Source organism: Symsagittifera roscoffensis, chromosome 9 (assembly GCF_963678635.1).
Source record: "Symsagittifera roscoffensis chromosome 9, txSymRosc1.1, whole genome shotgun sequence".
Taxonomy (NCBI): domain Eukaryota; kingdom Metazoa; phylum Xenacoelomorpha; order Acoela; family Convolutidae; genus Symsagittifera; species Symsagittifera roscoffensis.
In genome coordinates, this window is record NC_087070.1 from 45,764,529 (window position 1) to 45,908,707 (window position 144,179).

Below are 144,179 nucleotides of genomic sequence, written 5' to 3' on the forward strand. Positions count from 1 at the left end.
GTTTTTATTTCTTTGTTGAAACGCAGCATTATGTGTGTCTTGATGTTTAGAGAATGTTTTCACATATATCTTTTTAAAACTAGAAAAACTAAAATAACCCTACAAAAATCACATAAAAAGCATTTTAACACTTTGTACAAAAAAGGTAGCATAAAACTTCTGAGAAAAACAGAGCAAAAGAAATACTCTGTTTTCATTTCATTAACAACTCTTTTAATTCACTGCAAATTTCCGCACAGAAGAGGTGGATCTTCGTACCACTTGCGAAACTACGCACACATGTCATTGCAAGATGACAGAAAAAATATAGCCAACAGAAAGTTGGAAAAGTGCCAATAAACGCAACCCTGCATGTTCGAAAATTGACATTTCTTTGAGCTCATTGACAATTTTCCAACTTGCGAATATCAGAGATGAGCAAAGATGGCCTTAAATCTCGTGAATTTTAATAACAACTTCTAATAGACAATTTTTTGATAAAATTATTCCAATTTGAGAAAACTGAATAAAAAAGTAATGCTGAATAATCTGAAAAACAAATCAAAATTTGCAGCCGATCACGTTTTTCAGGACTTTAACTTTTCATAATAGCCTAACTTTTAGCAAATGAATGTGGAAAAATTCAAAAGTGCAGATTTATCTAAAAGCATTCATAAATGCATTAATATGTATTTCTTTGGTTATTGGAGCTTCTTTAGTTATTGGAGCATTGTAAGCCTTTTTCTGGATCAAAAACAAAGAAATCACCAAAACCTATACGATAGTCTTCACTATGTTCATTGATTCTTCAAAAAAACGGTCGTCGAAATTTTTTTTTTAAATGTCGAGAAAAAAGAAAAAAAAACTTAACTTTATAATTCTTCTTCGTAATTAGTATTCAGAAAAAATTTGCAGGCGGCAATCAAAGCAAAAAAACTTGGGTAAACTCTCGCTGAACCGAAAACAAAATTGTTGTCATGAAAAACTTAGAGCTTTCAAGTTCTAAAATTGTAAGATTCTTAATTTTTTGCGTGTTTCCGGAGGGGGGTGTAAACATAAGATTTTCCTTAGAACGGACAGCAAGCTGATAAAACATAAGCCGAAACCATTTAGGATATACAGAGTTAGCAATTTTACAAATCAAAAACACTTGCAACAACAATGAATATTGCTTACAGCCCAAGAATATTCCATGATGCGTCAACTAAGTCGATGAACAATAGACTGACAAGTTTATTGAATGGGAAAATTTTCAGTTTAAAAAAATACCAGACCATGGACGGATTTGAAGCTAGAACCTTTGCCGTCCCAGGCGTAGCCATTAGTTATAGGCCAAGTGTGCTGGATGGAGCCAAAGAGTACTAATATAACCTCTTAAGTATACCATATAAGCGGTATCTCCAAGAGTTTAATTTGAACTTTCAAGAATCTGAGCCTGTCAGCTGTTAAAGCAGTTGTTACCCCCGAAAAAAAGTCAAAACTACGATTTGACAAGGCTCGCCAATCGCAAGTGTAAAACTGAGCTTCAATTTTTTTGTTGTTACCATTCTGGCTTTAGCCAAACCACCAAAGCCGCAACCATAAAGATTACAAATGAAACCAGGACCCCACCCTCCCAATGCTACCGTTTCTAATTTCATTCGTACCAGTTTGTTTTATTTTTGTTGGATTTCTAATCAGAAGAAAACAATAACCAATTTGAGTTTCAATTTAACCAGCTTTCTAATCAAATTTACCATCATCGTCAGTTTTCCAATTATAATCGTCATTACTCGAATCGGCAAAACTGAAACTATCGTTATTATCTTCCTTCAACCTATATCGCTTGTGTGGCTTCAAGGTTTCCTTATCATGACCGGTAAGTGCAAATTTCCCTGTAAACCCACTTTGAGCCCCGTCCGCTCTTCGATATTTCAACTTGTAGCCTTCATTATATGGTTCTACATTGACGTTCGCATACGGATTATTCTCGTATCTATTTTTTCTCGGTGGTTGAAAGTAATTCGTCCTTGGGTGGCTTACATTTGAAAAACTTTGATTTGGATATTTCTTCGAGTTCTGATATCTGCTATTAGTGGTGTACCCATCGAAGTTAGAAGGTTCCCTGTCATAACTATTGAGTGTCCCATTTTCTCGATCAGTAGTGTAAATGGATTCAGAATCAGAATGAGTCTCACCTTTTCGCCATTTTCCTCGATTTTTACTGGGGTTGTAGTTAAAATTGCGATATCCAATATTAGATCTTGAATTGTTTTCATCATGACCGCCAAATTGGGTTCGTTTTTGTTTCCGGTAATCATCGTTATTTGGCCGATAATCGTTTCCCCATTGGTACCTACTTGCACTCGAACCGCTATATTTTTGATTATGTTCGTTTCGATTAATTAACTGGTTATTATAACCGATAGACAAACCTTTCGCCGAATCTTCAGTTCTCGGTACTAAAGACTTGCCTATCATTGAAATCACCGAGGCTATCATTGAATACCCAAACTCAGTAAATTTGAAGTCATTACCACGTTCGAAAAATAAGGATTGACAAATTGTACCTTTTACACTAAAAGCCGAATTCAAAGAGTAGTGCACTATTTTTGACTTGGACACAACGGGATTTTCAGCACAGAATTCTGAAATTATATCGATGACTTTCTGGCTGTCCTCTAAAACTTGCTCTGGGTCTTGGCCAATAAAGTTCTCGAAGCATTTTGGCACAATCGGACTCAAAATTACCACATACTTTGGTTCAAACTTCTCAACGATATTTTCAATCAAGGCTTGTAAATGCTTTCTTTGAGTTTCCTCGTTGACTCTTAAAATACCTCCTGGAAAAATCTGCAGCGCCAGGTAAACAGTTTCAAGAGTCAAATAGAGGTCACATTTATCAACAGCAGTTGCTAATGTGGCGTAATCTCGAGCGTATAAGTTCTGCTCGTTACATTGGTACACCCACCCTTTCAAGAAGAAGTTTGACTTCGGCGCCGCAAAGTTGGAAATGAGCAGACTCCTGGTTCTTTGAGTGTTGATACCCGTAATCTCTGGAACTTCTCCATCGCAGACAAGCCAGGATTGGTCATCATTAAACCCTATCCTTTTCGGTGCATGAATTTCTCTATCGTTTTCGATGTTTTCAAATGGCTCATTTATACTATCTCTTTGATCACGTTGCTCCGAAAACTTACCCGATTCCGAGTCTCCGCTAACTTCTGTGTCTCGATGATGCTTCAGATTAGATTCATTCGTCTCTCTGTCCATTTGGAAGATGCGATCAAACATAGACTCGTCGTTTATTGGCCGCTGCCATGAGCTCTCATTGGAGACGTTTCTCCGCGACATTTCAGAATTTGGATCTAAATAAATAATTTTCCAAATCAACGAAGAAGCCAACTCAATGACCCTTTTTGCAATTTTGTTTTCATATTAATCACGCGGTGGTTATGCGTAATCGAAAGGCCACATACTCGGATAGATAGCCTAATTCTTCCAACGGGACACAAAATAGCCTCAAAACTGGGATGGCTTTTTCGCATCAAAAACTGAAATTTTTTAAGTTCTCTTGTCACGCAATTTTGTGACTAATTAGGGAAACGGGAGAGGTCAGTTGGTTACCTTAGAAAAAAAAACTTGGTTTCAAACAAAAATTAACATGACTGATAAGGTTTTGATATCCTAACAGCTTTTTTTAGTTACATTCCTTTTTGAATTACGGTTACCTCCCACTTCGTACTGAAAATTCTTAAACCCAGCCATCAGACGGTTGAAAAAGAACGCAAAACATAATAATAATAATAATATTTAATTCAGTTGATGATTATTACAATACAATATGTATATTTACAATCATCAACAAGGATTGTCTAAAAAGCCTACGGCTTATCTAGTAGACAACCTTAAGCTCAAACATCAATGACAATACAGCTGTTTATGAACTTCCTTATTATCAAGCAGATAATTATCAAAAACATCGTGTATAAAAATCTTGAGTTGATGTCTCTGCAAACTTGTCACATCTTCATTCAATAAACCAGATGCAGTTATATAATTATGAATAATGGTTCTTCTAACATTTATGGAATTTTGAAAACATTTCGTTCTTTGTATTTTACTATTAACTTTTCCAGAAGCAACTCTCCTAGTGAAGTACGCCACGTTATTAGTCGTGGTACTATCACAAACATTATTGTAGCAAATATCTTTAAACAGTTCGTAAACGTGAAGATCAAACACCGTTTCAATTTTATGCAGTCTGTACTTTTCAACTGTGCTCTCTCTATAATCAATTCTAAAAATAGCACGTATTATTCTCTTCTGTATTACTAAAATTTTATTTAGATCTGTTAAGTTTGCACAGCCATAAACCAATACGCCATATTGAAGAACAGGTTTGATGTAGGATCTGTATATCAGTAGAAGCATTGGAATATTAAATAATTTTCTGGAACGATATATTACTCCACACAGTTTAGACAATTTCTTAATAACATGTTCAATATGCATCTTGAAGTCTAACTTTGAATCAATGTAGATACCCAAATACTTCGTGCAATCAACCATTTTTATGCATTCACCTTTTATATCAAGACCAATTTCTCCATTTTTCTTGCTGAAATTGAGCAGAACAGTTTTATCAGTATTCAGTGAAAGTTTATTGCAACATAAGTAATTGTAAACTTTGTCAAATTCGGTTCTTAATTTCTTTCCAGAATTCTTACCAGAAGTCATGATGGATGTATCATCTGCAAAAAGTGTAGTATCTAAACTAGTGCTATCAGGTAAATCATTTATGTAAATCAAAAACAGAAGCGGACCTAGAACAGATCCTTGTGGAACTCCCGTTGAAACATTTTCAAGCGTCGATCTATTATTTCCAATTTCAACATACTGCTTTCTATTAGTCAAGTAGGCTCTAATCAAATTGTTACTTTTACCCCTGATCCCATAATGATCCAATTTTTGCATCAAAATTTTGTGATCAATCGTGTCAAAAGCTTTCTTGAGATCCAAAAACAAAGCAATTGCATCCGCTCTTTTATTAGTAGCATCTCTTACAAATTCGGTCAGCCTCGCAACAGCCTGAATCGTAGATCGCTTAGATCGAAAACCATATTGGTTCATGTTTAAAATAGAAAATTTCTCAAAAAAATTTATGAACCTCGAATGTATAAGTTTCTCAACGACTTTGCTCAGGCAAGACAACAGCGAAATTGGTCTGTAATTACTAGGATCTGTTTTATCTCCATCTTTGAACATAGGGACCACTTTGGCAATTTTCAGTAAGTCTGGGAAAACATCAAGGTGAATGCATTCGTTAAAAATATCGGATATTAATGGTGCAATTACCACTCCTAACTGCCTGATGATTTCATTGCAAATATCATCAGGTCCACATGAGAACTTACTTTTAAGGCTATTGATAACATCTAGAACTTCTCTGTGGTTAGTTTCAAACATTACCATTGATTTCACTTGTTTTGGCGATCTACATATCGGTACTGATGAGTAAGGTATTTGCGATGCAATTTTCGACCCAATGTTACAGAAAAAAGTATTCAATTTCTTCGCATCAATATGTGTCGTTGTGTTATTCCCGGTCTTTCCTATTCCTACATTTTTAAAAATCTTAAATAAATCTTTACTGTTAGTCACCTTTTCCACTTTTTTAGTATAAAAGTTCCGTTTCTCTAATCGCAGCAAGGCGTTTACTTTATTGCGAATGATTTTATAATTGACATGCGTTTCAGTCGACCAGCAGGCCTGTAGTTGGCGAAGAAGTCTATCTCGTTTAAAAATTAGTTTTCTAATTTCTGGAGTTATCCATTGTGATTTCACTTTTCGTTTTTTACCATATACTTTTAATGGAGCGAATACATCTAGGCAATCGATAATTGTTTTAATCAGAAACTCAACTTTTTCATCACATGTTCCTTCCGGTACATTTTTTAACAGGTAGTTCACATCTGCTAAAAACAATATTTTTTCGGTTGATTTTTTTAGAAAAGACAGATTACGAAAAGTCAAGTTATCATCTATGTTTGACACCACGTTAATATCGGCGAAGATAATATTGTGATCACTAATACCAGAAATTACATTATGTGTTGCAACAGGAAAATTTGAAATTATATGATCAATGCAAGTACTACTACGGTTAGTAACGCGCGTTGCTTCGTTGGCGTTATTTATAACAAAATTGTAACTTTTACTTAAATTTTTCAACCCTTTTGAGCAACTATTTTCAACCAGTGTATCAATATTAGAATCCCCAACGAACATTGTTTTTGAATTTACCATCGTTTCAAAGTTGCGTTCCAGAAAACTATAAAAATGATCGATATTTATATTGGGCGGACGATAAAATACGCAAATGTTTGTTGAAGATAGAGATCCTTTTTTAAGTCTAATACACAATGCCTCAATCCCATTTTCGCAAACAATATTTTCATTTATAATAAAGTCAATGCCAGTCTTAACATAAAAAGCAACACCCCCTCCCCTTTTATTGGTTCTACATCTAGAAACTATCGGTTGAAATCCCGGAATATTGTACATTGCCAATGGGTCTGTTTCAGTTAGCCAAGTTTCCGAAAGGCAGATAATCGATAGGTTTTCGTTATAAGTTTCAATAAATCCCACTAAATTGTCAAAATTGCATCGCAAGGATCTTATATTTAGAAAAAGAAGTGTTTTATCAGCTGGCAAAGTCATCGATTAGATTTTTTTAAAATGCTAAGTATCAGTAGGTTCGATCTCACCCGCGTCCTCCTGCTCTATCACATTGACCGGCGCTTTTGCCATTTTTCCAGGTGGTGAGCTTACCACTGCGATTACATTTTCAATTAGACCACACAATTTGTCAGTTTATCTTCCATATCAACGTTCTCTCGTTGCCTCTTCTCCCCTCTAGGTTTTCCATACAATGCATATTTGTTTTTCGCAGTACCATGTTTCATTTGGAATAACTCATTTCTGGAATAAGAAGACTCGTCGATTATCTGTGTATTTCCCTGAATTCCTGTATCCATTTTGTTACCATCTAATTCTTCCGAAAATCCGCTGGCAACTTTGTCAATCTCACCGCGACTGTTAACTGGAACCCATTTATTATTTATTCTGAGAAGTGGTTGACAATTGTTTGTTTTAAATTTCAAACCTTTCTCTTTTGCATAATTCACTGTATCTCGGTCAATTTCGGATCCACGCCGGATTTCACGCCAAGAAATGTCAAACATGATCGTGATAAATATCGTTCAGAGCAAAGTACACGGTTTTGAATAATTACATTGTCTTTGCGCAGTTGAGAATTTTCATACTTGAGATGCCCGATAGTATTGTCCAATGTCTCCATTCGGTGAATAAAGCTTTCGAATAATCCTTTCACTTCTTCTGGGTTTGATAAATTGGCATTCTCTAGGTGTGCACGCAATAATGCCATTTCTGCCATGTGAATACAGCGATGTGATGTCGTAAGAGAACGCGAAGCAAATCGTACTAATCTTAGTTCATTTCGTCTGAAACTATTTAATAAGTTTATCACAACAATTAGGCTAACAACAAAACAACACTGACTAGTTTTTTGAAAAACTTCAACTTCCGAAGAAAAAATAGATGGCCTTGAAGCTCTTTGAATTTCTAGAACACATTATGATTATCACTGTTTTGATAAAATCACCCAATATGACAAAACTGGATCAATATGTTGATTTTTTATTTGGCGGGGAAATCTGATTAAAAAAAATCATGTTCAAAATAATAAGTCGATCACGTTTTTCGTGATCTTTACATTTCCTTTTAACAATAGAAATAAACTACACTTGAAATGAAAAGAATTCAACAGTCAAATCGCGAAAAAAAAATCATCATGACCTATATAAAAGCCAAAAAATCTCTAATATTCTTTAAAAAACCTCTAAAAACTCTATATCTAGAAAAGATCTCGACTCTAAAAAATCTATACGGAAGAAAACCATTCAAGTTTGAGTTTTTGATTAGAAGATCAGCGACCATTATAATTTTTGGACTCAAATAAAAAATGACAAACATTTCAGAGAACGCAAAAATCATATTATTTTGTCTGCTTATGAAACTTGACTCAATAATTTAGCTTGAATAAGCTGACCCCACTTAACCTTTTAAAACTAAAAATTATTTTGGACTAAATGACTGCTTACCGACTCCTCATAATTTTAGATGTTAAATTAACCCACGCCCTCCTCGCCATTAAATGAACTCAGGGGTATTCGGACATTTAGATCGACCAGCTTTAGAGACCAGCTTTGCATGACAAAAAAATAAACGCCGACAATTTAGCCAGTTGGTTCAGTTCGCAATAAGTTATTCCATGTTATCCTATGCAAGCTATTCAAGCATTGATACCTAGAGTTATGTCAACTCATTTCACAAAGCGTATCGGTAAGTTTTCCTTAAGCAAGCTAGATAAGCTAAAAACAAATTTCCATTCTCTTATCAATTAAAGGATTAAAGGTAGTCGGCGCCAATTCAAAACACTGCAATTCTTGTTATCATTGGTTGCATAATAAATTGTCTCAGGAAAACACCTAATCATTATTTAAAATGAGAGGTCTTATTGATCTGTACAAGCTAAGAGCAGTCACGGCTACAATAGTTTGGCCATGTTCAACGAAGAGAAAATGACCATGCGCTAAAATTAAAAGACCATGATTCAGTCCTAGGAAAGAGACCAACAGATCGACTGTAACAACCTCACTTTGCCTCGTTCCTTTTATAGATGATTCATAAGTCTAACTGCACTTTGATCTAGCAGTATCTTCATGTATGGATGCAATGGCTTGACAGTGTCTTCAACCTTTCCTCAGCTTGACTCAGAGAATAAATTTAGGTCAGTATAGAGCTTTTTTATTTTCACTCCCGACTGTTTTGTATCTCTCTAAAAATCTCTCTCCGTCTCATTTGTTCAAATTATTTACATTAAATAAACAATAATTCCTTCGGTCTCATAACTTTAATAACTTAAATTAAGCAACTAAATATAGCATGAAATGATCATTGCAAATATCATGACTATTAATGACACCCCTTAAGGGGTGTCACATTACCGCTCTTTATATAAATTTTCCGGGTTGATTGAAATTAGCACTGAGATAAGAATTTTAATTTTATAAACTAGGTTTAATGCAAATTTAGGTGAAACTTTAGTCTACTTCGTATAGCTGCAATTTTTTACAGTCGAGTAAGCTATAAAATAATTCTATAAAGTTCACTTCTATAAAATAATAAATCTCATTCACCAGATAGGTTTTTCAAACTGAAAATACCACAAGGTTTATCAAATTGTTATGCACCAAATATACACTAATTTAGAGTTAAACTTTGAGGCAAATGCATTGATTCCGTTATTGAATAATGGTATCAAAATTATATACACAAAATGTGTATTGGATTAATGTTAACATCACAGAGATTAAATGATAACTTCAGGAATGTCGAGCAGTCTTCTGAAGAGTCATCGATTCATTAGATTAACTTAATTAGACCTCGATTTCTGCAAAGGGGGATAGCGCTGCTAGCACTTACTGATTTTGGGTAAAGATAAGCCACCATGATAGTCATTAAAGTCAATGTTAAATGGTTTGATCAATTAAATGATTTAATCAGGTTTCATTAAATGGGGATGAAATGGCGACATGTTCGCATCTCAGTCTTTCCCTTTACGGTTAGACCGTCTGCACGTAGTACTGGCACCAATTTGAATAGAGGGTGGCTGTATACCAAAAATTCCTGATTTCGGAGTCAGTTTGATTCCTTCGTTAATGTTTCTGGAAGTTGTCCTTTTCTCTCCTGTTGCTGATATTTCGCCAAATGATCTCGATCTTAACATTCCCATTCTACTGCTTTCCATTGATTTCGTCTCATCGTTCAATGTCCCGTCTTCCATTTCTCTGCGTTGCTGCCGCACCGAAATAGTTTCGTCAATCACGTCTAGGGCCGCGTACTTGTTTTGCCATTCTTCTCTCGATTCCCTAAGTCTGGCTGTCTTCTCGTCTCTCTCGCGTTCGTCAATAACCATTGCAACTACTGGCTTTATTCGAATATCTCCACGTGTTGTCTTTAAGAATCGTGGAGTGATGTACCTGACTGCTTTGAATCGGTGGAAGAGGTAAGTGCACAAGCATTGAAGCAGTGTACTTCCAATAAAAACAATTACAGTTAGAGTCATTGAAAGTTTTGTCGGTATATAGCTTTCAAGTTTGTCCGTGAATAAAGGTTTTAAGAGTTTCCTTCCGTGAGCAATAGGTTTTGAAATTTCATCCAGCTGTTCCATATTTGTAACAATTGGGCTATCGATAAGCTTCGCCTTTACTTCTTCCAAAAGTTTGATCCCCGCATCTGTCCTTAATTCAAAATATGGTAGTTCGTTTATTTCCAGATATTCCGACATGAGATGCCACAATGGGTCTGACAGTTTGACGTTGATTTGTCTTGCCGGAATTTTATCGCAAACCCCAAGGTCGTGTCTAATCTTGATATTCCGGGAAGCTAATTGCGTCCTGCAATCTAGTGTGATGATGCATATGTTGCATCCTGAGTGTTCTTTGCGAGACCGAGTGTGAACCTCATTCAGGTTGTACTCCCACAAAGAAAAAGATGAAGAAGCTGATGTAATAAGCCAAATGCCATATCCCAAATTCGTGGCCTTTTCTGGCCTAGGGAGTATGACCTTTTCCGTTTCACAGACGGCCCATGGTGTATACCCGGGCTGCTTAGCTCTCGTTATCGCTTTCAAAAATGGCGTTTTGTTTCACTTTTTGGTCATAACCTGGCCTTCAGATTTCGACCTGGAGTCTGAAATTTTTGGTGCCCAAACTTGGTCTAACCAGGTGCAATTGATAGGTGAGGTTCGATAACCTACCTCTGTGGACGCTTTTTCCGAGATATCGTTAATTTTTCAAGAGCTATCGTTTTTCAAAGTCCGCGATTTTTGCGATTTTTCCCAATACTTTGGGCAGTAGAGTTTTTTCCGAGTGCTCTTCTGGTCCTTATATTGGCTCCATTGGCTGTTTTACATTTTTGCACGAGATCAGGGCTCCATTGGAGTGTCATTATACAATAATTTCGAAATTACCGACCATTTTTGCGTTGATTTATTTTGTGAACATTTTCGTCGCCTTTTATTTCATCAACATTCTCCCTCGTTCTTCCTCGATGGTTGATTTGACTACCCGAGGTATCGTCTACGGGGTTCATAGAAACGGTTTCGTACACTCGTATGCACTTGAATACATGTTGTTTGTACTTATTAAAAGAAATTTAAAAAAAATTCAAATTTTTCTGCCGGGGATGACTTGTTACAGGCAAAGGCTTAAATTACCGTGTTTAAGAAAGTTTTATTTTCCCGTTTTTACTCTCATGGGTCGCAGATACTTGGACAGGTTTCGCAGATCCATGGGTTTTTTATATTTTTTCCCCTTTAGGTCGAGAAGGGGGCGACTGATCATCATCATCATTATCATTATCATCATGATGACTGCGTCGTCTTCTTCCGCGGCTGTTCTCACTTCCATCATGGTGGAACGTATCAGGTGGGTTAAGCTAACTGTTATACGTATAGGTACACAGTAATGTCTGTTTTTCGAAATATGTCCGCAATCATTCGATAAACTGTATCGAAGTTAAGTTTGTCGAGTCCACAGCCGAGTTTCGGTAACGCGATCTGTTTAATTCCGTGGTTCTTAACTTGTGTTCTTTGTTGGCATAAGCTGACTGATAGATGATTTAACGTTGGGTACTCAAAAAACTGATTTTTCGGTTTTAAGTTTGTGTAACTATTTGAAATCTGGCATGCTAATCCATTTCTAATTTTGAAATCCCTTGATACACAGTGTGTGATAGCGCCAGGGAACGTGAGTATGTTTCCGTTTACGGTAATAATGTTTTTTGGCGTTTCGATCGAATTTAATGTCGATGGTCCTGGTACATTATCGGGATCTTCGCCGTTCGTTCTGTTGCGTCGGTTTCCTAGTAACGTCTGTTTCGTTCGTTTTACGCTCGCTTTAATCGTATTCCGTCGCGTGGTATACCTGCAGTTTCATTTGCGACATCAATTCTATCTTGACATGTTTTTTTCCTGGCTGCAACATTTTCTCGTGATGTAAACGTAGTTCGCGCTATTTCGTGTCCGTCGAGCGTGCGCATGATGTATCTGCGAACTACCAATGGTGGTGGTGTAATCTTTCTTCGTTGCACTCGTCTACTAAATTGTACTTTATTTGCATGAATTCTATCACGTGCCTCCAAGGCTGCTCGTCTTGGTTGTCTTTCATTTACGGTTGGCACTTGCTCAGGTTCTAGAAAAAAGATCGAGATTAGGCGAATCGGGCTCATTTGTCATATGGTGGGACTGGATCGTGAAAGCGATTATCAAACTGCTCTTCCGTGTTTTCGTTTGCGACGGCCTCTGCTGCCTGTCCTTCAGGTAGCTCTGCTGGTTGTGGGGCCACGATGGGTATCGCTGGCGCTGCAATTGGCAATGGTGCTGGTAGTACCGGTGGTGGAGGTATTGCTGGAGCTGCTAGCACTGGTGGTGGTCCTGGTGATATAGTTAATCGGACTCTAGCTGGCTGCTGAAATGACAATTGAGCTTCCGTTGAAGATGGCTGCACATCTTTCAATGGACTAGGTAAGTATTCATCAAAGAGCTCTGGCTAACTACGGAATTTTCCCAATGAAGGATCTGTTATAAATTCTGCTGGGTTGATGCTCTCCAAATCTGCTGGTGTCTGTTGTGGAACAATTGGATTTAGTCGAAATCAATGAACACATTGAGTGTATGTTGTTCCAGTTTTCCTGATCAAATACTTTGAATTTGCGAGAACTTTTTCTACTCTATAAAGTGGCATCCATACTTGCGCGGCTTTACTTCCAAATTCCGATTGCGTTGTTAATTTTGAATTTAGTAGAAGACAATACGAATGGAGTTTTAGAGATTGTGCTTCTGCTTTGTGGTCATAATATCCTCAGTAGCGTTGGTATGCATCAATGATATTCTGTTTCGTTTCTTTGAATTTCTCAACATTGCATCTTGTACTGAAGTTAAAAAGTCCGATTCTGCTGTAACTGCTTCCAGTGCCTTCGTTGAAAAACGAAGATCCAATTTTTTGATTGGCTCTCTCCCGTGGAAGATTGCGCTAGGGCTACATCCGATTGATGAGTAGTAGGATGTATTATGGATAAATGTTGCCAATATGACATATCTATGCCAATCGGACCATTGTTCGTGTGTTTAGTTTCGAATTTCGTTTAAGTGCTCCATGAGATCGTTCAATAAGTCCAATAGTCTGTGGATGTTTTAATGTTGCATGATTGATCTGGATTTCTAGTAGTGATGTGAATTCGTGCATTAATTTGGATGTATACGTCGTTCCTAAATCCGATAGAATTCGTATAGCTATGCATGAAGAAAATTTTCGTTAACTCCCGTGCGACTGTATCGCCACTCACATTTGTAAGTGGTACTGCGAAAAGATATTTGGAGAAAACATCTATTCCTGTTAGCGCATATTTGTACACTGGCGATCGGAATGGTCCAACTATATCTATTTGCATCATATCGCCTGGGAATGATTGAAATGATGACAGTGGTTGCAAAGGAGAAAATTAGTAGCAGCTTGAAGATTTCCTCAGCTGCAGGCACATAAGACAATTTCTGATGATATGAAGGAAAAATTCTGTGAAACCTGGTAAGGAAAATCGTTTCCGAAACTCTTCTAAAGTTCTTCCCATGCCAATATGTCCTCCGCTTGGCGAAATATGCAAACGGTAAACAACTTCCTGCCACAAGTGCTTTGGTACACAGTACTGGTTGTATTTGACTTCGCCGGTGTTATCAAAAAACTTTCCATAAAGAATGTCGTTGCTTAAAATTAATCGTTGGAGCTGCTTGGCGTGTTTTTACTGTTTGTTATTGGAGTATTTCAGATCGGGTATCGCTTTGTTCAATATCCATTGCTTTACTAATTTAAAGGCTGGATCTTTGTTCTGTTCTTCTCTTAAGTCCAGTGGTTCGCTTCTGTCCGCTATGTCTGAAAGGAAATCTGCAGGGTTTGGGTAATCAATTGAGGATATTATTGGTCGTGTTAACCTCACGAAAGTTCGTGCTTCCAGATCATCTGTATGTTGAGTCGTGGCTTCTTTTGTTAATTTGTTTCAAGAAGGCCTGGAGATTAGAGTTGTTTGCGCAGCTCGTCCGTCATTATAATTGGTTCAGGGAATACTTCTTGAACCTTTTCAATCGAATTGGAAGCGCATATTTGTACACTGGCGATCGGAATGGTCCAACTATATCTATTTGCATCATATCGCCTGGGAATGATTGAAATGATGACAGTGGTTGCAAAGGAGGAGTTTAGTATCAGCTTGAAGAGTTCCTCAGCTGCAGGCACATAAGACAATTTCTGATGACATGAAGGAAAAATTCTGTGAAACCTGGTAAGGAAAATCGTTTCCAAAACTCTTCTAAAGTTCTTCCCATGCCAATATGTCATCCGCTTGGCGAAATATGCAAACGGTAAACAACTTCCTGCCACAAGTGCTTTGGTAGGCAGTACTGGTTGTATTTGACTTCGCCGGGGTTATCAAAAAACTTTCCATAAAGAATGTCGTTGCTTAAAATTAATCGTTGGAGCTGCTTGGCGTATTTTACTGTTTGTTATTGGAGTATTTCAGATCGGGTATCGCGTTGTTCAATATCCATTGCTTTACTAATTTAAAGGCTGGATCTTTGTTCTGTTCTTCTCTTAAGTCCAGTGGTTCGCTTCTGTCCGCTATGTCTGAAAGGAAATCAGCAGGATTTGGGTAATCAATTGAGGATATTTTTGGTCGTGTTAACCTCACAAAAGTTCCTGCTTCCGGATCATCTGTATGTTGAGTCGTGGCTTCTTTTGTTAATTTGTTTCAAGAAGGCCTGGAAACTCGAGTTGTTTGCGCAGCTCGTCCGTCATTATAATTGGTTCAGGGAATACTTCTTGAATATTTTCAATCGAATTTAGCGATGCGTCAGGTACTTTCGCCGTTGAGTCGATATAAATTTCTCGAACTGATATCTTATCTGTCAATCTTAGCGATAGAGAAGCATTCGGGTCTGTCTGCATACGTGATAGAAAATCTGCTGCGTGGTTTACTTTTCCAGGTATATGTGCTATTACAATATTAAATGCTAAGACTCTGTGTAGAAAGTTCCAAACTGACGGTGGTATCGACTTTGATTGAAAAAATTGTGTGAGGCTCCTATTGTCTGTCAGAACAATGACAGGTTTTGATGCTCCCCAGATGAAATGAGCGAAGTGATCTGATGCAAAATACAAGGCTAGGAATTCCTTGTAATATACTGAAAACTTGAGTTGCGGTTCGGTGAAAAGTCGTGATCCGAAAAAAACTGGTGCATACGTTTTTGTTCTGCCTTTGTTCTCAGTTTTAACATAATCCTCAACCATGAGAACAAATCCTGTACCATGGTAACTTGCGTCTGGTTTTGGCAGTCTGAGTGTTACTGTTGTTGCTTGTAAGGATTATGTTTCAGAACATCATGGGCCTTGTGATGTTCATCGGTGATTCTGAATTCTATATATTTTTTCAACATTGTAAAATGGCAGGAGTTTTTCTCCAAGACTCGGCATATAAATCCTATAGAACTGTACGAATCCTATTAGTCTCTTGACCTGTTTAATAGTCTATGGCATTCGAAAGTTACGCAGAAATATTTCAATTTTCGCTTTCTCTGGCGAAACTCCTGCTGTTGTTACTATATTTCCTAAGAATTTCATTTTGTCCGTGCCTATTTCACATTTTCCTGGTGATAGTTTTAATCCTGATTTTTTGACACATTCAAAATTTTTTTGACAAGGTCGGTATTAGTTCATCAAATGAGTACACTGCACTTCCTATATCATCCATGAATTGTGTACACATATCCGCTGCCAAGCATGGATCTAAGTAATGACGGATGAAAGAACTAAAACCTGTTATCGATTTGTTTAGACCTTGAGCTAGACATTTTTATGCATAAGTTCGAGATGAAAAGTTAAATGCCAAAAGTTAACTGATACGTCATCCGCCATTTGCACACAATGGTACGCCTGTGAGCAATCAAGTTTTGTAATCAGTTTCTTTTCGGCGAAGTGATTTGAGGCTTCTGTCATTGATTTGATATTGGAAAATTCGTAATTAAATAGTCATTTTTGAGCGAATGGTTGATTCTTCTTAAATCAATGAGCTTACGAAATTAGCCTGATGGTTTTCGGTGAGCAAATAGCGGGCTACTATTCTTTGACTGTGATAACGTTGTTATTAGACCAAAGTAATGCATTGGAGCCAATTCGATTGTTAATTCTTTCCTCAGATGAATTGGTGTTGGTGGACCTTCGGTATACAGAGGTCGTTGATGCTCCGGTGTAAAATTGATTTGTAACTCGAGTTATATCCGACATCGAATCGGTGTTTAGCAAATATATCGGAGTATTCGACGAGTAAACATTCCACTTTTAACCTTTGATCATTTGTCAATATGGAATTTTACCAGTTGAATTGGTGTTAAAATGTCAATCTATCATGGTCATTCGATTTTGGTTCACAGAGTTCAAGACTTCTAAGATGGGTAATTTGATCATAAATTTCCCTTTGAATTGGTGTAAAAAAGCTTGGATTTTCACATGTTTCCGGTGTTGAAAACCAGAATTTTTCATATTCGGGAGCAGATTTGATTGATTTCATGTTACCCAGTTGATTCACTTGAATAAGCTGATTGATTTCATGTTTTAGATTGTCTGGGTTGCTCGCTCATTTTTATTAATGCTAATGTCTATGAGTCAATCGGGACAATTTGTTGCATGTCGGTCAATTTAAGGACTGTGAATGTAGCGATTTTGCTCTTATGCAACAATGTGATCGGGTGATCTGTAATATCAACTGCGGGAATGTACAGTTTACTATCTGATGTTGTCTCATTGATTGAGGACATCAGCGCTACATTTAAATCATCTTCAAACTCGGAGTTGGGGATGACTGTTCTGATAGTACTTTTGATATCTGATTCGGTAAAACATTCCAGAAGTATTGTTTTATTTGGGGGGATAACGTATTTTTTTTGAAAGAATAACGGGTATACGGAGCGTCGGTTTTTTGTGTCGCTTGGAAGTCGCTGTTTTGATTTCGTTGATTTGAACTGTTAAATTCGGAAACTTCAGAAGATTGTATTTCGGACAAATTTGAACGTCGTGTTTTTTGTAGAAACAATTTCAGAGTATCATCGAGTTTGCTGTAGGTAAAACAAGGAAGTTTTCTCTAAAGCTAATTGCTGCAATCCGGAAGGTTATTGTAGCTTCAATTTCTATCGGTACGAATTGTCCTCCTGCCATGCGTACTCGTTTCAGTTTTGATTTTTGGGTTTGGATCCGTTCAAATAAGGCTTTATTGGTGGTAAGATCGTTTAAAGTTTCCTGGGATATTACATTTGCACAGGCTCCAGTATCAATTAGAGCACGTTTAAATGTTTCATGTGCAAATTGCGATTTGACATATGAAAGGGTTCTGTCGGATTCCAGGATAACTGCATATAAATCAAGGATTTCTTGAGGTAACACTTTTTCGTTGGGTTTTCTTTTTTTTTGTTGATTGGGATGAAATTTTTCCTGTTTTGGGTTTGGTTTTTCTATTCTTCTGTTTCTTCTGCGTGTTTTGGCTGCATTTATGTTATGTTCAATTTTGTTTTTATCGTTTATTTCGGTTTCAATTCTTCACTCTTGACTCGGTGGGATTAGACGTTTTTTGGTTGGTGCTGGAATGGGAAAGATTGTCACTTTCCTTGGGGTTTTTGACGCATATGGCATTGACTGGCCATATGATTGGGGTAACCGTATATTTCGCAGAAAACACCCGTCGCTTGGATTACTGGCATATAAGGGGTATTTGGGTTTTGGACTTCAACACTCGGTGATTGTTGGAATTCAGCTTGCTGTGACTGATAGGTATTTGTTTGAGGAAATTGGTAGTTTCGATTAGGGAATGGTTGTTGGTTCCACTGTTGTTGGTTCTGGTTAGCGAGTAGTGGTTGGTTCCAATACTGTTGGTTCGCCTGGTATGCTGGATAAGGGTTTCGGAAGCGTCCTTCTCGTCCTCCAACCGGATCTAAAATTATTTGGTTGAGAATATTATCCTCTGAAAGGTTGCTTTCCTCGGTATGAATGGTTCGGATTTGGCTATCGCTGTTGCGGGAAACCTCTGTTTCCTCGATATCCTTGTTGATAACCACGATTTGTTGATTATTTCCGAACTGATTTTGTTGTTGCTGGCTTGTTGATGGTTGGGCCGATGTTGAAGCTTCCTGGCGATTTCGATCATTCATTTGTGTCTTCATTTCATTTATCTGTTTCCCCGTTGCTTCTTGTGTTGCAGTGAGTTCAGATAGTGCATTGATGAGGTTATCAAACTGCTTCGCTGACTCCATTAAATCCACCTTCCGGATAATCTTCATTTCGACACATATCACGAATTGTCTTTTGCTGTCTGACATATGTACAAAGATCTTGAACTGGTTCGATTGCAGGTCGTTTCATGAGCTTTCCGCGGAGCCATCCTGACATTGACTTGCTGAAAAGTCGAACTTGTTCGTTTCGGTTATCTCTAACTGAATGCAGTCGTTGTTGTCGCAGCGCTGTTTCTCTGGCATGCCTTGCTGCTTCTATTGCGGCATCAGCTGCTGCTGGATCAATTGGGTCGGAAACCGCTATTTCAGGTGTCGGGTAAGCTCTGAGTGCTTTTTTTTCTGTAAACATACGAGAAAATTTTCGGGTGTATCTTTCTTCGCATCGAAATTTAGTCGTTCGAGCTTCAAGACATGGACTTCCTGAAGTTGTGGGTTACTGAAATGGTCGCGTATCGCTGCGAGGCTGTTCGCTGCATTCGCTCGTGTTGAGGCGTCTAGGTTTGATAAAATCGTAGTGCGTCGCCTCGCAAGTGGAGTTGTAAGAAATTCACATGTTGGCCTGCTGGTATCGCTGCAACTCCAATGAATCCATTAACGAGTTGTTCGAACTGCGCGAAATCTTCTGATCCGTTCCGCCGTAAGGTTCAACCGAGACTTGAGCGTGTGCCATTTACAGTTTGATGAATTTCAGTCTGATTTCATGATTTTTAACTGCAAAGAGTAATTAAGGCTATTAAAATGCTCAGATTTATGTTCTGCGAGTGTTATATTGTTTCTGTCTAGGTTAGGGTTTCGCAACGCTGTTTGGTTGTAAATAAGCTTTAGTTTACCGCATTAATGTTCTTCCAATCATAAAAGATATCAAATGAATGATTTCAGACTAAAATTCACTTTAAGTTGAGCGCACACCAATCTAAAGCACAATAGTCAAAATTTATAGCACAGTTGTCTTGATGGTTCGACCTAGAGTTAGAGGAGACGAAAGTTCTCGAGTTTTTCAAAGGTACTAAATGAATGCAGCTTCTTGAATTGCCCAAGACTGTTAGGTTGTAGGATGTAGGATAAGTAGAAACTCTGACTAGACACAGTTGCTGCGCTTGATCTATGTTTCAGCTCGTCTTCAGAAAAACGTCGTTTTGCTGGAGTGACTGAGAAAAGTCACCGTCGAACGCGAACTGTCACCATGTAACAACCTCATTTTGCCTCTTTCCTTTTACAGATGATTCATATGTTTAAATGCACTTTGATCTAGCAGTATCTTCATAAATGGATGCGTGGGCCTGACAGTGTCTTCAACCTTTCCTCAGCTTGACTCAGAGAATGAATTTAGGTCAGTATAGAGCTTTTTTATTTTCACTCCCGACTGTTTTGTATCTCTCTAATAATCTCTCTTCGTCTCATTTGTTCATATTATTTACATTAAGTAAACAATAATTCCTTCGGTCTCATAACTTTAATAACTTAAATTAAGCAACTAAATATAGCATGAAATGATCATTGGAAATATCATGACTATTCATGACACCACCTTATGGGTGACACAAAGACCTAAAAAAAACGTTATCGATTGTCTTAAATGTGACCTGAATTCTTTCATCCTTAATCCCAGTGACTGCCTTGATCGAATGGCATGGAAAAACGTATTATCTTCCATTAAAAAGCTTGAATGCTATTCAAAATGGCCTCATCTGAATGCTGGAATTGGTCAAACTATAGAGATATACTATTGATTACGCACTTTCTGAAAGTTCAACCACGCTACGGACAAAAAACGCATTATTATTAGTAGTAATTGAGCAGTAGGCTAGTTTACATTTGGACAGAAAGGGTAAATGGGCATTTAACAAAATATGTGTTTTAGATTCTGAGGACTACGATATTTGGCACCTTAGAGTTTGCTGAAGGTTTATGAAACTAAGATCATGATGAAAACTCATTGATTTTAAAGCAGTTGTTATCAACGAATCACACTTTGCAGCTTCTTTTTGCTTCCTCGGCGTGAAGAAGAGTAGAAATCTCATATATAGTCTGGATAGTGGTCTTTGTCAACAGTGATGTGTTTCTGAGTTCGATAGCAGTAGAGTGGTGTCATCGTTCACAAAAAAATTTTATTATAAAACGGGGCATAGATAGCCCACTCCAGTTACACAAACGTGTTTAAAAAATTTAGGGTTTGCTTAATTACTATTTGTTCTCTTCAACATGAGTTGATTTCAATCAATGACTGAGGAATACTTTTAGGAGGTCTATGGTGACCAATTGATGGTACATCAAGGTTTGCTACATCTAATCTTATTTAATAAAGAGCGTCAAAAAACAAAAAATAATAGGAAAAAATCAGAAGAGTGGTTGTGTGCCATACTGAATTTTGACATTCAATAAACCAATGTGAAAACAATGATGAACAAATTCAGTGAAAACTATGATCTTCAATAAATTGGTTATTGATCAGTGGGGTGACTTAAGCAAGGTTCATTGTATGTTGATTTTACTTTCGCAAGAAATACTCACTTAGCATAATTCTACCATCAACACCAGGTGGATAAATTTTTGAGTAAAACACTTTGGAATCCCGTTTCCAATAACACCATGGGACGTCGGACAAACTAACAACACGCATTCGAAAGTTATACAAAAATAGGCTCGAAATATGTGTAATATCTATGATATGCGAGAATAGGTTAAGTTTTTACGGAGAGGCGAAGTTGCACTTCGCATACACAATCAAAATTATGGACGATAAAGCTACTGGGAAAACTGAATGAAAAAAACTTTGAGCCTACAAGCCATTTACGACGCATTAGCAGTACCAGTCAATTTGAAAAGAAAGAAATTAATCAATTGCACATGCCTCAATTTATACAGCGGACGCTCTTTAGCAAGTATACCAAAAAGTTGACTAAAAACATCCGACCCTGCCCAATTTCGAACCTTCATACTTTGTTGCTGGTCTCCAACCCTAACTTTACGCTACAGATCCATGATACCTTGAAGCTAAAGTGCCATTTATAATATAATAGTCTGTGTTAATATCCTTAGCATTGGCTATACTTAATTACTGGTTATTGATCAAAATGAACACTTTCAAAATGAACACATTTTGTCGCAACAATATTTGCATCGCAACAATATTTGCGACTAAGGTTGGAAACAAGAGAGTTCATAATATAAAACAAGCTTTGCTTGCGTAAAAACTAGAAGTCATTCACATTCTTCTTGACCTTTGCATTTTTGCTTTTCGATAGTGGAGTTTGACTTCCTTTTAACAACAGAAAAGAACTGAACTTGAAAAGAAATTGAAAAAAAAAATAATTACGACCTATATAGGAGTCTTCACTGCGCTCATTGATTTGTTAAAAAAAATTTCGAACCAAGACTCACCGTGTTGAAAACCCTAGAATCATCATCAACTATTCAAAACGATTTTGCGAATAATCGAAGACACGACAGACGAAAGTACCTGGGCTCGGGGCTGCACTGTACTACATACCATTAAACTTTGTCTCATTTGTGCTTGAGCTTTCGACGGCTGATCTGCTGTCGGCTGAGACTTCATCACCTCCACGTTTCTCACTACCTAATGACGTCATTTGCTTTCTCAGCTCTTTTGCTCTCGACTGCGACAGAAAAGTTGGCGGATAGGACGAATCTAAATTTTTTACAGTCACTAAACATTTGTTTAACAAAGCGATTTACCACTAAACACCGCTTTTCATTATGTTATCTCAAAATACAGAATGAGCAGTTAGTTTGCAAAAATTGCCACCCTTTTGAAGTCAATAGTTAAAGCTTTGAGACATTTCAAAAATTGCCACCCTTTTGAAGTCAATAGTTAAAGCTTTGAGTCAATAGTTAAAGACATTGGTTAATATTTAAAGCTTTGATACATTTCTCTAAATACTGAATTTTCAATATTTTTGGGAAAACTACTTATAACTTGAATATATATAATTAAAATATAACTAAGAAAATCAAAATATAACTTACAAGAGGAGCACTTCTTGCACGATTTTGAACTGAATTGATTCGGAAACCCTTCAACCGGTAGGAAGTTGATTGCGTCTAACTGCCTTAATAAGCTGCGTAGTCCAGTTCGTTTCAGATGCATACCCATATCTGCAAAACGTCCAAATTACATCGTATCGTAATATACAGTTAAAAAACTTTCTTAAGCTTTAACGTAGTCTGCTTTTTATGCTACAATGAACAAAAAATCAATATACATCTAATTCTGTTACCATTATTTTTTATTTAAGTAATTCAGATTAATTACAATATTTATAAATTCATCAGATACTATCTAGCAACTTTAAAGCATCAACACAATTTTGGCATATTGCAAACAGGGAATGGTTTTGAGGCAGAAACCTCATAATTAAATTTGCCAAACTACAAGTAGCAGTGACTGCTTTAGTTCCAGATATGAATTTCGCCCTTTCTAAGATCCAGGGAGCTGCTTTGTTAGTTTGCAGCCACATTGACAAATTTGCTGGAACCCTTGATTGTACAGAAACTATACCATGAAGCTCTGCTTTGTCTGATATAAGAGTCTGAACTCTAAACGCCAGAACTTCGATTAAGCGAAGTGCAAAGCTCTGTTGATCGGCGAGTTTTGGAATTAAAGTTGAAACTGATTGGTCCATTGAGAGCCAATAAAGAGACACCAAGTGAGTTTGAAGAAGCCAATCAGATGAGAGATCAAGAGCTCCGCCACATTCGTAAAGAATTTGAAAGACGTCGGAAACATTTGATGGGTCTGATTCGCTTGATGATTCGGAAAACGCCAGCTCGATGAAGCACCTCGCGATGAAGTCTTGTCTTGCAGCGATTAGAGTCTGAAATATGAAATAAAAACATGAAACACAATTTTTTTCGGTAGCTTAAAGGATATGCATTGCATCCATTATGCATTAGATCTATACCATCCATCATACATGCTGTATTATGATTGAAGTTTGTATTTCAATTTAGAAAATTTTATGATTTCAAGAATTATCCCGTTTTTTCAGACTATTCGCACTTACGACTGAGGCCAGTTCTTACCTAATACTACAATGATTTAGTTTCTTGTTATTTTAACTGTAATCGCTTCAATTTTTATAGATTCTCAGCTAATTGAAACCCCTGTAACCGCTTTCAAAAATACGCAAACTGGGTTGAAACACTCCATGCTTCTTGCAAAGCAACCTAGTAAGGTCAGTGAGGAAAAATTATGGATAAAATTTTCCTTAAGCAGAACCGGGTAGATCATTGAAGTATCCCCACGGCGTCTATTTTATTGTACTTAAAGTCATTTTAACTATAATTAAGAATGTTCGCAAAAAATTGATTGGCTTTCGAGACTATGAGAACGAGATCAGAACATTTTGTGATTTTTGTGCAGCTACCGAGTACTTTTTGGTGGATTGTCTGACAGAAAACTTGTTCCTGCTTTGTAAGCAACTCAAGACCGTAATCATGGCAATACCGTAATCATGGAAAGACTGCGTGTTTTTGTATTAAAGCTCATGGATCTCTTCAACTATCCCCCCTACGCCAATGGTGTCTAGCAACTAACCTCCCCCTATAAAGAATAAATTGAACGGTCAAGCATATCTGAATGTGGGATATTTAAAGAGATCCGAGCTCAATCCACTGACTGTGCAATCAGCTATACAACTTACCGCATCCGCATCCCGACTGCTAGTGAGAGGGAACGAGTGGAGGAGCTGTGAGAATGCATGCACTTGCACCTGGTCGAACAGAGAGAGGGGTCTAAACTGTCCACATGTCAGTCTGAACAGATTGCACTTGGCCGAGAGTCCCAACACAGACAGAAGCAGACGCATGTGGAGAAGAAGCGCGTAGTTACACCTGTATCAACATAAGTGTACAATTTTAAACCAGCGGCGTGCGCAGAAGTTTTTCTATCAGGGAGCGCAAGGGGGAAGGCTGTTTTTGCGCGCGCTTGACACGCCTTTCTTTCACACGGAGGCGATGCTGAGCTTCGCATCACTGGCGATACAAAAATGTATGACTTTGATTACCAGGAAATGAAAAGATGGCCAAAAATGACTTTGAGCATTTTTTTAAGGTCTTAAACAAAAAACGTTCTTTTGGCGCGCCCTTGACAGAACACACTGACGGCAATAATCTCTCGCTGATCCAATTGATTTCCATACTAGTAGAACGCAGTTATGCATGCTTTAAACATTTCGTCTGAATCATAAAACGCAAATATTATTTTCCAAAAAATTATCAAAAACTTTCCCCAAACCTCGGCTGTTTCTGGCTCAGCTCAGGAACACATTCCTGGTTGCCTCTGGTTGCTTCCACCCAATGATCCTCACAGTCATAGTTTCTCCTCATTAAATCTCCCGCACTCAAATCCCACTCTGACAATTCGGATCCGGCACTTGGTTCCAGCAATACTTCATCGAACAATTGCAAAGCGAAATCCAAAATGGCTTCTAAAGCTTCCGGACGTCTGATATTCAGATCTCTGTTCATAGATTTCGGAAACAAAGGATCGAGCGCTTTGTTCATATGGTCCCAAATTGCCAGAACTAACCGGTGAAACATTTTACTCCACAGCAAATGGGCAGTTCCGCATTTTATCGTCTGGTCTGTTATTTTACTCAAATAATCCAGAGATAGGATTTTCAAATGAAGATTTTCGTCCGGATTAGAAGACCACTTAACGGCTGCGAGCCACGCAGTCTGACAAAAAACGTAGTCATCTTTAAGCGAAATTGGTAACTTTTTGTGCAAACTCTGCAGCATAGTCGCAGTTATAGAAGACTTGTTAGAACTCATCAATTTGTACTCGGCGCATGAAATGTTCTGTTCAATTAACCATCTCGCCAGAAATTCCGACAAAGCTCCTTTTCCTTGAGCCAAAATTGAGTCCACCGAAAGAAGGTTAGGTCTCGCACTGGAAGCATTGAGTGCAGCAAACAGAACACAGTCTTCTAGTCTGTATATTAAAAGGTTGAAAAGCTCGATGTCATACGACAACTTAAACCATCTTTCTTGTGTTATTTCTGGCCACATTTGTGAGTTAGTTTGTCGCCTACTGGAACATTCAACATCAGATGGCGTAGCATCATTACGTAATTTACTCTCACTTGCGTCCTGATTGGCTAAGAAAGATATGCAAATTCCTCTAATCATAATAGCAGCAGTGAGCGCTGATGTTACATTGCGGCTGCACTGAAGTGTTTTCCGAGCGAATTCCCATTTTGATTTGACCTCATCTTCGTCACCTTTTTGGTCAGCTTCAACTTCATGACTTTTGCGAGGAGTCTCTAGCATCCAGGATACCAGAGAATGAAGATGCAGCATTTCCACTGAGTCCTGAAATGGGATGTCAAGCATCTACTGACAAATCAGTAACTGCCTTGTTCAAAAACTGATCGTTTAAACATAACCAACATACAGTGGCAAAAGAGTCATGGAGCTCAAGGAAACAGACAACAAATACTCTTTGGATAAGAAATACAAAAAACAAAAAAAATATATGAAAGCTCTTCGAATTTCAAGAACAATTTAGAATTGACACTTTATTGATAAAATTAACACAATTTGAGAAAACTGAATCAATAGGTAAAATTTTCATTCCACTGTTAGATCTGAAACTAAAATCATTTTTCGAAATTAGAAGTCGATCACGTTTTTCAAGACCTTTACATTTTTTTGTGCGATAATGGAGTTTGCCTTCCTTTCAACTAAGGAAAAAATGAGCTAGAAAATCAAGGAACAAATGAACCATAACAAAAACCATCACGACCTATATGATAGTCTCCACTACGTGCATCGCTCTTTAAAACCTTCTATAGCTATAGCAGTACAACATTTTCAAGAGTTTCAGCCAACTTTGGTGATTAAAGATTTCATTAACAAAGGAGCATGTTTAAAAATTTTGGTTGAATTACCTGGTAGTTGTCTAAGAGCTTCTCTTCACTCAGCCAATGGGCGAGCAGGAGATCAAGAAGTGCAGTTCTATCTCGGTCGACACAGTGAGGCTCTGCAGATAGAAGAGAGAGCAGACAGTCTACTTTGGTCTCCCCCTTCAACACTGAATTAAGTATACTATTACTGACCTTATTACATGAAGCTTTTTCGGTTAAAACATGAAGCTTTTTCGGTTCACCCCCTGCGGTTTACAAAGAAGTTGCTATAATAAAAAAATAATAATAATACTTCGGCACATGTTCAGATAATTTCTTCCAGTAGACTTCAAAGCTAGCAATTGCTTATAGAATGTTTCTGAATTTTCATGTTTCTTAATTTTCTGATAAAATTAACACAATTTGAGAAAACTGGATCAATAGGTTAAGTTCTTATTCCGCTGGCACATGTAAAATTTTAAATCCATGTTCTGAACTTAAGCTACGCATATTTTTTGCGCCACTAGCACTTCGTTTGTTATACCCTCAGCCGTTAGGTGAGGTATATACGGTGTAATCTCGATAGTCAAAGTCTATGCTTAATCGCTAACTAAGAATTGGAATACGAATAGATTGAGAGCAACTTAAATTCAGTTTAGAAAGTTAAGTCTGATTCGAATCTGACCTCGAAATCATGAGAGAGACAGAGACTCATAAATAACTATTGAATATGGTGTTAGGTTTAATAGGTACTTAATTTAGATCAGACTTCTATATAGTTCAGTTTACATAGTGTTACATAAGTATATATGGTTAGCACTTGGGATGGATGTAATGTTTTAGATAAACATAGTTCTAGTATATCCGAATGGATAACAGTTCATATTGGTATGTACTGTATCCGTATGGATAACATTCCCCTTGTTTCTTATATGATGAATACATCATATATCTTTTGAATTATCCGTAGCGTCCTTGTGTGAAGTTTTGGGGTCGTTTCCATCCAATGATAATTTCGATATCTGTTGAGTATATGCTTCCGATGATGTCTGTGGGGTTTGTGTAGTGCTCGGCTTGTTGTTATTCTCCTCGTTTGCGTATTTGCTTGTACGTTTAGTAGGTCGCTCTTGTTTTTCGTATTCCCTCTGGAAAGTCATTGAGTTTTTGGGTGGAGAGATGGATTGGAGTATTTTCATGGCATCGTTAAAGTTGTCAATGAAGGATTTGTCCGGAGAGCATGACGTTTCATTCGATCTACCTATGACGTAACGTGAACTAATCGCTCGTTGTTGGGGGTTATTTGGGCTAAGAGACGTAGTTGACGTATCTAATCCTGATGCGAAATTAGTTCGTGGGCTACTTTGTGGTGACGCCGTGTGTGTGTGTGATTTCGTTGGTGTTCTTACGGTATGTATGGGTTCATATACCGCTTCCGTTGGTCCGCCTGTACCTTCACAAGATTCTGTAACCCTCATCTGTTCTGGTGTTTTCTCCGATGATTGGCACGGTGTTTTGTCACCTGATTCGATTTCTATACACTCTATGTCTGTTGAGGATTCCTGGACAGTGATTGTCTGGCCAGTTGGTTCTGTTTTATCTTTTTGCACCGTTATGAGGCATACTTCATTAACTGGAGTGCTCTTTGTGATTGTATTGATCGGGATTGCATTACCGAATTTTAGTGCCAGGGCGCTTGTTTTGGTTCGTGTTGATCTACGGTTTGGAACTGATGATTGTGATTTTTTGCTGGCATTCGTATCTTGTGGCGGCGTGGTTTTCCGATCTACTTTTTTGGCTGGCGGCATTTGCGGTGATTGTCTCAATTCCTGGATTATTGAGTCGTCTGATGAGATGGAAATTGATGTGTCACATTCGAATTCTATGTTTTTGTTTGCCTCCTTGCGTATCTTATTCGGGCTGCCTTGATCTTTTCGGCTTGGTGACTTTAGATTTTTGGTTGACGTTTGGGTCTTTGTCGTCGGGGCTTTAGCTGTTGTTGGGATTATCCTGTGAATCCTATCATGTCCTAGTTTCCGTCTGATGGTTGTTTGTCGAATAAGTTCCTCGACATTCTTGGGTGGTTTCCGTTTTGGGCTTGTTGTTGCTGTTGAGTTTTTCCCCCCCGGTTTCCATGGTCTACTGTTTTCTTCGTTGGGAATTTTGAGCCAGTTGGTTCATTCTGATTGATGTCTTTGTCTAAAATACGGGATTTTGCTCTTGGTAAGTGTTTGTATGCTACGAAATCTTTTAGTTGTGCCGGTCTACATTTACCGTACACCCTTGGGTCAGGTACAAATGCTAGTCCGTCGTGCCTTATGACACTTGGTTGTTTTCCGTCCTCTCGAACCCATGCCGTGTGCGGGGAGTAGTTAATTATTGACCCGTTTTCAATAACTTTGAATTGTGGCCCAAATACCCCTGGATTTTTTGTTTTGCGTGCAATGGTGCCCGATTTTCGAGCTACTTGTTCAATGCGTTTTCCTAACGCCGGGTCTATAGTTTTTTGGGGTCCTTTAAATCGATCTTTTAGGAACACCAAGGGAGCTCTTTCTATTCTATGTTTTTCCTGTTGTGTAAGCCACCGAATTGGTTTTCGTGTTCTAATATTTGCTATGTCATGTTTTGGGTTTTCTGCGAGAAAGGACCGTTTTACTTTTTGTAAATCATACGGTATATTATTAAGCGGAAGGTGCGCACCTATTGGAAACTTTCGTAGCAAGGCCTGGTCGAACAGTTCATCTTCGTCTGTGTCCGCCAGTGAGATTTGCTTCTTTGTCTCGGAGGGAGTCTGTCTATGTGGTGTTTGTCCTAGGGTTTTGCTTCTAACCGCCTGTGAGGATGGTCCCGCTGGTTCACACGATGGTTCGGGAAGGTACGTTTGCTTGTACACCACACTGAGTTCATCCTCGCTATTGGTTTCCCTATTCCAGATGGCCTCCGGCGTGAGGGCAGGTTTTGTGAGCATTTTCTCATCTAGGCACCAAAGTTTTGTATTTTCCCATGAGAGACTAGAAATTTTAGGTGTAGTGCAAATATTAGTTAGTGGTGTGTTTGGTTTACGCCCGTAGTGCGCTTCAAACGGCGTAATTTTTGTTGTTGCGTGTGGGGTAATACGTAGTGTTTTGATTAATTCCGCTACATCTGACGCTAGTTTGTACGGTACGTTGTTTTTATCGATCTTCATTATAGAGAGACGAGTTTTCAAAGTTCGAATTAGTCTTTCTACCATGCCCATTGAGCGATGGTCATCCACTGGGGCGAATATTAACTTAATATTATTGCTCTTACAGTAGATTCTAAATTTTTTAGCCCGAAACCCTTGAGCTTGGTCGCACCTGATATTCCTTGGTACCCCTTGGTTAACCAAATGTGTTGGCATAAATCTTATGATTGTGTCTGCTTTGTTATTCGTTACCACTTTTGCGTAAGGGAATCGCGAGAATCTGTCTACCCCAACTAGAATGTACACGTCTTTATTGTTTTCGTCCGGTAGAGGTCCAGCGAAATCCAATTGGATTTCCTCGTTTGGTTCTACTACGGCGTCAAGGTTAGTATAGTGTTTTTTTCCAGATATCACCCGAAGATTCTTACCTTTGGTGCGGCACTCCTTGCAATTCTGTGCTGCCGTTACTATGTCACGATGTAGGAATGGGTACCAAATATGTTTGGCAGCTTCCAGCATACTGCCTTGTCCTGGGTGGGTCAAATGAATTGAGTCAAGAATAATCTGTCTAAGCTGCTTCGGAATTACTACTCTATCGTCATATAGCAGCACATTGTCTCGAACCGACAGACGGTTTCGCACGTTATAGAAATAAGGACCGTAACAGGCTTTTATTTGCTCCCATTTTTGGTTCCGGATCATGTTGATCAGGGGCTGGAGGTTTCTATCTCGTTTTGTTGCGGCCGCAATAAATTCTACATCTAGTGCCTTTCTTAGGTTCTTTCGGAACAGTGGTACATCTTCATCCTCCATAGAGATGGCTTGGCACTCCGTTTGCTCCTCAGGTGGGTCTGTCTGACATATTTGGTCCGATTTTCTTGTGAATGTGAAGCTATCTTTTGAAGGAATTATCTGGTATCGCACATCGCTAAATGACAGTGTTGATCGGCCTGGTTCATCTGATAATTCGTTCAATGATGTGATCTTAGTGGGTGGAATCGATAAATTGGTTTGTTGGCCGCTGTGGCATTTCCGCATAATTCTTTTGAAAGGGGGTAGTGACATTCCTGTCTGAAGTTGGCGACTCATTTTGTCTGTTACTGGATCGGGGGGTGTTAACTTAGGGTACACTTGTTGATTAATAAATGATGTTTCTTCTTTCCGTGCTTTTTCTATTGAGGGTTGATTGCAACTGTATGAATTTATCGAGTAAAACTTTGAAAGAATTGGATGTGACTGAGAGAGATTTGAGTAATTTGAAATTTTTGAGTGTGAAAGAGAGTGACTGTTTGTTAGAGAATGATCGTTAACAGTGCACTGTGTTTCTTTTGTATGCGAATTTGAACGATTAGAGTTTTCGTTCCGGTCGAGCTGTGCTGTGTGTTTAAATCCGTTTGGATTTTCGTTCATTTCGATATTAGCTATAGTGCTGTCTTGAAATTCCAGGCAAGAAATGAAATCATCAATAAGCGCGACCACGAAATGTTCATCCCAATATGCGGGCGGTTGTGGTTTTCCCACCGGATGGCGCGAAATATAATCTATTAATCCCATTTTACCGCCGGAAAGGTGTTTGATGTCAAAATCAAATGGAATAAGACGGTCAATCCATCTAGTTAGGCGACTTTGATATGTTTTATTACTTTTATTACTATTTAGGGCACTGACCAGAGCTTGATGGTCCGTAATTAGTGTGAATCGGCGGCCATACAGATAGTATTTAAAATGATCAATAGCCCATACTGCCGCTAGGAGTTCCAATTCATTTACCGAATATTTGTTTTCACATGCGTTTAGAAATCTGGACGCGTACGCTACCGTAGCCCATCTGTCGGGCGTTTCTTGTTCGAGAGCAGCTCCAATACCCTCGCAGCTGGCGTCACAGACTACTCGTGTTTCTCGGTTACTCACGAAATGACGATTTTCTGTGATGTTTCGCACCGCTGTCAGAATTGTTTGAAATGCCTCTTCATGTTTTTGATTCCACATAAAATGGAATTTAGAAGAAGAAGATAAGAGTGGCCTCAATGGTGTGCACAGTTGTGCTAGGTTTGGTATAAATTTATTTAGATGATGAATTGAACCCATAAAACTTTTGAGTTGTTTGAAAGTTTTAGGGTGTTGTAGATTTGTGATCGCCTCAGTTTTCTTGTGTAATGGTATTGTCCCGTATTCATTTATGATGAATCCCAGCCATTCGACCTCTTTACATCCGAATTTGCATTTGTTTAAGGAAATCGCCATATTTTCTTGATCCAGTTTATCTAATACCTTTTTTAGTTTGTTAGTGTGTTGTTCTTTCGTTCCGTGCGATATAATTAATATATCATCTAGAAACGCGAAAGTATCTTTTTCGTTGTTTAACGTCAGATCAATGGCTTTTTGGAATTCTGCGGGCATGTCCGTGAGCCCGTAAAATTCTGTTTGGAACTGATATGTTCCCGTCGCTTGTCCACCAATTATACTAAAGTTACACTGCGTTTTAGTTTTTTCATCTAATTTTAATTGGCTATAAGCATATCGGAGGTCAATGGTAGAAAAATATTTTGTACCTGGTTTTCCAGTACCCTCTTGAGCTGATTGTGCCACATTATCGAGCAGGACGTCGATGTTAGGCATCTGGTACTTGTTTTTATGTATCGCTTTGTTGATTTGTTTTGAGTCCATTGCTAATTTTATTGAATAATCTTTCTTGACCGTTATTACGATTGGACTAATAAATTGTTTGTCGCTACAGCTGTCGAGTTTCACGATATGGCCTTGGTCTATCAAGGATTTTAGTTCTTGTTCAACCTTTTCTTGAATATGAATCGGGATCCGGCGTCCTTTTTGTTGCAGTGCTTTGAAGTCATGTAGGAATTTGGTATGAACTACGTGGTTTTTTGACCGACCAATGCGTGTGCACAACCCCGGGTATGTTGATTTAACCCAATTTGTGATGGCCGTGTCCGATTGATCTGGTTCTGTAATGTAATTGATTGACTTACCAGTTGGTTTTTCTTGTTGAAGATGAATGCCTAGTTGTGGTAGCAAATTTCGACCCAAGATGTTTGCCCGTTTATCATCCACCAACACAAATGGCGCCGTGTTGATTGTCCACCCTCCTGATTCTATAGGGGCAATCAGCCTGCCGAACGCGGGAATTTTGTAACCATTGTAGCATACCATTCTATTAGCCTCGTCATTTTGATTGAGTTGAATACGACGAGCTCGTGGCACCGTATTTTCCAAAATGGCCGCTGTTTTGTTATTTACAAACGATGTTGGAGATCCTGTGTCTGCAATGAAGGTAATATTGTGTTTCCCAATTCTGACTCGGATGAGATGTCCTATTAAGTCGTTTGTTGATAAATTTCCTGTCGTTTCCTCTTCGAAATGTACAGCATTTACGCTATTGTCCTCTGGATGTATGAGTTCCCACCCCGGAGCGACGTCCCCTGCTTGGAGGTAGTCAACATACGCCGCTATGTCGGTGTCCTGGATGTTTACTTCGGGATTTGTTTCTTCACTGATAGCATTAACGTTTGGGGAATTACAGAGTCTTGCGTAGTGTCCTCGTTTTGTGCATTTATTGCAAATCTTGTCCTTTGCTGGACATTGTTGAAGGTGACCGGGTCCGAACGGATTACCACACTTAAAACAAGATTGTTTCCTGTCTCTATCTGGTCGTTGCGAGCTTCCCGGCTGTGATTGTCCTCGAACTCTGTTGTTACCTCTTCTGTTGTTACGGTAAGGGTCCCCACCTCGTCTTTGGATGAACCCAACTGGTTCGGTTTTTATGCCCGTCTGTTGAGAAGGAAATGACGAAGAACCCTGCTTGCGGATTTGGATTTGGTTTTCCAGTCCCTTTTCCCTGCGTATTGCATATTCGAACGCTTGCTCCGGGGTTTTGGTCTCAGCTAGTAAATCTTTTTGTACTTCATCATTTGTCATATTTGCTGTGAATAAGTCTCGGATAATTTCTGTTTCTAACGTGTTATTGTTGCAATTAGGACATTTGAAATTTCCTTTGATGACTAATTCCGTGAGACGGCAGTGGATCTGTTCCAGTGTTTCTGTTTTATTCTGCTTTCGTGTAAATGCCTCGTATCTGTCAAATGTAACATTACGGTCTTTAATGAAAAGATGTTCCAAACGATCCCAGAATGCTCTTGTTGATATTTCTTGTATCTTTAGGTCTGGGTAGTGTTGGTTCAAGCGTCTCTGACCTTCGTTACCTAGGCTTAGGTATATGTAGCTTCTGACTTTTATGTCGGCTTCCTCCCATGGTATTCCATCCACGGTGGGTCCCAAATTGTCCAATTGGGCACATTGGTTATCCCATTGTATCTTTTTTTTCTTGATTACGTATGTTCCTGTCCCTGGTTTGTGCTTGAGTTTCCCCTTCTATAGGAAGTTCATAACCAGGTTCGTGCGGTTTTCTTATTGCAGGTGGATCTCGTAACAGCTTTTGTAGGTTTATGCCATCTTTTCCGACAATTCCTAAGTAGAGTTGCTGGTTCCACTTCTCCCACTCTGTTGGCGGTTCCGCCGAGGCTTTTTGCCAGAATGGGGCGATACCTAGTAGGTTTTTTGTTGTGAGTGCTGGCTGCGCCATGTTATACCCTCAGCCGTTAGGTGAGGTATATACGGTGTAATCTCGATAGCCAAAGTCTATGCTTAATCGCTAACTAAGAATTGGAATACGAATAGATTGAGAGCAACTTAAATTCAGTTTAGAAAGTTAAGTCTGATTCGAATCTGACCTCGAAATCATGAGAGAGACAGAGACTCATAAATAACTATTGAATATGGTGTTAGGTTTAATAGGTACTTAATTTAGATCAGACTTCTATATAGTTCAGTTTACATAGTGTTACATAAGTATATATGGTTAGCACTTGGGATGGATGTAATGTTTTAGATAAACATAGTTCTAGTATATCCGAATGGATAACAGTTCATATTGGTATGTACTGTATCCGTATGGATAACATCGTTATTGGAGAGCGTAATTTGCCTCCCATTAGCAAATGAGAAAAGAATCGACCATTAAACTGTAGAAAAAATCAAACTTGAGCGTGAAGAGCGTTTAAGATTTTCGACCTTGCGACCTAAATAAGACTTCACTTTGTTCACTGATGAATGCTGTTAATGAGATCTTAAGAAAAAGTGCTTTATCGGCACTAATATTTCAAAATTAAAGAATATATGAACCTAAATTATATCCAGAATCGCAACCTAAAACATCAGCAACTTTTTATGTTGGGCCATTAACCTTGCACAAGCCAGCCATGACAGTGTGTTTGATAGCAACGTACAAAATGTACGACCACATTAAAAAAAACCGACCCCGTAGAAGTTAGCACGAGTAAAATTACAACACATGCGAAACGGATCTTGGCAAAAATTGCGGTAGAAGGCAAGTGCAGCAATGCAAGCAAAAGGAAATCTCAAGTCGAACAAAATAGATATTCGAAAAAATGAAAAATTCAATTTCAAAAAATCAGTCAAAAAACCCTATGATTAGCATAAATAAAACTTTAAGTAACATTTACCCACCGGCCACTAAGTCGACAATACAAGGGTAGACGCCTAGCAAGCCAAAAACAAAAAAAAGACAAAATTAAATTGCCACAAACCGAAAGCATAATAATCGAGTGGAAAATGAAAAACGACTTCAGCAAAACTCTAATTGGCAATTGACAATATAACAGTCCGACTGTTAGCTATAAAAAAAATGGTTCCAATAAAAAAACCTTTTGAAATTAACATGCTTTTAACATGCGTTCGACATATTCACTTTTTCCCGGAAAACAAATTTCATATACACTGAAAACAACTAAGGTCCGAACGGTATTCTAACCACAGACATAAGCGTGCAATGGCAAGCGCGTTCCTTCTAGTGAGAAGGAGCCCGAAAGTTGTTAAGGTCCTATTAAGCAAGTTCAATTTCGTGTAGATTTGTGAGAAAAGTTGTTTACGGGAAAAAGACTAGTTCACGAGTACATGACTTGCTCTCACAATAAAAAAATATTCGAAAACTGCGTTTCAAACTAACCGCAAAACACAAATCCAGTAACAAACAAAATGATTTAAGTAAACCATTGAAGATCAACGAGTCTAACTGGAACAAACTCCGTCAAAATTTTTCACGCCGCAATTTGTAGACGAAAAAACAATTTGACCTCCCACTAAACACGAAATGACAAACATAGCCAATAGACAGTTAAAAAAGAGTCAATAAACGCAAAAAAAAACAAAAAAAAGACCAAGAAACGAAGAAAAATTTTGTCGAATTTCAAACAAAAAAAAAATAACCTTAAAGCTCTTTGAATTTTATGGCCTAAAATCTTTTCCAAGAGTAATATATAACTGGCACTTTTTTGCTAAAATTACTCCGATTTGAGAAAAATATATTATAAGGAAAAGTTTTTATTCCACTGGCAAATCTAAAAATTAAGTTCAACTAGAAATCGATAACTTCTTTTTTCGCGCCTTTTAAGCTTTCATAATGAACTTGGATTGAACTCAAAAACTGCACATATACCTAAAGACATTCAAAAGTGCATTTATAAGTACGAATGCACTTCTTTTGTTACTAGAGCACGCATTTTAAGACTTTTCCTGAAAAAAAAACATCACGACCTATACTTCGTTCATCGACTCTTAGGAAAATAATCATAATAAAAATAAACCATCTACTAACCCGGAAAGAACAAGAATGCTCCCAAAACAGCCTTCTGATTAGATGTCAGTGACTTTCTGATAATCAATTTCATCTGTTCGTCTAGTTCAAAAAATTGGAAGAAATTCGACAACTGAATGAAGGAGTCGAAATCCTGGATGGGCGACTGAGCCGTAATCGTACTCATTCCTGTAGACTCAGTCAGTTCAGTAGTGTCAACCTACAAGTATGTACAACATTATTAAATGTTAACTTTGATGTTATCCATTTCACCCAAGATCACTGTTTACTTCAGTTATTAAGAGGCAGGGTAAAAAAAATCGTGGGTTACGCCATGCACGGTACAAACAATGGAACATTTTTTGATGTTTACTAAAATAGGGAAACAAAACGAAAGGTTCCGAAGTACAGCTTCCATCAATCTATTCAAATTACAATTTATGACTTTATATTTGAAACTTAACCTATCAAATAAAAAAACAGTATCAATCAAACTTAATGACTTCTTTTTAATTTATGATATTGCTGAAGAACATTTTATACAAATTTATATTACCTCAAAAGCCGTTTCTTGTGCGATATGAAATAAATTGAACTTGAAGTCCTTGTTTGATGAGTGAGAAAGAAACTCCAGCTGCTCAAGCAGATCCGAGGCATCCATCGGTTCTTGGAACAACTCTTCACGTTGATACTTCGGCTCATAGAGCTCCCATATATTCTGGTACAACTCGTTGCATTTCCTAAGACGCTCGTACTGGTGTTTTAGAACACTAAGCTGTGCTCTGTTCGGGTTATTCGACGTGAGATGTAGTTCATCGTCCAGTTCCATGGGATCTTCGTTTGGTTCCTGAGATCTTTTCAGAAATGCATTTACAGTATCTAGAACTTGGAAGCAAGTGAAGATGTCAAGATGCTCATATGTCGATACTAGGTTCAGGTTTTCAAGAACGAAAGTCGCGCTGCTCAGTTGTGAGAAAGATTGTGCCAGAAAGTCTCCGAGGCTTTCATTGAGAAGATCTGGTTTCGCAAGCGTGTCGACTATTCGCGTGGACACCAGAATGTCCTTTTGCCGAGCACCCGAGAGATCCGAGAAGGCAAAGTGGTAAGGTACAGAGAGACGAGAGATGTCGCCGGATAGAACGTCGAGGAGCAGCACCTGGTCCGGATTGTGGAAGGGATCTTGATTGGGATTGTAGAGCAATACCGAGTTTCTAAAAAAACACATCATCAATAGATAATAACTAAAAATGCTTCCAAAAATCATCCAATAAAACTGATTCACGGCAAATGGAAATCATGATAATTTAGATTCTTTGCGCGACAAGCGGCTATTGATCATCATTTTCGTCGTCGATGAAAAATTCGGCATCATTATATTCATCTTTATCAATTTTATATTCATCTAACTTTGACACGTTGAAAGCAGCTGCTCTATGTCCCATTTTCATCGGCCATACTTCCACTATGGCTCTCTTAGTTGCATGAATGACAAGAAACAGAGCATGACTTTTATTCTTCCGACTCGTTCTCTTCTTGTGCATGTGAGGGGCTGAGTTAGATGCGACATACCAAGCCAGTCTTGCATTTCGATATCCTTTGAATACTCGAATCACCAGGCCTCTCATGACATCTACTAGCATCACGCGGCTAAGGTTATCCGCAATTGCAACTAGAACAACAAGAGAGAATTTCAATTGCTGGGTAATTTTAACAGAGGGCGAAGCTGCACTTCACTGACAAGCAACAAAACATAGCCAACAGACAGTTGGAAAGAGTCAATGAACGCAATATAAAAAAAGGTACTGAATTGATTTTAGAAAAAAAATCTCAACTTTCGATTTTGCGAGAAAAAAATAGATGGCCTTAAAGCTCTTTGAATATCTAGAACGATTGATGATTCACCCTTTTTCGATAAAGGTAACCCTATTTTAGAAAACTGGATCAAATGGTAAATTTTTTGGGACATCTGATAATTAAATACCATTTTCGAAATAAAAGTCAATCAGGTTTTTCGCAACCTTTACACTTTTGCAGTTCGATAATAAATTTTGTCTTCTATTCAACAAAGGAAATGAACTTAACTTGAAAACAAATCAAAAGTCAAGCAGCGAAGAGCAAATTTGAGCCTAAACAAGTTTTGAGTTTTTTCCTGAAAAAAAAATGAAAAAAAAAATCATCGCGACCTATATAAGAGTCTGAACTACGTTCATCGACTCTCAAAAACGGCAAAGTGAGCGCTCAAAAAATCAACGAAAATACAAAAATAAGTCTTCAGAAATTTTGCGACACCTGGGATCGAACAGGAGTCATATTCTCTCAGTCGCAGATTTTACCACTTGAACACTTGCAGTGATGATCATTTAAAAACGATAACTTAGGGTGATTTAAATTGTCATTCACATTCAGTTTTTTACTTTGCTGACTGACCAATAACAAATTGCCACTAATTAGGCGGATACCGAACACATGCTATTGAACGGGTGCCTGCCATCAGTCCGATAAACCTAGCTGATGCCAATCCTAAATGATGACTTGTTATCATTAACGCTTATTATAGATTAACTTGCATATATTCACAAAAATATATAAAAATTTAGCGTTTTGAGGAGCTGATAATTACAAATTACAGGAATAAATTTAAAAACGCATTTGAGTACAGCAAAAACTGTTTCAAAAACCGCCATTTCAATATAGTGAAAATCAAAAAAGCAGTTCGGGTTGTGGTGACAAAGCCGACAAAAAATAATCAATGGAAAAAAGGCACACATTTTTTGAAAAGGAAATTTTTTAGTTCGCTTAAGCAAGCTGATCCTGGCCGTATTTGAAAAAAAATTAAACGTAATAATGTTTCTATACACGCTATTGTATAAGAACAAGCACATGTATAAATCAAACTAGTGTCTAACGCACCCTCCGATGCTTCGAATTTTAACAACTCAAAAAAACCGAATTTATCGGAAATAACATCTGCATCCTTTGAATGTACTCTGACAGCACCAACTTACAGGGTTGGTAATTTAAGAAGTTTTTTTACATTCGTTTTTTAAATTCAAATTTCGAAAAACCATAAAATCTTAATTTTTTTTTATTATATCTAAGTTTATATACAATAAATAAAGAAATATCACATCTCGAAAGCTAAAAGCAATCGAGCAGTAGCACTTGGACGCAAGATTTGCAACTCCTGAGAGTTCTCTGACAGCCCCTCAACTACAGGGTTCGGAATTTCAAATTTAGGAAAAAATCAAATTTTCTGAAACTTTTTTTCAAAAAATCACAGAAAATGTCACATCTGGAAAACTACAAATATTTGAGCAGTCATTTTTGGAGGCAAGATTGGCAATTCCTGAGGTACTCTAACAGCCCCATACTAAAGGGTTGGAATTAAGTTTTATGAAAATGTTTTGAAAAAATCAGAAAAAATGTCATATCTCGAAAACTTCAAGGATTTGAGCAGTCATATTTGAAGGCTAAAATCACAATTCTTGGCAGTAGCCTAACAGAGCCTCACTTTAGATATGGAAAATTAAAGCTTTAAATTTTTTATACCTAAGTTTTCTGAAAAATTTTGAAAAAATCCTAAAAAAACGTCATATCTCGAAAACAACAAGGATTTGAGAAGTGAGTATTGGAGGCAAGATTCGCAACCTTGGAGAGTACCCTGACAGCAGCCAACTACAGGGTGAAGATTTCAAGAATTGACAAACTTTTTTAAAATCAAATTTTCCAGAAATTTTTAACAAATCTCGAAAATAGCCTATCTCGTAAACTACAAGGATTTGATTTTTCATATATGGAGGCCAGAATCGCAAAACCAGGGAAAACTCTTACAATTTCCTAGTATTGGGTTGCTAATTTCAAACTTGATGAAATAAACACTGAATTTAAAATGGAAAACCGAAAAAAAATCTTAAGCATTGCTATATACGACATAGCTTAAACGTGAAAAAAATCTTTTGTTAAACATGCTTAAATAATACGTTGAAAAAGCTTAAACATGGCGAGATAAGGAAGTCCGCATTTAAATATATAAAAGAAGAGATGAAAGTTTCAAAATTAGGCGACGGGTAGACAGACAATCAAATTAATTAAAAAAGCAGGTATGGACTTAATTTGGCCTCGAAAAAAAAATACTGAAAAATTAATGACCTTGCGAAAACTGATGGAAAAATTTTCTCAAGCATTGCAATATATGATATAGCTTAAACATGAAAAAATTCTTTCGTTAAACATGCAAAATTATTATGCTTAAACATGGGAGATAGCTGTCACTCGCATTTAAATATAGTATAGATTAACAACTCGGAAACTAAGCCGACAGTTCTTAAGTCGACAATCATGGTGCCGAAAAACCATCATAACAAAAAGTACACAGAAGTGTAGATGCGCTTCGCAAACACTAGCGAAAGCAATTCTTTTAAGGTAAAAAAAGTAGTAATAAGCCTTAAATTAGGAAAACTTTAGTAATGTTACGGATTCTATCCTTCGATTCGCTATTGGGAGTCTCACAACAATCCCTATCAGCTGCGCACGCTTAACGAGCGCCAAACACTAGCCACAAATAGCGCAGAGAACAGATGTTATGAAAATTCCAATATAACAGATTGTGATGATGGCAAAAAAGCCTACAAATGAGCACTTATACTTGCGAGTTAGGTTGGAAAAAAAGTATCATGCTAATACACTACGCTCAATGGCGTAAATATTGAATTCCTAGATATAACAATTAGCAGTAAATACTGAGTAGCAGTAGGTAACACAGCAGTAGGTATTAACAGCCAGTAGTCAAATTTCAATTTAAAAAAATAACGGCACAAACTTCAGCAGTCAGTTAGCTGAAATGCTTAAATCTGATTAGCTGAAAAAGAAACCGGATCTCTTCAATTAATTCCCCCTTTGGAAACTAATAACGCATTGCCACTCTTATAAAGAACTAACTTAACGGTCAAGCATATGAGAATTTTGTACCTAGTAACGATCTTCACCCCCTTCCCTTGCAAAAGGGGAGAATAGTTAAAAAGATCCAAGAAACTTTTACGCCAAGTGCACTATCTCCGCCCTTAAATAATTTAGTTAGGGAGAGATTGTTCACTAGGTCCCAAATACTGACCTCACTGGCTAGACATTAAAAAAAACGTACGCAGGTTTCCGATGGGCGAGTAGATTGCGTGTTCTGCAGCTCTAGATGAGTCACTGAAAGATATGCGGAGATTTAGACTCTCCTCTTTCATTTTCACCGCCTCTGTTTCTTCTATAACGGAAAAAAAACAGATAAGACTTGTCTCCCACTATTGAAATTTGATTCAGATTGAGTTCACGTTCAGATGTCTTAAATGATCGTATCTGACTCGATATTGGGGTTATGCGAGATATTACAAATATTAAAGCTACGGGAAAAAGTTACGTAACTTAAAAATTAGGACAGAGAACTAATAGCCAGGGTTGTCATATTTGATAACAAAAATAACTCATTGATTTAGAACTGGAAAACAAAACACAAGTTTTCTGCCTTTTTCGACTTCAAGAGGGTTTCTCAGGTTTGGCTGCAGAACACCAAAGTTGCTGATGAATTTTTTCAATACAGCTAGTGTCGAAATTCTGAGAAGAACAGTTTGAACAGATGCTCAATTGATTTTTTTGTTTATATTTATTGAGTTCAATCCGATTTAAATCAACCTGGTTTATATCAGGCAAGCCTTCTAACAGCAAACATTCACTTTTTAAACTCACTTGCTAAAGATTTAAACGTACTTGCTTGACCATAGAGAAACGAACTTGACGCAGACCAGAAAGAAGACTTCAATCTACTGGCATAGTTGTGTGCCATCTTAGTCAGGTTTAGTCCCCCTGCATAAGGATCACCGCCCAATACATGGTCGTACACTGCCGAGTAGGGTCCAGAGCCAGCTGATATGAATCGGATATAACGAGGAGCCATAGGCTATAAACGCACAGGTTACGTAGCAAACAGTAGACAGGTCATGCACTAGAGACGTCGTGAGCGAATCAGAACCGAGAAAAGAAATATTTGAAACGTTTGTTTTCTTCTCTCGATCCTCGTTGGCTTACGGCGTGTCTACTTTTTTAGCACACTCCTAACACAAACCACATAACTGATGGTGGGAAAACAAGACCAAAACAGGTAACCATTCTAGCCAACTGAAAAAAATATTGTTAAGCAACATAACAGATTCGCCGGCACGGTTGTTATGCAATTTAAACGTTATTTCTGATGCAATTTGGGCTTCCGGACTGTTTAGTTCACGTGGCTTTTTGTTTTGCGCTGGCAACACCACCAGAACCTGCTTAGTGAAATTCCAAGCTATCTTGTAAGATTTTGCTAGAATCGTACAAGAACTTACAAGATAGTTCGGTCGGAAAACTGATGGTGTATCTTGTAAGAATCTTGCAAAATCCTGCAAGATAACCCGTCACATACAAGCTCTTACGAGATAGGTCATTTCTGCGAGAATCTTACAAGATTGCTCATCATCTTCAACCAGGGAAGCGGTCGAGAAACGCTCGTAATATAAAAAGTTGGTTATTTGAACTAAGACAACTTGATTTTACCAGAGGGAAACTATTTTTGGGAGCTTCATTTTGCGGTTCTTGTCCGTTTTCGAACTTCTTTGAGCAGAAAAATAAAATTGTTTTCTCAATTTCCTATCTATTAGGGCTATGTTTAATGTTGTAAATGCGGTTTTAAAACAGTCATTACTGGTATACTAGCCTGAAAACAATTTTTCATTATTCATTTTAACCCACAATAGAGCTCGCTCTTTTCAAATATTAGAATCAAAAATTTTACTTTTGGCCTGGCGTTGGGTCCTCCTAGAATAGATGCAGTTTTCAGGTGTTCGAAAGCAGTAGGCTCGATAAGTTTCGGCGCCGTGAACACAGACTGAGTTTCTTCTTGGTCCAACAGAGTCCATTTTGTGACGTCATCAAGAGGAATATTCTTTGGAGGATCCCAATTGGCTGAATTGCCACTTGAAGCAACCTGTCCAAATGATTGCATTAACAGGCAGTTCTACATTAATTATAATTTTAATCAAAAGGAAAAGATTCGAACTTTCAAAGCTTGATTTTGTAAAATGTCAAGTTGAGCTCGTTCAAAATAGCTTCAAGTTAGCTTTTGACTAGAAACAATCTTGTAATTAATTGAACAATTTAAATCAATGTTCTAATGAGAGAAACTGTATGCTCACCTTTGCCTTATATAACTTCCATTCGATCAGAAACTCGGACAACACTGTCTTAGAGACCGAATAGAAAATCTTATCAGCTGTGACCACAGTAAATTGTTCTTGAGACAATGCCGTTTTATTCACTTTTTTGTTCAGGAAAACTTCAGGAAAATTTTCCACTTTCAATTCTTTCACGTCACTTTCAGACCAGGAAATTTCACTGATAGGTTGTAGAAACTCGGTCAAAAATTTCACCAACCCCGATTTAAACCCAACAGCTATACAATTCCACGATGAAAATGCCGGAATTTGTTGTGAAGAAACATTTTCGCCAGTTTTCGCTGATGCATTGTCGTTTTTCTTCACATTCAGAACCAAAACCGAACGAATCGAGTCAAATTGAGTTATTTGAGATGCACATATTAGGTCGTAAGAGGCCTGCGTATTCGCATCTGATAAATCTGAGAACGATTGCTTCAGATTTTCATTCATAGACGGCGAAGCTAAATCGTTGGTTTTTCCATCTTGTCGCGTGAGTTTGAAAACCCACACGAAACTATCAGTATGAGCAATGAATAATTCAGCTTCATTGCAACCTCCTATAACGTATGATATTGCGCAGGAGTTCACGATTGGGTCGTGAATGTTGACCTCAAAAAACTTAGAAGTAGAGGCTACCTTTTGTAAGGTACTAGTTGCGTTGGTCTGCATTATTCGACCAGGACCCAAAGCTGCTCTCTATTCATTTGTTCTAAAAAACTCAATTTTATCAAAAAGTACTTCCACTTAAACTCAAGTCTATGAAACTAAAGCATGCATTCAAAAACAATAGCATTTAAAACAGGTTTGAATATCGGCAGAATACTAACTTAAGTTTCCGAATTAGGACACGGTTTTTAAACACCTTTAAAGCTCAAAGAAAAACCTATTGATAGGTTAGCTATGACCAACATGAATCAAAAATATTTAACTTTTCCATCAAAAGTAAATTTTAATCTTTTCTAGCTTATCTAGCTACACCAAAAATTGGAAAGCATAACTAACTCTTGAGGTGTGCAAAGGATCTCTGGCGTAGATCGTGTTGTTTACAGAATTTTTGAAAACAATATTTAGCCGAGAGTCAAATGAGAGCTACGCACCTTTTGTGATGCAACAAAAGCTTAGCATGACAAATGAGCCGACAAAAACGAGACGAAAGCCGCAGGTCAAGAAAAATTTTTAAAACTTAGATATACCAATATGTTCATTTTATTGTATCTTCTTAATTTAGCCAAGGGAAAAACTTTACGAAGCGTAACAAAGCCGAGAATAATTGAGCAGACAACCATTTAGCCGTTTTCATTGTAAAAAAAAACTCCAGAAACATTAAAAAGTCCCCTCACAACACACGAATAATTGATGAACCAAGGAAATTATCTCCGTGTGCACGCGAAATTTACTATGTTGGATCCCATCTATTGCGGTAAACTTATGGGTCTAACAAATTTTTTGCAGAGCTCTGAACATCTGGAAAAATGACTTGATCTAAACTTCCGTTAAAAAGTTTTCCTCATGCCATAAATGACTAAAAACCCTTTCTTGCATGTTAAAAAAATCTTCAACTTTTTCAAATCAAGAAAAAAAGGCAGGTGAATACTTCAAAGCAACCGTGTAATCATAAGCTAAACAATCTGCCAAAATCAAGTTGAGCCGCCGAAATAAAAAGTATCTATTCAAGAATCATACATGAAGAATTCAATTTCACTTTGTTCATTAAAAGATTACACAGAAGTGAAGCAGAGGTTCGCGTCATAAGCGATACAATACAAACAACCTTGCAAACAGAAAATGGGAGGTCAATCGTGGCAAGGCAAGCGTCTCAAAACGAAGGTCATGCGTTCGAGCACAATTCGGTCATGGTTGGAGGAGTCCCAGTGTCATCCGCCTCCTCAAGGTGGGACCGTCCGCGGCGAAATGGATGACATCCCCCTCCCCCGCGGTTGAGAACCGGGTCAAACAAATCAATCATAAAAAAGAAAATGAGAAGAAAGTCGCTAAGTCGAATTTTTTTTTGGAAACTTAGCGAAAAGTTAGTTCTACCAAAATTTTGATATCGTCGTCTCAAATTATCATATTCTCGAATTCAGAGACAATTATCGAGCGGTAAAAAGCTAACAAAACTTCCCGTTGAGTCGAAAACAAAATTTTTTTCATGAGAAATTTTTAGCTATGAAGTTATTCTCCTTTTATGTTTCCGGAAAAAGGTTTGAGAGTCTTTGGGGTTTAAGTTTTGCTTTTTCCAAAGAACACAATTAGGAAGCTAAGCCGATAAAACATGAACCGAAACCGTTTAAGCAGAATGAAGCTTTCCAGCAGAAAAAAAAATAGGGAAAAATACAGTGGAAGAAAACTCACAAAGTGCAGGAGTAAATCACAACACAAGCAATCAAAATGAAAAAAGCTCACAGCATAAGAAAATTTCGACGAGGCTACTAAATCGACAAAGAGATAGGCCACCAAAAATCAGACAAACGATAGGCCGACAAAATTTTTGAAAGTAATTTTTCCATTTTGAAAAAAAACGGACACTAGCCGGTTTTGAACCTAGGAACTTTGCAGTCTCAGGCCAGGTCGTTTCATCTAAATCAAAAAGTAGATACATGTCAAGAAACTTGAAATTATTATAAGCCAAGGTATGAAAAACTTTCGTTAAACACAGAATAGCAGCGGAACTTTGCATCACTTGCGATATAACGCAGCGTTTCAAAACAAGCTGGCAAATTGAAAATGAGAGGGAAACTACGGAAATGAAAAATTTATTTATAAAAAAGAAGTTTTTTGAAAAAATATGACAAACTGAATAACAGAAAAACAGTTAAAAAAATACAAACACCAGCATTGCAAAAAGCGTTTAGTATTAATCGAACCACCACTAAGTCATCAATATTCAAATATGAAAAACATAGCTAACTGAGACTTGCAAAAGAGTCAATGAACGTAACAAAAAACAGAACAAAAATTTGACTGTTTTTTTAAACCTTGAACTTTCGAATTTCATAAAAATGGCCTTAAAAGCTTTTTGAATTTCAAACGCTATTCATAATTGGCATTATTATGATAAAATCAACCCAAATTGAGAAAACTGTATTATTAAGGAAGAGTTTTTTACTGGAAAAACTAAAAACTAAATTCGACCTTCAAAACTAGAAACTGATGACGATTTGACTTTCATTAAAATAATGATAATCAATTTTTTTTTATCTTCAAACGACACGCAATAAAACGATTAAGCCAATGAAACATAAGCCGGAACCATTTTAATTCACAGAATAAATGTAGAAAAAAACTTCTTTGAAATCTGAGTAGGTGAACTGACGCAGGAAGCGGCTCTTCGTTCCTTTTGCGATGCATCACCTACATAAAAAACATAAGTCGAACAGATGAAAAACGTTGTAAAACGTTTATTAAAATTAATAAACATTTTCAAGTCCCCCCAGAGACTACGATGAACAACACCTGCAACTGCACAGAAAGTTGCTTCGAGTGCAAGAAAAATCAGTGATGCGGCAACTAAGCGAGAAAACTTGAACAGACAAACAAAAATCTGATATTTCATTTTTACTGGAAAATTTTTTACATTGCAAATATACTAAAAAAACAAGGTCCTGCCGGGAATCGAACCGTAGAGTAAATCACAACACAAGCAATCAAGATGAAAAAAGCTCACAGCATAAGAAAATTTCGACGAGGCTACTAAATCGACAAAGAGATAGGCCACCAAAAATCAGACAAACGATAGGCCGACAAAATTTTTGAAAGTAACTTTTCCATTTTGAAAAAAAACGGGCACTAGCCGGTTTTGAACCTAGGAACTTTGCAGTCTCAGGCCAGGTCGTTTCATCTAAATCAAAAAGAAGATACATGTCAAGAAACTTGAAATTATTATAAGCCAAGGTATGAAAAACTTTCGTTAAACACAGAATAGCCGCGGAACTTCGCATCACTTGCGATATAACGCAGCGTTTCAAAACAAGCTGGCAAATTGAAAATGAGAAGGAAACTACGGAAATGAAAAATTTATTTATAAAAAAGAAGTTTTTTGAAAAAATATGACAAACTGAATAACAGAAAAACAGTTAAAAAAAATACAAACACCAGCATTGCAAAAAGCGTTTAGTATTAATCGAACCACCACTAAGTCATCAATATTTAAATATGAAAAACATAGCTAACTGAGACTTGCAAAAGAGTCAATGAACGTAACAAAAAACAGAACAAAAATTTGACTGTTTTTTTTAAACCTTGAACTTTCGAATTTCATAAAAATGGCCTTAAAAGCTTTTTGAATTTCAAACGCTATTCATAATTGGCATTATTATGATAAAATCAACCCAAATTGAGAAAACTGTATTATTAAGGAAGAGTTTTTTACTGGAAAAACTAAAAACTAAATTCGACCTTCAAAACTAGAAATTGATGACGATTTGACTTTCATTAAAATAATGATAATCAATTTTTTTGATCTTCAAACGACACGCAATAAAACGATTGAGCCAATGAAACATAAGCCGCAACCATTTAAATTCACAAAATAAATGTAGAAAAAAACTTCTTTGAAATCTGAGTAGGTGAACTGACGCAGGAAGCGGCTCTTCGTTCCTTTTGCGATGCATCACCTACATAAAAAACATAAGTCGAACAGATTAATTAATAAACAGTTTCAAGTCCCCCCAGAGACTACGATGAACAACACCTGCAACTGCACAGAAAGTTGCTTCGAGCGCAAGAAAAATCAGTGATGCGGCAACTAAGCGAGAAAACTTGAACAGACAAACAAAAATCTGATATTTCATTTTTACTGGAAAATTTTTTACATTGCAAATATACTAATAAAAACAAGGTCCTGCCGGGAATCGAACCGTAGACATTAGGGTGCGAAGGCTACGGTGTTATCTCTCGGCCATTGGTGAAGGAACCTGGAAGTTGTTCAGGTTAAATAATAAAGCAAGTTCAAGATTTAATTTAAAAAAAGTTGTTTACGGGAAACATCTGGCTCCCGATTAAAAAACACTTGGTCTCACAAGTGTAATAAAATAACAGGAGAAAAACCAAATAAACCATGCTTTACAACTTTAATCCGGCAAAAATAAGCAGACAAACAAAAGTCAGACATTTCAATTGATTCCGGGAAGTTTTTTTTTCAATTTTATGCATACTGGACAAAAAACAAGATCTGACCGGAACTCAAACCCCCGACCTTAACTACAAAGAGAACCGCATTACCTTAAAACCAAACGGAAACAAGGCTGAAAGTTATTGAAGTTCAAAAAAACTAAGACACAGTCGAAGTTGCACTTCGCATGCACAAGCAGAAATATGTCCGATAACGCTACTGTGACGCACGACACACCAATTATGAGTCTACATCATTGCTAAGGAACGCAAGCCAATTATGACGCATCAGAAGCACCAGTCAATTTGAAAAAAATTACTAACTAACATGCTTCAATTTATAGAGCGGACGCATTTTAACTAATATACGAAAAAGTTCAGTAGAAACATCCGACCCTGCCCAAATTCAAACCCTCTTCTTTTGTTGCGGGTCTCCTTTCCCGCCTCTACACTATAAATCCATGATACCTTGAAGCTAAAGTGCTATTTGTAATATAATAGTCTGTGTTAATAGCCTTAGCATTGGCTGTACTTAATAGCTGGTTATTGATCAAAATGAACACATTTTGTCGCATTAATATTTGCGTCGCTACAAGGTTTGTGACTAGGGCTGGAAAAAAAAAGAGAGTTCATACTATCACATTAGCCTTGCTTGTGTGAAAATTGTATACGGGTAACAAGTATAGTTGCCGATTAAAAGACACTTAATATCAGAAGCGTAAAAAAACTGTTAGCACAAAAATTCGATACTCCAATTTGATAACAATTGTTCATTGCCAGCGAAGATAGAACGGGTACTTAGAACGCAAATAATCTCATAACGTTTCTGTTGGTTGACGAAAATGCTTCGAGGATTCTTTTGTTGAGTTATATACACGAAAAAATCTATGTTCCGAATCGATAACTCTTGATTAATGAAGCATAATGATCGCATGCGTAATAATTACGTTTAAATTTATCGATATGGCAAAACTTCGGAAAACAAAAACTGAACATTCAAAAAGTGTCTGTGCTAGTGAAACAAAGCCAAAAAACAGACGATAGTCCGAAATAGCAGAAACTTTCCAGTTTTCAAAAAAAGGTTCCCACCGCATTTGAACTGCAAGTTTTTGTCATCTCAATTTTGAGTATTAATTCAAAGTCAGATGCGCTGAATCGTTGATTGAATTTGAATTATTACACAAGCGAAGCTTCACTTCGCTAACACAAGCGAAGAAAACGACAAAAAGCAGCTCTAAAAGATGATTTAAACAAATAAAAAAAACCATTGAAAACCAAAATTTTGTGATGAGTCGGTTTCGAACCTCTGTACTCAACATTTGTAGTCTCACGCTTTCGCATCTGCGTCACGGGCTTTTGAAAACTTACGAACACTACCCACCAATAAGGCAGCTACATATGCTAGTAAATTGACAATTCTATGCAAAAATGCCACCAAATATAAACGAACGTCAACCACACTACCTTTGCATGTAATAATTTGGAAAGTATTGAATATAATCAATTGGAAATTATAGAGCCAAATTGTGTAAAAATACGCATTTCAAAGACTTCGCAAAACATATTGAGTTGGAAACTTTCCGAAACGGAGTTTGTATTATTGTACTGTTGAATGAAATAAATAGCTTTTTTCGGCTCCATTGATGAAGTAAAAACGCATCAACTGTGTTAAACTAATACTCATCGCATTTCGAAGCACAGGCAAAAAAAAACTGCCAATGCTACCTACTGCAGAAGTGTTACCACACTTAACTAGCACTAATATTTGCGAATTAGGTTGGAAAAGCAAATAGTAGCCTTTTAGAATCCCACTACGCTCTGCTTCTGTAAACACAGAGGCGAAGCTTCGCTTCGTAAACACTTGCAAAAAACACGATAAAAAGCGCAGTATAAATTGCAATAACAGCAATTAGAATTAAGCCTCAAATTAGCAAAAATTCAGCTACTGAGATTCGAACCTGCTACCTAGAGATTAAGAGTCACACACTAACCACTAAGCCACTGACGTTTAATAAGACCAAAACACTAGCCGCACTTAAAGCAGAGAACAGATGCTATGCAATTTCTAAAGCTACAGTCACATCTTCTAAATAAGTGAACACTTTTAACACAGAGGCGAAGTTGCACTTGGCATACACAACCAAAATATGAACGATAACGCTACTGAGTCTAACTAATTGCTAAGTGACAGAACCCAATTATGACACATTAGTACCATTCAATTTGGGACAAAAAGAAATTTACCAAATAACAAGTATCACTTTATAGAGCGGGCTCATTTTAACTGGTATACGAAAAAGTTCATTAAAAACATCCGACCCTGCCCAGGCTCGAAACCTCTTATTTTGTTGCGTGTCTCCTTCCCTACCTCTACGCTACAGATCCATGATACCTTAAAATTTAAGTGCTATTTGTAATATATAGTCTGTGTTAATATCTTTAGCACTGGCTGTACTTAATAGCTGGTTACTGATCAAAATGAACAGTTTCAAAAAGAACGCATTTTGTCGCAACAATATTTGCGTCGCAACAATATTTGCGACTTAGGTTGGAACAAAACAGAGTTCATACTATAACACAAGCTTTGCTTGTGTAACGAACACTTTTATTTGTGAGTTAGTTTAGAAAAAAAATTCCTAATAATACACTACACTGATCGCAAGTGTAATAACCAAGTTGTAAAAAAGGTTACATTTTTAAGTGCGAATTCTAATCAGCAAAGTTCGTAAGGACAAAAGTCTAGTAACCGTTTGCAACACCATTGCCTGTCGGAAGGTTAATCAAAAAAGAATAACATGTTGCTGCCTAAGTACTATGGAAGGCTCTGCCGACAGCAAGTTTAATTTTTTAGATTAGAAAAGAAGAAAAACTGTTTCAAAAAACTTCGACTTTCTTTAGTTTATTTTTTATGCGCGCAAGAAAGACAATAAAAAATAGCCTGATGACTCCATCGGAATTGAATGAATAAAAACATTGTACGTAAGTGAGCAACTATCGTTGGAAAAACAGCTTAGTAAGAATGGAAAAGTGTCAATGAGCCAAAAAAATTGACTGAATTTTTCAATGGAATAAAAAATAATTGCGAGTTATCATGACTTCAAGCTTCTTTTTTTTATTCACACTTTTTTTGAATTAACTGATCCTATTCCGCGATCCTATAACTTACTTTTGAAAATAGTCAAATTAACCAAATTAAGAAACTTTTAATATAGTCAAATTAACCAAGAACAAAATTAACGTTACATCAAACAGAGCCAAAACAATTGATACTAAGCTAACCTAGTTTTTTACTGACTATCAATTTACAACTGAGTCTGCACGCTGTGATTTACTGCCGATAGCATCCGCTAGCTTTTCTACCAAAACTGAAGAAATCAATTCTTCTTGATTGAACAACTTTGCGTTCACACTTCGCTGACTCAATCTTCGATTCTGCAAGGACATCATTCTGTCAAGCAATTCATTGGCAGATAGATTTTTTAGCAGCGATTCCTCTTTCGGAACCTCTTTGGATTCCGATTCCGGTGTTTCCAGAAAACTGACATCTATTCCCAGTTTCGAGAGATCTTTCAACTTTTCCAGCTCTTCTTGACCAGGTGGTTCGTAGTTGGATTCAGAGAGGTTCGAGGGAATTTCAAGGTCGTCTGGAATTGAGGGGTCGTTGATAACCGATTGGAAGTACTCTTCGGCAAAGTACGTTGTGATGAAATTATTTTTTTTGGCGAAGTGCAGGATTTCACGCGCAAACTGCTTCTGAGGTTTTCCAAAGTATTCCTTTAAAAAAAAACTTTTTTTTTCAGCTAAAACATAAGAAGCTCATAGCAGTTTTTTGAAGATCTTGATTATACAAACAATGTTTTCGAAGATTAGACATGATTATAAATAACAAAAATGAAAATCGATTTGCCAATTTCAAAAGAATTTCAATTTCTCAATATATTTTTATATTTATATTTCAGTAGGCATTACAAAATTCAATCACTTTGTACAAATTCATAGAACTAAATCAATGAAGTTACTTACTGGGGAAAAAAACCTGTAGTCCAGGATGCGTAAATAATCTTGTTTATTCATGTTATGAATTATCTCAAATTAATTTTCAAAAGAGTAAAATCGTTTAATAATCACATAATTTGACTTCTTCAAAACAGAAAACAATTTAAGACTTCGAACCAGCATTTTAAAGAGACTTAAATATTGTTTATCGGAAGAAGATACCTCGTAAAGCAGATCCGAGTCCTCCTTGCTAAACGAACTGAGGGATGAGTCATAAGCAGGTGCGTGAGAGGAAAAAGGCGCAACTGTGTGGTATCTGTAAGGCTTCACCTGTAAAGCATAAATTGCTGTAAGAAAACCCATTTTTTTATTAGCCCCCGGCCTGCTCAGTGCAGGACCATCCATGTGGGAGGGAGATGTCATCCATTTCGCCGAAGCCGGTCCCACCTTGAGGAGGCGGATGACACTGGGACCCCTGCAACCGTGACCGAAAAAACCGTAAGAAAACCCAGCCAGTACCTCGTAAAATTTCATCAAAATTTCACGCGGAACTTTAACAGACCAATAGATGCGAAAAAGAAACTTCATATTACGTAATGCGTCCATCTCTAAAAATTTCCACAGCTGCCTGACAACCGACAGTAAAAATTACAGAAAAATCGATGAAAATTGATTGTTTATACAATTTTTTGATAGTCGCCCAGAGGATTGTCAGAGGCAACATTAGAATTTTCATATACGAAACAAAAAACAATCATACAAAATTCATTAACCGATAGTTAATGTACTTCAATGACTAAAACAAAAAAATAATTGACAAATGCGTGAATAATTAACAAAGGTATCAAATAAATTTAGTTTAACCGAAACACGTCAATGCTTTTTTATGTTTTAACTCCCGCGCCAAGCGGCAATGATCTGCGTTATTTTATCGTAAAAAAAAGAAAGCGATTTCGTAAAAATGTTTCATGAGCCAAAATTGTACAAATAAGTAGAAATAGCGTCACCAACCTGTACTTTAGCTTTGTCGAATTTGGGCTGAGTGTTTACATAGGAGTGAGAGGTGATGGTCTCCTGGCTCTCTTCAGGAGTGACAAACTTCAACACTCTCTCGCCTGCCGCATTTTTACTCACAAAAGCGTCCATCACAGTTCTCAATTCCTGTAAAAAATATTCAATCACTAGTGTGCTGTTTCTCCTTTGTGATTGAATCTACTGGCGGTTTTAACTTGACTTAAGTCACAAGTGTACACCGCGAGTCATTTCATAAACAGAGGCGAAGCATAGCGTCGTCACCTTCGCATCATTTGCGACATTCGATTGACAAAATATTCACTTTTCCAAAAACACCCGTAAAAAGAGAATGTTGCATATTCTGAGAGTTGAATGTAGTTGCAAGATCATTTTTTATAAAATCGCATTTTTTCATGTACAATTGAGTGACTCGCGTCGAATTAAGAGTTCATTGTTTCTGATCGAAACTTGAATTTGTTTGATGTACCAACAGGGGCGGATCTAGGATTTTCTCGAGGGGGGGGGGCGGATTTTCAAAAAATTTTCCAAAATTTTGACGACCTTTTTTTTTTAGCTCGACCAAATTGATTTTTGGAGCTCTCCCAAAGCACTGTTTTGCCCCTACTTTGGCTAAATTTTCTGCGCCACAGGCAAATTTTTGAAAAAACAGTCAAAAAAGCCGTTTTTGGGCAATTTTTGAAAAATTTTGACAAAAAAATAGCATTTTTTGTGGCGCGCGCTCCCCCTCAAAGTTAGTATATATTGGCGCCAAAGGCGCCCTTATAAAAATTTTAGGGTCGGTCGGCCAACAATGGATTTCTGAAAAAGTATCAAAGGGGGGACCCTTTGGGTCGGCAGGGGGTCGAATCCCTGAGTGGGGGGGGGGGGGCGTCCACGTCCCCCCCCCCCTAAATCCGCCCCTGTGTACCAATTTGATGTACCAAATTGAAACTTCAATTTGAATGATAACTGTTTACCTCGTTGTCATCTTTGCCTCTATCCAACAAGTCCACGACCGTTTCTTCCAACTTCGACAACTTAGCCGGCGATCTATCGCCACTACCTTCTTCAAACGATGCTTTTCTCTTCCTCTCTGAATATTTATCCACTCCATTCAAAATCACCTCCCCGTCGGGCACAGAGAAACCTGGAAACTGCTTTTGACATTCTTTCAGCAAAAACTCTTGCATCTTTTTCCCGTACTTATACAGGAAAGACTCATTATCAGTGCCATATTTTGCAGCATTTTCAAACATGACATAACATATTGAATACAAGCTGAGTGCAGATAAGATTTTATGCTGTGAAACATCGCTCATAGCCTGTCTCAATGTCGTCTGCTCAGGGAACAACTTTTTAAACCCTGGTGCAAATACATCAGTCCACGGCCAAGAAAATAAATTTCGATAGTCCTTTTTCTGTAAATGTTTAACTATTAGAGCCAATTTAGAGGCAATTTCTTCGGGCGCTAATTCTGAAACCACGTCGCTAGTTAAATTGCCAGTAATATTTTTTTCTGATTCACTGATTTTACCAGATATGGCAATTGATTCTTTGCCAGTTGTTGATTTTTCTGAAGAGACATCTTTTGATGATGTCTTGGCAATTTGAATAGACTCTGCGCATGCTTTATTCCAAGAGTCAATAGTTACCATTTCCAACTGAAATTAAACATTTCTTCTTTGATGCCTTCAAAAAAAGAAAAATTATAATTAATGATATACAAAAATGATACTTTCTAATCTATCATTATATTTTAATCTAAGAAAACTTTAAATACTCTCCAATAAAACTTCTGGATCACCTTCAGTCGCGTTTTGCCTTTGCTTTCTGAGCTTTCAAGGCAAACAGAGGCAGACAAGATAGAATCATTAACACTCCCAGAGCAAAGTGGGTATTTTCCCAGCCGATTCCTGAAAACAAAGACAAAAATTCAAACCACCATGTATTATCATTAATAACAAATACGCAATCTTCACTTCAAAACTTTTATTCTTCAAAAAAAAACATTTCAAATTGCAGCAGAATTGTATTTCCATATTCTACTCTATTGAGTTTCTTCGCAAGTTTGAATACGAAAACATACAGCAGAACCATATTTCCATATTCTATTATTGAGTTTCTGCGCAAGTTTGACAAAGAGGCGAAGCAAAGCTTCGCAACATTTGCGATGAAAAAAAATTCTGAAGTTAATAAAACTACTTTAAAAAATTCCGAACAATTAAGTTGAAAAAATAACTTGAAAAAATAACTTGAAAATTTTTTAAAAAATACAGCTACAAAAACTTCATGGTTGTACAGAAAAAAGTTCATAAACAGTCTTAAAAATAAAAGAAAATCAATGACCGAGCGGCGAAAAATTTTTTTGATTGAAACCTGGTTTTGCCGTAAACAAAACTGTTGTCATAAAAATTTTCACAAAGTTGAAAGCTTATACGACCCATCCAATCTGAAATATATAACAGCATGAGAATAAATTCGCCCTCGAAATTATGCAATCAAAAATTACTGGGCTATATCGAATATAATATGAACTGCAATAGAGCAGTACAACGGTGCCGAAGTACAACAGTGCCGGGAAAAAAATTAGTTCAACAGTGCCGAAAATGATAACTTAGTTCAACAGCACCAAAAATATGAACAAATTTCAACATATCAAGTGCGGCAATCGAAAATTAAACGGTGAACGTTTACAATCTTAAGTGACACTTAAAGAAATTTGAGCAAGAAAATTTGCAATTTAGACGTTTTGGCTCCAAAATTATTGTTAAATTTGCAGTTGCAGACATTTTGGCGCCGAAATTGGAGTGATTTTCTTTGATAATTAGCGTCAGTAATTTACCGCTCTTTAGAAATTGCGTTTTAATTATTTTGAAATTTTCCCGCATTTTTCGGCATTGTTGTACTTCGGCACTGTTGAACGCCCCACTGAAACCTTTTAAATATTTGAAAAAAAACTTGAAAAAAACCCAAAATCAGGCTTTGTAAATTTACAAATTACCTGACCTTTCAGTTCTAGTAAAAAATTGTTTAAATTGCGAAAATTCACATGCTCTACAAAGTAAGCCAATAAAAAACCTATCAGTTAAAAAATGTCGTTTAAAAAAACGGAAAATAAACTAGGACAAACAACGAACCCAAAAAATAGAGAAATTGTATAAAAATAATTAAAACCGGAAACGGTCTTTACCTAATTACTACTTAAATGATAGTCATTTAAAAAAACTTTCAAGAAATTAAGCATCGCAGAAAATAAAGGAGCCCAGATGAAATGACTCCTGTGAGCAAAGAAATTTACGGAAAAAAATCTAGTGCCCGATTGCACTACCCTTGCCTATCGCAAAGGTAAATAACCAAAAGCAGAATCGCAATTCCATTTTCAGCTATTGAGTTTTTTTCGCAAATTCAACTAACAAAACACGGCAGAATCGTATTTCCGTATTCTACTTTTGAGTTTCTTCGCAAGTTTGAGTAACAAAACATACGGCAGAATCGTATTTCCACAAGGCAAAAGTTTACTAGGAAAGTAATATTGAGATGTGTAGAACAGGGTGATTACTTCGGCCAAGAAAAAGTAAATCATAGATTTTTTGTACCCAGAGGTGAAGCGGTGCTCCGCACCTTTTGCGATAGAACACAAGCATTAAATAGAACATGAAAAGTGGGGAAAAAATGAAACATAATGAAAAAAACTAGGCGAACCAAAATGTTCTTATGTCTCGATAAAAGATAACTAGAGGCCCAGCTAGAGCTAGCTGTTTGATTCTTTTCGAATTTGTTATACTGATGCGGGATGAAATGGGAAATTTCAAAAGTTGGACTAAAAATCTTAGATTCTCAACTAAAGTAAGTGAGAAGAGTGGAGAAAAAATTGGACAAAAAACCTTATTTGTTTATCTTTTGAAAATAAATAAGAGTGAAAATTTTTGAGAATATGCAATCATTCCAAATACATCAAACTTTTCCTACAAAAATAAAGAGTCGCCGCTTCTTAAGCGAAAATTCTCGCAACCGGTTAATTCGCTTGAAGCCTTCATCTTAGATTTGACAGGTATAATATTCCGTATCTGGCGGGTGGACAATACGGATATATTGTCGTTTAGTGTAATGCGAGCTGTTCAATTGGTAATTTTTTTTAGCGCTACTGGCTATCAATTGTATTTAGATTGGATTCATTATTTTCGATATGTCTCGAGCGGTTAAGACCTATCTTGCTTTAAAGGATGCTGGTTCCGATTCCTAGCTTCTGATATCTCTCAAGTCGATCAGCGCAAGTAAGAGCATGATTAGGATATTTTATTCAGTTGATTTGTCTCCAATTGATTCCTAGCTCGATATAAGATTCCGATGATTGGTATTAATTACCATCAATGTTTACATAGTTTAAAAAAATATGATGCAGCTCTATTTTATCATCAAGGTGAATTATGTAATCTATTCGGTTCAAATGATTAATTAGAATGAATGAAATCATGAAGGAATGTCACGCAACCTCACAAGAAGAAGTCTTCCCGGGTGGTTGAAGTGTTTCATCAGATACATTTACAATAATTCGCATAATAATTTAAGACTGCTTTTGATTAAAAAAAAATATACGTTTATCAATAAGATATGTATCTATCGAAGGTTATATCACAATAATCACAATAAGTTAGAAGATCTCATAGTACTAGGAGCACAGGATATTACTTCAATTTATAAAATGAGAGTAAACAAAATTCAATTTAAAGGGAAGATAATTGTTAAGCCACCTTGAGCCGGGGTTTGGGAGTTAAAGTGATATATGATAAGGATAGATTAATGATATCATGATGTATTCAGTTGTCAGCTGTAACTAAATTTGCACGGCAAGTACTGTTGCGTGGAGTAGCTGACTAGTTTTGGTCGTCGTTTCATTTCACATTTTGGTATCGCTGTCTTCGTTCGTTCGTTGCATGACATTCGTGTTGCTCTGTCGATGCTGAGGTCGGTGTTTGAGTTAAGATGAGGCTGTTAAGTTCTTCTCGTATCCTCAATAATTTCGAATGTGTTTTCAACAACTTAACATTGATTTGTTTTATTGAAATATTCACTTTGTTTTTGAAGCTTTTTAACTAGAAACGCAATTTGTTCTCTGTTATACATGCTTCTAATTTGATGCTTAGTCTTCTACTCGTTTTTTAATTTTGTTCCCTCAGAAGTCTTTTTGTCTTCTTCGTATGGGTGTTTTGTGCCTTTGTTGGCCTTACTCCCTGAATGAAGGTGATCGACTTTTTTTTGAAAAAGTCAAAATTACACGTTTCAACGATGTTTTTGCATTGGTCGCGATCATCGTATTTTGTGCAGTGCCTGGCTTTTTGTGTTTTCAATTCGTTTCTTCTACTGTAGCTGCACTTCACTCCTATAGGCTATTCAAGCAATTTGCTGGTTCGCCTGAGCAAAATTTGGCGTCAGTTAATTAAAATTGATGAATTTCAGTTTTTCATCAAATTTGTTGATATTTATGATGTTCTAATTAGCTTTTAAAAGTCACGTGTTGTTTTTCAGCATTGCTTGTAACCTTTTAGGGTTGTCCTAACAGTTCCGTTGGATCTTTGCCGGCACATTTGAGTGTTTTCTTTCCGCATTTCTGCAAAGATATCCCTCGAAAGTTATTTTTGTTTTGTTTTTCCTATACTAATACATGGAAATGTTGAGAATTGAGGTATGTTACCGAATTTTGGTCAGCTAGTGGACCAACTTCGCGCCTGTTCGTCATTGGTGATTTGAAGATCAATGAGCCCAAAAATTTTGAATTTCCTTCGACTCGTTGATGGGGGGCGAAAAACTTTTTTTTTTCGTAATGCTTAAGCATGGGCAACAGTTGGATTTTTCGAGATCTCGCGAAGTTGTTTTCTCCTAGTGGACCAGCTTCCAGCAGGCTCCTTATTAGGGTTCTGGAGATCAATCGCACCAAAATTTTCAAAATCCACTCACAACTTTGGTGGGGGCACTAGAAGTTTTTTATTGCTAATGTTAATACGTGGGCAACAGGTGGATTTTTCGAGATCTTCATGAAGATGTTGCCTCCTAGTGGACCCACTTCGTACAAGTTCATCATTTGGGCACTGGCGATGAATGGTGTCAGAATTTTCAAAATCCATTAACAACTTTGGTGGGGGCACTAAAAGTTTTTTATTCCTAATGTTAATACGTGTGCAACAGGTGGATTTTTCGAGATCTTCATGAAGATGTTGTCTCCTAGTGGACCCACTTCGTACAGGTTCCTCATTTGAGCACTGGTGATGAATGTCGTCAGAACTTTCAAAATCCACTCACAACTTTGGTGGGGGCACTAAAAGTTTTTTATTCCTAATGTTAATACGTGGGCAACAGGTGGATTTTTCGAGATCTTCATGAAGATGTTGCCTCCTAGTGGACCCACTTCGTACAGGTTCCTCATTGGTGGTCTAATGATCGCTGACAGCGCCGTAAATTGGTTTAAACTATATGAAGACTTTGATGTCACTTTTTCGGAAGATGTCGAAGATGATGTTAAAAACTGAATGTTCTTGTAATTTATCAAGTACACATCCTATCTTGGGAAGTGCGATTTGTTTGATTCGTTGTTCAATTAGCTGCTTCTTCATGCAGCGGAGGCTGCGTGTGAGGTCATAGTAAGATGGTTTTTTGAAATATTACGATTTTGTCACTAAGTTGAAGATTGATTTGTTCTGAGAAGGAATGTGCATTGAAACTGAGGCTCCGACTTGTGGTGTTTCAATCGACCTCAACGTGGGCTGTAGTGGCAAATGTTTTGAATGCATGCATGAACGGTACTAGCTGATATCCGGATTTTTTGTCATACATAAATAAAGATTTTGATGTTAGTTTTTTCGAAAATGTCGTAAATTAGGCTGAAAACTCTACTTTCTTTCAATTTATCGAGTCCACATCCAGTTTTTGGCATGGCTATTGCGATTATTCCTTTCTGCAATAGCTGCTGCTTCATGCAGTTGATGCTTCTTGACAAATCGTAGTATGTTAGCTTGTCAAAGAATTGTGGTTTAGTGACTAAATTGAAGATTGACTTATTTTCCCAAGGCAGAGAAACTGAAACTGATGATCCAACTATCGGTGTTTCAATGCTTTTAAGGGTTGGTCTGATACATGGGTATGCGCTGTTGATCTGCTTTGCTACTCCTTTTGCCATTTGAAAGTCACTGGAGACGCAGTGAGCTATAGAGCCAGGGAACTGTAAAACATCACCTTCTCCAACAAAGATATTTGGCTCATAGATTGCATTTACCGAATCTTTGCTACTGCCTGGTCCATCTTTTCGTTTAGTCAGTTGTTTCGCTCGCTTCACGCTGTCATTAATAATATTCCTTTTCGCTTCTCGTGGAGGAAAGTCTTCATTAGCCTCCTCCGCTTTCTTTCGTATATTTGCTTTATTGTCATTCTGCGCTGATCGTGGACTGAATGTAACTGGAGCCACTTCGTGTCCGTCAACGGTTCGGAGTCCATACCTTCGCGGTTGTTTTGGGCGGCTGGGTATTGGATGATATCGAACATCATTACTGAACCGAAGTTGGGCGTGAATTCGGTCCCTAGCTTCGGCTGCTGCTTTTCTTCGAGCAACTGGCTGTGGTTCGCGAAACAATTCGTCGAGGTTGTATCCCTCGGGATCAGATTCGTTGTTGGGTAATTTTTCATGGACCTGCTCATTAATGACATCCAGTGGTGGCGCAGCTGGTAGTTCAAATGGTGGTAACTCCGGTGGTGGTGGTATTACTGGTACTGGGACCGGTAGTGGTGCCACTATCGGTGCTGCTGAAATTGGCACTGGTGCGGGTGCTGCTCCAACTGCTGGCGCTCCAAAGGGTACTGACAGTCTGATTCTACCTGGTGCGGCTGGTTGATCTCTTTCGTCACTTTTATCAGGTTGGATCTCATCTAAGAGTTTCGGCAAGTTTTCGTCGAAAAGTCCTGGTTCGCTTCGGTATTCCCCGAGTGAGGGATCCGTTTGGAACTTCGTTGGATCTATTGGATCGACATCATCTGGCTGATGCTGTGGATCAACTGGTCTAAGACGAATTCGATGCACACATTGAGTGTAGTTAGTTCCAACTTTCCGAATTATGTAGTTCGAATTTGTTAACAATTTCTCAACTCTGTACAGGGGTATCCAGACTTGCATTGATTTGTTTCCAAAGTCTGATTGAGTAGTCAACAGAGGATTTAGTAGTAGACAAAATGATTCAACTTTGAGGGGCTGCGCAAGTGCCTTTTGATCGTAATAACCTCGATACTTGTGGTACGAAGAAATCAAGTTGTTTTTTGTTTCTTTGAACTTTTCTAGCATCGCATGCATCTTGCATTGCCGTGACGAAGTCTGATTCTGCTGTTACTGCTTCCATTGCTTTCGTCGAAAAGCGAAGATCAAGTGGTTTTGTCGGTTCTCTTCCATGAAAAAATGAGCTTGGGCAGCATCCAATTGATGAAGAGTATGACGTATTGTGAATAAATGTTGCCAATGGGACATATTTGTGCCAGTCTGACCCTTGTTCATTAGTATTCAGCTTCAGGATCCTTTTTAGAGGTCCATGAGATCGCTCGACAAGACCAAATGATTGTGGATGTTTCAGCGTTGCATGGTTGATTTGGACTTCTAATAGAGTTGTCAATTCATGCATTAGCTCCGACGTGAATGTCGTTCCGAGATCTGCGATTATCTTTTTCGGTATGTAGGTGCATGAAAAACATTTTCGTGAGTTCCCTTGCAACTGTATCGGCGCTAGCGTTCTTCAATGGTGCTGCAAACAAGTACTTGGAGAAGACATCGATTCCAGTTAATACAAATTTGTATACTGGGGACTTCAATGGTCCAACAATATCGATTTGCATCATGTCTCCTGGAAAACATTGCAGCGACGAGATTGGCTGCAATGGTGGAATTTGATATTTTGCAGATGCTCTTTTGAGTTGCAAACATGTTAAGCAATTTTTGATTGTGTTAGTGAAGAATTTAGTGAATCCTGTAAGGTAGAATCGTTTTCTGAACTCTTCTGTGGTTCTTGTCATTCCCAGATGTCCACCGGTTCGCGAGTTGTGTATTCGATACACGACCTCGTTCCAAAGATGTTTTGGCAAGCAGTATTGCTTATGTTTTACCTGTCCCGTGTCATCATAGAAATTTCGATAAAGAACTTCGTCGTCAATTATCAGCCGATTGAATTGCTTGGCATACTTCTTCTTGCAGCTGCTTTCGTACGTGAGATTTGGAATTTGTTCATTGCGTTTCCAATCCTTAGCTTCTACTATATCATGATCTTTGTCTTGTTCATTTTTCAAGTTGAGTACTTCGTGATTCATATTCATTTCACTGAAAACATCAGCAGGATCAGGGTATTGTACTGCTGCGATGATTGGTCTCGTTATTCGGACAAAATTTTGCCGTTGGATGGTGTCGCTAGCTTCCTGTGAGCTTAGCTCTCTCATAACGTTTTCATACAGTCCAAGTTCTAGCAATTGCGCTCTGAGGTTGTAATCGATCTTCTTCTTTTCGGGAAATGCCTCATCCATTGAGTGGATCAGGTTCAGAGATGCATCCGGTACTTTCGCTGTGGCTTCAATCTGTATTTCTCGCACTGGTATTTTGTCCGCTAATTTCAGTAACAAGGAAGCTGATGGGTCAGTTTGCATTCGAGACAAAAATCTGCTGTATAATTCGCTTTTCCAGGTATATGTGCGATAATGATGTTGAATGCCATGACGCGATCTGGGTTAAGCTTCGATTGTCAGTCAGTATTATCACAGGCTTTGATGATCCCCAGATGAAATGAGAAAAATGATCGAGAGCGAAGTATAGTGCTAAAAACTCTTTATAGTAGATGGAGAACTTCAGTTGTGCTGTGTTGAAGAGTCTTGAACCAAGTGACACTGATGTATATGTTTTCATTTCGCCTTTATTATCAGTTTTCACATAGTCTTCAACCATTAGCACGAAATCCGTTCCATGATAGCTTGCATCACAGAGTATTACGAATTGTAATCCTAGTTTTGGTAAGCGGAGCGTTATTTCCGTTGCCTGGATTAGATCATGTTTTAGCACTTCGAGACTTTTCTGATGCTCCTCATTTGTTTGAAATGCTATATTTGTCTGAGTAGGCGATAAAATGGTATCAGTTTTTCAATTAGGCTTGGCATATAATTCCGGAAGAACTGAACAAATCCGATTAGTCGTTTAACTTGTTTTACAGTTTGCTGCATTTTAATTTTCTTAAGGAACGTCGAAATTTTCTCTTGTTCAGGTGATATTCCTGCTGGTGTAATTATATTACCAAGGAATTTCATTCGTTGCGTTCCTATTTCGCATTTATTCGGTGATAATTTTAATCCCGATTTCCTTACACGGGATTTTGAGAGGGTTGGTATTAGTTGATCGAAATTATTCACTGCACTTCCGATGTCATCCATGAACTGTGTACATAAGTCGGCTGCTAAGCATGAGTCAAGATAGTGACGTATGAATGAGCTGAAACCGGTGACTGATTTGCTTAGACCTTGAGCTAGACATTTGTATGCATAAGTTCGTGAACCGAAATTAAATGCCAAAAGTTGGACTGAAAGGTCATCTGCCATTTGTACAGAGTGGTATGCTTGCGAACAATCAAGTTTGGTAAACAAGCTCTTTCCTGCAAAGTGATTTGATGCATCGGTCATGTTTGAGATCGGAAAGTTGCTGTTGATATAGTCATTCTTTAGTGAATGATTTATCCTTCTGAGGTCAATCAACATCCGCAATTTACCAGATGATTTTCGATGCGCAAACAATGGGCTGCTATATTTTGAATGTGACAATGTTGTTATAAGTCCATAATAGTGCATTAGGGCAAGTTTCACTGTCAATTCTTGACGCAAATGTATCGGCGTAGGTGGGCCTTGTGTGTACAAAGGTCGTGTGTGTTCTGGTTTCAGTTTGATTTTGAGATCGGAATTATAACCAACATCAAATCTATGTTTGGCGAAGATATCCGAAAATTAAACAAGCAAATCTTCTACTTTTGACCTTTGCTCTTGTGTCAACACCGAATTCTCCCACTTAAAATTCTTGATAAATGTCAATCGAGCTTGAAAGTTTATTTTCGGTTCAATTTTCGAGACCTTGAAAATGAAGAATTTGGTCGTAAATGTCACGTTGGATTTGTGGAAGTAATTCAGGGTTTTGACATGTTTCAGGTGTAGGAAACCAAAATTTTTCATACTCGGGTTGGCGTTGCTGTTGAGACTGCTGTTTATTACAATTTTGCTGAATTAGCTCGTTAATGCCCATTTCAATATCGTCTGGATTATTCATTTTTGCAAAAGCAAGCATTTCTGCATCAATTGGTATAAGATTTTCGGCTTCTTTTAGGGTCAGAATTGAAAATTTTTCAATGTCAGTTTTGAAAGGCAATGTCACGTTGTGATCAGTTATGTTAAATGCAGTGATGTACAGCAGGTTATTTTTCAGAACTTCACTAATTGAGGAAGTGAATGCAATTTCGCAATTTTCTTCAAATTCTTTCGATGGAATTACGATTCCGGTTGTTTTTGCCATGTCCTGGCATGCGTCCTTTAAATGACATTCTACAAGAATTGTTTGATGCGGAGCTATTGTTTGACGTTTCGTTAGAATCGGAGGGAACTTTTTCACTCGATTAATTATTCTAGGTTCGTTTGGAGGTTTTATCTCGTTAATTTTCAGAGTCAGGTCTGGGAAATGAAGTAAATTACACTTGGCACAGTTATGAATGTGGTGTTTTTTGTAGAACGGATTTCCTAGAATTATTGAGTTGGCCGCGTGTAGAACGAGAAAAGATTCTACAAATGTCATATCTGCCAATCTAAATTCTATTGTTACTTCTGTTTCAATTGGCACGAGTTGTCCTCCTGCCATTCGTATTCACTTATTTTAAGAGGGTGGTATAGAGATTTTTCATCTTTTAAGTCGTCGAATGTCTGTTTTGAAATGACATTTGCGCAGGCTCCTGTATCAACCAGGGCTCTTCTTTGTAATCCCGATGAGAATCGTAATTTTGTGTAAGTCAAAACTGTTCCTTCCGCTGGAATTATTGCGTAAAGGTTGATTATCTCATCGGGTTGAATTGATTGTTTTGATGATTTAGATGATTTGGGGGGGGGGGGGGCTGACTCGGTGGCTTTATTAGTTTTTTGGCTCATTTGGAAAGATGAGCGTTGCATCTTGTCCTTGTGGTTTTTGTCTCCACCAGCATTGACTTGCTGTGTGATAAAACTTTCCACAGATGTCCCAGCGTTTTGCTGGTGGTCGAACCCTTGGTGCAAAAGGTCTACCGGGAAATTGAATTTCAGCTTGCGCTGTCTGATTTCCAGTGAAGTGTTGTTGTTTTTGCAGGTAGTTCGCGTTTGGCTGTACCTGTGCTGGTTGGATTTGCACTATCGGTTGCTTTTGCTGCATATTTTGGTACTGTTGGTATAGGTACCATGGAGGATATTACTGAGGTGCAATTGGTCCCGTATTTTGGAAATTAGGCTGATTATTGCTAAATCCAAATTGGTTTTGCCAATTATTTCTGTTTTTTCCTTTCCTGCCACTTTGTTGCTGTCCAGGCAAATTATTTTGATTTTGATTACCACTAAACTGACCATTTTGGTTGGTGTTGTTCTTGTTTTGTTGAAAAGGCGCATTCGATTGTTTCTTTGACTGCTCAGTTATTTGTGATCTCATTTCGTTGATCTGCTTCTCAATTTGTTCCGGATTTGTGGACAATTTTGTGAGAGCAGTGATTAAATTTTCTGAGACTCTGTCATTTACTTCATTAAATCCGTCTTCCGGGTTATCTTCTTTTCGGCATACTTCTCGAATAATGATTTGCTTCTTTGTCAAATTACACAATTCTTGGACAGTAGTTGCTTGTGGTTGCTCCATAAATTTTGATCGCAGCCAGTTTGGCATTCCTTTTATGAACAATCGTCTAATTTGTTCATTGCGATTATCATTTACTGCATCTATTCTTTCTTGTCTTTGTGCAGTTTCTCGATGAAATCTCGCCGTATCTGCTATTAATGGTGCTCCGTTTAATGCAACATCGATTGGGTCGACAGCTGGCAAATCTCGCGTTGGATACGCTCGTTGCGCTTTATTCGTCAAGTTCACCAAGAAGTTCTCGGGTGAATCGGTACGTGTACGTGGACTTCCTGGAGCTGCGGATTGCAAAATTGATCCCTTAGAGCTGTGAGGCTGTTCTCCACGTTCGCTCTGATTGCTACTGGCAGCGTCTGGTAAAACAGCAGTGCCGCTTCTCGTAGATGTAGTTGTAAGAAGTTCGCTTGTTGGCCAGGGTCGATTCCCGCTACTCCGATGTATCCTCGGAACAATTGCTCAAACTGCTGAATTTTATCTGTTTCCGTTCCTCCGTAAGGTTCGACCGCAATTTGCGCGTGTGCCATCTTATTACAGTTGGATGAATATCAAGTTTATGAAACAGTTGATGTGCGCTAATCTCCACAAAACAAAGTTAAAATCAATATTTTATTCGTATTTCTCGGTAAATACTCGTGTTTGGTCATAAATCGGAATATATCCACAATTTTTTGTATAAACGGACATAATCAGTCATAAACGACTATAACTCAAACTTTTTACTTACATCATCGTATATCGGACGCAACGCCAGCTTGACTTTTTCCGAAACTGCTTCACTTTTGAAGCAATTAAAAACCAGCTTGACTTTTGCAGAAACTGCAAAAGTGCAAAAAAAAACTGCTCTTTTGTAGTTCGTAGTTTTAAATTTGAACGATTTATGTTTCACGCATTAGTTACGTTTTGCGCTGCAACATCCTCCGCCCCTAAAGACGGAAGAACAGGTGCGAGTTTTACGGTCGGTCGTATCAGCTCGCTCGTAACAGTTTTGATATCGGCGGATCGGGCGCATCCGTCTTTGCCGTAGTGTAGTTTAGCAATACGGGCGAGTGGGTAATGCCCACGTGGGCTGTCGGGTTCGACTACCCAAACCAAGTCGCCGGTTTTCAGTGTGACATCCGAATCATTATTCCACTTTGCTCTCTTGTTGAGAGATGGTACATATTCACGCAGCCAGCGTGACCAAACTGCGTTAGCGTACGATTGTGCTCTGACGTAACGCTTTTTATAATCAAAGTTATATTCGAAACTTAACGACGGGAAGCTAGCTACGCTGTGACCGAGAATGAAGTGATTCGGGGTGAGTGCCTCTAGGTCGTGCGGATCTGAACTGACCGGAGTGATCGGTCTTGCGTTAAGTAATTGTTCAACTAGGCAGAGCGTTGTTCCTAGAACTTCCTCAGTTAATCTCCTGTTGCCTAATATGTCGTACAACACTCGCTTAACACTTCTCACTAGCCGCTCCCAGGCGCCACCGTGATGAGGGGCAATGGGCGGGTTAAACTTCCACTTAATGCCTTTGTGGACGAAAACGGCCGGGGCGACTTTGTTCCAATTTTGGACACAGGATAGGAGCTCCTTTTGAGCACCAACAAAATTCGTGCCATTGTCAGAAAGAATGGTTTTGGGGGTACCTCGCCTTGCAATAAATCGCTCTACGCCCATGACGCAGGAACTAGTATCGAGAGATGGAACCAACTCGATGTGAACTGCTCGAGTCGTGAGGCAGGTAAATAGGAAACCCCATCTCTTTTCGGTACTTCGGCGTATTGGCACTTGAAACGGGCCAAAGTAATCAACACCTGTGTTGGAGAAGGGAGGCTGCTTGTAACCCAGTCTTTCAATCGGTAGGTCAGACATAATGGGCACAACCGTTTTTGCTTTGCGCTTACGGCATGTTATGCAAGTATTTTCGATGTTCCCAAGTAACCAGCGCAACTTCAGAACAATGTATTTCAACTGAACTACAGCACGCATGTAATCCAACCCCTGATGTGCATGTTGAAAGTGCATATGCCTAATCAACATATGAGCAACATATGAGCAACTCGGTGTCGACCATTGTTTGACGTTTCGTTAGAATCGGAGGGAATTTTTTTCACTCGATTAATTATTCTAGGTTCGTTTGGAGGTTTTATCTCGTTAATTTGCAGAGTCAGGTCTGGGAAATGAAGTAAATTATACTTGGCACAGATATGAATGTGGTGTTTTTTGTAGAACGGATTTCCTAGAATTATTGAGTTGGCCGCGTGTAGAACGAGAAAAGATTCTACAAATGTCATATCTGCCAATCTAAATTCTATTGTTACTTCTGTTTCAATTGGCACGAGTTGTCCTCCTGCCATTCGTATTCACTTATTTTAAGAGGGTGGTATAGAGATTTTTCATCTTTTAAGTCGTCGAATGTGTTTTGAAATGACATTTGCGCAGGCTCCTGTATCAACCAGGGCTCTTCTTTGTAATCCCGATGAGAATCGTAATTTTGTGTAAGTCAAAACTGTTCCTTCCGCTGGAATTATTGCGTAAAGGTTGATTATCTCATCGGGTTGAATTGATTGTTTTGATGATTTAGATGATTGAGATGATTTGGGGGGCTGACTCGGTGGCTTTATTAGTTTTTTGGCTCATTTGGAAAGATGAGCGTTGCATCTTGTCCTTGTGGTTTTTGTCTCCACCAGCATTGACTTGCTGTGTGATAAAACTTTCCACAGATGTCCCAGCGTTTTGCTGGTGGTCGAACCCTTGGTGCAAAAGGTCTACCGGGAAATTGAATTTCAGCTTGCGCTGTCTGATTTCCAGTGAAGTGTTGTTGTTTTTGCAGGTAGTTCGCGTTTGGCTGTACCTGTGCTGGTTGGATTTGCACTATCGGTTGCTTTTGCTGCATATTTTGGTACTGTTGGTATAGGTACCATGGAGGATATTACTGAGGTGCAATTGGTCCCGTATTTTGGAAATTAGGCTGATTATTGCTAAATCCAAATTGGTTTTGCCAATTATTTCTGTTTTTTCCTTTCCTGCCACTTTGTTGCTGTCCAGGCAAATTATTTTGATTTTGATTACCACTAAACTGACCATTTTGGTTGGTGTTGTTCTTGTTTTGTTGAAAAGGCGCATTCGATTGTTTCTTTGACTGCTCAGTTATTTGTGATCTCATTTCGTTGATCTGCTTCTCAATTTGTTCCGGATTTGTGGACAATTTTGTGAGAGCAGTGATTAAATTTTCTGAGACTCTGTCATTTACTTCATTAAATCCGTCTTCCGGGTTATCTTCTTTTCGGCATACTTCTCGAATAATGATTTGCTTCTTTGTCAAATTACACAATTCTTGGACAGTAGTTGCTTGTGGTTGCTCCATCAATTTTGATCGCAGCCAGTTTGGCATTCCTTTTATGAACAATCGTCTAATTTGTTCATTGCGATTATCATTTACTGCATCTATTCTTTCTTGTCTTTGTGCAGTTTCTCGATGAAATCTCGCCGTATCTGATATTAATGGTGCTCCGTTTAATGCAACATCGATTGGGTCGACAGCTGGCAAATCTCGCGTTGGATACGCTCGTTGCGCTTTATTCGTCAAGTTCACCAAGAAGTTCTCGGGTGAATCGGTACGTGTACGTGGACTTCCTGGAGCTGCGGATTGCAAAATTGATCCCTTAGAGCTGTGAGGCTGTTCTCCACGTTCGCTCTGATTGCTACTGGCAGCGTCTGGTAAAACCGCAGTGCCGCTTCTCGTAGATGTAGTTGTAAGTAGTTCGCTTGTTGGCCAGGGTCGATTCCCGCTACTCCGATGTATCCTCGGAACAATTGCTCAAACTGCTGAATTTTATCTGTTTCCGTTCCTCCGTAAGGTTCGACCGCAATTTGCGCGTGTGCCATCTTATTACAGTTGGATGAATATCAAGTTTATGAAACAGTTGATGTGCGCTAATCTCCACAAAACAAAGTTAAAATCAATATTTTATTCGTATTTCTCGGTAAATACTCGTGTTTGGTCATAAATCGGAATATATCCACAATTTTTTGTATAAACGGACATAATCAGTCATAAACGACTATAACTCAAACTTTTTACTTACATCATCGTATATCGGACGCAACGCCAGCTTGACTTTTTCCGAAACTGCTTGACTTTTGAAGCAATTAAAAACCAGCTTGACTTTTGCAGAAACTGCAAAAGTGCAAAAAAAAACTGCTCTTTTGTAGTTCGTAGTTTTAAATTTGAACGATTTATGTTTCACGCATTAGTTACGTTTTGCGCTGCAACATCCTCCGCCCCTAAAGACGGAAGAACAGGTGCGAGTTTTACGGTCGGTCGTATCAGCTCGCTCGTAACAGTTTTGATATCGGCGGATCGGGCGCATCCGTCTTTGCCGTAGTGTAGTTTAGCAATACGGGCGAGTGGGTAATGCCCACGTGGGCTGTCGGGTTCGACTACCCAAACCAAGTCGCCGGTTTTCAGTGTGACATCCGAATCATTATGCCACTTTGCTCTCTTGTTGAGAGATGGTACATATTCACGCAGCCAGCGTGACCAAACTGCGTTAGCGTACGATTGTGCTCTGACGTAACGCTTTTTATAATCAAAGTTATATTCGAAACTTAACGACGGGAAGCTAGCTACGCTGTGACCGAGAATGAAGTGATTCGGGGTGAGTGCCTCTAGGTCGTGCGGATCTGAACTGACCGGAGTGATCGGTCTTGCGTTAAGTAATTGTTCAACTAGGCAGAGCGTTGTTCCTAGAACTTCCTCAGTTAATCTCCTGTTGCCTAATATGTCGTACAACACTCGCTTAACACTTCTCACTAGCCGCTCCCAGGCGCCACCGTGATGAGGGGCACTGGGCGGGTTAAACTTCCACTTAATGCCTTTGTGGACGAAAACGGCCGGGGCGACTTTGTTCCAATTTTGGACACAGGATAGGAGCTCCTTTTGAGCACCAACAAAATTCGTGCCATTGTCAGAAAGAATGGTTTTGGGGGTACCTCGCCTTGCAATAAATCGCTCTACGCCCATGACGCAGGAACTAGTATCGAGAGATGGAACCAACTCGATGTGAACTGCTCGAGTCGTGAGGCAGGTAAATAGGAAACCCCATCTCTTTTCGGTACTTCGGCGTATTGGCACTTGAAACGGGCCAAAGTAATCAACACCTGTGTTGGAGAAGGGAGGCTGCTTGTAACCCAGTCTTTCAATCGGTAGGTCAGACATAATGGGCACAACTGTTTTTGCTTTGCGCTTACGGCATGTTATGCAAGTATTTTCGATGTTCCCAAGTAACCAGCGCAACTTCAGAACAATGTATTTCAACTGAACTACAGCACGCATGTAATCCAACCCCTGATGTGCATGTTGAAAGTGCATATGCCTAATCAACATATGAGCAACATATGAGCAACTCGGTGTCGACCATTGTTTGACGTTTCGTTAGAATCGGAGGGAATTTTTTCACTCGATTAATTATTCTAGGTTCGTTTGGAGGTTTTATCTCGTTAATTTGCAGAGTCAGGTCTGGGAAATGAAGTAAATTATACTTGGCACAGATATGAATGTGGTGTTTTTTGTAGAACGGATTTCCTAGAATTATTGAGTTGGCCGCGTGTAGAACGAGAAAAGATTCTACAAATGTCATATCTGCCAATCTAAATTCTATTGTTACTTCTGTTTCAATTGGCACGAGTTGTCCTCCTGCCATTCGTATTCACTTATTTTAAGAGGGTGGTATAGAGATTTTTCATCTTTTAAGTCGTCGAATGTCTGTTTTGAAATGACATTTGCGCAGGCTCCTGTATCAACCAGGGCTCTTCTTTGTAATCCCGATGAGAATCGTAATTTTGTGTAAGTCAAAACTGTTCCTTCCGCTGGAATTATTGCGTAAAGGTTGATTATCTCATCGGGTTGAATTGATTGTTTTGATGATTTAGATGATTGAGATGATTTGGGGGGCTGACTCGGTGGCTTTATTAGTTTTTTGGCTCATTTGGAAACATGAGCGTTGCATCTTGTCCTTGTGGTTTTTGTCTCCACCAGCATTGACTTGCTGTGTGATAAAACTTTCCACAGATGTCCCAGCGTTTTGCTGGTGGTCGAACCCTTGGTGCAAAAGGTCTACCGGGAAATTGAATTTCAGCTTGCGCTGTCTGATTTCCAGTGAAGTGTTGTTGTTATTGCAGGTAGTTCGCGTTTGGCTGTACCTGTGCTGGTTGGATTTGCACTATCGGTTGCTTTTGCTGCATATTTTGGTACTGTTGGTATAGGTACCATGGAGGATATTGCTGAGGTGCAATTGGTCCCGTATTTTGGAAATTAGGCTGATTATTGCTAAATCCAAATTGATTTTGCCAATTATTTCTGTTTTTTCCTTTCCTGCCACTTTGTTGCTGTCCAGGCAAATTATTTTGATTTTGATTACCACTAAACTGACCATTTTGGTTGGTGTTGATCTTGTTTTGTTGAAAAGGCGCATTCGATTGTTTCTTTGACTGCTCAGCTATTTGTTATCTCATTTCGTTGATCTACTTCTCAATTTGTTCCGGATTTGTGGACAATTTTGTGAGAGCAGTGATTAAATTTTCTGAGACTCTGTCATTTACTTCATTAAATCCGTCTTCCGGGTTATCTTCTTTTCGGCATACTTCTCGAATAATGATTTGCTTCTTTGTCAAATTACACAATTCTTGGACAGTAGTTCCTTGTGGTTGCTCCATCAATTTTGATCGCAGCCAGTTTGGCATTCCTTTTATGAACAATCGTCTAATTTGTTCATTGCGATTATCATTTACTGCATCTATTCTTTCTTGTCTTTGTGCAGTTTCTCGATGAAATCTCGCCGTATCTGCTATTAATGGTGCTCCGTTTAATGCAACATCGATTGGGTCGACAGCTGGCAAATCTCGCGTTGGATACGCTCGTTGCGCTTTATTCGTCAAGTTCACCAAGAAGTTCTCGGGTGAATCGGTACGTGTACGTGGACTTCCTGGAGCTGCGGATTGCAAAATTGATCCCTTAGAGCTGTGAGGCTGTTCTCCACGTTCGCTCTGATTGCTACTGGCAGCGTCTGGTAAAACAGCAGTGCCGCTTCTCGTAGATGTAGTTGTAAGAAGTTCGCTTGTTGGCCAGGGTCGATTCCCGCTACTCCGATGTATCCTCGGAACAATTGCTCAAACTGCTGAATTTTATCTGTTTCCGTTCCTCCGTAAGGTTCGACCGCAATTTGCGCGTGTGCCATCTTATTACAGTTGGATGAATATCAAGTTTATGAAACAGTTGATGTGCGCTAATCTCCACAAAACAAAGTTAAAATCAATATTTTATTCGTATTTCTCGGTAAATACTCGTGTTTGGTCATAAATCGGAATATATCCACAATTTTTTGTATAAACGGACATAATCAGTCATAAACGACTATAACTCAAACTTTTTACTTACATCATCGTATATCGGACGCAACGCCAGCTTGACTTTTTCCGAAACTGCTTCACTTTTGAAGCAATTAAAAACCAGCTTGACTTTTGCAGAAACTGCAAAAGTGCAAAAAAAAACTGCTCTTTTGTAGTTCGTAGTTTTAAATTTGAACGATTTATGTTTCACGCATTAGTTACGTTTTGCGCTGCAACATCCTCCGCCCCTAAAGACGGAAGAACAGGTGCGAGTTTTACGATCGGTCGTATCAGCTCGCTCGTAACAGTTTTGATATCGGCGGATCGGGCGCATCCGTTTTTGCCGTAGTGTAGTTTAGCAATACGGGCGAGTGGGTAATGCCCACGTTGGCTGTCGGGTTCGACTACCCAAACCAAGTCGCCGGTTTTCAGTGTGACATCCGAATCATTATGCCACTTTGCTCTCTTGTTGAGAGATGGTACATATTCACGCAGCCAGCGTGACCAAACTGCGTTAGCGTACGATTGTGCTCTGACGTAACGCTTTTTATAATCAAAGTTATCTTCGAAACTTAACGACGGGAAGCTAGCTACGCTGTGACCGAGAATGAAGTGATTCGGGGTGAGTGCCTCTACGTCGTGCGGATCGGAACTGACCGGAGTGATCGGTCTTGCGTTAAGTAATTGTTCAACTAGGCAGAGCGTTGTTCCTAGAACTTCCTCAGTTAATCTCCTGTTGCCTAATATGTCGTACAACACTCGCTTAACACTTCTCACTAGCCGCTCCCAGGCGCCACCGTGATGAGGGGCACTGGGCGGGTTAAACTTCCACTTAATGCCTTTGTGGACGAAAACGGCCGGGGCGACTTTGTTCCAATTTTGGACACAGGATAGGAGCTCCTTTTGAGCACCAACAAAATTCGTGCCATTGTCAGAAAGAATGGTTTTGGGGGTACCTCGCCTTGCAATAAATCGCTCTACGCCCATTACGCAGGAACTAGTATCGAGAGATGGAACCAACTCGATGTGAACTGCTCGAGTCGTGAGGCAGGTAAATAGGAAACCCCATCTCTTTTCTGTACTTCGGCGTATTAGCACTTGAAACGGGCCAAAGTAATCAACACCTGTGTTGGAGAAGGGAGGCTGCTTGTAACCCAGTCTTTCAATCGGTAGGTCAGACATAATGGACACAACTGTTTTTGCTTTGCGCTTACGGCATGTTATGCAAGTATTTTCGATGTTCCCAAGTAACCAGCGCAACTTCAGAACAATGTATTTCAACTGAACTACAGCACGCATGTAATCCAACCCCTGATGTGCATGTTGAAAGTGCATATGCCTAATCAACATATGAGCAACTCGGTGTCGACCATCCAGTATTATTGGATGTTTGCTATCAAAGTCGGTATCAACAAGACGGCTGATACGTCCAGTTGAACGCAGGATGCCAGCTGGGCCGATGAACGGAGAATATTTAGCATTCCGACTTTTCTTTGTTATCAGTTTATCGGACTGAAGTATTTTCACTTCGGCAGGAAATGATTCGGACTGAGCGAGATAAATGAGCTTCTGCTCGGCAATATCTAACTCGGACGGGTCGGTTATTTCAAGCGTTTTTGTACGGAAGTGTTTATGCGATGGTAACACACGAAGCATAAACGCTAAAACACGTTTGTACTTTACAATTGAGCTGAATTTATCCCAATTTTTAAACAGACGGATCGACGGCGCTTTCTCAGATGAAGCATCAACAACAAACGTAGATGCAGTCTCAAGGCATGTATCAATGTCACAGAGTGGGCCTTTTAATTGGATCTTTTTGATGACATCAGTGTTCGGCTTGAATGGCCAATCACATGTCCTCAATATACTAGGGCCTCTAACCCAGCTGGTATCCTTGAGGGCTTCCGAAGAAATCCCTCGTGTGCCGGTATCAGCTGGGTTATCACCACTGAGTACATGATTCCATTGATCAATGGTGGTGGACTCCAAGATTTCACCAGTGCGGTTTCCAACAAACACAGCAAGTTTGTTGCACGAGTTAAGCCACTGGAGAACGGTGGTAGAATCAGTCCACATGAATACATTGTTTACTTTGAAAGTAAGCGCTTTCAAAATCTCTTCTTTGAGTCGAGTCGCAAGCAGAGCAGCCTGAAGCTCTAACTTGGGAATGGAGAGCATCTTCATAGGCGCTACACGGGCTTTCCCAAATACAAAAGCTAACTCGGTCTTTTGCGATTTAGCAAGTCGGGCTCGGAGAAACGATACGGCGCAAAAAACGTCCTACGAACTATCACCGAACGTGTGAAGTTCACAGCGGTCGAACGGTTCGGTAAAGTAGCTACGAGGTATCGTCAGAGTACCTAATAGTGGAAGTCCTGAGTGCCAATCTAGAAATTGTTGTTTAATTTCCTCTGGGAGATCATCATCCCACTTTTGACCACTGATTCTCCATATGTCTTTTAGTAAAAGGCGCGCTTTCACAGTAAATGGAGCTACCAGTCCTATTGGATCAAAAACTGAGGAAACAAAACTCAACACGGTGCGTTGAGTAATTGCTTTATCTAGTGGTCGATCAACACCTCTACTTACTACTAGGGTATCTTTTACATGATCCCACCTGAGACCAAGAACATGCGACGATTGGTCTGGACTCTTACAAATATCCTTAACTGACGGGTTGGACTCACGGTTGTCCGGATTAAGAGCGGTTGTAACTTCGGGTACATTGCTAACAAACTTTGTCAGGTTAAACCCACCTAATTTGAGCATTGCGACTAAGTCTTTACTTAGGCTAAGAGCGTCAGCGGTATTTTCGAACGAGTCAAGATAGTCGTCCATGTAAAACTTCTGGACAACGGCTGAAGCGGCTTCGGGGTATTCAGCTTGATTATCAGAAGCAGTTTTTTGTAGCGCGAAATTCGCACAAGTTGGCGAATCACGAGCGCCAAAAATATGACGGGTGTATTGGTGAACCACCACACTTGAAGTGGGGTCCTCCCGCCACAAAAAACGGAGAGACGGTTGATCTCGCGCAAGTACTCCAACTTGTAAGAACATACCTTCTATGTCCGCTGAGACGGCGTACTTGTGTTGACGGAACCTCAACAGTACAAAAATAAGATTTTGAAGGAGATCCGGGCCAACCAAGAGAGATCTATTTAAGGAAGTGCCATGAAATTTGGATGCTCCATTGAGCACACGGCGCACCTTGCCGGGTTTGTTCGGGTTCAAAACCGGATGGTGTGGAAGATACCACTCACGTTCGGCTCGTGAGCTGGGATCGTGCGGGTTGACGGTTATGACATATCCTTTACTTATATCTTCTCTGATTGTTTCGGTATACTTCTCGCGAAGTAACGGATCTTTATCTAATCTTTTCTCTAACGACTTTAATTGGGCTAATGAAGAATAATAATTGTTAGGCAAGCTAACATCATTATCACTCCACAGCATCGGTACAGTATAACGCTCACCATCGTGAACGGTTTCAGTTTTTAGGATCGACAAAGCACGCTTGTCTGCGGCGGAACGGGCATCTACTTGCTTGAACGCACCATACGACTCTAACTCATACCAAGTTTTGATTTGGTCGGTCAGAGAAGTATCGTCCGTGACGCAGTTAAAGGAAGAAGAATTTAAGGACGAACGATCAGGAGACGGACCACTAATGACCCAACCTATCGGAAGTCGGACGGCGCACGGTGAGTCAAGTTCATCTCCGAAGACATGTTCCAGGGGTCTTATCGCATGATAGAAGTCCTGTCCTATAACTATCTCAATCTCTTTGTAATTATACGCAGTCGTCTTTAACGGGGCTAGTTGCGGGTATTTGACCTGCAATTCGGAAACGTTTATAACATCGGGTCCTATATACATGTTGTGCTTAACGAAAGCGACAAACGAAAACGAAAATTCACTTTCATTGGGCTTTGCGGAAACTTTCAAGTGAACTCGTTGAGTTTTAGATACCTTGGCTGAGTTAAAACCATCGGTCGTAACATTTACGGGCGTGCCAACTAATTTCAGACGTTCAACGAGTGCCGCGGAAACCCAAGAATGAGTGGAACCGGTGTCACAAAGTGCTAGTGCATTCGAATTTTCCGAACCAGAGGACACATCTACCAACGCAACGGGAAGAATACCTTTTGCAGTTCCCTCACAAGGTTTAACACAAGCTGCGTTGTTTGCAGAAGTAGTGTTTGTATTAGTTTGAGTCGATGGTGATCGGTCGGCCTCTTTGGGCGGGAAAACTTTCTCGGCTCCATGAAGAAGCACATTGTGAGTGCTCTCAGAGTCCTGTTTTGGGCATTTTCTTGCCTTTTGGCACTTTCGGAAGGTATGGTTGCCTTGTAAACAAGAAAAACAGAGCTTTTGTTCTGCTACATATTTAGCCCTTTGTGTTGCGTTTTTCTCTTTGAACACGGAACAGTTCCAGGGTGCATGCTGCCCTTTGCATAGCGAGCATGGAGGAAACCTTGTCTTTTCTCTACTTTTCTCATCCTTAGAACTTACCTTAGTGTTACCTGCAAGCACTTTTGTAACTACTTTTTGTTAAACTGGCTGCTCGACTTTGACTAAAGATTTCAATCGCTCATGGCCTTCTGCCTTATTCTTAAGCCAATCGTTGAAGTCTAGCAATGTTAATCGCTGCCAATGTTGTCTAAAAGTATGCATGGACCATGCCTCTTTTAGATTTGGAGGAAGCTTACTGACGGCTTGATTTAATAGGTTCACACTTTTCAAGTCGTCATTGAACGACAAAGACTTAAAAACAGCTACGAGCCCAGAAATCACCGCAGAAAAACTTATAACATGGTCAGAGTTGTGCATCTTCAATGCGGGAAAATTCTTCAACTTATCCAAATGTGCACCAACTACAACATGAGGCTGCCCAAACTTTCTCTGGAGAGTTGCTAGAGCATCCTTATACAACACTCCACTGTAGCCGTATTCCGCAATTGCACTCTTGGCTTTGTCTTTAACGTGCGTTTTCAGATATTTGAGTTTTTCATCATCAGTTAGCATAGCCGAATCAACTGTTGCTTGGAACTGCCCGAACCATTCATACCAGTTAAGTGGTTCTCCATCAAACACTTCCAAGTTCAACTCCGGTAGACGGTCTTTGCGGCTATGCAGAATGATATCTGCTAACTCTCTCGCCGAGATGGGTTGTTCGCTATTAGGCACGTAAGACGGGCCCGTAGTGGGCGCAGGATATGTAGGTGGATAACCTTGATGCGCTGTTTCAACAACTGGATGAGTTTGCGGCTGGGTGTAATACACAGTCCCAGAACTTGTATAAGGAACTACGGTGTTTGGTGGAACAACAGGAGTTGTCACTGAGAAAACGTTTGAGGGCGGTGCGCAGTATTGAGGAACTGGCATCGTTTGCGCAGTCGCGGCAGGTCTCCACAAACTGCTATACGGGTTATAGTGTTCACTTGAGAAACTTGTTGGGTTGTTTGGAACATTTATAGGTTGATGGGATGGCGCTGCAGGCGCCTGATACCCAGTTGAAACAGGGCCGGAATGTGGCTGACTGACCGGAAGCAAAGAGGGAATAGGAACGGTTGACGGGACAAATGGTTGAATAATCGGAAGCGAAATGGGAATCGGAACGGTTAATGGAGGAACAACAGGTTGACTCGCCGGAAGCGAAACTGGATTAGTAACGGTCGACACAGAAGGCGGTGCCACATTAATGGTGGGATTACCAAAGGGCATTGAAGCGGGAATGCTACCACTTGCTTGTGGTATCAGATTGTGATTTTGCGAAACTTCAGCATGAGGTGTTGAAGCTAAGTGTGGAGTAACAAAGTTTGAGCTGGAGGCAACGAACTGTGGTAAACTAGATGGGTTCTCGATTGAGTGCAATGACAGACGCGATTGGACCAAACTTGATCTCTGAGCCTGAATTCGATTCCTATTGTGGCCTCCCGGTTCACTGTATGTGGTTTGACCAGCGTTGACGACGGCACCCCCGCTGACGACGGCACCAACCACTTGCAAAACATCAGTAGCAATCAAAGTGGAACTCTCGACTACTGGATGACTTTGCTCTGAGCTTGCAACAACTTCGGCCTGCTCTTGCTCAGTGACAACGTTTTCTACCCATTGTTCAGTACGTTGTGGGTCAACATGTGTTACGCTAGCATTTCCTATCTTCTCACTTGCTGCAGAAAGCTCTTCTTCCAACTCGAATTCCTTTAACTCAATTTCAGTCAGTTTCTTGCGGTGTACCTCAGCTAGTTCTTCCAACTCTAAACTTCCTTGCTGTTCTTTTGTTTTATTTTGCTGCGCTTTCAACTTCAATGACACCTTTGCTTGTCTCTCAAGTTCCTCTTGCTGCTTCTTCAAAACCAACAAATCTCGCCTCTTCTCAGTTGATGTTTTTGACTGCGCGACGGTATAGCGACTGGATTTATGCGAACCTGATTTATGATGTCGACTACTGTACCGCGACACCTTAGAGCGCGCATCTGCTTCATGTGAATCTTGTGGTTGTGTTGTTACGATCGTACTTAACGATTCTGCAACATTGTCAAGCTCTGTTTCCTCAGGTTCAACGTTTAAGCAAGCTTTATATGATGCAGCCTTCTGTAAAACTGTATCGTTTCTTGATGTAACCGTATGAAGCCACATATCCTGCGCTGGTATCAATTTATCAGGATCAACACTTTTAGAAGCTAACTTAATCAATTCCTCATTTATTTCAACTGCAGTCTCTATCAGGCTCTTGCAATTCTGAATCTGAGTGTCAATCTTTGATGAGCGACTCTGACTTTCAATGTTCTCAATTATAATTTCATGGCACTTGTACAGTTCATTTTCAAGCTTGGTTCGCTTCGCAAATAACCTTTGAACCCTCTTCTGAAAGTTCTCATCCATGGCTCTAGGGTCTATACTTAACTCAAACTATACTTAACGGTTATCGGGCGTTTGCGGGGCGATTCGGAACGGTTTTCGGTGAGTAAAGTTACCAATGGGGCTGGGGATTAAGTAAGTCGGTTGATATCAAACAACACACACGGAGTAAACCTGAGGATGAAAAAAACCAACTTAACTTACTTAATATCACCTCCCTGACCACTTAGGATGATGTTACGGCGTACGAAATTTGTTGAACGGTCGTACGACGGTGCGTCACTACTAATCGGCTAGTAGCTCGACGAATTACCAAGAGGTTTGGGAATTAAGCAAGTCGGTTGAACACCAACAACACACGCGGAGCAAACCTGAGGATGAAAGACAACAACTTAACTTGCTTAATTTTACCGTCCCGGACCACTTAGTCAGTCGTTGCGAAACGAATGTTTTGAAAAGCGAACGAATGCAAACAGGTATCAAGTCGTTGTAAACCTTAAGTTTACCTATGGGGTTGGAGAATCAGGCAAATCGGTTAACTCTCAACAACACACGCGGAGTGAACCTGAGGATGAAAAAAAATTAACTTAACTTGCCTGATATTAACTACCCAGACAACTAAACATACTTTAACTATACGGTTCAACGGAGTTTTGGACTAATTTTTCAGAAAATTTTCAATTTTCAAACAAAATTTTGTTTAGTTTGGTTAGTGGATTCGAGTCATAACTGGTATCAAAAAACTAGTCTAGTAACCGTTAGTCTATGTTCCGATATTATAAATTTTCAATTCATCAAAAAAATAGCCAACATTTTGGCTATCGAGCAAAAAATCTAGTTTCGGTTATCTAGTACCCGATTTAGAGCAATTTTTCTAATTTCAGTTTAATCAAACTGGCCAAAAATTTTCGGGTATCGAGAAAAATTAGGGGTGAGTACTGGCGTTGTGTCTCACATTTATAATATAAAACATCGTATCCGTAATTTATCAAAATTAAAAGTTTAGGTTCGGTCTTACAGTTTTTGTGAAGATTGGGTGCACCGGCGAACCTGTATGAAGGCCTATTCCGCTTCCTCTTCTTGTCCGTCAAACTTTTAAGGGAAAGTTGACCTCACTACAGAACAAACCAATTCTGCTGGCGGTTCGAACCAGCCCTTGGCTACTAGACGAAACAGCTGGTGGATAGTGTCCCCGAGTGTTCGTTTGAAATGCTTTCCCGGTTGGTTGCTACTGCGGTCACTGTGTACACCAAGGCAGAGAAATACACCGTCGTCCTGTTCGATACACTCGATTTCGTAATTGTGGCTGGGATACTCGATATTTGCCAGTTAAATGTTGAGTATTAGAGGCTGGAATGGACACACTAGATTTCGTAATCGTGACTGGGATACTCGATATTTGCCAGTTAAATGTTGTGTATTAGAGGCTGGGATGGACACACTAGATTTCGTAATCGTGACTGGGATACTCCCTACTGAATTTATGTGTGTCCCTTGTGGGGCGCCAAAATGTGCGCTAATCTCCACAAAACAAAGTTAAAATCAATATTTTATTCGTATTTCTCGGTAAATACTCGTGTTTGGTCATAAATCGGAATATATCCACAATTTTTTGTATAAACGGACATAATCAGTCATAAACGACTATAACTCAAACTTTTTACTTACATCATCGTATATCGGACGCAAAGCCAGCTTGACTTTTTCCGAAACTGCTTGACTTTTGAAGCAATTAAAACCAGCTTGACTTTTGCAGAAACTGCAAAAGTGCAAAAAAAAAAACTGCTCTTTTGTAGGTCGTAGTTTTAAATTTGAACGATTTATGTTTCACGCATTAGTTACGTTTTGCGCTGCAACAGTTGATGATAAAGCACAGCACTTAGTCGCTTCAAGGGGAACACGAGGAAACTTTGCTAGACTTTCGCAACTTTGGATTATTTATACTTTATGCAGCTTTTGCTATTCTGTTTTTGGTTATTATTGCCATCAGGTTTGCTAATATTTCCGTTACTTCACTTTTTTGTGGGTGGGGAACTTATTAGTTACAATATCAAATTACTGCAATTGGGAGTTTTGAGTTTATCTGTTTTACTGTTTTGGCGTTGAAAACCTTTCATCTACTTCCTTTTCTGCCTTGTCAGAAGCTCACTTGACATACCATCTGACTGGAGCCAAAAGTAGAGAAGTTGTAGGACACAATCCACATATCTGCTTCTGTAGATTGAGGAAGTTGTCAGCCCAGAGATGTTGAAAAATTGTGAGTGTCTTCTTTTCCTTTCTTTCTCTGTTTGTTGTTTAATGAATGTTGCTCTGCCGCCAACATCTGAGCATTGCTGTGCTGATCAAGCTGTTTTTCGCTGCTCTGCGTCAGCAAAGTTGTTGTCACTTTCTGCTCAAATTATGATGTTTGGAATTGCCGATGACTGTTTCGAATCCAGCAGTAGAAACTCCCGCGAAAGTCACCATATAATATTCCGTATCTGGCGGATGGATAATACGGATATATTGTCGTTTAGTGTAATGCGAGCTGTTCAATTGGTAATTTTATTTAGCGCTCCTGGCTATCAATTGTATTTAGATTGGATTCATTATTTTAGATATGTCTCGAGCGGTTAAGACCTATCTTGTTTAAAGGATGCTGGTTCCGATTCCTAGCTTCTGATATCTCTCAAGCCGATCGGCGCAAGTAAGAGCATGATTAGGATATTTTAGTCAGTTGACTTGTCTCCAATTGATTTCTAGCTCGATATAAGATTCCAATGATTGGTATTAATTACCATCAATGTTTACATAGTTAAATAAATATATGATGCAGCTCTATTTTATCATCAAGGTGAATTATGTAATCTATTCGGTTCAAATGATTAATTAGAATGAATGACATCATGAAGGGATGTCACAATAGGGTACTTGCTAAGATAATTTTTAAAAAAATCTAAAAAAACAGTCAAAATTTCAAAAAGCTGACTTTCCAAAAACTGTAACTTTTTCTGCAATACAATTGCAACCGCTTCAAAAGAGAAGATTCTCCAAAACCGGGTTCAAGTTTCTCGATCGAACCCGAACTCTTTTCCGAAGAAGTGGCAGTGTACTTTTCGAGAAAATCAAAAAATTTACCAAAAAACGTTCAATAAACTAAAAATTTGACTTTTCGCAAATCAAACTTATTTGAGTAACAATATGCATAAGAGCTTATGCAAACGAGAGATTCACTCAATCTGTTGTTTCGATTTAACGCATTATCTCAGATTTCGGAAGGTAGTTCTGGAGAAAAGTCAGATAGTTTCATAAAACGGTGCAAAAAACCAATTATCGATTTTTACGCGGGCAATAATTTCCGTGCGGTAGAAAATCAGCGTAGTCGATTATCCAGGAAAGCTTCAAGCTACCAGTTTTTTCAATTGAACCTAAAATCTCAGATTTCCGAAGGTACTTTTCGAGGCAAAAAAACAAGAACGGACAAAAAATTAAAAACAGGACTTTTTCGGGAGTCATTTACTTTGACATGAAAAATGAGCGTAGCCACGCATGCTTAAGAGCTTCCCACATACCGTTCATTTCTAGATTGAACCCAAAATCTCAGATTTGGGCTGATAGTTTTGGAGAACCGTCAAAAAGAATTTAGAAAAAACGGTTAAGAAAATATACAGTTCAGTATTTGACTATTCCGAGGTCCATAACTTATTGTAGAAAATTTGGACGTATGCAGGAGAGTTTTCAATAATTCGTTCTATCCATTGAATCCAAAATCTCAAATTTGGGAGAGTAATTTTCGAAAAGAGGAAAAAATCCAAAAATGTGGGTCAAATATTCAACCCAGCCCCCCCCCCCCCCCCCGCAAGTCTTTCCATTGATACGCCATTTTTTTTAAATTCGGTAACTGAAATTTTTACAAAAGCAAAAAAAATCCAAAACGTCTCACAAAAGTTGAAATAAAAACCTATGCATGATTTTGTCGAACAGGAATTATTGGTCATCGAAAATACACAAAATAAGTCGACGACATCGATACAACATCAGCCAAATAGATTTCGTCGAAAAAAATTTAAAAATCAAAATCAGACTAGGTAAATAGAAAAATTACAAAACTGCAATTATAGTAAAAACAACAAATATGGATCAAAATAAATCCTGTTTTACAAAGTGAGCCAATAAAATTTAGTACCAGATAACATAAACGATATTTTAAACAAAAACGGAAAAGAAACCAAAAAAACTAGGCCGAAAACCACGAATCCGAAAAAATCAACGTTTTTCAAGAAATTTATTTTTAAAAAAATGATGCCCGACACGTACTCCACGTATTAAATCCTAGATGAGGTAGTTTTATTTGAATTTAAGAAATTGAGCATGTCATGAAATTTACCATTCCTACAAAAATGACCCTTCTTGGAACTAAGTTATTTACGGGGAAAAATCTAGTACCAGATTGCAATATCCTTGCTTACCGCAAGGGTAAATAAACGCAAGATTAATGAACGTTTTTAATGAAGTAGAAACAAGCTGATTTTTTTTAAAAAAGAACCAGCACACGGTACAATAGATAACTCTGAAAAGAATTATTCATTTTTTGGCAAAATTTGAAGCGAGCGTTGCCTAAAAAAAACGCTGAGATCTAAGAAAACTGTCCACATAAGCTGTCAAAACCACTAAGCTTTTCGAGGTCTCGAAAAAACGTTAGATTTTTTTTCGTACCTCAACAAATTGATTTTGAAAGTCACCCAGTATAGATCGATCACATGCTTGTTTGAGAAACCTGAAAAATCAATTAACTGTTCTAACCAGAATCTTCACGAAACTTATTACTCACTTTGTGCCAGTGCAGCTACTGGATATCCCGACGCAACACATCCCAGCTGGCACGGTATTGAGACAAAGGAATTTGTGAACCCTGAATCTTTCCGTTCAACCAGTTCAACTACTAAAATACCACCGATGTTGTACACAGAATCAGTAACGAGGCCAAAAACAAAATTACCCCAGAAGACAGCCACGTAACTAACAGTGGAAGCCAACAGGCAATATGAAGCTCCATTTAGCAAAACTAACGCCATAAGAAAAGCTGTTCTTGGGTTAGCAAAGTCTGGATAATCTGGAAAAACTTTGGCTTGGAGTAACACAACTAGGTCGGATATGACTCCAGATAACAGACAACTGACCATGCAGCTAGCTTGTTGAACTGCTATCATACGAGATGAGAAGAGGGTAGAATTCATAATCGGAAACCAATCAATAGAAAAACGCCCAAGTCTGTTAGCGAAACCAACAAATCCCAAAACAGCTACTACCAATTTAGGATCTAAAGTAGCTTTCTTTTCAGAATTTTTTTGAATGCCTTCCTCTTTACAACTTAGAAGCTCATGTTTGGGGTCTTCCAACAATGATTTGTCAAAGCATTTGACAATTAAAAAAATGAAACACAAAAGAATCATTTGTGAAAGAACGAAAATGAGGAGTGAGGCTCTCCATGAATCCCATTTAAACAAAGGAAAAATAAAAGGGATAATAACACCAACAACTCCATGTGCTCCTGAAAAAAGTGAATAATATGATCCGAAACTTTTCCTGGGAACAGTGTTAATCAACAATTTGGAAATAGATGGAAACACAACTCCCGAAGAAACTCCAATGGCGAAGAAACAGAGAACAAGGATCAAGAAGTTAGCGATTATGGTGGTAAGGGACACTGGTACACATAAGGCAATTACTGACGCATAAAATAACATGATCGGGCTAACTTTGTCAGACAAAACACCCCCAAGAAATCTGCCAAGTAAATAACCAATACTAACACAGCTGGATACTACGCCTAGCTGCTCCACGGATAACTTTGAGTTAAATCCAAGGTCAGTTGCAACAAAACGTTCATAGCGGCGGAAGAAGAACACGATACAATAAGCTATGAGAAAACATATCAAAGAAGCAGTTTTCATCCTGAAGCATAACACCTAGAAAACTTTCACAAATGGCTGTACTGAAAGAAAATAAGGCGATAACAAGTGTTTTCATCTTTTTTTTCTGAGAAAAATAATCAGATATAAAAGAATTTTAATCTGTTAAATCAAACGTTTTCGCACAATTTGTGCATCATCAGGATTGAAATTATCTACTATATTTACAGAGCGATCGTCTATACGACGATTGTCTATCGAATGCTCAAACATTTTCTGACAAATCAAAATTATGCAACTGTAATTACTTGATAAATTAGATAATCTTTAAAAACATTTTCCTGTACACTTCTGAAGATTTTTTTCTGGGGTCTAAAATTACACATTAACTGTTAAGCAGAAAAATTATCAAAGTGAATTCGAACGTTTTCGAATGTCCATCGTCAGGTTAACAAAATTGATATAGAGTGATTTACAGACGTCAAAACATCATAAAAAACCATTAAGAAAACTGTCCACTAAGAAAACTGTCCACATAAGCTGTCAAAACCACTAAGCTTTTCGAGGTCTCGAAAAAACGTTAGATTTTTTTTCGTACCTCAACAAATTGATTTTGAAAGTCACCCAGTATAGATCGATCACATGCTTGTTTGAGAAACCTGAAAAATCAATTAACTGTTCTAACCAGAATCTTCACGAAACTTATTACTCACTTTGTGCCAGTGCAGCTACTGGATATCCCGACGCAACACATCCCAGCTGGCACGGTATTGAGACAAAGGAATTTGTGAACCCTGAATCTTTCCGTTCAACCAGTTCAACTACTAAAATACCACCGATGTTGTACACAGAATCAGTAACGAGGCCAAAAACAAAATTACCCCAGAAGACAGCCACGTAACTAACAGTGGAAGCCAACAGGCAATATGAAGCTCCATTTAGCAAAACTAACGCCATAAGAAAAGCTGTTCTTGGGTTAGCAAAGTCTGGATAATCTGGAAAAACTTTGGCTTGGAGTAACACAACTAGGTCGGATATGACTCCAGATAACAGACAACTGACCATGCAGCTAGCTTGTTGAACTGCTATCATACGAGATGAGAAGAGGGTAGAATTCATAATCGGAAACCAATCAATAGAAAAACGCCCAAGTCTGTTAGCGAAACCAACAAATCCCAAAACAGCTACTACCAATTTAGGACCTAAAGTAGCTTTCTTTTCAGAATTTTTTTGAATGCCTTCCTCTTTACAACTTAGAAGCTCATGTTTGGGGTCTTCCAACAATGATTTGTCAAAGCATTTGACAATTAAAAAAATGAAACACAAAAGAATCATTTGTGAAAGAACGAAAATGAGGAGTGAGGCTCTCCATGAATCCCATTTAAACAAAGGAAAAATAAAAGGGATAATAACACCAACAACTCCATGTGCTCCTGAAAAAAGTGAATAATATGATCCGAAACTTTTCCTGGGAACAGTGTTAATCAACAATTTTGAAATAGATGGAAACACAACTCCCGAAGAAACTCCAATGGCGAAGAAACAGAGAACAAGGATCAAGAAGTTAGCGATTATGGTAGTAAGGGACACTGGTACACATAAGGCAATTACTGACGCATAAAATAACATGATCGGGCTAACTTTGTCAGACAAAACACCCCCAAGAAATCTGCCAAGTAAATAACCAATACTAACACAGCTGGATACTACGCCTAGCTGCTCCACGGATAACTTTGAGTTAAATCCAAGGTCAGTTGCAACAAAACGTTCATAGCGGCGGAAGAAGAACACGATACAATAAGCTATGAGAAAACATATCAAAGAAGCAGTTTTCATCCTGAAGCATAACACCTAGAAAACTTTCACAAATGGCTGTACTGAAAGAAAATAAGGCGATAACAAGTGTTTTCATCTTTTTTTTTTGAGAAAAATAATCAGATATAAAAGAATTTTAATCTGTTAAATCAAACGTTTTCGCACAATTTGTGCATCATCAGGATTGAAATTATCTACTATATTTACAGAGCGATCGTCTATACGACGATTGTCTATCGAATGCTCAAACATTTTCTGACAAATCAAAATTATGCAACTGTAATTACTTGATAAATTATATAATCTTTAAAAACATTTTCCTGTACACTTCTGAAGATTTTTTTCTGGGGTCTAAAATTACACATTAACTGTTAAGCAGAAAAATTATCAAAGTGAATTCGAACGTTTTCGAATGTCCATCGTCAGGTTAACAAAATTGATATAGAGTGATTTACAGACGTCAAAACATCATAAAAAACCATTAAGAAGTTTTGAACAAAAAATCAAATCTTTCCACCAATCAAATTTTAGCATTATTACGTAAGAATTTCGTATGTAGGACAAACAGTTCGACTTTCGGCCACAAGGATTGAGGAACACAATAAAAATCACTCGCCTGTTCGCATTCACATCCGTCAGTGTGGGAAGGAAGCGACCACTGCACAATTGAATTGGGAGATAAAAGATCATTCTAAGATTTTTAGTTGTTTGTTCTTGAATTATAATAACAATCCGTTTTGAGAACACTTTCGATTTTTTCATGTCAGTTTTATGAATTACAGCGATCTTAAACATGGACTATAAATTCAGTAATAATTATCGGGTCCTGAATTGATCGCGCGTGTTGATTTTCGGCCTTGTCCTCTAAATATACAAGCTCTAATGTGAGGTTTTGAGTTTTGCCTGCTTGGTCTATAACCTCTGATTTCAGCTCAGCAGCACCATCCTTATTTTGTACATTCCAGCAAGAGCTGTCCTCCTTCGTAGTCCTCTTGTGACATTCGACCCGAATGAACAAAATGCAATCTCTGCAGATTTCGAATTTTTTAGCAGTGAACCTTCCGAGTTAGTGATTTTGAAGGATTAACGACGTTATTCGGATGATTAGTAGAACGGTGAAGGTCAAGATATTCTAATATTTTGAAATTTTAAATTTTCGAAGTGATGACGTAACATTTCTGAGAAACGTCAGAAAGGGCCATTTTGGCAGAAAAGCTGAAAAAGCAGCAGAACAACATTAGTTGCGATTGCGAGAAGAACAAAAGTTGTGATTGAAAAACGACAACGAATCACGGAGTTGACAGAGAACGTTCCGAGTTGCAACTATTGTGTCGCTACAATAGTTGTTGCAATGCCGGTGCGAACAACGGTTAAGGGTAGAAGACAGCCTTCCGGGTTACGGAGAAGTCAAGTTTAACGTGCTTGATCCAGTGGATTCAAGAATCCGGAAGGGTTTAGGGACTGAAATTTTATCCTTTTACATAAACTTTTAGCTTCCTGTCATGTCCTGATCTGAATTCAATTAACAACTGGATTCATTTTGATAAGGATGAGAAGCTAGGACTTAAAGTTGCAAAGTTGATAAGTTTTTGCAAAGTTGTAAAAAAACCATCAGCACGCGTATTTGCCTGGAAGACAAATGCACACAGCAATACGAAAATTGAAAAAAGCGATTACTCCAGAACGATTGGCTACCCGAGGTTCATGTGCTGTAAAATTAGACTTTTCTAAAGCATTTGACAGAGTTGACAGATCACTTCTCATCAAAACTTTGAAAGGGTTAAACCTTGATGAGCTTTCAGTTAGAGCTATTGAAACTTTGTATTTAGACTCAAAAGCAGTAATTGAGATAAATGGTTTTTTATCAGCCAGCTTCAAAATTCATCGCGGTGTGAGACAGTTGCCCTCTTTCCGCATTTTTATTCATAGTTTTTATCGAACCTCTTCTTCAAGCAATTGAATCTACAGAAGCAATTGAAGGTTTCGGGATATTGTGCCCCAAACTAGCTTCATATGCAGACGACATAACTTGCCTTATCAAAATCCGATGTATTGACAGGTTGTTTCGCTTAATCGATACATTTTGCAAACAAACTCAAATGATGATTAACATGAGTAAAAGCGAAGTGCTTTCCATACCTGATTTATCACCCTATAAAACAGTCAAGGAAACAAAAATACTTGGTGTCTTGTTTTACACTTCCCAAAAAATTGAAAATATTGAACTATTGTTGAGTTCTCAAATTCAAAAACATCGCGGGTTAATTTCACTAAGTAAATCTTTGAGGGCCAAATCATTAACACTGTCAGTTTATGTTCTCCCTAATTTTTTTCATTTGGCTCGTCATACTACAGTTAACTTGGATACTGTTAGTAAATGCCAAGAATTATTAAATACAGAATTGAAAAAAACAAGCAGACTCGACACAAGAAAAGAAGTTTTATATCACCCCATCTTAGATGGTGGGATAGGCTTACCATGCCTACAACTTAAATTTTTAGTATGAAAATTTTCGATTTCTTTGCTTCTGATATGTCAGATCAAAATATTTTATTACCAACAGATTCAATTTTACCGAAAGAAATCAAAAATTTGTTGAGAAATACGAACATCTCTATTGAAATAAGTTCAAGTGATTTTGCAATATTTTCAAACAGTACCAATAGCCGTTTAATTATAACAATCCAGACAAAATCGCGAGATGTTTATTATTTCTGCTTGCAAAACTGTAGTTTTCATCGAGCTGCGATTTTCCGCTTGGGTTTTGCAGCAAACCGTTACCTCTGTTCAGAAGAAGAATTGATTAAATTTACAGGCAAAGTTTGGAAAAGTTCAATGCTTGATGTATGGGAAAAAAACTTTCTCTATAAATTTGCATTCGCTGTTTTTAAAGATCGAGAAAAGCGGTGGGTTTTATTTCTCGAGAATGCCCCCGAATGTTTCTATTGTAATTTAGAATGCGAAACATTCGAACACCTAATTTTCAGTTGTCCCTCGCTACAACCTTCAAGAAACATATTACAGATTAATAATTGGCGTGACGTTTTTGTATCAACCAACATTGCAAGACTTAAGTATGTTCTTTCGGTTATTCGTGGTGCATATTCAAAATCATCGACGTCATGGAAAATCAACTTGCAAACATTTGTGTCATGGGAAGTATGGAAGATGAGAAATACAAATTGCTCCTTCTGATATAAACTATAAGGAAATGTAAGACTTCAGCAACAAACCAGGATACCCGGTATCCGGTAAAAGTAATGTCAATTGAACAAATATGATGTTATTTGTTGTACATATTGATTATGAAACTCCTAACTAAGCAAACTTAATTTACAATTTGAAAAAAAAAGGAGTTGGGGGAAAGGGTTGATCCATCTTCGATGGAGATGATGATTTTTATCTACTGAGCAAAAACAATAATAATTCAATAAATAGTAGTAGCCCTGCTTTTAGGAGTGACCTCATGGTCTGGGGATACTGAGACCCAGCCATGAGCTCACTATTTCTGCATGTAATTAAGTGAATTTGAGTGTTTTGACCGAAGCCGAAAGCAGTAACGTTTTTTGTCGACCCGATGTTAGAAAAGACCACCGAAAGTACTGGCTTGGTAGAGACGGTGAAAAGCATATAAAGCTCTGTTTAGACGTTAACCAGTCGTCTTAGGACTTAGTTTTATTTTCCGTCGATATGTATCTTCCGGGCGAATGTTACATACATGTTTTTATGGCGCTCCTGGGTGTTTTTCTTTTTTAACATCATGACCGGCAGAACCGTTAACGAGCACTCCGCGCCGAGCGGATGCTCACATTAACGCCCTTAATAGGCCTAAATCGCCGGGGCGGAAGGGTAGTTCGGACTGCGGAAGCCTTCCGGATTACCGTGAATAGCATTTTAACCTAGTTAAGACCGAAAATTCACGAACCAGGAAGGGTGGGGGGATTCGCGGTCCCGTCATTTCCTGAATGGTCCGTGACCAAAAATACTTAAAGATATATATAAAAGCAAACAAAAAGTAGTATAGTACCCAAGAAAAACAAAAAACATAAAAAATAACCGAAAAAACCAAAAACAGTAAAAAAAGCAAAAAATCAGTAGAAATCATCCCCCCAGACAAGATGTGATCCGACCCTCCTGTTTGTTGTTGATAGATATATTGTTGTTACAGGCATTTATATCAGTCAGGATTGTTACGATCAATTTTTTAGCCCGTTTGTGAGGCTTGAACTGTAGGGTTATTTGAGCATTTAAGCACGTTAATGATAAATTGCGCTCAATCCGGAAGGGTCAGCTGATTTGCGCTCAATTCGGAAGGGTCTTGGGAGAAGACTGATCCGGCAAGCAGTACAAGGAGCAACAAGAAGGGCTCAACGACAACAACAATCGATTGTTGGGTATCGTTAACAAGTTTTGTATCCCTTTTGGTACAAAAAGTAAGATAGTAATCTGTGGGGGGCTCGACAGTGCTGCACTGTAGTGACCCTTCACCGAACTGCGAATATCCGAGTTAAGCACCTTAATTCGGATTTTAAACAAACCCGGAGGGGTATACTATTACTAATATTATTGCTAGTATAGCCTATATTAAAACTCTTATACCGTTTTTCAGTGAAAAACACAGAAAGCAGACCGGTTTTTAGGGTCAAAATAGCGATATTTTGATCCCCCCACAAGTCACGATTTTTGAGATATCGATATTTTTTGAAACAAAAAAAAGCGCTTAAGTAGTGTGTTACATCGTAACTGCACTACCACAATAGATAGAACCGGTTAAGTTTAGTTCAAAAGTGGGTGGAACTATTTTGGTACCGAAAACCGAAATTTCGTGATTTTTGAGAAAACGAAACACTATAAATTCAGATAAATTTTTGAAATTTTTGAGTTAGAACAGTAAAATAGTTGTTCGGACAACTTCCACTAGTGAATCTACAAGTTTTAAAACCCGCTACCCGAAAGCCTTACGGGTTGCAGAGAAATCAAACTTAACGTGTTTGATTTGGTGGATTCATCAATCCGGAGGGGTACAGGTAGCATAGTTTTTCGCAAATTTTTTCAACTAAAGCGTTTTAGATCGGTTCTTTTGCATTGAACTAGAAGAGTATAGGCCTTCTAAGCTCGGATCAACAATTTTTAGGTCGAAAGGACCAGATTTGCGGAAAAAGTCAGGCGGAACCTATAAGAGAGAAATTTCTTGACTTTAGAAAAAAGACGTTTTTGTCGATAACTTTAGAACTACTGGGCATATCCAGGATTTTCGGAAAAGTAAGCGTGAAAATGTTTTGAGATTGTTTTTAGCAAGTTCACCAATTTGGGAGGGTAGACCCTTCACGTTTTATAAATTTCTTTTAGAAAAGCCCTTATACCCCTACCAAAATGTAATAGCGGTTGAATAAAGTAACTTTAGGCCGTTCTAGACGGAAAGGGAAGGCTAAAGGCACAGAAAAACCTTATTCGAGCCGAAGTTAGGCGTACGATAATACCCTTCACCGTTAGTGTGAATTGTCAAATAAGAGGCTTAATTTCAGTCCGGAAGGGTCTAGGAAAGTAGTACATACCCTTCCTAGTTAATTGAAAAAGCAAAATTGCATCGGAGAACGTATCCGGAGGGGTATAGGTTGAAAGAAGGAAATCTCCGAAAAGCTACTTTTACAAAACCGGAGGGCTCCCAATCCGGAAGGGTCAAAATTTTTTTTCAAATTAGGAGGGGTCCGAATCCGGAGGGGTCTTATAGTTGCTAATTCGGAGGGGTCCAAATCCGGAGGGGTCTTATATTAACTAACTCAGAGGGGTCTCAATCCGGAGGGGTCTAGATTTTGTTAGTCCGGAAAGGTCCTATTTGTGCCAATCCGGAGGGGTATTATTTTATTAAAGGACTTAGGTAGACGGAAGAAAGACTAAAGTGAGAGGTATTAGGTTATTAGCAGACAGGCTAGGAATCAGTGACTGCACTGGTAACTTGACTTTCAATAAGAACCAGACCAAAACAAAACAGGTCCGAACTCGGATATTCGCGACACTAAGTCTAAACTAAAAAGAGCGTGATTCATTGGTGTGGATTGTAACATAATACGTTTTTGTGAAAAGTGACTGCCCTGAGGATTTTAGTAGGTCTAGCTCGGGCAGTCCGAAGGCAGACAGGTAACACAGTACTCGGTGGGTGCAATAGACGCCCACTTGAGAAAATTACTGCCTTCAAAGTTTTGTCTGTTTGGTGCAGCACCGAGCAGGGAAAGCTTTTTCTTTAAAAGACAAGTTCGACTATTGTACTGCGACCGACTAAAAGTACATTACACATACGTTTTTTTCTTTTCATAGAGGCATTCATATTCTGTCATTATATATTTTTTTGTTTTTGATTTTAAATCTACATAAACTGTGCTTGATTGGGTAGTTAGTACACTTTCTTTTAAATTGACTGATAACATCATATTGTGCTAGTTTTCAAATCTTACCACCGATAATCGGTTAGTGTGAATAAATTTTATACAAACTGTACTCTGAGAACATACAGGGATTCGTGGTCACTATTTAATAGTATCTTGTGAAATTTATTGTGTTGTGTCATTTTATTGGTAATAAAACTATAAGATCACTAGCAATCGAATTAAGTGTATAGGCATTAAGAAGTGACAAATAGAGAATGAGTCTAGACAAGTCAAGGATACCGAAACGAGGTAATAGCTCTAGGAAATTCATACCTGAAAAGCAAAGAAGAACGATGACCGATCCTTTTGTGGATTGGATCAAACGAGCCCGGACCGACAAAGGGGGGACGGTTTCAGGCAGAATGGTTGAAACAAGGAGTCGGAAGAGAGACTGGAACCATGGACAAATTTGGTGAGGTGACAACGATAAGCAAAGAGACAAACACACCGGGCCAGTCGAGAGGCTTCGCGATTATGACAAATTCAGAGCCGCAAACTGGAGAGAGTAGAAACAGAGGGCTAGGCAACGCATTGGCGAATCCTGAGGGGGATAATGAAAAGACATCGAGGCAGAGAGTCAAGGCCCGGATCTCGACCAGCACGAAGCTACCTGGGACCGACAGGGTTACACCGCCACTAGTGACGCCCCTCGTGGATAATGGGGCAGCACTAGAAGAAGCCTTAAACAACATAGTGGACAGTTTAGGAGAGCAAAATGAACAGATGTCCATAAGAATGAGTGAACTAGAAAGGGCAGTTCACATTGAAAGAGAAAGTCTGCAGGAAGAAATAAACCGCAATAGACAAGAAGTTGGCAGGAGCGAAAAACGCTTGAAAGAAAGAACAGACGAGCATATGGCGAAGAACTTGTCGCGAATGACAAGAGAAGCGGAACAGCGAGAGTTACGCTTAAGAGACGACATGGAGAAGTTAAGAGTGCAGCAAGAGCTGTCTCTTGGGACTCTTGACCCAAAGATAGACGCGATGATGGAGAGGCGAACTCAGGCTATCATGGATAGGTTGGACGGGCTACTAAGCAGCAAGAGTGGACCAAAAGAAGGAGAACCGAACTCGGGAGGTCCCAGCAGGGAGCCGAGGGTGAACTTCAATGAACATCAAAAGAGGAAGATGTATGGATCCACTAGAGGCAGGGGCAGTTCATCAGGCTATGCCACAAGGGGTAATGGAACATGGGGCCCGAACAGTAGAGCAAGTTCAACGGAGAACAGACATACCTCCAATGAACGACCAACGCAAGGCACACATGCGACTGGGAGAAGTGATTCCGGTAACAGGGGGCATGCAAGCCCGGGGAGGAGTCATGTGGGCCAAGCGGGAAACACTCATGGCGATTCGGATTGCAGGGATGCACCGCACACGGAGCCTTTGACAAGGTGTGAGGACACTCAAGTGGGACACTCAAGGGATGCTACGACAATGGCCACAGCATTTGAACCCCTAAACAGGTCTTTGGAGACATTCCTTACAAGGTTATCCAGAACCAATGAACGCAGTGAGAAGTCCAGAAGAGTCTTTAAGAAACCAAGATGCTATAAAGATGAATCTGATGGCTGTATTGATACCTGGATAGAGGTAATGAAGCTGCATTTCGAGGAAGAGGACTTGTCGGAGAGACAGGAATGCAGTGCGCTCACCAGCAAGGGACAGCCCTGAACTGTGTCATGGCCAAGAAGCAATATCAGCGTGATACAGCTGAGAAAATCTTCGAAATCTTGTTGAATCGTTTCGGATCAGGGGTGCAGGGGCACCAAGCGATGATGCGCTTCGAGAAACGGTGGCAACGAGAAGATGAAACCATAGACAAGTTTCTCGATGACTTGGAAATGCTGAGAAGACGCAGCCAACCGGATGAGTCAAATCGAAGGATGAACCTGGCCGTAGCCTCGAAATTCATCGATGGTGTGAAGAATGATGAACTTCGAACGATGCTTAGCAACGCATTACACACCACTATCAACAAATGCGCCGACACCAGAGGAGTTGAGGCTCAAGTCAAAAGAGTATCTTTTGTTGAAACCTCCTTCGAGATCTGGATACTACAAGAACAATTATGGCAATTTTAACAAAGGACCAGCAAACCAAGGGAACAATTGGTACAAACCGAGGGATGATATGGACAAGAGACGCTCTTGTGTCAATTGCAGTTCAACGGATCATCATGTGTCAGCATGCCCAACTCACAAACAAGGCATGAAAGCAATAGGCTTTAGCCTCGAGGACGAAGAAGCGTCAGAATTGGACCATGAGGATTTCATGAGAGGAGTAATTGCAAAATTCGGCCCGAGGTGTTTCTTTTGCAACTTGGAAGGTCATTTTAAATCAGATTGTCCGCAATTCTGGGATGCAGTGGCAGACATCAAGAAACCAAGACATGAAGAAGCTTTGTCAGGAGTGAAAGCCAGCAAAGCTCGCCTTTTGAGTGAAGCGGAGGCACGCAGAAAGGATAAAGCTCAAGAGCTGGCGACGAAGAAAATGCAAGCGGTAACTGAAGAGACATGTGAACCAGAACCAGTGACTGCGGCCGATGACTTCAAGATTCATTATAGGGCGGCCGCAAGGGATGCTCTAAATAGAGTGCAGCAGGAACTGGTGACGAAAGAGATCGAACAAAAAGTGAAACTTGAACTGGAGAATGAGAAACTTCAGGAGCAACTGAATACCTTCGAAGCAACGGAGTTCGAGGAGACTAAAGCACCAAGCAGTTTGAGCATGAAACTTATTGTGATCTCCGGTCAGAGGTTCGGCATGGTGCCGCAAGGAAGCAAGATACAGTCGATAATCTCAGTGACTGGACACCAGGTGATCAGAAATCTGAGTGAACCATCCGAGTTCACTTTGATGCATTTGGACACATATGCAGATTATCTGAGGCAGGTGGAGCCACGCACCGAGTCGAGAGCTGTGCCAGCACTACTAACGACGGGTGGCCCTCGCAAGAAGAAACTTCATGGACGCTACCTGGAGGTCTATGGGCCGTATCAAGTGATGCTGAACGTGGATGGAATCAGTATCTACACTAGGACATACGTAACAACAGACAGTGACTAGATAGGGCAGATCTATTTGGGTGAAGAGGAACTCAAAGTCCGCAGGATAGGCCATGACGCCATGATGGAACAAGACGCAGTACACATTGGATATGAAGCAGATGTGACCGCACATCTGCTCGACACCAACGGAACAAAAATCGGAGTCACAGGGCTTCTGGACACAGGAGCGGTAGTGAGTTTGATGCCGATAAAAACTTGGGAGAGAATGGGCTTCACGCGGGAAGATCTAATTCCAACGAATCTCCGACTGGCCGCCGCCAATCGAGGAGCTATTTAGGTAGCCGGAAGAACATCAAAAACGGTCCTCCACATAAGAGGACGGGATCTTTGGATGAGCTTCCTGGTGGTAGAGAATTTGGACGACGCCGACCAATTCATCTTGGGCAGAGATTTTGTCAGGAATTTTGTCGTGATGATTGACTTAAACAAAGGTCTGATACGGATTAGAAACCCGGACCGGAAGTATGTTAAGAGAACAATTAATAGGATAATAACAGACGAAAACAAGGTACCAATTTTTTTGGATAGAAAAGTAAAACTACAACCAGGACAAGCTGTGGTAGCAATTTTTAGAATGAGAAATTTGAATTCGTTAAGTGATAGTAAACAGGTTTGCTTAGTACCGAATCCAAATAGTCAGAGTTCGGTGATTTTAGGCCGGAGCTTCTCGGTAACGCGAAACGGACTGTGTGTCAGTGTGTTGTTTTACACACTGGACACCACGGTTTCAATCCAACGTGGAAAGAAGCTTGGCTACGCTTTGCCGATGAGGACCGACTATGAGGAGACACAAAACTTGAAGAGCCATAGTGTGAAAGACTGTCCTTATCATGCCAATAAAGATAAAATTTCTAAGAGGGTTAATGAATAAAAATCTATTCATAAATTTTTTTCAATGAAATCCGAAACAGACGACGGCTTATCAAGCTGCTCGAATTTTCCTAACGCCCCTCGTCATATGAACTAGAATCTGACAAACCGGTTTTGCCAGAGATAGAACATTTAAAAGGGAAAATAGGTGAGGGAGATTTCGAAAAATTGCGGGACCTCCTAAATCGGAACGCAGAAATATTTTCAAAACACAAGGCGGACATCGGTTGCTGTAATTTCGTCGAACACGAAATCGAACTAGAAGAGGGCGCCGTTCCCCATAGGGAAGGCGCAAGGCGAATGACGCCACACAAATCGGAAGTGTGCCGAGCGGAAATAGAAATTTTGCTTGAATACGACATGAAAGAACCCTCGAAATCGCCATGGGCTTGCGGGGTAGTAATGGCGAAAAAGAAAGGGCGCAGCTTAGATTTTGTTGCGACTTTCGTTACTTGAACGCGGTAACGATAAAAGATGCGTACCGGATACCGCGAATAGACGAGAGCCTATCTAAGCTTGGTGATGCCAAGTTCTTCACCACATTGGACTTAGGTTCTGCCTTCTGGCAGGTTCCTCTGCGGAAGAAGGACAGAGAGAAAACCGGATTCGCGTGCGAATTGGGATTGTACCATTGGAAGAGGATGCCCTTCGGCTTGTGCAATGCAACGGCCATTTTTTCAAAGACTGATGGCTCAGGCTTTGACGAGAGTGACCAAGAAGTACGGGAATCTCTTGATGTGTTACGTGGATGTTGTAGTCATAGCGACACCGACCCTGGAAGACCACATTGATAGGCTCGATGATGTCTTTGGATGCATGAAAAGAGCAGGATTGAAGTGCAAACCATCGAAATGTGAAATCCTTAGGGATTCGATAAAGTACCTGGGAAGAATGGTGGATAGGCATGGTGTGAGGCCGGACCCGGAAGCAGTGGAAGCAGTGTTGACATGGAAAGCTCCCAGAACGGACACACTAGGGTTTGCCAATTACTACCGGGAATTCATAAAAGGATATGCGGACAAGGTGTACCCGATGCAGAAGCTGATGCGCAACAAGGGGAAAAAATTCGAATGGAACGATGAGGCACAGGTTGCTTTCGAGAACATAAAGCGGGAACTGTGCGAAGCGCCAGTGCTAGGCATGCCTACATAAAAGGGCATGTATGTTCTTGACACAGACGCATCGGTAGTAGCCATCTCAGGAATATTGCATCAAGAGCAAGGGTGGAACGGAAGAACGGTTCTCCGTCCCATTGCATACGGCAGCAAGGTCTTGAGTGACACGGAGATGAAGTCTGGCGCACCAAAAGCAGAAATGTTTGCAGTAGTCACCTTCGTGGAAAAGTACCGTGCATACTTGGGGAGCGCTCCCTTCAAGTTACGCGTGGACAACAGAGCGTTATCCTGGTTGAAAACCTACTCGATGGATCAGAGTTATATTGGTAGATGGATAGTAAGATTGGATGGCTACCATATGATAATCGAACATAGGATGCGTGATAAACACCAGAATGCTGACAGCCTCAGCAAGAAAACTGAGTTCTATGAAATATTGGAGCAGAAGCAGGCCAATCAGGCGGAAATAAGGAGGGATTCTCGTTTCTGGACAAAGAAACATATGAAGCGCTTCCCTTAACGAGATGGTTGGATAAGTCTGGGCATCCAATTCCAGGACATCCTGAGTTACCTGTAGAGAAAGCAGCCGAGATAAAGATCCTATCCAAGGAAGAACCGGTCCCCTTGGATCTGTTGCTGCGCTCGAATCTGGTCCAGCAAGAACTCTCTCGCATGAACATAAACAGCCTCTCATTATTGGATAGAACGGTGCAAGTCACACCGCAAGTGATGTGGATGCTGGGTGGATTGTTAGAAAGAGAAGTGACCAGAGATGACCCCGAGTGGACAGCAGCGGTGGCATTGCTAACAGTCAGTGAGAAGGTGAAGATCATGCCGTCCAGACGACAGCACGAAGAGAACGAGAGGGATTGTAGGACAATAGTTCAGCAACTAGTGTCCTCAATACCCCACGAGATTTTAACCAGCACTTCTTACGGACAGAAAGAACAGGGGAGCAGCAAGCGAAAGAAAGCCGTCACCTTTGTGGACCAGGATAAGGAAGGTGAAAGGGTAAAACAAAAACTGCTGCAAGACTATTTGTCCGGGGAGACGAATGATGAGAAGAACCAGCGATCACAAGATCAACGCCCGGGACAAGAAAATTTGTCCGGGGAGTCTGAGATAGACGAGAAAATTCCTGATGAGAAACAGGACCTAGAGAACAAGGTTTTGTCCGGGGAGTTCAGATGGATGCGAAGAAGGCACAAACATGATCTGGAGGAGCGTGCAGTCTCCAGCACAACCTCTTCGACGGATGACGATTCCCGAAACTCAGGAATGGACACCTATTCAGACAGGAACTCGAACTCGGGATCAGAACTGTCAGAACTAGCGATACACACACTACTAGTGGAATCTCGGGCAAGGGACCTGGACAGATAGGTGTACCAGGATCCTGACAGCGATCGCTACCTTATACCAGGCGAAAGAGTCTTTGACAACGCAGCGGATGACTTGGAAACAATAGCGGTATCGAAGCGTTCGATAAGTCTGTTGCCGCAGAAAGAGGTAGTCAGGACTGATCTTCAGCCGTTTAAACAAGAAACACAGCCGTTGGCGAAGATTTGGTGCGTTTTGATGGAAGAAGACACACACCAGCCCAACGAGCTGAATAGTCGGATGAGGGTCATGAAGACGTACTTGAAGGCGAGATACAGACTCTCGGATCTTCTAAGGGCGCAGAGAAATGATCGCATGACAAGCAACCTGAAAAGGTGGATCGAGAATGGTTCTCCGGATAAAGGGGACCTCGAGGAAGATAGTTATCGCATCCTGAGACAATACTTCATGCAGAAGGAAGGGAGGTTATATTTGAACAAGGACGGGATTGTGGCTTGCAAAAGAAGGGAGGAAGACAGAGTCCTATACAAGTATAACGCGATAGTGTTACCGCAACTCTATCAGACAGAGCTATTATTCAGGTCACATGATCAGATGGGCCATCAGGGAATCGACAAAGTATATCAGAGGATCCTGAAGCGCTTTGAGTGGCCTGGGATGAAAAAGGCATGCGAGAAGTGGGTAACAGCATGTCTGTCATGCCAACAGGTCAAGGATCCAAGGAAGTTGCGATTTCCTTTACAATCGATCGAGTCGCCTGAATTCAACGAGGTGGTGCAGATAGATCACCAAAAGATATGCATGACAGACAATGGTTATAATCAGGTGCTGGTCATGATAGATCATTTTACGAAGTATGCAGAGGCCGTGCCCTGCATAACTGCCTCGGCGGAAGAGACATGCGACCACCTGATCAATACGTGGATAGCAAGACATGGTTGTCCGATGACGTTTCAATCGGATAATGGAACAGCTTTCGTAGGAGAGCTTACGAAAGAGCTTACGAGACGCTCACAGGTCGCTCAGGCTTACTCCACGACATACCACCCTCAGACGAATGGCTTAGTGGAAAGACAGAATAGGACGTTAGTGTCGATGCTGAGAGTATATTGTTCCAGGTACATGACCGATTGGGACAGATACCTTCCACAGGTGATGGGAGCATATAACAGCACGCAACACTCCACCACCGGAGTCAGTCCACACATGATGCTAACTGGACACGAAAAGTCTTTACCCTTAAGCTTCTTCTACCCAGAGTATGAGGGAAAGAAAACGTCCCCACAGGTCTACGTGAGGAATGTGATCAGACGCCAACAGGAGTTGAACGATTTGTGTAGACGAAATACTCAGCAAGCACAGGCAAGGCAGAGGAAAAGATTCGACAAGAAAGCAGCTGGTGCAAAGGCTTACTCGGTGGGAGACTACGTATGGGTATTTCAGAACGTTATACCACCGAAAGGGACGAAAAAACTTCTAAAAAAATGGAGGGGACCCTTCATGATTACAGAGGTGCACCAGGAGGGACGCTTTTATAGACTGAGTACTGGCCGAGCCGCCCACTACGAGAACATCAAGCCACACAATCTATCGACAAAAGACTGGTGTATACCTGCAGACATGGAAGAAGGGGATTATCTAATGATGGATCCTGCTTGTGAGGTCAATGAAAAGGGCACCAGGGAGAAGAACGATGGAAACGAAGTCGTAGAGGAAGGTACGGATACACCGCTGGACCTGGATCCAAACGAGGAGATCGAAGCGGACGATGAAACCTTACCCTACGCAGAGGAAGATTGACAGGATCCCGAACAGACAGAAGTTCCCAAGAACTTGGAACCGGATCTTCCGTTCACGATACAGACTCGTCAGAAGGACGGGACGAGACCAAGAAAGAAATACAATCCTTACGGTGACGACTTTGTAGTGGATAGGATAGATCTGAAGAAGATAGTGGAGGAAGTAGTGGGTCTAGAGGAAATAACTGTGTCACAAGATTTTGACATAGTCGATGATCACGACGATGAGTGGGTTGACGACTGGTCGAAACCCGAGGTAGAATTCGACGACGAGCAACAGCAGTCATATGAACAAGACTTGACGAACCTGCGTGTCTTGGAGTGGCTGAATAAAACGACCTCGGATCCTGAGGAGACCATCGTCACGATTCAAGACGTAGATCGTGAAAGCATGAAATACATCAAGACCGAACGAGATGATCCTTCCTGGGCTGCCCAGGAAGGACAACTACTCATTCCAGCTTCTAACCTTGACTTGATACCCGGTATGCGATCGACGGGGACGTCGATGGATAATTTTGTCCGGGGAGTGGGGGTAGGACTTACCCACACTGAAAACTTGATAATAAAAAAATAAGAGTAGCAAGAGCAACAGGAGACTTAGAAGCAGAAACAGGCGAAGAACCTAAGAAACCTGACATAGGCAGGGTAGTTGAGTCATATTTTAACTTACCAAATGAATATTCTAACAGCATAATATTAAGAGATAGCGATTTCATACTCACAAATACAACATGTGCGATAGCAATCACAGCAGACATGAGTTTTAGGACAGCGTTAGCGGCAGACTTTAGGAGAGAATACAAAAACGTGGAATTCCTTTGGAAGCAAAGACCAGGGATAGGGGGCGTAGCGGCCTTACCTCCGGCGGCGTCGCAGATACCGGGAAAATACCTATGCTTCTTGATAACGAGAGCGACGGAGAAGCAGCACGTGGACCCAGAGAACCTAGTCTTGTCCTTGACGAGGCTGAGGGACTTCCTCGTGGAAATGGACGTGAAGGAGCTCTCGCTTCCAGTGTACGATCCAAACAGAGGAAGACTGCATCCTCGGGAATTGTACGCGCTTGTACACGTGATATTCTCTGATACGAACATACAAGTATATCTACATAAGAAATATTACTTAAGTATAGGCTGAGTGACGTGCGAGAGGGTTTTAGGCCAAAGACTGAGTTGTATGTAATATATGTTATGTTATGTTATGTGTTAGGTGATTAAGATCATGGGTAAGTAGGGGTTAGTGACCATGAACAACTGAATGACGGTCTTAGGAATAGATCCAAAGTTTGGAATGTCCAATCTTAGGTCGAATTCCAAAATTTTAGAGACCGATTGATTTTAATAAATTTTAGGATAAATATTTTTTTATCTGGACTGTTTTTAAGCAAATTTTAACGATATATGTTGAGGTGGGACTGACAAGTGTGATATTTGTGACTTCTTTTCTAGACCCTGATTGATCATTTAATTACTCACTTGAGTCAAAACCTTGGAATCGAATCGAATCAAATCAAATCTGAAGAACAGTATGGACAATTTCAACTTGGATGAATTGATGGACCTGGCAGAGGCATATGTGGGACCGATGATAGATGCGATCTATCGTCGGCTGATCGATTGAGACTTCGCCCTGATCAACATCTTGGGGCATGACAACCGTGGGGACCGCCCCACGGAAGTCCTGTTGATGGCAGCATATGGAGAAAGGGGAGTACTAGACCGCCCGAACATGAGAGTGATGAGGTGGAGAAACGGGGCTCTCTCAGGGAGTGACTTGGCGAATGAGCCTGGATTAGGAAGTTCTAGGACTTACCAACCAGGTGAGATGCCTATACCCTCCAAGCCCAAACCTGGGCTGACGAGAATGCATCAGGAGATGAACAACGAGGCGGCCTCGTCTGGTTCACCACTGAGAGCAGCTGTGCCACCAAAAAGGGCGAAAGTAGGATAGAAAGTTCAGACGAACCAAACCATGCAAGATCTGGATGAGATGAACGATGAACTGAAAAGTACGAAGAAGGAGCTGGACGAGATGACCAAAAGTATGCTCCAGATGGAGGAAGATCGAGACCTGTGGAGAAAATTGTTTGAAGACTGCAACAAAAAGCAGGGTCAAGAAATTGAGCGCTTGAGGCAGGACTACAAAGAGCGATCGGAACAGATGGCGTTGACAACGGCCGTGGAGAAAATGATACCTGCAAGGGATATTCCTCGTGGGCAGTCCCCGATGGAGCTCTTGACGCCTCGAGAAATGAGTCAAACAACGGAGACACGGCTACCAGCAGAGGCAAATCGAGTAACAATCCCGGATCCTAGTGACACCTTGGGTGACCCCGTCGTGGAACAGACAGGGAGGAAGCCGTCAAACCGAAGAACCCATGCAACAAGATCAAGCTGGTGGGGAAGACGACAGGGCATCGACAGGAGGAACATCCAGCCTGGATTTCAATATCCTCTGTGATCTTGAAAACAATGCAGATACGTTGGAGACGACTGAGCCAGCTGATGAAGGCATCTCGACACTGGTGCCTCCGTCAGCCTTTATGGAAATGAAACGGAATTTGCCGGAGAGCAGCTCTCCTGGCAATTCAAGAAATAACGACCAGATAATCCTCATGGAATCACCTAGGAGGAGAAGAATAGAGGCCTAAGCCAGAGTACCTTTCTTGGGAACGCTGCCCGAAGAAGAATGGGAAGTACATCACCGAGACCACGAGAGTAGGACGGGATGCAAATTGGACAGAGTGGCATTCATGGAAGAAATCCGGACAGTGGTTCAGAGCTATGGGACCCAGTCCATTCTGAAAACGGGTCTCGACCAACCCTTGATGAGGGAAGTCCTTGACAAGCTTGATGATTGTGAAGGGAGACTGAGTGAGTTGTTGATCGACTCGGCCACTGATGAAAGTGAAGCAAATTCTCCCATCAAGATGACACCGCAGGATGATAAATGCGAGGTGGTGTATCTGTCAAGAACCAGGAGAGTGACGATGCGGTCAAAGTTGGTGATTGATAAAATCAATGCAATGAAAATGAAGTTAGGCAGCAGAGTGATGCCGAGGAGAGTCGGAAAGACGAAGGTGGATTCAGAGATATCGATGAAAGCTGTTAACTCAGAGAAAAGGAATTGAGTCGAGGAGGTCATGGATTTGGGGCAAGGTGATTATCAACTGCCTGGCACAGATAAAATGTTAACTGATATAGCGATGGTGCCACCCATTCTCATGGCGGGGATAAAGTCAATAGGTTATAAATCCAAAAGGAGTGACCGCACTCTGACTGGAGCAACCTTGGAAATGGAAATACTCAGCCAATGTGGAGAGAGCGAAATGAAAGACTTTAAGCCATCTCCCATGAATCACGGAAAGGGAAGTGTCACAGGACAACTAATACCAGTGGAATATAACCGACTAACAGTGTCGGAGACTGTGTCGATAGATGAACCCACCGGTGGATACATGGAGATGTTAGAATACCGAAACTCGGCTAGAGGGTATGTGATGGCCCTGGAAAACGAAAAAGTCATGGAGGGTTATCTGGAAACGATGTTGCAAGGCACCACCCTCAAGCAGAAGGCGTACGGGACTTTAGCGTCGTCTGACATACAGGCAGAAACGATGGAGCAGTTGGTGAGCCTTCCATGGAAAGCAGTAGTATTAAGGTATTTCGAAGAAGAAATGAGGACTACGCCAAGAATACATGCTCTAGTGGTAGTACCTTACGTAAGAACAGAGTTACAACTCAGGTTCGCCTGGTGCATGATGGGACTGACTCGCGAAGAATATGATTCAGAAGAAACGAAGAGGTCAAAAAAGGAGAAGGTTTTCCTTATGACGAACCTGAGGGATCTGATAGTCCAAGAGGGAGCAGCAGTAGCGTGTGCTAAGCGGAGAGACGCTTTCTGTTTCATTCGATTTCTGATAGAGCAGATTTCAGTGCCTGCATTGAACACTTGTGTTAAGATGCTGAGGGAAGGTGATGAGCGAGCGAAAGCCTTATTCTTGCTAGCACTGCTGGATATGCAGCAGAGTAAACCGATGAGGGTGAACATGAAAGAACACGAGGAATTAGAACCCATGAGAAAGATAGACGAAATCAGGAGATTCTCAAACAAGGAGCTGAGACTCGCTAAAGAATCTATGGGGGCACTGCCGAAATCCAGTGAATACTGTGGACCCATCAAGAAGAAATCGTATAGCTACGTATCCGGGATCATAGGGATAGCGTACAACCCTTTCCTGAGTGAAGACATACATGATTGCTTCTTCGATTACGAGCAGGCGGTGTTGCTAAGATTCTGGACGTCCAGAATTGTATCAATTAAAAGCGTTAACAATCCACAGGCCAAATTGGGACTGGTGTTGGAAGAAGAGGTGACTGCAGCTTCCGTACCAAAATCCGACAAAAGAGTGGAGTTTGGGTTGGGATTCTCAGATGAATTACTGAGAACGAGCTTGATGGCAGTGTGGGAATTGATGAGGCCATCATGGTGTCCTAGTCCCAACGCTGACTCGATATTGCGAGCGACACAAGACGTGCAGAGGGAACTGAATGCAGACTGTAACCTGCGTGACCTCAACATCATATATAATGTGATGATAACGGCCTCTAGGAGCAACGGAGAAGATAAAGTGGAGTTGCCTGGCTGGGGACCAGAAGACTGGGTCAAACCTGGTAGCTGTCTGGCGGAAGAGTGTGGACTGGAGGGTCACGTTTGTGGAGGTCTGGACTGTGTGAAGACCCTGGAGAAACAACACAAGCAATTGACGGTATTGTTTGGAAACGTAGTGATGAAAACGAGAACAGAGACGGAACTGATAGCATATTGCCATGGAGGAACCGAGGTGAATCTAGTGACTGCACTAGGATTCTACAGCCTGTTTGGTTCTTTAGAGTCACTATTGAATCTAGAACAGAAACATGAGATGGTCACAGCCATCAGTGTAGAAGTATTCCCAGGAGTTCTGCAGACTGAGCAGAAATACATAGGAAAATGGAGGGAAGCAATCGAGACGGAAATGAACATCAGACACAGTGAGACTTATTGTAGACCATCAGGAGCACGATATTTGGTGGGTTCGACATTGGCTCCAATGTGCAAGAGCAGATACCCTGTACATTTCGTAGCTGTGGACGTAAAGAGTACGAGAACGATCGTGGATCAAGCCTTCTCAGTGCCGAAGTGTGTGAGACTGGCGAGAATGACCGAGAAATCTTACGAGTTGCTATGTAAGATGTTCTCAGCAGTTCCAGAGAGAACCAAGGAAGAATTGGAGTCAATACTAGGAAAGAAGTTCATGGGATATGTGAGCGGGAACTTCAGTGACTTTGAGAGACAGAAGCAGAGAGGATCAACTGTCACAGATTACAATGCAGTAGATGAGAATGATGAAGTCCACCGAGTGATGATGGAAGTGGAACCATTACTGGAAGCTTCGGGAAAACGTAATTGGAGGAGCATCTTGTTGACACATGACGAGTTTCCTTGCCACTGATTGCTGCAGACCTGGTGGTATCCCAAGCGTAGTAATCTGATGTTGATCTGGGACTCTGGAGAGCTGCTCTCCATGGGTTTACCAGACTCATCAAAGCCCATAACAATAGTGATAGTGGGAGTTATGATGGCAATACGATGGCTGGAAGCTCATGTGAGAGAAAATAATAGACAGGAGGCACCGACGAGAGAACAGTTGCGGAAATTAGATTGTCTAAAAGATTTAGATCTTTTTGAGACAATGTGCAAAATTCTAAACATTCCGATGGAAGTGATGAAGATATAGGCAAGAAAACGATTGATGCCATGGTTCAGAGCTAATATGACTGCATGGTTGTACGAATATGCGAAAAAGCATATGTCGAAGCACGGCAGGGTGTACAGTGAATATCAGCTGGACATTGGAGCAGGAGCTTTCAAGCGAGCTCTCATGACTCATCGGAATGCAGTGACCACCGCTGTGAAAAAAATTTCCAGGACGAGTAAACGTAGTGGAAAGGAAAAGGCAGAGATGTTAAAGGAAGATTTGGAGAGAAACGTGACGTTGTGTCTCCACAACAGCTTCTGCAGGAACAGAGAATCTAATGTGGATCCCCTACCTTGTTGCAAACAAAGGGTAGAAGAGCAGAAGTGTTGGAGGACGGCTTCCAGCAGCGTCAGGATAGCTAACGAGGTGTTGCAGGATACGGAAACTGAGAGTGCAGAGTCAGTATCACAGGAGGAAGAAATGGAACATTGACGGATGACCGAAAAAACAAGATGCAAAAAGAGATGAAATTAGAAGAATTTAGAAGTTTTGGAACTTCTAAACGACGAAAAAAGAAGAAAACAAGGGAGTGATGAAGAAAAAGTCAAAACTCAGAATTGTTTTATTTGTGTGAAAAAACTCAAGTGAGAAACCAAGCAACCAAGTTGTAATTGAAAACTGAAACATTTCGTTGAGTTTTGAAATTGTTGCATTTTTTAATTTGCATTCTGATTTTAGTTGAGTGTCTTTAGAGACACTCACTTACTAATTATTTAGAAAGGCTTGAGTGAAAGAGTATATTTAAATATTCCAGCCTACATGACTGTTTTTAATCAGCTAGGAGAACTGATCACTTTGTGGTGACGTGGAAGGCTTGGGTAATCTCTCGAAGAGGGAAATTGTTTCATTGTTCTTTCTAACCACAGAGTTTCTTAGTTTTAATATTCAGGACGATAACAAGCAAGATTTCCGAAGGGAAAAAGCATAGTAGAATAATTTTAGCTTGTTGGTTGGCAGGTTTGTCCTGCAAACCAACACCTTTTAAATCTAGGAGAAAAAGTTTTAATCGGGACATTGACATTGGAAGTCAGTAAATATGTTTTATCTTAGGTCATATCCTCAATGTGCAGATTAATGAAAGAATTTGAAGGCTACAGTGATGTGGCATGATGCCATTTATATTCTGCAGTGAGTCGATGTGACGTGGATAAAAGTAATTTCGTGCATTTTGTAAATTCTGTTCGATGACACTGCGTGTCTATTTTACGAACATTGCGTGATTCAATGAGGACATTGACCGGACTGTCCGGGGAGTATGTGACATTCGACCAGAATGGACAAAATGCAATCTCTGCAGATTTCGAATTTTTTAGCAGTGAACCTTCCGAGTTAGTGATTTTGAAGGATTAACGACGTTATTCGGATGATTAGTAGAACGGTGAAGGTCAAGATATTCTAATATTTTGAAATTTCAAATTTTCGAAGTGATGACGTAACATTTCTGAGAAACGTCAGAAACGGCCATTTTGGCAGAAAAGCTGAAAAAGCAGCAGAACAACATTAGTTGCGATTGCGAGAAGAACAAAAGTTGTGATTGAAAAACGACAACGAATCACGGAGTTGACAGAGAACGTTCCGAGTTGCAACTATTGTGTCGCTTCAATAGTTGTTGCAAGGCCGGTGCGAACAACGGTTAAGGGTAGAAGACAGCCTTCCGGGTTACGGAGAAGTCAAGTTTAACGTGCTTGATCCAGTGGATTCAAGAATCCGGAAGGGTTTAGGGACTGAAATTTTATCCTTTTACATAAACTTTTAGCTTCCTGTCATGTCCTGATCTGAATTTAATTAACAACTGGATTCATTTTGATAAGGATGAGAAGCTAGGAGTTGGGGGAAAGGGTTGATCCATCTTCGATGGATATGATGATTTTTATCTACTGAGCAAAAACAATAATAATTCAATAAATAGTAGTAGCCCTGTTTTTAGGAGTGACCTCGTGGTCTGGGGATACTGAGACCCAGCCATGAGCTCACTGTTTCTGCATGTAATTAAGTTAATTTGAGTGTTTTGACCGAAGCCGAAAGCAGTAACGTTTTTTGTCGACCCGATGTTAGAAAAGACCACCTGGCTTGGTAGAGACGGTGAAAAGCATATAAAGCTATGTTTAGACGTTAGCCAGTCGTCTTAGGACTTAGTTTTATTTTCCGTCGATATGTATCTTCCGGGCGAATGTTACATCTTCGCAATGTTCACCAATTCTCGTCGTTAAAGGGCGCACTGTCTGGCCGACATAGGAGAAGTTACATCCATTATATGTAGACTTATACACCCTTCTGGATCTCAGTTCACGAGTAAGAGGAGTTTCGATTGATAGCAAGCATATTTTTCATTTTCCGTTTTAAAATTTTTGTTCCCCAGGTGTTTACCGCTTTTTTGCAGATAGTAATCGCCATGGATTGCATCGATATTGCATAATGGAAAAGGCTTGTCTATCAACCGATTGTCATTTTCTGTTTGGTTGTCATAAAATCTAAATTTTTTTCCTTTAATGATCAAGTTAAGAGTTTCAAATACTACTGTCTTTTTCCAGATTATGATTCTCTTTCGAATATTTCAAATATTCATCCAGTGTTTTGAAGAAAAAAATTACCCATTTGATTTATTCCTGAAAAACCCATGGACAGTTTCTTCCGGAACGTTTTTCTTTTTCGTACTGCGAAGGTGCTCAGCCTCAAAAACTACACCAGTGGAAAGAATTAAGCCTTTTCTGTAAAAAGCCTGTTTTCATTGTACATTTTGGACTACATTTCCTTCGAAACTCAGTATACTTTTTACACTGACCGGGAGAAAATGGTCAGAGCTACCATCTGTGAAAGCATCGGTGTTCGGTTTCAATGACTTACCAATGTAATCCGGGTCTGAAAATGCCAGTCGTCAAGAAAATTTTCTTGAATCAGCGGAGTCAAAAATTTGTTTTTGCAATGTGAAACATTGTCAGCGAGCAAATGGAAACAATCAGTGTGAAGGTTCTACTAAACTCAGACAATTGTTTTGTGTTCCCGTGAACTATACAACAAATGTAACATTCGCCCAAATACTACACAATGACGGAGCGTAGAAAAAGTACCTATTAATGACTGGCAGGCGTCAGTTACCTTAATTCTACTCGTTTTTCACCGTCTCGATCTTGCCAAATGATTTTCTGGTCTGTTTAGGGCTAAGTAAAAAGTTACTATTTTTAGGCCATCAGTCAAACGACTTTTGATCAGCTTTCGTTTACATGCGAACACAACCAACCACATAGCTGGGTCTCGGATCCTCAGACTACGTAATTGCTATTTAAAACACGGCTCGAATACCCTATTTTAATATCTTTTTGGTGACAGTTCTTTTTAAAATCCATTGGAGATGGAGTGACCTTTTCCTCTTCCTAGCTACTCATATTCTAAAATATCAAACAATACCCGTGTTAATTCAAAATTCTATGGCATCAGAGTAGTTAAAAAGTTAATTTATTATAGTCTTTCACCATATATCAGTCTCTGGGGGATCGAGCCTCCGCTTCTGTGTTTTCCTCGAAATAACGTCGTTATCACTCCCAATTCGTGCTCTCCACCACTTCCCCACCGAAGCCTCCTTTCCCACTATCTTCTTCTGCTAAGGGTCTTAACGTGCGTGATCGTCACGACGTCACGATAAGAGGCTTCGTTTTTCTATGTTAACGTGCGACTGTTTTCCACTATACTTGCTGTTGTTCTGACTTTTTCACCTTTTTCAGTCAAAATGGCCATTTTTTGTATTTCTGGGAAATACTCGTTCGTTAATCGAAGTTTTGAAAATAGAAAATTCTAGAAAATTTCTACCCTCCTTCGCAGCACTTTTTCGTCGTCAAGGCCTTTTCTCGCTAATTTGTGTTTCGCCGGAAGGTTGCGCTGTGCCAATCTGGCAGAATGGCACATACTCCCCGGACAGTCCCCATCAAGGTCCCTATTGATCGCATAACACCGGGTTATCGTCAAGTAGTGTTCCAGTTCTCTATAATCAACCTTACAAATCGCATTAGAAAATGAAATTTATCTACTCCGACTCAACTCACTACATGTCACAAATGGCATCATACTACATCTCACTGCCTTTGGTTCTTTAGAGTCACTATTGAATCTAGAACAGAAACATGAGATGGTCACAGCCATCAGTGTAGAAGTATTCCCAGGAGTTCTGCAGACTGAGCAGAAATACATAGGAAAATGGAGGGAAGCAATCGAGACGGAAATGAACATCAGACACAGTGAGACTTATTGTAGACCATCAGGAGCACGATATTTGGTGGGTTCGACATTGGCTCCAATGTGCAAGAGCAGATACCCTGTACATTTCGTAGCTGTGGACGTAAAGAGTACGAGAACGATCGTGGATCAAGCCTTCTCAGTGCCGAAGTGTGTGAGACTGGCGAGAATGACCGAGAAATCTTACGAGTTGCTATGTAAGATGTTCTCAGCAGTTCCAGAGAGAACCAAGGAAGAATTGGAGTCAATACTAGGAAAGAAGTTCATGGGATATGTGAGCGGGAACTTCAGTGACTTTGAGAGACAGAAGCAGAGAGGATCAACTGTCACAGATTACAATGCAGTAGATGAGAATGATGAAGTCCACCGAGTGATGATGGAAGTGGAACCATTACTGGAAGCTTCGGGAAAACGTAATTGGAGGAGCATCTTGTTGACACATGACGAGTTTCCTTGCCACTGATTGCTGCAGACCTGGTGGTATCCCAAGCGTAGTAATCTGATGTTGATCTGGGACTCTGGAGAGCTGCTCTCCATGGGTTTACCAGACTCATCAAAGCCCATAACAATAGTGATAGTGGGAGTTATGATGGCAATACGATGGCTGGAAGCTCATGTGAGAGAAAATAATAGACAGGAGGCACCGACGAGAGAACAGTTGCGGAAATTAGATTGTCTAAAAGATTTAGATCTTTTTGAGACAATGTGCAAAATTCTAAACATTCCGATGGAAGTGATGAAGATATAGGCAAGAAAACGATTGATGCCATGGTTCAGAGCTAATATGACTGCATGGTTGTACGAATATGCGAAAAAGCATATGTCGAAGCACGGGAGGGTGTACAGTGAATATCAGCTGGACATTGGAGCAGGAGCTTTCAAGCGAGCTCTCATGACTCATCGGAATGCAGTGACCACCGCTGTGAAAAAAATTTCCAGGACGAGTAAACGTAGTGGAAAGGAGAAGGCAGAGATGTTAAAGGAAGATTTGGAGAGAAACGTGACGTTGTGTCTCCACAACAGCTTCTGCAGGAACAGAGAATCTAATGTGGATCCCCTACCTTGTTGCAAACAAAGGGTAGAAGAGCAGAAGTGTTGGAGGACGGCTTCCAGCAGCGTCAGGATAGCTAACGAGGTGTTGCAGGATACGGAAACTGAGAGTGCAGAGTCAGTATCACAGGAGGAAGAAATGGAACATTGACGGATGACCGAAAAAACAAGATGCAAAAAGAGATGAAATTAGAAGAATTTAGAAGTTTTGGAACTTCTAAACGACGAAAAAAGAAGAAAACAAGGGAGTGATGAAGAAAAAGTCAAAACTCAGAATTGTTTTATTTGTGTGAAAAAACTCAAGTGAGAAACCAAGCAACCAAGTTGTAATTGAAAACTGAAACATTTCGTTGAGTTTTGAAATTGTTGCATTTATTAATTTGCATTCTGATTTTAGTTGAGTGTCTTTAGAGACACTCACTTACTAATTATTTAGAAAGGCTTGAGTGAAAGAGTATATTTAAATATTCCAGTCTACATGACTGTTTTTAATCAGCTAGGAGAACTGATCACTTTGTGGTGACGTGGAAGGCTTGGGTAATCTCTCGAAGAGGGAAATTGTTTCATTGTTCTTTCTAACCACAGAGTTTCTTAGTTTTAATATTCAGGACGATAACAAGCAAGATTTCCGAAGGGAAAAAGCATAGTAGAATAATTTTAGCTTGTTGGTTGGCAGGTTTGTCCTGCAAACCAACACCTTTTAAATCTAGGAGAAAAAGTTTTAATCGGGACATTGACATTGGAAGTCAGTAAATATGTTTTATCTTAGGTCATATCCTCAATGTGCAGATTAATGAAAGAATTTGAAGGCTACAGTGATGTGGCATGATGCCATTTATATTCTGCAGTGAGTCGATGTGACGTGGATAAAAGTAATTTCGTGCATTTTGTAAATTCTGTTCGATGACACTGCGTGTCTATTTTACGAACATTGCGTGATTCAATGAGGACATTGACCGGACTGTCCGGGGAGTATGTGACATTCGACCAGAATGGACAAAATGCAATCTCTGCAGATTTCGAATTTTTTAGCAGTGAACCTTCCGAGTTAGTGATTTTGAAGGATTAACGACGTTATTCGGATGATTAGTAGAACGGTGAAGGTCAAGATATTCTAATATTTTGAAATTTCAAATTTTCGAAGTGATGACGTAACATTTCTGAGAAACGTCAGAAACGGCCATTTTGGCAGAAAAGCTGAAAAAGCAGCAGAACAACATTAGTTGCGATTGCGAGAAGAACAAAAGTTGTGATTGAAAAACGACAACGAATCACGGAGTTGACAGAGAACGTTCCGAGTTGCAACTATTGTGTCGCTACAATAGTTGTTGCAAGGCCGGTGCGAACAACGGTTAAGGGTAGAAGACAGCCTTCCGGGTTACGGAGAAGTCAAGTTTAACGTGCTTGATCCAGTGGATTCAAGAATCCGGAAGGGTTTAGGGACTGAAATTTTATCCTTTTACATAAACTTTTAGCTTCCTGTCATGTCCTGATCTGAATTTAATTAACAACTGGATTCATTTTGATAAGGATGAGAAGCTAGGAGTTGGGGGAAAGGGTTGATCCATCTTCGATGGATATGATGATTTTTATCTACTGAGCAAAAACAATAATAATTCAATAAATAGTAGTAGCCCTGTTTTTAGGAGTGACCTCGTGGTCTGGGGATACTGAGACCCAGCCATGAGCTCACTGTTTCTGCATGTAATTAAGTTAATTTGAGTGTTTTGACCGAAGCCGAAAGCAGTAACATTTTTTGTCGACCCGATGTTAGAAAAGACCACCTGGCTTGGTAGAGACGGTGAAAAGCATATAAAGCTATGTTTAGACGTTAGCCAGTCGTCTTAGGACTTAGTTTTATTTTCCGTCGATATGTATCTTCCGGGCGAATGTTACATCTTCGCAATGTTCACCAATTCTCGTCGTTAAAGGGCGCACTGTCTGGCCGACATAGGAGAAGTTACATCCATTATATGTAGACTTATACACCCTTCTGGATCTCAGTTCACGAGTAAGAGGAGTTTCGATTGATAGCAAGCATATTTTTCATTTTCCGTTTTAAAATTTTTGTTCCCCAGGTGTTTACCGCTTTTTTGCAGATAGTAATCGCCATGGATTGCATCGATATTGCATAATGGAAAAGGCTTGTCTATCAACCGATTGTCATTTTCTGTTTGGTTGTCATAAAATCTAAATTTTTTTCCTTTAATGATCAAGTTAAGAGTTTCAAATACTACTGTCTTTTTCCAGATTATGATTCTCTTTCGAATATTTCAAATATTCATCCAGTGTTTTGAAGAAAAAAATTACCCATTTGATTTATTCCTGAAAAACCCATGGACAGTTTCTTCCGGAACGTTTTTCTTTTTCGTACTGCGAAGGTGCTCAGCCTCAAAAACTACACCAGTGGAAAGAATTAAGCCTTTTCTGTAAAAAGCCTGTTTTCATTGTACATTTTGGACTACATTTCCTTCGAAACTCAGTATACTTTTTACACTGACCGGGAGAAAATGGTCAGAGCTACCATCTGTGAAAGCATCGGTGTTCGGTTTCAATGACTTACCAATGTAATCCGGGTCTGAAAATGCCAGTCGTCAAGAAAATTTTCTTGAATCAGCGGAGTCAAAAATTTGTTTTTGCAATGTGAAACATTGTCAGCGAGCAAATGGAAACAATCAGTGTGAAGGTTCTACTAAACTCAGACAATTGTTTTGTGTTCCCGTGAACTATACAACAAATGTAACATTCGCCCAAATACTACACAATGACGGAGCGTAGAAAAAGTACCTATTAATGACTGGCAGGCGTCAGTTACCTTAATTCTACTCGTTTTTCACCGTCTCGATCTTGCCAAATGATTTTCTGGTCTGTTTAGGGCTAAGTAAAAAGTTACTATTTTTAGGCCATCAGTCAAACGACTTTTGATCAGCTTTCGTTTACATGCGAACACAACCAACCACATAGCTGGGTCTCGGATCCTCAGACTACGTAATTGCTATTTAAAACACGGCTCGAATACCCTATTTTAATATCTTTTTGGTGACAGTTCTTTTTAAAATCCATTGGAGATGGAGTGACCTTTTCCTCTTCCTAGCTACTCATATTCTAAAATATCAAACAATACCCGTGTTAATTCAAAATTCTATGGCATCAGAGTAGTTAAAAAGTTAATTTATTATAGTCTTTCACCATATATCAGTCTCTGGGGGATCGAGCCTCCGCTTCTGTGTTTTCCTCGAAATAACGTCGTTATCACTCCCAATTCGTGCTCTCCACCACTTCCCCACCGAAGCCTCCTTTCCCACTATCTTCTTCTGCTAAGGGTCTTAACGTGCGTGATCGTCACGACGTCACGATAAGAGGCTTCGTTTTTCTATGTTAACGTGCGACTGTTTTCCACTATACTTGCTGTTGTTCTGACTTTTTCACCTTTTTCAGTCAAAATGGCCGTTTTTTGTATTTCTGGGAAATACTCGTTCGTTAATCGAAGTTTTGAAAATAGAAAATTCTAGAAAATTTCTACCCTCCTTCGCAGCACTTTTTCGTCGTCAAGGCCTTTTCTCGCTAATTTGTGTTTCGCCGGAAGGTTGCGCTGTGCCAATCTGGCAGAATGGCACATACTCCCCGGACAGTCCCCATCAAGGTCCCTATTGATCGCATAACACCGGGTTATCGTCAAGTAGTGTTCCAGTTCTCTATAATCAACCTTACAAATCGCATTAGAAAATGAAATTTATCTACTCCGACTCAACTCACTACATGTCACAAATGGCATCATACTACATCTCACTGCCTTTGGTTCTTTAGAGTCACTATTGAATCTAGAACAGAAACATGAGATGGTCACAGCCATCAGTGTAGAAGTATTCCCAGGAGTTCTGCAGACTGAGCAGAAATACATAGGAAAATGGAGGGAAGCAATCGAGACGGAAATGAACATCAGACACAGTGAGACTTATTGTAGACCATCAGGAGCACGATATTTGGTGGGTTCGACATTGGCTCCAATGTGCAAGAGCAGATACCCTGTACATTTCGTAGCTGTGGACGTAAAGAATACGAGAACGATCGTGGATCAAGCCTTCTCAGTGCCGAAGTGTGTGAGACTGGCGAGAATGACCGAGAAATCTTACGAGTTGCTATGTAAGATGTTCTCAGCAGTTCCAGAGAGAACCAAGGAAGAATTGGAGTCAATACTAGGAAAGAAGTTCATGGGATATGTGAGCGGGAACTTCAGTGACTTTGAGAGACAGAAGCAGAGAGGATCAACTGTCACAGATAAAAATGCAGTAGATGAGAATGATGAAGTCCACCGAGTGATGATGGAAGTGGAACCATTACTGGAAGCTTCGGGAAAACGTAATTGGAGGAGCATCTTGTTGACACATGACGAGTTTCCTTGCCACTGATTGCTGCAGACCTGGTGGTATCCCAAGCGTAGTAATCTGATGTTGATCTGGGACTCTGGAGAGCTGCTCTCCATGGGTTTACCAGACTCATCAAAGCCCATAACAATAGTGATAGTGGGAGTTATGATGGCAATACGATGGGTGGAAGCTCATGTGAGAGAAAATAATAGACAGGAGGCACCGACGAGAGAACAGTTGCGGAAATTAGATTGTCTAAAAGATTTAGATCTTTTTGAGACAATGTGCAAAATTCTAAACATTCCGATGGAAGTGATGAAGATATAGGCAAGAAAACGATTGATGCCATGGTTCAGAGCTAATATGACTGCATGGTTGTACGAATATGCGAAAAAGCATATGTCGAAGCACGGGAGGGTGTACAGTGAATATCAGCTGGACATTGGAGCAGGAGCTTTCAAGCGAGCTCTCATGACTCATCGGAATGCAGTGACCACCGCTGTGAAAAAAATTTCCAGGACGAGTAAACGTAGTGGAAAGGAGAAGGCAGAGATGTTAAAGGAAGATTTGCAGAGAAACGTGACGTTGTGTCTCCACAACAGCTTCTGCAGGAACAGAGAATCTAATGTGGATCCCCTACCTTGTTGCAAACAAAGGGTAGAAGAGCAGAAGTGTTGGAGGACGGCTTCCAGCAGCGTCAGGATAGCTAACGAGGTGTTGCAGGATACGGAAACTGAGAGTGCAGAGTCAGTATCACAGGAGGAAGAAATGGAACATTGACGGATGACCGAAAAAACAAGATGCAAAAAGAGATGAAATTAGAAGAATTTAGAAGTTTTGGAACTTCTAAACGACGAAAAAAGAAGAAAACAAGGGAGTGATGAAGAAAAAGTCAAAACTCAGAATTGTTTTATTTGTGTGAAAAAACTCAAGTGAGAAACCAAGCAACCAAGTTGTAATTGAAAACTGAAACATTTCGTTGAGTTTTGAAATTGTTGCATTTATTAATTTGCATTCTGATTTTAGTTGAGTGTCTTTAGAGACACTCACTTACTAATTATTTAGAAAGGCTTGAGTGAAAGAGTATATTTAAATATTCCAGCCTACATGACTGTTTTTAATCAGCTAGGAGAACTGATCACTTTGTGGTGACGTGGAAGGCTTGGGTAATCTCTCGAAGAGGGAAATTGTTTCATTGTTCTTTCTAACCACAGAGTTTCTTAGTTTTGATATTCAGGACGATAACAAGCAAGATTTCCGAAGGGAAAAAGCATAGTAGAATAATTTTAGCTTGTTGGTTGGCAGGTTTGTCCTGCAAACCAACACCTTTTAAATCTAGGAGAAAAAGTTTTAATCGGGACATTGACATTGGAAGTCAGTAAATATGTTTTATCTTAGGTCATATCCTCAATGTGCAGATTAATGAAAGAATTTGAAGGCTACAGTGATGTGGCATGATGCCATTTATATTCTGCAGTGAGTCGATGTGACGTGGATAAAAGTAATTTCGTGCATTTTGTAAATTCTGTTCGATGACACTGCGTGTCTATTTTACGAACATTGCGTGATTCAATGAGGACATTGACCGGACTGTCCGGGGAGTATGTGACATTCGACCAGAATGGACAAAATGCAATCTCTGCAGATTTCGAATTTTTTAGCAGTGAACCTTCCGAGTTAGTGATTTTGAAGGATTAACGACGTTATTCGGATGATTAGTAGAACGGTGAAGGTCAAGATATTCTAATATTTTGAAATTTCAAATTTTCGAAGTGATGACGTAACATTTCTGAGAAACGTCAGAAACGGCCATTTTGGCAGAAAAGCTGAAAAAGCAGCAGAACAACATTAGTTGCGATTGCGAGAAGAACAAAAGTTGTGATTGAAAAACGACAACGAATCACGGAGTTGACAGAGAACGTTCCGAGTTGCAACTATTGTGTCGCTACAATAGTTGTTGCAAGGCCGGTGCGAACAACGGTTAAGGGTAGAAGACAGCCTTCCGGGTTACGGAGAAGTCAAGTTTAACGTGCTTGATCCAGTGGATTCAAGAATCCGGAAGGGTTTAGGGACTGAAATTTTATCCTTTTACATAAACTTTTAGCTTCCTGTCATGTCCTGATCTGAATTTAATTAACAACTGGATTCATTTTGATAAGGATGAGAAGCTAGGAGTTGGGGGAAAGGGTTGATCCATCTTCGATGGATATGATGATTTTTATCTACTGAGCAAAAACAATAATAATTCAATAAATAGTAGTAGCCCTGTTTTTAGGAGTGACCTCGTGGTCTGGGGATACTGAGACCCAGCCATGAGCTCACTGTTTCTGCATGTAATTAAGTTAATTTGAGTGTTTTGACCGAAGCCGAAAGCAGTAACGTTTTTTGTCGACCCGATGTTAGAAAAGACCACCTGGCTTGGTAGAGACGGTGAAAAGCATATAAAGCTATGTTTAGACGTTAGCCAGTCGTCTTAGGACTTAGTTTTATTTTCCGTCGATATGTATCTTCCGGGCGAATGTTACATCTTCGCAATGTTCACCAATTCTCGTCGTTAAAGGGCGCACTGTCTGGCCGACATAGGAGAAGTTACATCCATTATATGTAGACTTATACACCCTTCTGGATCTCAGTTCACGAGTAAGAGGAGTTTCGATTGATAGCAAGCATATTTTTCATTTTCCGTTTTAAAATTTTTGTTCCCCAGGTGTTTACCGCTTTTTTGCAGATAGTAATCGCCATGGATTGCATCGATATTGCATAATGGAAAAGGCTTGTCTATCAACCGATTGTCATTTTCTGTTTGGTTGTCATAAAATCTAAATTTTTTTCCTTTAATGATCAAGTTAAGAGTTTCAAATACTACTGTCTTTTTCCAGATTATGATTCTCTTTCGAATATTTCAAATATTCATCCAGTGTTTTGAAGAAAAAAATTACCCATTTGATTTATTCCTGAAAAACCCATGGACAGTTTCTTCCGGAACGTTTTTCTTTTTCGTACTGCGAAGGTGCTCAGCCTCAAAAACTACACCAGTGGAAAGAATTAAGCCTTTTCTGTAAAAAGCCTGTTTTCATTGTACATTTTGGACTACATTTCCTTCGAAACTCAGTATACTTTTTACACTGACCGGGAGAAAATGGTCAGAGCTACCATCTGTGAAAGCATCGGTGTTCGGTTTCAATGACTTACCAATGTAATCCGGGTCTGAAAATGCCAGTCGTCAAGAAAATTTTCTTGAATCAGCGGAGTCAAAAATTTGTTTTTGCAATGTGAAACATTGTCAGCGAGCAAATGGAAACAATCAGTGTGAAGGTTCTACTAAACTCAGACAATTGTTTTGTGTTCCCGTGAACTATACAACAAATGTAACATTCGCCCAAATACTACACAATGACGGAGCGTAGAAAAAGTACCTATTAATGACTGGCAGGCGTCAGTTACCTTAATTCTACTCGTTTTTCACCGTCTCGATCTTGCCAAATGATTTTCTGGTCTGTTTAGGGCTAAGTAAAAAGTTACTATTTTTAGGCCATCAGTCAAACGACTTTTGATCAGCTTTCGTTTACATGCGAACACAACCAACCACATAGCTGGGTCTCGGATCCTCAGACTACGTAATTGCTATTTAAAACACGGCTCGAATACCCTATTTTAATATCTTTTTGGTGACAGTTCTTTTTAAAATCCATTGGAGATGGAGTGACCTTTTCCTCTTCCTAGCTACTCATATTCTAAAATATCAAACAATACCCGTGTTAATTCAAAATTCTATGGCATCAGAGTAGTTAAAAAGTTAATTTATTATAGTCTTTCACCATATATCAGTCTCTGGGGGATCGAGCCTCCGCTTCTGTGTTTTCCTCGAAATAACGTCGTTATCACTCCCAATTCGTGCTCTCCACCACTTCCCCACCGAAGCCTCCTTTCCCACTATCTTCTTCTGCTAAGGGTCTTAACGTGCGTGATCGTCACGACGTCACGATAAGAGGCTTCGTTTTTCTATGTTAACGTGCGACTGTTTTCCACTATACTTGCTGTTGTTCTGACTTTTTCACCTTTTTCAGTCAAAATGGCCGTTTTTTGTATTTCTGGGAAATACTCGTTCGTTAATCGAAGTTTTGAAAATAGAAAATTCTAGAAAATTTCTACCCTCCTTCGCAGCACTTTTTCGTCGTCAAGGCCTTTTCTCGCTAATTTGTGTTTCGCCGGAAGGTTGCGCTGTGCCAATCTGGCAGAATGGCACATACTCCCCGGACAGTCCCCATCAAGGTCCCTATTGATCGCATAACACCGGGTTATCGTCAAGTAGTGTTCCAGTTCTCTATAATCAACCTTACAAATCGCATTAGAAAATGAAATTTATCTACTCCGACTCAACTCACTACATGTCACAAATGGCATCATACTACATCTCACTGCCTTTCAACTTTTCCACAAAATTTGCACCATGAGGAGTGTCCTAGATAAATTTTTTTTCTGACTTCTTACGTCATCTTGCCATAAAACTTCATTTCGCTCTTGCTGATTAAAAAGTTGGGACGTGGCACGGCTACGCACCCATTAAAATTAATTTAATGTCACTAACCAAGTATAATCAGTTATTTATGCGGTCCTCCTTGGTATTAAAACTGAGAAACTCTGTGGCTAGGAGAGTTATTTAGTTACTCACCCTCTTCGAGCGAGTTTACCCAAACTTACCAGGTCGCCACACAGTGAACACGTGTCTTACACATGTTAAAAACATCAGTCGTGTTTAAATAGGTAAATATACTCACCTATGTTCTATATATATACATAAGTAGCACAACTAAAAAAATTTTTCAACAATTTCAACGATTGCAACAATTTTCAAAGTCTGGTCTGACCAAACTAAATCAAAACAAAAAGTTTAACAGTTTCAATAATCAAACTTGGTTGATTAGTTTATGTTTTAGCACACAAAGACAAATAATTTTTTCTCCTTCTCTCCCTCTCTTGTTTACATCTTCACTTCTCCTCTTCGTTCCATCATCCTCATTCCATTGCTTCTCCATCCTGATCTTCAGTTTCACTGTATTCTAGAGCTTTTTCCAACCTTTCCATGGAGATGCGGGCCGTCCCCCAACTCTCCTGTTCCAACAGCCTCGGTTTGCAACAAGGTAGTAAGTGCACATTCACCTTTTGCTCCCGGTTCCTGCAAAAGCTGTTGTGAAGACACAGGCTCACATTCCGTTCTAGGTCAGCTCGTAAGACCTCTCTTTTCAGTTTCAGTCACACAAAGTGCTCCTGCTACTCGCTTCACCGCCGTGGTAACAGCATTACGGTGCGTTAAGAATGCTCTTTTATAGGCTCCCGGTTCTATATCAAGCTGGAAAGATTGATAGGCTCCCGTGTTCCTAGACATATGACGCTTCGCGCGTTCATACATCCATGATGTCATCACTGCACGGAACCAAGGCATCATTCTTTGCCTTGACCATATTCTTTCAATGGCTTTGGGTATTCTCAGAATCTCGCAGGTGGTTCTGAAAAGATCTAAGTTGCGGTTCATCTTTACGTTGCTTAGCTGCTCAGGTGTCGGCACGGCGGTCTCCTGCTCACTTGTGCCCGCTTTGACTTCCAACCATCTCAACGCCAGCATGGCACCTACCACCACGATTGACACCTGTTGATTTTGATCGGGCAACCCCGTGAAGTACAACTCCTCCACGTCCCACTTTAATAATATGTTCCCGCGTTTGGGGTACCACAACGTCTGCGCCAGGCAGTGGCAAGGATACTCCCCATGGGTCATAGTATGTTCTTTTGGGTCTGATACCCTGAGGCTCGCAGCAACGGTTCCAATTCCATCATTATTCTATGCACCTCGTCCTTTTCTTCTATGGTGGGGAATTCAGTGGGTAACGCTCCACTCGCTTTCTGCTTCTGGAATTCACTCACATTACCCTCGTTCAATCTCATGAACTCTTCACCCACTACGTCTTGCAACTCGCCCTCAGATCTCTTGGGGACGGCCCGAATGATCTTCGCCAATAAATCATACGACCTTACTGACATTCTGGCCAACCTCACGCATTTTGGCACAGAGAAGAGTTGGTCGACCAACACCTGCTGTGTCCCTGCATCCATCACCACCATGTGCGTAGGGTATCTACTATTGCAATATGGTGCAGAGCTCGAACCCACCAGATATCTCGAGCCAGCAGGTCTATGATAGGCCTCACTATCCTTCAAATTCATTTTATTTTCCAGAGCTTCTCGCCAGCCTCCGATCTTCTGCTCTGTCTGTAGTGCTCCAGGGAATACTTCTACACTGAGGGACGTCACTAGCTCATGAGCACGTTCTGGGTGTTCCAGTGATTCTATCGAGCTCGTCATGCTGCAAAATCCCAAGGCAGTGATCAAGTTTTTTTCCGTTACTCCATGACAGTCCGCGATCAACTCCATTCTACTCTTATCTGACATGCTCAACCTCCCATACAGTTGTGCCAATTGGCGATGCTACTCGCTCAGCGTAATCAAGCAGTGGTCCAAGTTGCTTACATGTCCGTCCATTCTACTTTTGTGAGCTACACAGGTGCCCTGTGTCAGCATGTCACTCGATGGACTTCCCTCGGATGATTCCGTGGATGGGTTGTTCTTCTGCTTCGTTACTCCTATGGCCCGCAGATGGTGTATCATTGCCAGATCGTGCAAATTCGCGTCATCATCCAATTCCAACGTAATATCCGCCGTCATATCCCAGATTAAACCGGCGTTTGGATGTGGACACCAAGAAGGCTTCATGAGTTCCCACATGGTTACTAAGCTGGTCTTCAAGGGACCGTCCCAAGAACCACAATCAAAACTTGGGGGACCGAGAGTTCGACCACTTGTTTTTCCAAAACAATTCCCAGCTTGGGTTGTTCCACCATCAACATGCCAGTTTCCTTGACTCGCTCTACCCAGAAATCGAGTACTATAACTTATTCATAGTCGAAGTATGCTTCCCTGGCTTCCTCATTCACGAAGGGATTATATGCCATCCCCGGTATGCCAGACACATATTGGAACGACTTCAACTTCCCCAATGTTGCATAGTCTTCCTGTCCCCTGACTGCTTCAATTAATTCCCGGCTCACTTTCAACTCTTTGTTGGAATACCTTCTCACTTCTTCCAACCTGCGATAGCTCTCCATATCGTTCGACTCCTTGTTTGGTATGGCCAGCGGCATGTCCCGATATAGCTCCAGGAGTGCCCTCAGGAAGTTTCGTTCACCATCAACTCCCCCTTGCCGAATGGTTTTTATGCATTCTCCCAATACAGGAGTGGGGATACGATCCACCACGAACCTTACGAAGCAAAGGGCTTCCTTACGCTTATCCCAGGCTATCGCAGAATGGTCTCTAGAAATCAACATTGGCAGGGCTTCCATCAATTCCAGTTCCTGTTCCTTTGATTTCGAGTAGTTGTTGGCTTCATATTCCGCCTTCTTAATTCCCATCAAACACCAGGCCAATCGTACCTGCAAGTCAGTTCTGGTACATGGACAAGCTAGGTATGTTGCCACCGTCGCCGGCCCATGCATCGTCTCGTCAAAGTATCTTTGGGGGGCCGCCCTCCAAGAGATCTCTAGCTGTTTTTCCAGGCCGATTTCGTTTGCCTCCGAGGACATCACCGTGCCGTATTCTTTCCTGCTCAAGTTGGAGTTCTCCATCAGCTCCTTTAGATACTCCTGCATGGCTTGCTTCTCGTTCTAAGCCATCAGGTGCCCTCTCGCGGAATTCCTCGCCTTCAGCATCTCCACGTAACCCCTGCCGGATCCCCCACCTAGACTGAGTCTGGCACAGTGATTCGACTATACTCGACCACGTCGAGTTGTCCCTCCAGCTTCATCCGGGCCATGTTGGTTCGCGAGGGCTTGTAATCATCAAGTCCTCCAGATCCACACTGACTGATGACCTCCATTTCCAGCTTAGTATCCGCCAGAGTCTGTGCATTTTTCTTTGACCTCGTGGCCGTTGTGGTCAAACCTGCCAATAGCATAGGGGGTATCAGGTTCTCTTTTTCTCCCCCGGCCAGCATCGGACCATCTCCTTGCCCACTTTCGCCTGAATGAGCTACTCCTGTCAAAGAGGCCACCATTGTGCTGGCTTTTGACTTCACCACTTTCTGATTCACGGCTCGGCTTACTGTCTTTCCCTTTAACCGCTTCAGCCATTTTTTAGCTCGTCTGACGGGTAATTTTCTCGTGATCTGCTGATCATCGGCACTGTCCTCTGTAACTGACTCGGTCAGAACATCAGATTTCAATATTTCTCTATATTTAATATTTTCAATATTTTCTCTAGAACCTCGCGCATGATGGGTTGGTTTAATCCCACCTTCACTATGGACTGCGTCCCGTATCTGCGTATCACGTCCCATGTCCTCTCCATGAAGATCACTCAGTTCCAGGTTGCTCCCGTCTAACGTTCAAGTTCACTCTGGTATCTTTCCCACTCCTCTTCCGGTAGCGTGCTCAGGAAAGATAACCTCATATTCTCCTCAATCTTCCTCCTCCTTGGTGACTCATGGAGCAGTTTCTGTAGGTCCCTCCTCCGGTAGTCCATTGCCAGGCTTAATGGGTCCACTGGAGATAAGCTGGCCGGTGCCTCCTTTGTATGGGACATGAAAGATGATGGTGTCATCAGCAATAGATTCCCATCGACTCTGTTCTGTTGGGCGTTGCGAGCCAAAAGAGGCCCATGCCCGTCACTGGGGTTAGGGGATAAAAGTTCCTTCTGAAGGAAAAACAGGGGGCTCCATCGGGGTCAGGTGTTCGCCCCCCCCCCCCCCCCAGTCCGTCTCCGATTCATCTCTTCCTTTCTTAAGTGGCTGCTCCGTTTGTGTGAGCTTAACCCAGCTCCTGATTTTGCGACAAGGCTGCATCGATCGCAGGGAAAACCTGTTGGCGTTCCTTGCCCTACCTCCAGCTCCGCCGTCTTCGTCTCTGGTTCCACCCTTGCTTCCGGTAGTTCCTGCTCGTTCTCCCTCCGTTCCTCAGTTTCGTATCGTCTTCCTCGATTCCTCAAATCCGCCCTCTCGTGACTCCGTCTATGCGAGCTTAACCCCGCTGCCGTCCTTGCAACAAGGCTGCATCGGTCGCAGGGGTACCCTCCCCTGGTTTCGCTCCCCGGTACCTCCAACTCCACTGTCGTCCCTGATTCCACCCTACCCTCTGGTGGTCTGATCGCCGCGTCCTTCCTCAGGTGGCTCCGATTATGTGATCCAAGTCCACCCTTCGTTTTTGCAACAAACGTACAGCGCTCGCATTTATACCCTAGCCCTGGCTCCTCACGTTCCGTTTGGCTCACCGTTCGAGATGTTCCGGGTTGGTCCCTTTCGTCTGGAACCGACAAAGATGTTGATTCCACTCCTGTACCCCCTAGTCTGACCGCAGCGTCCTTCCTTAGGTGGCATCGGTTATGTGACCCCAGTCCGCACTTTGTTTTTGCCACAAAGGTACAGCGGTCGCACTGGTTTCCTACAAATGTCGCTTCCCCCTCCGTTCGGCTCATTTGATCTTCTCTGTCTGGCACCGACTGAGATGTACCTTGTTGGTCCCCTTCGTTTAGCAGTTCCGGTGTGGGAGCTTCAATCACTTCTGTTTCCCTTTGTGGTTGAGGTTCACGTGAATTTTCATGCCTGGCGATTGAGCCTGCTTTTCGTGACGTCTTTCCACAGCCTTTCCGACACTGGTAAAAGCACTCTCCGTTCTCATCTCGATGTGGAATCCTTTTTAAACATGTGGTTCTCGGTTCTCTCGGTAATGGTGCTTCCACTCTTTGATGAAACCTCATGTGCGAGGAAAGACCGGCTTTTGTCGCGAACCCTTCTTGACATATGTCACAGAAAAACTGAGCAGGGTTTCTTAACTCTCTCTCCCGGCGCCGACTTTCATTTCTTTTCCTGCGATACTCGGCTTTTGTAGCCGCTTCATCCCCTAGACACGTTCGTTCGTGTATACCTCTTGCCTGTGGGGTTTTGATCATTTTCTTACAACCTTTCTGGCATTCGTATCCTCCGAGGTGTTCCCTTTGTTGCTGATGTTGTAGCTGGTTGTGAACCATCAGCGCTCTTCTCGTCGCAAAACCAGATTTCTGGCAGAGTCCGCAGCAGTGCATTTGTTGAGAAGCCCCATCGCGGTTCCCGACAACTTCCGGTGGTCTTGTCTCTGCCCCTTCCAGGATTTGCTCCTGATTACGCCTTTCTTCATTCGACTTGCTGTCATCTTCCAGGCACCCCTTTTCATATCGGTCTCTTATCTTCCTCCTCCACTCTGTCCTGTCACCGGCTATCACCTCAAGATACTCCGCGTCCACTTCCATTTCTGGGAGTTTCCTTTTCCAGAATCGTTGTAGTGTCGGTTTGGCCCCTATTTTCCCGAGTTTCAACGTCTTGTTGTCTAGCCATCCCTTCACTGTCTGTTTAACGAGGTTTGAGTCCGCCATCCTCATCACATGTCCGCACCACTCCATACATTGTTTCTCGATTTCTCGTTTAACTCTTGCCACCCCCAGGCTCTTTCTTATATCGAACATGTTCTTTCTCTCATCTGCCATTCTCCGCAGGTTTTGACCGACGATGTATCTGTAGCATCGATCCATGACTGATTGGATCCTTGAATACTCGTACTCCCGCCATGGTCTGGACTTACAGGCGTACAGCATCGTGGTCATGACCGTAGCTCGGACGATTTGGGCTTGTTTCCGGTGCAAAATTCGCGACTTGGCCAGCTTATTCCTCATTTTGGCCCAAGCTCCGTACCCTCTTTTTATCCTTTGTTTCATGTCTTCGTCGAGGTCGAGCCATGTCCCCAGGAACCGCACGTTATTTGGTCGCCCTAGCTCGATCCATTTCCGCTTATCCTCATTCTCTTTTTGCTGGAAATCAGTTAATGCTCTTGTCACTGTCTCCATCCCGCCGCCAACCTGCAGCTCTTTCCTCGATCCAATCATCGTTGTATCATCGGCAAATAGGATGTTGTCTATTGTTGTCTCCAGTGTTTCATGAGCGTTTCTCTTGGTCTTTTGTTGGTATGTGACTCTGGTCTTTTTCCTCCATTTCCATTTGAGTCCAACCGCCCCAAGGTTGTTTTCCACGGCATTTCTCTGCCTTTGTTCTCGCATGTGTCTAACACTCTGGTCGTGGAATATATTCAAACAAATGGGCGACGACGGACACCCTTCCCTTAGTCCCCGTTTCGGACGATACTGCTCGGAGAGCTGGTTGCCCACTCGACAGGCGTACTCTGTGTGTTCGTGTAAGCCTTTCAGTGTCCGGAGCATGTCGCCATTTTTTCGCATTCCCTTCCTTTCCATAATTTCCCACATTGCGTCGCGCTGTATCGATGGGTAAGCCTTTCTTAGGTCCATTAATCCTGCCATTGGGGTTTCCTCCTCATCTTGTATTTCGTGGTTCCGCTCATGGCATTCCTCGAACACTCTGCGTATAATATGGATTGCATCTTCAGTTCCCATTCCTCTCCGGAAGCCAAATTGTGTTGCAGACAGAATGTTTGTTCCTTCTGCTCATTTGCCCAGCCTGCTCGCGCAAATTCTGGCCACAATCCTTGATAACATTGGTAGGAGTACTACGCCTCGGTAGCTGTCTAGGCTCGCTCGGTCTCCTTTGCCCTTATAAAGAAAGCATTGAATCCCGACTTTCACTAGGTTTTCCCACTGTTCCGCAGGCTTAGTCCATATCTGTTTTACCAATTGTATCGTGGCTTCCACAATGGCCTGACCTCCATACTTAATATACTCAATCCTGACATTGTCTTTCCCACCCGCCTTGTTCTTGGTGTTGACTATTGCTGTTTCAATCTCTTGATATCCTGGTACCTCATCCAAGTAGTCGGCCCAAGCTTCGTCCCATGCCCTGGACACGCGGTCTATCGCATCTCTGCTCACTTCTTCCCGCGTTGCACTGATTTTATCATAGTGCTGCTTGCATTGCTCTGGCATAAATAGGTTAGTGTTAGTCGACTGTGGTGCTCTACTGGCCGACCTAGAGCCCAGCCTATTGAGAATGCTGTACATTGCTCCTAAGTCTCCTCTGCGTGAGGCCTGTAACGATTCCTCAATCACAGTATCCCAGTATTCTGTTTCCCACTGTCTCTTTTTCTTCCGGATCTTCTTCTTCATTTCTCCCATCAATCCAAAAAGTCGGACTGCTTCGGCTCCCGTTTCAGCTCTCATCCTTTCCAGAAATTCATGTCTTTTTGCCGCCATCGATTTGAGCTCATCTTCATGCATTACCCGCCATGGCTCATCCACTTGACGTGCTCTCACTCCTAGTTTCTCTTCCGCTACCTTTTGCGCAACTTGAGCAACTGCCTCCCAGGTTTTCGGCTGTTCCCCCATCATTTGATGTTGCATCGCCTCCTCAAATTCAAACCTCCTCTGTTTGACTTCCTCGTCATTCCAGCGCCCATGTAATTTTTCTATGTTCACCTTTCTGGCTGTTTTCTTGTACACCTTTTTTGTATTCTCTGTTACTATCGTCGCTTCCTTTGGCAGGTGGTCCGTACCCGGTGTGCAAAATTGGACACTCTTTGTTCGCACTCTCTTCACCTTGGCTCTCTGGGAAAGGCGCCCCACAAAGCCGTCCAATTCGTACCACTTTCCGCTCATCCTTCGAAGCCACGAGCCTCGTTTCTTCTGGCCAAAGAAAGAGTTCCAGTAACACAACCCGTTGAACTGTAACCACTCTCTCATTTGCGATCCAGTGTGCGTGTCCGCCTCTAATCCAAACCTACCAGTTGCGCTCTCCTCTTCGTCTTCCTCTTGTATCCTCCTGCCAATCTGCGCGTTGAAGTCTCCTCCTAATAAGAGGAAGCTTCTCGTTGGCACTGTAGAGACTACACCCTCCAGATCCTGCCAGATCAGCTGTCTTTCCTCTTTATCCCTCCTCAGTGACGTCGGTGCGTACGCAGATACTATGGTCCAATCTCCAAATGTGACATTGCTAATTCGGTTTGAGTGGCTGCACGTGCTTCCGTCTAATCGCCATCTCGTCGACCATTCGGGGTTGAGCAAAATGCCTGTCTTCCGGCCATGAATGAATGTCCAGTCGTCGATTTCCAAGTGTCCGTTGCATTCTGCATTGCTGTCTGTCACCATCACCACTTTCCATCCGTTTTCCTTGCTTCTTTTGACCAACGTTTTCAGCTTTGACTGATTCCCATTCACGCTCATGGCCTGTACGTTCCAGGTTGCTACCCGTACCTCCTTTTCGGCCTGCCAGCATGGCCTGCTCCATCTCAGGCTCTTTTGGTGGGCTATCATCGCGGCTTTTCGTCCCTTGCTCTTCTGTTGTGCCCTCTTTGAGTCCCCCTGGTTCTCTCTTGTCGCACCTCCGTCTGCTTCCCCTTTCCCCTCCCCCGTGACATTGGCCTCTATGGATTTTAGGTCTCCGGCAGGTCAGCCATGCCCGCTTCAGACCACTCTTTAAGCCAGATGAAGGAAGATTCCAACGGTCATCAGAATTTCTGCCCCTCACTGTGTTGCTCATTGAGTTTGTGTTGTACAGGAAGCTGCTGAGACAGCTTGCCCCATCAGGGGCTCCTTTTGCCGAGAACAGGTCTTCAGTATGCTCAAGTGTGAGCCTCATACCTCGCCCTCGTTTCCACTGGCCGCCCGCTTGGAGGACTTAATCCCACCTTCACTATGGACTGCGTCCCGTATCTGCGTATCACGTCCCATGTCCTCTCCATGAAGATCACTCGGTTCCAGGTTACTCCCGTCTAACGTTCAAGTTCACTCTGGTATCTTTCCCACTCCTCTTCCGGTAGCGTGCTCAGGAAAGATAACCTCATATTCTCCTCAATCTTCCTCCTCCTTGGTGACTCATGGAGCAGTTTCTGTAGGTCGCTCCTCCGGTAGTCCATTGCCAGGCTTAATGGGTCCACTGGAGATAAGCTGGCCGGTGCCTCCTTTGTATGGGACATGAAAGATGATGGTGTCATCAGCAATAGATTCCCATCGACTTCCCCGTCGTCGTCTTCACTAAACTGGTATTCCAGCAAGTCTCTCTCCAACGCTCCTAAGTCCTCTCCATACGACTTCTCTCCCTTTCCCTCCATGTGATCATCGTCCTAGTCCATCAGTTCGTCGTCATTCGCATCAAGTTTTGCGTTAGGTCCCGAAGGGCCTTGTCGCATATCCAAGCCCGAATCCGGCCGCGCCGGTACGGTCAGGTCCCCTGTGTTATAGAACAACTCCTCGTCCACTAGAAATTCAATCGACTCCTCGCCATGTGGCGCCAGATCATCTACCGTTATGTACGTGCCTCCTCTGCTCTCTTTTGCCACTTCCAGAATTACTACCTTCACTTCTCCAGACCACTTCAACCTTGACAGATCATCTGCAGGTGCATACACATCATTCCACACCTCAGCTGAGACCTCTGGTCTCCTGGAAGGGGTTGCCTTGATTTTCTTTCGGCTCCAGGCATCGGGGAATGTGAAATCGAACGTGTGCATGGCCGCAGCGTTCCAGCTGATGAAGCGCGGCTCCATCCCTCCACTCCATTTCAGCATTCTTCTGCATCACGAGCCGCTCCAATGTGAGGGGCAATGGCAGGAGATGAGACTCCCAACAACATCCTCCTTATCAGTGGGTATCGAGGGCATTGGTCCGGCAGCTGCCTGGACCCGGAAAGCCACGCTTGCTGGTTCTCTTTCACGTGTGCGTAGGCCTCTGGCCAAAGTGGGACCCTCATTGCCTCTCATGAATCCTTCACCACTGGTCGCAGTTTCCAAAGCTTCGGATTGAACTGGACATGGGAAAGGTCCTCGCGGCCCATTCGATGCTTAAAGTCGTTGTTTAAGTCCATCAACGCCCAACCCGGCTCTGCTATTCTTCTGAATAGCCTATCGTCGCTGGCTAATCCTCTCAGCTCCTTCTGTTCCACCAAATTCAGCACGGAGCAGTGCACTGCCGAAACTAGGTTGACATACAACACCGAGTTCCTGTATGCCCTTACTTGTACGTCGGGGAACGCAAATGACATCACAGGTCCTTACACCACAAGGACGAGCTCCCGTAGTCCATGAATCAGAGCCAGCGGATCGATCCGCATCATGACAGCCAGATCTGTCAGCGAGGGCATGGCACAGTACTGTTTTTATTCACCCGCATCCGTCGCCACCTTATCCTCTCCTGTGATGCTGGTGTTCGGTTGCAGGAGATATTTGAGCAAGAGGATCCTCCAGTCCTTCATCTTTTTGAGCGAGGCGGTTTCCAACTGCGCGTTGAATTCACGACTCGTTCCCTGAAGTTGTTCTGGGTAGCGCAATAGCACGAGCAGATCGCCCAACCGACCATACTTCATAGCGATCAGGGTGAGGAGCCCGTCCAATCTCAGGTCTGCCAAAGCTTGGGTGAAGAGATTCGCAGGTCCCTTCACGAAGTTCTCGTGACCAAATGTCACATACAAGGCTAACATTGACAGTTTCCGGATATCCTTGACAAAGCTCGCGATCAGGTTCCGGGATGCCCTCGGGTAGCATGTTGACAAGAAGGATGGCGTCCATCCCACTCCCATTCCCTCCAAGTTAGCGTCTGATCGTTCATATTGTGCCCTCGTGGCCAAAATATCAGCTTGGAACTTATCCAATGACATCCTATTCACGTCCTGCATTAACTGCAACATCATGCCCCCAGCTAACTCCCTCTCATTAAACAAGTTTTTCAGATACGCGTGTATCTCTTTGATCACCGTCGGTGCATGCTCGAACGGGTCTTCTCCCAAGGTACACAATCTCGGTGACAGGTACAACCATGCGTTGGTGTGTGGCTTCGTGCGCAAAGCCAATGCCATGAGATCCTCTTCTGCCGATGTCATATTTTTTCTAACCGTCCTTCCCTGCTCATTCTCCGCGTGATCCATTTGTCTGAACCAGAGATCATCAGCCACTTGTTGTACTAACAAGTGATCGTCATCTATCCCTGGCCTCAATTTCAATAATCTGGCGAAATTGGACAGCTCCAACCCCAGGACTTCATCCAGCACCAACCGAGTTGTGCTACAATCCTTGAATCCCTGTATGGAATTAGAAATGTCAGCCCAAATGGCAGGAAGCTCAGATCGGGATGGGTAGTAGTTGTTGGGGTCCACCGTTCTGTTTGGCGCGGGTATTATCACGCTGAATCGTCCCTCTGCTATCGCTGCGACCATCGTGTACACAACTGAAGGGGTTCTGGCAATATGGCGTACCCCGGTGACAAAACAAAGATGACCGTCACTACATTCTGAGTGAAGCGTCGTTGTACTGATGATTCTACATCAGCCATGGCTGAGAGCAAGGTCATTATCGCCTCTCCTATTATCGCCTCTCCTCATTGCTCGGGATCGACCCATCCGTCAGACGGGACAACAACGCTCTGCTCTGCAGATGATCATTCGAGCCTGCAACCATTATCATCTGCGGCTCCATACTGACTAATTTTCGCACACTTATCATCATGCCTGCTGCCTGTCCCCGGTCCAATTTAGGCGCCGTCAAGAAAATCACATCGGGCCAAAGGAGAGAACGGGGCGTGTAGAGGTATTCCGAACTGGCCACTATCAGGTACTTGGCAGCCTTCATATCCAAGGGATCATAGGCGGCAAACAGGCTGTCACCGACTGGTGCCTTCAGCCCCCCATAACTTCTTCCACCGAGGTCACTCGGGGATAATCTCTCGAATATTCACCAGGCGCCTGGCCGGGTGGTTTAGCGAACTACCTGTACATCTTGTGATGCTTGTTGTTGGGCTTATTCTATGCCAGAAACTTACCCTTCCTAGCAGGTGATGTCAGTTCTCTGGCTCTCCGACGGACGTCCGTGAGAGATCGGGTATTCAAGTATCCAAAGGTATTGTCCTGAGGCAATCCATTAAGGTCCACGTACCTGAGCGTAGTCGCGGAGCTGAACTGTTCCTGTCCCGCTAACAGCTAATCCACGCCCGGTATTCGATACAATCGCGACACTGTGGGACCCTTTCCACCGATCATCTTCCTTGCATCCTCCCAACACGTCAATGTGTTCATGTTCAACTTCGCCGACATGTCTGTCTTATATTGTCCCCAACCGCTGGGATCTGGACGGTTCCAAAGCAGCACACTGTTTGGGTCATTTTCCTCTGTCGGCACGGCGCTCGCCGATTGTCCTGCTGTCGAAGCAGGAGTTGCTGTAGCGGGCGTGTCATTCCTCCTAGACACGGTTTGGGAGCTAATCCGGTTCTGATCAACCGATCTGCCAAGTCGGCTCTCCAACGGTTGAGGTTTGGGAGGAGGGGCAGTCCCCAACCTCGCTCTCACATCTGAGCTCAGAGCGACGGGAGCAGCTGCACCCTTTTCCGTTGCCAGGGGCACGAGGCAATTGGCGAGTGATTCTGGCACGTCACCCCTCACTCTACCTCCTCCAGTCGAACTGGTCTGAGCCAGTGAGCTGGAGGTCCTTAATTCATGCTCCATTTCCCTCAACTGCGTCTGGAACACGTCGTTTATCCAGTTCCTCCCTTACTGGGTGTTGAAGTGTATGCCATCCCTGGTGCGCGTGAGGTGATCGATCATGCCCAGCATGTTTTCCAGATCCATGAGTCGCAGCTCGCTGGGGTTGCTCCGTACCAGACTGCGAGTCATCTCGTTCCACCGGGTCACGTTACCATTCAGAAAATCCGCAACCGGCGTGCCCACCTCCGGGTTCTGTGGTATCGTGCATAGAACCACGAGTCTGGGTCTGTACTTCTCCTTCAGCTCATTCAGAAGGCAGACCAGTTGCCCTTGCCCTCTGGGGTTACAGGGGCCCCCGAAACGTCATTAGTCCCGAGCATTATCACCAACATGTCTAGGTGATCCTCTCCCTGGAATTGCGTCGTTTTGATGACTTGAGCCACGGAAGCGCCTCCAAAAGATAGGACAGTAGTCTGCCCGTTGACAAAGATCTCGTTTAGATCCCTCACTAAACTGTCCCCTATAACCAAATGACGACTCCCTGAGGAAATTGCCTGGTTGCTTATGGCGGGGTTACAGCCCATGCCATTCAAACAAACACGAGGATGCTCCGTGGCCACTCGCGCGAATTGGTTGCGCACCGTTAGATTCTTTCTAATATCAACCACGCGAGATTTCTGAATCGTCCCATCATGCGCGGCCCCTGCTGGTACTACAAATCGGGGTGTTTTCTCCGAGCTGCTCGAAGAACGATCAAAGCGTTGGGAAGGGACGACCCTACCCAGCGTCCGGCTTGTGGTCCTCGCTGCTCTGGCTACCTGATTGAACGACTCCTGGAACTGAGGAGCGAGATAGGTGTCCGAGTGTCCGGTATCGTATTTCTCGGGTTGGGAGCAGACTGTGATGTCTGCTGAGGAGCCTCAGGCTCTCTCGGTGGGCAGAGCTCCTGTGCCCTCGTCCTGGGACGTGTGTCCCTGGATGCCTCCGAGAGTTCATCGTAGCTAGAACCTCCTGTGACACTTGACTCACCCTCGCCATATATAGTTCCTTCAGATGTTTTATCTCATCTTCCTTGTAAGCTATTTGCAGGTCTTCAAACTTCTTCTTCCATTCGTCCCTTTCTCGAGATATTGCCCTGTACTCCTGCAGCTTGGCACACAGCTCGTTCTTATCCCTTTCTTTCTTCTCCAAAGTCTCGATCGTCTCCGAGGTCTGTATCTCGATCTCAGTTACCTTCACTCTCTTGAGAGGAGGAGCAGCTGTTGAAGAGTCTACTGAGTGTGACGGGCCCGGCCCATCACGTAGTCTCTTAGCTCCGATGAGCGGCTGCGCAGGCTGAACAGGTAGGGGCATCTCACCTAGCCGGTGATCCCTCTGCTCGCCTAGTCTCGGCTCACGAGCCAAGTCGTGTCCGGACTTTTCTCCTCGGCGCCATCTCATCAATCGTTTTCGAACTCTCTCGGCAATCCCGGACTCACAGAGGGCCAGCATCAACACCACTTCCGTGGGGCGATTCCCTCGACCCTCTCGTCCCAACGCGTTGAGAAGCGCGACCACAAACATCGCCAATCCCGGGTCTTCTCGTGTAAAATCACAATCAATCAGTCGCTGATAGATCTCGTCTAGAGTCGCTCCTAGACTCGCTGAGAGGAATTCCATTAATTCATTCGTGTTGCCCATTTCTATCGTGTTGATTTTCTTCGCCGATTTCTTTCCGGTTTGTTGGGTTCAATAAACAAGATTTGATCAATCAAAAGCTAAAAAGCAAGTCACGACTTAAAACCATCATTTCATGCGGTCCCATTTTCAGGATAAAACATCATTCACATCTTTTTTCTTTAAAATGATCCATTGAAATTTTTCTTCGTTGCTGATTTAAAACTTAGCACCAAGGTGGATCGCCCATCTTCAACTTTATCGAGGTAACACGAATGAGCGCTGTCACCTTCACTACCTGGAGTGTTCCAGGTCTTTCAGTATACAAACATCACATAAAACATACCCTAACAATAACAAAACAGATAAACATCATATATCTACATTATTACATAAAAACATAATCCCTAGTAGCTAACCTAACTCAATCCTAATCTCTATAAAGTGAACTTTACAAAAACCACCTATCGCCGAACGCAACTCCTAGCATATGCTCAGATAGTACTTTTTATGTAAGTAAACCTCTATGTCAGTTTCTGAAAATATCACGTGTACAAGGGCGTACAACTCTCTCGAATGTAGCTTTCCTTTATTGGGATCATAGACTGGTAACGAGAGAGAGGTCACTCCTCTCTCAACCAGAAAATCACTAACTCGAGTCAAGGCCAATACCAAGCTCTCTGGATCTACGTGTTGCCTATCAGTGGCCTTAGTAACCAGGAAACACAAGTATTTCCCTGGTATCTGTGATGCAACAGGGGGCAGCGCTATCATCCCTCCCACACCAGGCCTCTGTTTCCATAAAAACTCGATATTCTTATACTCTCTTTTGAAGCCAGCCGCTAGTGCTGTTTTGAAGCTTACGTCCGCGGTTATCGCTATAGCGCATGTACGTTCCGTGAGTATGAAATCGCTGTCCGTTATGACAATATTGTTTGAATAATGGTTCGGTAGGTCAAAATAAGATTCAAAAATTCGTCCAAAAGGTGGTTTTATAGCGCTCTCGCCCTCCGTCTCCAGTTCTCCGGTTTCTCTTGCCGATTTTAATTTTTTAATGATCAAGTTTTCGGTGTGGGTGAGTCCTACCCCACTCCCCGGACAAAAATATCCATTCACGTCCCCGTCGATCGCCCAAAGTCGAGCAGATCGAGGTTGGATTGCGGAACGCGTAGAGGGCCATGTGGAGCGACCCAGTTGGACTCGGTATTGTCATGGCTGACGTATTTGATGCCGTCTTTATCGACATCCTGAATCGTCAAGATTGTCTCTTTAGGATTTGTCGGCAGATCGTGGAGCCATTCGAGCACTCGCAAGTTCGTTATTTCTTGCTCATGAGTCTGATCCACCTCTGGCTCGAACTCTACTTCTGGTTCGGAGCAATCGTCGATCCAATCTTGATCAATGTCATTTACCAAGTGGATATCTCTTGGCACCGCTACTTCATCCAGTCCCACCAGCGACTCCATCATATCACTTAAAACTATCCTGTCTATGACGAAATCTTCACCATACGGGTTGTACTTCTTCTTATCCCTTCCCTTCTTGCTCTGGCGTGTCTCCATGGTGAGAGGAAAGTCAGGTTGTATTCCTTTGTCAATTTCAGTCTTTTCTGGGCAGTCCCAGTCCCCTTCGACATAAGGTAGAGTTTCGTCATCCACCTCTACTCGCTCGGTCAACTCTAGGTCCAGTGGTAGATCGCAACCATCCACCACCTCTTTTCCGTCGTTTTTGCCGCGAGTACCTCTTTCATTCACCTCACAAGCAGGATCCACTATCAAGTAGTCTCCCTCTTGCATGTTCACTGGGATGCACCAGTCCTCTGATGAGGCATTGTGCGGTTTGATGTTTTCGTAATGAGCTGCTCTTCCTGTGCTCAGTCGATAAAACCGACATCCTTGGTGCACTTCTGTTATTTGAAATGGGTCACGCCATTTCTTTAATAATTTTTTGGTTCCTTTTGGTGGAACTACTTCCTGGAATACGCAGACGTAATCGCCAACTGAGTAGGCTTTTGCATCGGCAGTCCTTTTATCAAACCTTCTCTTTTGTCTAATTTGCGCCTGTTGCGTGTTCCTCCTGCATCTGTCATTGAGGTCCTGCTGTCTTCTAATGACATCACGCACGTACGTTTGCGGTGCTGTTCTCTTCCCTTCATATTCAGGGTAGAAAAAGGAAGCGCTTTTTCGGGACCCGTTAGCATCATATGCGGACTTATTCCCGTGGTGGAACGCTCTGTGCTGTTGTAAGCACCCATCACTTGCGGCAAGTGTCTATCCCAGTCATCCATGTAGCGTGAGCAATAAACTCTCAACATGGATACCAGCTTGCGATTTTGCCTCTCGACTAGGCCATTCGTTTCGGGTGATAAGTGGTCGAGTGGGCCTGTGCTACCTGCGACCTTTTCATTATCTCCTTCGTGAGATCACCCACGAATGCTTTGCCATTGTCCGATTGGAATGTGATGGGGCAGCCGTACCTCGCTATCCACACATTTATCAAGTGATCGCACGTTTCTTCCGCTGCCTCTGCATATGTCGTAAAATGATCAATCACTACCAGCACCTGATTGTAGCCCGTGGCTGTCATGCATATCTTCTGGTGATCAATTTGCACTACTTCATTGAATCCCGATGATTCTATTGACTGCAGAGGGAATCTTAGTTTCCTGGTGTCTTTCGCCTGTTGACACGACAAGCATGCAGAGATCCACTTCTCACAAGCTTCTTCAAACCGGGCCATTCGAATCGTTTCTGTATTCTGTTGTACACTTTGTCCACGCCTTGATGGCCCATCTGGTCATGTGAACGAAAGAGCAATTCGGTCTGGTATAACTGTGGTAACACTATCGAAATGTACTTGTAAAGGACCTTATCATCCTCTTTACGTTTACAGGCTACGGTTCCGTCTTTGTTCAGGTACAAGAAAATCTTTTCTTTTCAGGTAGAACTGCTTCAAGATCTTTTAGCTGTCTTCTTCCAAATCTCGCTTGTCAGGTGCTCCATTCTCGATCCATCTTTTCAGATTGCTCGTCGTTCTGTCATTTTGTTGAGCCCCTAGAAGATCCGACAGCCGGTATTTGGCTTTCAGATACGTCTTTATCACGTTGAATTGCCCGCTCATTATCTCCGGAGCATGAGCATCGTCCATCAACTTGTTGCACCATATTTCCTCAAAGGCATTGCTTCCTGCACATATGGCTCCAGATTGGTACGGACGACCGCACCATGTGGCAGTAATCTGGTTGGGCGTTTCGAAACTGCTATCAGCTTGAGCTCATCAGCGGCATTATCCACCACAGTGCCCTCCTCATCGGAGGTGTACCTGTCTCTGTCCGGATCCTGATGCATTTCTCTGTCCAGCCCGCGCTGTTTCCAGTCCACCAACAAGGAATGAATCGCAATCTCTCCGATACATCAGAATTGGAAGTAGTCTCAGATGTGTTGTCCCACGACTGAGGCCTCGAGTCATCAATTGAGCCGAATGATTCCAGACCATCATATTCCACTCTATCTGTGATGTTTCTCGACTCCCCGAACAAAACTCTGTCCCTTGGTCGCTTTGAATCCGACTCCACGGACAACATTCTATCCCTAGGTCGTCTCATCAAACTCTCCCCGGACAAGTCATCCTGCACGGGCCCGAAAGTGCCCGACTCCCCGGACATTGTTTCGTCCCCGGAAGAGCAATCTGAGCTCGGCTCGTACTCTTCTTTTGCATCCGTGAAATGTACTTTTCTCGTGAAGCTGGATTTCGACTTGCAAGTGACTTGCATCGTGGGTCTGTGACTTGCAGTGACTTGCAGTGACTTGCACCGGGGTCGTCGATTTGCCACATTGAAGTCGAGTGTGAAGTCCTCAACAAGACCTCCTTTGGCATTGAGGTCACCAGCTGGTTCACTATCGACCGGCAATCCTGTTCCACATCGCGACCGCGAATGATCACTGGCCTCTTCTCCGTTTTCTCAGTGACGGTCAATCGCTGCATGGTTTCCATCCAATCACGATCATGCCTATCGACCGCCCTATCCAGCAAGTCACGGAGCTTCCCCATGACGTCCGGCGCCACGTTCACCGCCCTATTTGACAGAGATATGCTGTTTATACCCAACCTGGTGAGCTCCTGCTGTACCAGATTGGATCGGACTAGCAGATCCAGCGGAACGGGTTCACCCCTGGCTAAAACTTTTATCTCGGCGGCCGTTTCCACTGGAAGATCAGGGTGTCCTGGTATAGGATGCCCTGACTTATCCAGCCACCTAGTGAGTGGTAGTTTGTCGTAGGTCTCCTTGTCTAGGAATGAAAACACGTCTTTGACCTCCGCTTGGTTAGCTTGCTTTTCTTCGAGATGCTCATAGAATTCTGTCTTCTTACTGAGGCTATCAGCATTGTGATGCTTGTCACGGGTACGGTGCTCTATGATCATGTGGTATCCATCCAGGCGCACGATCCAACGACCAATATAACTTTGGTCCATCGAATAGGTTTTCAGCCAGGCAAGGGCACGATTATCCACACTTAACTTGAAGGGAGCACTCCCCAAGTAGGCCCTGTATTTCTCCACGAAAGTGATCACCGCTAAAATTTCCGCTTTTGGTGCGCCATACTTCATCTCGGTATCGCTCAAAACCTTACTTCCGTAGGCTATTGGACGGAGAAGCGTTCTCCCGTTCCACTCTTGCTCCTGGTGAAATATGCCTGATATCGCAACCACTGATGCATCCGTGTCTAACACAAACATCCCCTTCTCTGTTGGCATGCCGAGGACTGGTGCCTCGCAAAGTTCACCTTTAATGTTTTCAAATGAAACGTGTGCCTCATCGGTCCAAGTGAACTTTTTGCCTTTATTTCTCATCAACTGTTGCATGGGGTATATCTTGTCGGCGTATCCCTTGACGAACTCCCGATACTAGTTAGCAAACCCCAAAAGGCCCATCAGTTGTGTATCTGTTTTGGGCGCTTTCCAGGTCAAAACCGCTTCGATCGCTTTGGGGTCAGGTCTCACTCCATGCTTATCCACCAGGCGGCCTAGATACTTTATGGAGTTTCTGAGGATTTCACACTTCGAGGGTTAACATTTCAGTCCCGGCTGCTTCATGCAACCTCTATGTGATCCTCTAGGGTTGGCGTTGCGATCACGACATCATCGACGTAACACATGATGAGGTTCCCGTATTTCTTCGTCACACACGTGAGTGTCTGGGCCATCAGTCGCTGGAATGTGGCCGTCGCGTTGCACAATTCGAACGGCATCCTCTTCCACTGGAACAATCCCAGCTCGCACTGCGAAGCCCGTTTTCTCACGATCTTGCTGCTTTCGGAGTGGCACTTGCCAGAACGCCGAGCCCAAATCTAACGTCGTGGAGAACTTCGCGTCTCCCAGCTTGGATAGGCTCTCATCGATGCGGGGAATCGGGTATGCGTCCTTTATAGTCACTGCGTTCAGCTAACGGAAATCACAACAAAACCTGAGTTGCCCCCTTTCTTTTTTGCCATGAACACGCCACAAGCCCACAGGGACTTCGACGGCTCGATCATGTCGTACTCCATTAACATCTCGATTTACTTCCTGCACGCTTCTGACTTATGAGGGGTCATTCTCCTCGCCCCCTCCCACTGAGGTACCGAGCCCTCTTCTATCTCAATCTCGCGTTCTACAAAAATGCAGCAACCTATGTCGGCCTTATGCTTTGAAAAAACGTCTGCATTCCGATTTAGCACCGCGCTAACGAATCTAGTTCTCGGTCTGATATCTTACCCTTCAGATGTTCTATCTCGAGCAGGGCGGGTTTATTTGCTGCTAACTCTGTTTCTGTCGGCCTCTCGGGAAAATTCGAACAACTAGACGACCCATCATCTGTCTCCGACTCCATTGAAAACAATTTCTAAGAAGATTTCAATTCATTTATTCTCTTCAGTATACATTCCTGGATCGCGTGCAAGGGACATTTAGTTACATACAACTTTTTCAAGTTCTCCACACTTTTTCAAGTTCTCCACATGTGTTCAGAGACAATGCGTAGCCAAGTTTCTTTCCCCTCTGTATTGTCACTGTGGTTGCTTCTGTGTTCAACAACATATTCACGCACAGTCCGCTTTGAGTGAGTGAGAAACTTCTTCCTAAAATAGCCGAGCTCTTACTGTTTGGATTTGGTACCAGACACACCTGTCTGTCATTACTGAGTTTATTTGGATTCTTTATCCTAAACTTCGCTACCACTGCTTAGTTTGGTTTCAATTTCACTTTCCGATCCAGAAAAATCGGCACCTTAGCCTGGTTAATTAAGATCTTATTAAGAGGTTTCTTTCTATACTTCCTCTCAGGATCTTTGATCTTGATCAACCCGTCATTGAGGTCGATCGTGACATGAAAATTGCGTACGAAGTCCGTTACCAGGATGAATTGATCAGACTTGTCCAATTTTTCCACCACCAGGAAGCTCATCCAAAGATGTCTTCCTCCAAGCTGCAGTGATATGATCGGGGTCCGTCCTGTCACATAGATTGCTCCCTGATTGGCAGCTGCCAGTCTGATGTTTGTCGGTATCAGATCCTACCTGTCAAGGTGCTGACTGGCATGACACTGACCACTGCACCCGTGTCTAACAGTCCTTTTACTGAAAGTTGTCTGCCCTGCACATCTAGCACATGTGCTGCCAGATCGGCTTCGCAACCTATGTGG

The 144,179-nt window shown here is 41.0% G+C and overlaps 4 protein-coding genes across 4 annotated transcripts; all 4 read right to left on the minus strand.

The window, feature by feature from the left end:
* Nucleotides 1–1,572: 1,572 nt before the first annotated feature.
* LOC134854040 (uncharacterized) lies at nt 1,573–22,542 on the minus strand. The gene is made up of 3 exons (XM_063870105.1): nt 22,418–22,542; nt 21,921–22,079; nt 1,573–3,326 (listed from the first exon to the last, which is right to left on the minus strand). Exons 1-3 carry the CDS (start codon nt 22,536–22,538, stop codon nt 1,702–1,704), a joined length of 1,905 nt encoding a protein of 634 aa, XP_063726175.1. The 5' UTR covers nt 22,539–22,542; the 3' UTR covers nt 1,573–1,701.
* A 125-nt stretch (nt 22,543–22,667) lies between these two features.
* On the minus strand, nt 22,668–44,063 carry LOC134854157 (rab3 GTPase-activating protein non-catalytic subunit-like). Its single transcript, XM_063870282.1, has 11 exons — nt 43,337–44,063; nt 42,937–43,128; nt 41,880–42,069; nt 41,269–41,379; nt 37,536–37,797; nt 36,685–37,339; nt 36,150–36,348; nt 26,344–26,486; nt 24,687–25,765; nt 24,094–24,283; nt 22,668–23,265 (listed from the first exon to the last, which is right to left on the minus strand). Exons 1-11 carry the CDS (start codon nt 44,024–44,026, stop codon nt 22,720–22,722), a joined length of 4,257 nt encoding a protein of 1,418 aa, XP_063726352.1. The 5' UTR covers nt 44,027–44,063; the 3' UTR covers nt 22,668–22,719.
* Nucleotides 44,064–51,631: 7,568 nt separating this feature from the next.
* Nucleotides 51,632–55,133, minus strand: LOC134854178 (bromodomain-containing protein 9-like). The gene is made up of 4 exons (XM_063870328.1): nt 54,454–55,133; nt 53,474–53,623; nt 52,685–52,792; nt 51,632–52,240 (listed from the first exon to the last, which is right to left on the minus strand). The coding sequence occupies exons 1-4, from the start codon at nt 55,129–55,131 to the stop codon at nt 51,764–51,766; spliced, it is 1,413 nt and encodes a 470-aa protein (XP_063726398.1). The 5' UTR covers nt 55,132–55,133; the 3' UTR covers nt 51,632–51,763.
* A 74,801-nt stretch (nt 55,134–129,934) lies between these two features.
* On the minus strand, nt 129,935–132,489 carry LOC134854857 (uncharacterized). Its single transcript, XM_063871216.1, has 2 exons — nt 132,156–132,489; nt 129,935–131,802 (listed from the first exon to the last, which is right to left on the minus strand). The coding sequence occupies exons 1-2, from the start codon at nt 132,487–132,489 to the stop codon at nt 129,935–129,937; spliced, it is 2,202 nt and encodes a 733-aa protein (XP_063727286.1).
* Nucleotides 132,490–144,179: the final 11,690 nt, after the last annotated feature.

Bases quoted from the DNA above. Each gene is read 5' to 3' on its own strand.
- LOC134854178 (XM_063870328.1), bottom strand. From the start codon at position 55,131: ATGGTAACTATTGACTCTTGGAATAAAGCATGCGCAGAGTCTATTCAA. The intron at 53,624-54,453 runs GTAAACAGTTAT...TATTTTTTACAG, and splicing joins GAGGCAAAGATGACAACGAG to GAATTGAGAACTGTGATGGA. The intron at 52,241-52,684 runs GTATCTTCTTCC...TTTTTTTTAAAG, and splicing joins ACTCGGATCTGCTTTACGAG to GAATACTTTGGAAAACCTCA.
- LOC134854857 (XM_063871216.1), bottom strand. From the start codon at position 132,489: ATGGAGGGAAAGGGAGAGAAGTCGTATGGAGAGGACTTAGGAGCGTTG. The intron at 131,803-132,155 runs GTTAGACGGGAG...TAAAATCCATAG, and splicing joins ATACCAGAGTGAACTTGAAC to AGGCCAATGTCACGGGGGAG.
- LOC134854040 (XM_063870105.1), bottom strand. From the start codon at position 22,538: ATGCATCTGAAACGAACTGGACTACGCAGCTTATTAAGGCAGTTAGAC. The intron at 22,080-22,417 runs GTAAGTTATATT...TAAAAAATTTAG, and splicing joins GTGCAAGAAGTGCTCCTCTT to ATTCGTCCTATCCGCCAACT. The intron at 3,327-21,920 runs GTATGTAGTACA...TTATTTATTTAG, and splicing joins AAATGAGACAAAGTTTAATG to ATCCAAATTCTGAAATGTCG.
- LOC134854157 (XM_063870282.1), bottom strand. From the start codon at position 44,026: ATGCAGACCAACGCAACTAGTACCTTACAAAAGGTAGCCTCTACTTCT. The intron at 37,340-37,535 runs GTTAGATGAATA...GTGTTTTTTTAG, and splicing joins GCTGCTTTCAACGTGTCAAA to AAACTCGGTATTGCTCTACA. The intron at 36,349-36,684 runs GTAATATAAATT...ACATACTTGTAG, and splicing joins CACAAGAAACGGCTTTTGAG to GTTGACACTACTGAACTGAC.